The 144,179-nt window shown below is 40.2% G+C and overlaps 3 protein-coding genes across 4 annotated transcripts; all 3 read left to right on the top strand.

Moving 5' to 3' along the window:
* Window positions 1-22,116: 22,116 nt before the first annotated feature.
* Window positions 22,117-23,025, top strand: LOC308432273 (vomeronasal type-1 receptor 48-like; the record flags this gene model as incomplete). The annotated part of the gene is made up of 1 exon (XM_080932050.1): window positions 22,117-23,025. The coding sequence occupies one exon, from the start codon at window positions 22,117-22,119 to the stop codon at window positions 23,023-23,025; it is 909 nt and encodes a 302-aa protein (XP_080788176.1).
* Window positions 23,026-45,533: 22,508 nt separating this feature from the next.
* LOC308432565 (vomeronasal type-1 receptor 100-like) lies at window positions 45,534-46,427 on the top strand (the record flags this gene model as incomplete). Its single annotated transcript, XM_080932361.1, has 1 exon — window positions 45,534-46,427. One exon carries the CDS (start codon window positions 45,534-45,536, stop codon window positions 46,425-46,427), a length of 894 nt encoding a protein of 297 aa, XP_080788487.1.
* Window positions 46,428-70,587: 24,160 nt separating this feature from the next.
* Window positions 70,588-133,472, top strand: VOPP1 (VOPP1 WW domain binding protein). 2 transcript variants are annotated; one of them, XM_080932624.1, is made up of 5 exons: window positions 70,588-70,770; window positions 98,987-99,045; window positions 113,321-113,398; window positions 123,443-123,579; window positions 131,104-133,472. In XM_080932624.1, exons 1-5 carry the CDS (start codon window positions 70,717-70,719, stop codon window positions 131,292-131,294), a joined length of 519 nt encoding a protein of 172 aa, XP_080788750.1. In that variant the 5' UTR covers window positions 70,588-70,716; the 3' UTR covers window positions 131,295-133,472. The 2 variants fall into 2 exon arrangements, with proteins under 2 accessions (XP_080788750.1, XP_080788751.1); XM_080932625.1 differs by lacking the exon at window positions 98,987-99,045 and having other exon boundaries at window positions 70,656-70,770.
* Window positions 133,473-144,179: the final 10,707 nt, after the last annotated feature.

The raw sequence follows: 144,179 nt of genomic DNA, 5'->3' as shown, positions 1-144,179 counted from the left end.
AATGTGTAGCTTGTAAGAACTACAGAAAGCAGAAAATCAAAAATGGAAATATTTCAAGGACAGAGGTGAGGGTGGAAGCAATAGAAACCAAAATCACAGGTTACAAGTATCTGATCATAGAAATGGGAGCTTCACAGCTGCTAAGTAGGGAGGAGAGAGGTAAATACAAAAGAATGTGGGAGAAAAGTAATGAGGATTAGAGGACACCATTTATCAAATAGGAAAATGGGTGGATTCTTAGGTAAGGGAGAGGAAGATAAAGACAAACGAAAGTAGATAGGTAAAATAATACTCTGGATAGCTGAAATGAATAAGGATTATGCTGTTAACGATTTATTGCCTTCCCCCACAAAAGGGGAAAAAATAGTATGTGTTATTTCTTAGTCCCTAATAGGTGGTCACAGGGGGTTCTGATGTGATGAGAACTGAACAGGAAGCTGCCTAGGACTATTTATACCCACAACAGTTATAATAGCAATGCAACATAACAAAAGATGAATTGGTACAGTTGTTTTGCTGATTAAAATGGTGAGATTATCATCAATATAACTGAGATTCCATTAGAATTCTGAGTCAAAACACAGATAGCTACAAATTAGAGTGCAGTAAAATTATAGAACTTGAGAATGAATGACCTGATTCTTTTTCTTCTAATGTGCTTTTTTCCCAAGACTACATATATTTTGTTCCATTGTATGAATATGATTAATATTCTGCACTTATCAGTGCTGTTTTAGATGTTAAGTGTAAAATGAGACAATTTAAATCCGTAGAAATATGTTTCTGAGGCATGAGACTCAGGTGCATGACACAAAGTGTTCAGACCGTATGGATAAGACTAAGGATGAATTTATTATCTATAATTTCATGTAGAGGAGATACATAGATGCTATACAAAAATATTGGCTATGATGTTCCTCACTGGAGGGGACATTTGGCTTACAGACATATTTGAGTCTCTGAACATTGAGAATAACTTCAAGTGTAAGACAATTTTTTGCACAAGTAGAGTGGTGAGAGGTCTCTCAATCTGCAACACCTGCCTCCTGAGTGTGTTCCAGGCTGTCACTATCAGTCCTACTACCTCACTGTTGCCAAAATTTAAACAAAAAATTAAAATGTACATGATCAATGCCTTTTTCTATATTTGGTTTTTCAATTTGTCAATCAATAGTCACATGATCTTCTATGTTGGTGGTTTTACCAATGTGAATGAGGCCAACCAGATGAAAGTCACTAAATCTTGCTCACTCTTTCCCCATGAACTCCATCACCAGTGTTTTGATTTTAGCCCTGACAACCACCAGAGACATGACAACCATTTCTTGTAGGAGTTATGCTGACCACAAGTACATACATGATAATTATCTTGTGCAGACAGCAGAGGCAATGCAAGCATCTTCATAGTATCAGCCACTGAAAGAGTTAAAATTTCAAGTTAGCTCCCACTAACCCTGCTTTGAGGACAAGTATGCTTCAAGGCTAAGAACAAAATAACTTGTTTAAAAAAATGGCCCTAACCCAGAACGGCTAGACTCGATAAGGTCTGGGCTGGCTTGCAGTCCTGAGAGAAACAAAGTATGAAGGTCAGTGTGCCCCAAAACAGAGTGGTCTAGAGCTAAATCATATCCAAAAGCAGACAGAGAGTGCCAATTTGAATAAACCAATGAAATTATTATGTGCTTGTTTCTAACTGCTTATGTAATTTTCCCTATAAATATGTCCCCCTAATTGAGTTCAGGGTCGATGCCTCTGTCTCCTGCATGAGATATGTATCAGCCCGCAGCCCGGAGTTCCATCATTAAACTACCTCGTGTTTTTGCAGCAAGAAGGTCTCTCGCATTTCATTAGGTAACCCCATGTCCTGAGACTCGAGTGGGGGTCCCAGAAAGGGGGTTCTACACCACCTGAGAGCATCCCCTGAGAAAAGGGCCACCCAGACCATCTTGCAGCTGGTGGTTTGCTTTGTGGTCATGTACTGGGTGGACTTCATCATCTCATCCACAGCTGTCCTGTTATGGATGCATAACCCAGTCATTCTTAGGGTTCAGAAGTTTGTGATGTATGTCTATGCCACAATTACTCCTTTGATACAAATTATTTCTGATAAAAGAGTAAGCAATGTGTTGAAAAACTTGCAAAGTTCCACCAGATTTTTTGTGTGATTTTTTTCTCGTCTCTTAAAAATGATTTGTAACTTCCAATTTGAGTTCTTATTTGAATGTTTTTGGCCCATGTATAATGAGACTGCTATCTTCATAAAATACTAGCTGTCAAATAGCAGCAGCAGAAGAAGAATAAGTAGAAGAAGGAGAAAAAGAAGAAGGAGGAGGAGGAGAAGAAGAACAAGAACAAGAAGTACAAGAAGAAGGATAAGAAGAACAAGAAGAAGAAGAAAAAAAGATTCATTCATTTGGGGCTGGAGAGATAGCTAAGAGGAAAAGAGAACTAACTGCTTCCAGAGATTCTGATTTCAATTCCCAGAAACCACATGGTAGCTCACAACCATCTGTAATGGGACCTAATGCCCTGTTCTGGTGTGTCTGAAGACAGCTAGAGTGTACTCATTAAATAAATAAATAAACAAATTGATTCATGCACACGCATACGTACACATATAGGTATAGGTATAGGTACGTATGTGTGTGCTGTACCAAGATATTTGCATGACTGAATTCCAGGTGCTCAAAGAGGTCATAAGAGGTCATGGTGTAATGGAAAGATGATGGGGCACCAATGAAAGGAAAAGTCACAGGGTACCAATGTTGTGAAAAGATGACATTCTGAGTCTCGGCACCAATGTTAGGGGAAGGATGAAGAGAGTGGGGGTCATATGGCCCATGGAGGTGCAGCGAGGCCTGGGGGCAAGGGAGATGCCTCTGGGGGAGTACATGTTGGGAATCCCTTCCCCCTGAGGAACCAGCCACACAAGGGTATAGTACAGAATAGAGTTTATTTAGGTCATGAGAGAGTTAAGAGGGAAGTAGAGGCAGAGAGAAAGAGAGAGAGAGAGAGAGAGAGAGAGAGAGAGAGAGAGAGAGATGGGGAAGTAGAGGAGTACAGGCCGGTCATGAGCATGTGGGAGAGAGGGGGGAAGGGAAAGGGAAGAGGAGGGGTAGGGGTGGGAGAGCAAGGCTGCAAGAGCACAAGAACAAGAGAGAGAGGAGGGGTCAAGCAGCTCCTTTAATAGTGTCAGGTCAATGAAGCTGAGCATACCTGGCCTCTGCTAGGAAACTGAGGGGTGGGGTATACTTGGCTGTTGCTAGGTAACTGAGGGGTGTGGTTTACAGAATCCCAACACATGGGATACCCTGGAACTAAAATTTCATATGACTGTAGATACCATGATTTGTAGCTGCAGTAATTGGGTTTTGTCCAATTTATAAATACTTCTTAAACTTGAGTTTTCAAGGAGCAAAATAAGATTCTTCACATGATTTAATTAAAATTTGAGGTATTACATACTAAGAATCTCCTGGTTGATAGTACCATTTTAAGCCTATCTTTTGAAAATATTTTAATCTCTATTGATAGTACCATTTTAAGCCTCTCTTTGGAAAATATTTCAATCTCTAATTCATCAAATTTAGTTAAAATTGTAGATTTAATTTTGTTTACTAATTATAATTTTCCTGGTTAAAAAAAATGTGAATTTAATTTTCAATTTTTTTATAAAACAACTTTATTTTACAAAACAAAGATAGATGTATAGATTTTAAACATTTTTTGCTTAAAATTATACATTTTTGTCAGTACTTTTTTTCAGATTTTAACATGATTTTTACATAAAACTATATGGATTTATTTTTTTAGTCAGTACTTGATTTTTTTCAAGGTTTAATTGTATGCCTTGAAAATTTAATAGTTACAATGAGCTAAAGTACATGTAAAACAAAATGTAACATGGAAATAGTTAAAGTTTTCTTGTTTTGTAAATATTTTTTTGTTTTGTTTTCTTTTCTTTATTTATTGTACTTCATACAATCTGTGAGTTGTTTCTGGGGGAGTGCAAGCCTCTGGGGTTAGCATCCCACTATCAGTGATTGCATATTATGTCTGTTCTTTTGTGACTGGGTAATCTCACTCAGGATGATATTCTCTAGATGCAGCCATTTTCTTAAGAATTTGGTTAAGTCATTGTTTCTGGTGGCAGAGTAGTATTCCATTGTGTATATGTACCACAATTTTTGTATCCATTCATCTTCTGAAGGACATCAGGGTTCCTTCCAGCTTCTGGCTATTATAAATAGAGCCGCTATGAACATTGCGGGGCATATATCTTTGTTGTGTATTAAAGTGTCTCGGGGATATATGCCCAGAAGTGGAATAGCTGTGTCTTCAGGTAGTACTATATCCAATTTTCTGAGGTATCGCCAGACAGATTTCCAGAGTGGTTGTATTGGTTTGCAACACCACCAACAGTGGAGAAGTGCTTCTCTTTCTCCCCAGCCTCCCCAGCATCTGCTGTCATCTGAGTTTTGGATCTTGGCCAATCTGACTGGTGTGAGGTGGAATCTCAGGGTTGTTTTGATGTGCATTTCCCTGATAGCTAAGGATGTCGAGCAATTCATCAGATGTTTCTTGGCCATTCGGTGTTCCTCAACTGAAAACGTTTTGTTTAGCTCTATACCCCATTTTTTAATAGGGTTATTTGATTCTCTGGTGTCTAGCTTTATGAGTTCCTTGTATACCTTGGATATTAGGCCTCTATCTGATGTGGTGTTGGTAAAGATCTTTTCCCATTCTGTTGGTTGCCGTTTTGTTTTCTTGACGATGTCCTTAGCCTTACAGAAACTTTGCAATCTCATTAAGTTCCATTTGTTAATCTTTGACCTTAGAGCTTGAGCCATTGGTGTTTTGTTCAGGAAATTTTCTCCTGTGCCTATGTGTTCTAAGGTTTTCCATAATTTCTCATCTAATAGTTTCAGTGTATCTGGTTTAATGTGGAGATCTTTGATCCACTTACACTTGAGCTTTGTACAAGGAGATAAGAAAGGGTCTATTTTCATTCTTTTGCATGCTGAGTGCCAGTTGGACCAGCACCATTTGTTGAATAGGCTGTCCTTTTTCCATTGAATGTTTATGGCTCCTTTGTCAAAAATCAGGTGACCATATACATGAGGGCTCATTTCTGGATCTTCTATTCTATTCCATTGATCCACTTGCCTATTTCTGTACCAGTACCATGCAGTTTTCAGCACAATTGCTTTGTACTATAGCTTGAGGTCAGGGATAGTGATTCCCGCAGATTTTTTTTTGTTGTTGAGGATGGATTTCGCTATTCTAGGTCTTTTGTTATTCCATATGAAATTGCACATTGATCTTTCCAACTCAATGAAGAACTGGGTTGGAATTTTGATGGGGATTGCATTGAATCTGTAGATTGCTTTTGGTAGAATGGCCATTTTTAAGATGTTGATTTTTCTAATCCATTAGCATGGGAGGTCTTTCCATTTTCTGAGATCCTCCTCAATTTCTTTCTTTAGAGGTTTGAAGTTCTTGTCATACAGGTCCTTCACTTGCTTAGTTAGAGTCACACCAAGGTATTTCATAGTTTTTGTGACGATTGTGAAGGGTACCTTTTCCATAATTTCTTTCTCCACATGTTTGTCCTTTTAGTATAGGAAGGCTACTGATTTGTTTGAGTTAATTTTGTATCCAGCCACTTTGCTGAACTTGTTTATCAGCTGTAGGAGTTCTCTGGTAGAATTTTTGGGGTCACTCAAGTACACTATCATGTCATCGGCAAAGAGTGATGTTTTTATCTCTTCCTTTCCGATTTGTATCCCCTTGATCTCCTTTTGCTGTCTAATTGCTCCAGCCAGGACTTCCAGTACGATGTTGAATAGGTAGGGGGAGAGTGGGCAGCCTTGTCGAGTCCCTGATTTTAGTGGGATTGCTTCAAGTTTCTCACCATTAAGTTTGATGTTGGCTGTTGGTTTGCTGTATATTGCTTTTATTATGTTTAGGCATGGGCCTTGGATTCCTGTTCTTTCCAGAACTTTTAACATGAAGGGGTGTTGAATTTTGTCAAATGCTTTCTCAGCGTCTAGTGAGATGACCGTGTGATTTTGGTCTTTGAGTTTGTTTATATGGTGGATTACATTGATGGATTTCCTTATGTTAAACCATCCCTGCATCCCAGGGATGAAGCCTACTTGGTCATGATGAATGATCGTTTTGATGTGTTCTTGGATTCGGTTTGCAAGGATTTTGTTGAGTATTTTTGCATCAATGTTCATAAGTGAGATTGGTCTGAAGTTCTCTTTCCTTGTAGGGTCTTTGTGTGGTTTAGGTACGAGGGTTATTGTAGACTCAAAAAATTAGGTGGGTAATATTCCATCTGATTCTATCTTTTGGAATAGTTTGGCAAGTTAATTTTTCAATTTTTTACCACAGTTACTCAGTCAAGGGTTAATAAGTTCATTGTCTTAAGAAACAGCATGCTCATAAGAATGAAAAATTTGTCCCAAGTTCCTCAGTAATATAGTGATGCTGTGGCCCTCAGGAAAGCCCTTTAGGGTGTAGTGAAGAACTCTAACCATATTAATGCAAGATTATATAAATCACTGTAAGAACAGTTTTTATGAAATTTCTCAACTATGCAAAATATAAGGATGCAATATGAATCGCATGAAGGGCTTCAAACACCTAAAAGACCAGGGGCAGCTACACTAAGGAGTTACCTTAGTTAGAAAGATATTAAGGAGAAATGATTTGAATCATAGAGAAAAATCAAAACAAAACAAAAAAACCTTGATCACAAAAGACAAAGGGATAGTTTAAAAACAAGGCTCAGATAGGTGGTTATATAATATTAGTGGTAAATGATGGTCTCCTCCATGGAAGCCATTAACAACTAAATTTCACTTAGATGTTCTACTCCCTAAAGGAGATATTTATATGTTCTATCCAGATGGAAGTTAGAGAAAACAAATATCTGCTATCAAGAAAAAAATAGATGATGGCTTAATGATATATCTATTTTCTAGGATTGTGTTAATACTTTTGAATAGTAAACCTTAGAGTTACTGAGAAAAAAAGAAAAATTAAAAAAAATATATTTTAAGAATATATTAAGGTAGCTGAGATGTATAAAAATGACCTTCACAGGAACAAGATAATTCTGGATTCCATCCATGCCCAGGAGATGACATGTGCCATAGCCCTCTGTACTCCAATCTCATCAGAAGAAAACATGAACACCTGGACACACCCAAGCTCACAGGTGAGACCACCAGTACCACCACAATTCCTGACCCAAGCAGGACCCTTCTGAGGCCCAGTGAACATAGTAACTGCAGTGCAGCCAGAAACAAGATCCTTCTGGTTTCCATCTGCTCCCAGGATCTGACCCTATTCCACAACCCTCCACACCCCAAACCTTCCCAGAGAGCACATGGCCCCCAGAAGTGTTGACAAATCCAAGATCACAGGCTCACAGGAAGGACAACCTCCAATCAGAGACAGCAAGGCCAGCCAACACCAGATAAAATCAGATAGTAAGAGGCAAGAACAAGATCAGAAGCGACAGAAACCAATGCTACTAGGCATCATCAAAACACAGTTCTCCTACCACAACAAGCCATGGATACCCCAACACACTAGAAAAAGCAAGATTCTGATCTAAAACCACATGTATGATGATGATAGAGAAGTTTAAGGACATAAATAATTCCCTTAAAGAAATACAGGCAAATACAGGTAAACAAATAGAATCCCTTAACGAGTAAACACATAAAGCCCTTAAAGAAATACAGGAAAACATAATCAAACAGGTAAAGGAATTGAACAACATTATCCAGGATCTAAAAATAAAAACAGAAACAATAAGAAAATCATACAGGCATACAAAAGTGGGTATAGAAAACCTAAAAGAGAGATCAAGAGTGATAGATGGAAGTATCACCAAAAGAATGCAAAAAAACAAAAGACAGAATCTTAGGTGTAAAAGATACCATAGAAACCACTGGCACAACAGTCAAAAAAAATGAAAAATGCAAAAGGCTTCTAGCCAAAAGCAACCAGGAAATGCAAGAGATAATGAAAAGACTAAACCTAAGGAATATAGGTATAGAAGACAGTGAAGATTACCAACCTAAAGGGCCAATAAACATATTAAACACAATTATAAAAGAAAATGTCCCTTACCTAAAGAAAGAAATGTCCAGAAACATAACAGAAGCATACAGAACATCAAATAGATTGCTCCAGAAAGTAAGTTCTTTCCATCAAGTAATTATCAAAACATCAAATTCATAGAACAAAGAAAGAATATTAAGAGAAGTAAGGGGGGAAAAAGGTCAAGTAACATAAAAGGCAGACTTATCAGAATTGCATTAAATTTCTTGACAAAGACTCTAAAAGCCAGAATACACTAGGAGAAACAGCCTCTAAGAGAAAAAAAAATGCCAGCCCAAGCTACTATATACCCAGTAAAACACTCAATTACTAAAGAGGGAGAAACCAAAATATTCCATGACAAAAACAAATTTATATTTAACAATATCTTTCCACAAATCCAGAATGACAAAGGGTAATAGATTAAAAACCCCAATGCAAGGAGAAAAATTACACCTAAGGAAAAAAATAATCTTCTTACAACAAACCCAAGAGGAAAACTACACAAACATAATTCCGCCTATAACAACAAAAATAACAGGAAACAACAATCATTGAGCCTTAATATTTCTTGACATCAATGGACTCAGTTCTCCAATACAAGACAGACTAACAGACTGAATACATATACAGGACTCAACATTTTGCTACATATTGGAAAAGTACCTCAGTACCAAAGACACTACCTCAGAGTAAAAGGCTGGAAAAAATATTTCAAGCAAATAGTCCCAAGAAAAAAGCTGGAGTTGACATTCTAATATTTAATAAAATCACTTTCAATCAAAAGTTATCAAAAAAGATAAAAAAAGGACACTTTATACTCATCAAAGGAAAAATCTATGAAGATGAATTCTCAATTTTAAACATCTAGACCCCAAATGCAAGGGAACCCACATTGTAAAAGAAGCATTATTAAAGCTTAAAGCACACATTGAACCTCACACCCTATGCTAACCAATGGACAGACCATGGAAATAAAAACTGAACAGAGACAGTGAAACGAACAGAAGTTATGAAGCAAATGGAGTTAACAGGTAACTATAGAACATTCCACCTTAAAAATCAAAGAGTACACCTTCATCTCAGCACCTCATAGGACCTTTTCAAAGACTGACCATGTAACTTGACACAAAACAAGCCTCAAATAGTACAAGAAGTTTCAAATTATCCCATTCATTCTATCAGATCACAATGCACTAAAGCTGGTCTTCAGTAACAAAATACACAACAGAAATTACACTTACTCATGGAAACTGAACTACTATCTACTCAATGATTACTTGATTAGGAAAAAAACTTAAAGTCTTTTTAGAATTTAGTGATAATGGAGGCAGAACATGCCCAAACTCATGGGACACAATGAAAGCACTGCTATGAAGAAAACTCATAGCTCCGAGTGCCTCCAAAAAGAAACTAAAATGAGCATAAACTAGCAGCTCAAAAGTACATCTAAAAACTTTAGAACAAAAAGAAGCAAATAAACCCAAAAGGAGTAGATGGCAGGAAGTAATCAAATGCAGGACTGAAATCAACCAAGTTAGAGAGAGAGAGAGAGAGAGAGAGAGAGAGAGAGAGAGAGAGAGAGAGAGAGAGAGAGAGAGTTTTGGGAGCTGGGGCTGATTACACCATGTGTACCCATAGCTTCTCCTCTTTCATGTTTTCTGTGAGGGAAATGGCAAATTCCCTACTGAGATGTGTTATTTGGAAGAATCATATAATGGGAATGATTTATTCATCCACATAGTCAGTCTGTGATTTTGAATGGAGAATAAAGTTCATTCATATTTAAAGTTTTATTAAAATTTGTGTATTCTTGTCATGTACTCACTGATAAGCAGATACTAGCCCAACTGCTTGGAATAACCAAAAAACAATTTACAGAACTTAGGGAGCTCAAAAAGAAAGAAGGCCAGAAAGTTGATGCCTCAGTTTTTCTTAGAAGGAAGAACAAAACACTCACGGGAAGAAACACAAGGTCAAACAGAGGAGCAGAGATTTAAGAAAAGATCATCCAGAGACTACCTCACCTGGGGATCCACCCCATTTGCAGCTAACAAACCTAAGCACTATTACAGATGCCAAGAAGTGCTTACTGGCAGGAAACAGATATGGATGCCTCCTCAGAGATTCTACCAGAGTCATACAGATACAGTTGAGGATGCTTGCAGCTAACTACCAAATTGAACATGGAAACACCAATGAAGATGCGAGAGAAAGAACTGAAGGAGCAGAAAGGGTTTGCAACCTCATGGGTAGAACAACATTATCAACCAACCAAACCCTCCACAACTCCCATGGACTAAAACACCAACCATTCATCACACATGGAAAGGTTCCAGCTGCATATGTAGCAGAGGTTAGCACTGTCTGGTATTGATGTAAGAAGAAACCTTTAGTCCAGTAAGCACGCATTTTCCCACTGTAAGGGGAATGCCAAGGCACTGAAGTGGGGAGGGTGACTAGGAGAGGGTGCACCTTTGTGAAGACAAGTTGAAGCAGAAGGGGGATGGGAATGGGGGGAGTGAGAAGGGGAAAACATTTGAAATATAAAGACACAGAGTATCCAATAGAATAATTAAGAAAAAATTTAGGCTGCCTATGTCCTGGAAAATTGTTCCTCTTCCTTCAGCCATGGTTGTAGTTCTGCTGAATATATTATTTTAAATTGACTGTAGCACTTGGAATGCTGTAGCTGTACACAGTTAAATATTTAAATTGACCCTAGTAGCAGGGGCACATTCCTTGCTACCAGCCTCAGTTTTCTGGGTTCCCAAACAAAAGACATGCACACAGCCTTTATATTTTAATATATCTAAAATATATATGGTCGGGCCTTATCCTAACCTCCATGTGGCTAATCCACTTCCCTCTGATATTCCTGATTCATTACTTACTAAATTCCATATTCATCTTTACTGCCCTAAACCAGTCAGCTCTTGGGGCTGCCCTCCCCTGGCTCCTACAAGGCAGCTATGTTCCCTGCCCTGCACCTTCTCGGGTGTGACATTTCTCCTCTCCTCCTCCTTCTCCTTCTCCCAGTATGGAGGATCTCCTTCCTGTCTCTCTGGGTCCCTCTCCTAAAAATCCCAAAATTCTAGCCTCTGTCTGACCTGCCCAGCCATTGGCTGACAAAAACTTTATGTACCAATCAGAACCAACAGGGGGCAGGGTCCCTCAATGTCTTACAAGAAGATTCTCTTGCAAACAGTTTTGGGGACACAAATTAATACAAGAAGCCACCGGATGTGTTGCCTTGGACTTTTTAAGCTGTGAAAGTTTACCTTGAGAAATCAGTTGTTCCTGCTCTGCCATTTGCCTCTAATTAGGGAAGTTCATTTTTCTATTTAATGAGTTTTCTTCATTTGAAATTTGTAGTTTTTCTCTTAATTCTGTCAATCCACCTTCAGTTCTCTATATATTGTGTTTTCACCATAAAATGCATAGAAAGATTTTCATTCTGCTCTTGTCTTTTTTATGTTCTGTGTGCTTCTTGTGCTGTATGGGTCTTAGGAGTTTCTTCTGTGCTCCTATTGAAGATCTTGTGTTTGCCATTGACTTGAGATTATTTTTCCTCACCTGTGCCTACAGCTTGAAGGTTTGACATATTTTAAGGTGCCAAACATATGCAATGCTTTCTAGGCAGGCTGTCTTTCAGCTGAGCTACATCCTAGCACCAGTAGTCCAGTTTGTCCTGATAACAAATTGCCTCAGTCCTAAGTGCTCAGTGAGAACAAATACTTTTTCTAAGTGTATTTGGAGGAGGTGACATTTTGTTGGTGTTATCAGAAGAGCTGTTAATTTTTAGGTGAGACCCCTAAAGATACTTTCAAGTAAGCATAGAGAGGGCCATGAATGCTTTGGAAGCAGGAAATTTACCATGGGGAATCCGAAGTTGTTTTCTACTTAAGTGGTATAATATTGCTTTGTTTCACAATGATTGGGACCAGTTAATCCACACAGACAGATACTGCCTGGAGGAATAGATCACACATAGGAAACCCAGAGCTCAGCTGTTCCTAATCTACTGTTTGACTGGGATTAGAAAAGTTCACTTTTTCATTTGATAGTACTACTTCCTAAAAACCTCAAGGTCAGAAGTGCCTTCTCCAGATGACATAACTATGGGTCTAGAGGGAGATGAGCTGATGACATTCCTTCCTTATAACTACTTCTTAGAACCTCATTCTACAAGGATGTTTACCAAAGTCCAAGCTGGGTGAGTGTTTCCCTTTCTCTTCATTTTAGTGGGAGCTGTAAGTATGTGGCAGAAGGAAGCAAGATTTTCTGCAATAAGTGGTTAGAGAATTCTCTGCTTGGAATATTACTTCTGAGCCACTTTGTATAACAAATATTCAGTAGATGCTTGTAGACATGAATGTATCAGGGTATTGATTAATAGAAGAACATAGATTTCTCTTAATACAATATCTGTTTATGTAAGTGACACCATAATCGGACTATTCAGAGGAGAAGCAGGGCCTAGCAGGAAAATAGAGATAAAGAAGAGGCTAATAGGTAAAGAAGATCAATAGTTACTTTATATTTAGGGAACATGTAATGCAATCCATCACTTTTTACAACAAATGAACATTCATAAACCTATAAAAAATTGCTTCAGATGCAACATTTAGGGAGCACATCTGACATAGGGTTCTTCTTACTCTCACAATATAATTTCACAATAAGGTTTAACACAGGTATTGCAAAATGCATTAGTTTTTCATCCTGTAACCAAAGAGTGAAATATCTTAGCAAGTGATAAACAAAGAAACACTTATTGCTGTGTGGGATTACCTTCATAGTATTAAGGTACCTTACACTGTGTTTGTAGTTCCTGCTATTACTTCTTTTCTCAAGTTAACTGACTGTATGCCTTTAACAATAAGAAACTCAAGCTAGCAATATACAACAAATACAAACTAATTTAGTGTTTAACAGTAATTTTCTTATTTGTTAAGTTAGCATATCTTTAGGACTTCTCAGGAAAGTTTCAACTCATACCCTAGGAATATATAAGAAACTGTTAACATTATATAATAAGGGATTTTTTTAACTTTAGAGAGATTTGTTTATTCTATTACAATGATCTCTTTTTGTGGTTTTTCGATAATTACATTTGTTTACACTTTATACTGTTATATGGGAAATGATACAAGCTGACAGAGATACAGGTAAGCATTAGAATTAGTTATATAATTATATAGCTTCTGTGCACATTCAATTCTTATATGTATAACCTTTGTACATATCACATGCACATGTTTAAAACAGGTGCAATTCTCTTTATGGCATTTTCACAAGGAGTGTTAGGAACAGGTTTAACTATCTGGTTATCAAGTACAATATTTGATCACTAGGCTCTTTGGGTAACCCTAGCTTCAGTCAATATTGAGTATCGAACTACAGCAAAGATCACTGAAAGTACAGTTTTAGCATTTAATGAAAGCATAAAATAGTATCAGGGGTTTTGGCAAGTATATTTACATTTTATACAACCCACTCTTAATTTTCCATTATTATACTTCATCTAAATGTATAAACTTCCCAAACATTACTTGTCAGCACACACAGCATTAGGTTCAAACATTATATGCGAGCTTATATTCTCTCACTTAGCTTGGTAGTGTTATTTTCTCACCCTTAGAGGCAAAGGTGCCTATGGTTCTATGTTATGAACCACAGGTGTAAATTGAGGCAGCACTGCTCTTGGACCTATCATGCAACAGCAGTCCTCTAGTTAACATTTGATCATTTCCATTGGGCACACTTCTTTGAGCACCAGTACTGAACATTTATGTGCGAGACACTAGCAATTCTATATCCCCATTCCTATTCCAAGTGACATTACACACATGGCTAATTATCTCGACGGAACCATTACTTCTTTGCAGTAGCAAAATAAACCTGGGAAATGTTAATATTTTCTTCTAGAAAGACACCCCTATTTCACCAACTTTTTTTCACAGTTCTATTCAAATGAAATTAATAATGTATGCTTCCCTATATTTAAAGACATTCACCCTACAACACTCATATATTTATTGCCCTGGAGATGAAAGGAAAGCTCACTGGTCAGGAGCCGCATCCTTTCTAGCAGTAGAACAGATAAGAGTGTCTTGGAAATTTCACATATCTCTGTGTCTCACTATAGCATCTTTTGCAATGATTTCTAATAAAATAGATCTTTCCTGTGTATTTCAAACATATCTAAAAATCTCACCTTTCTTATTTATTAAGTCCATGTAAACTTATCCTTACCAAAAAATGTAAACGAAATAGATTTGTGTTTCAACTCAAATAAATTTAGTTTATATATTTCAAGTTGCCTAAATTGAACCTTGTAACATTGCTAAGGATATACTGTTGAGTAAGCTATTCATTGGCAGTGAAAAAAATATTTACAATTCTAAAATAGTATAATTTTTTCATTGAACAACTTTACTTTAAAAAACAAAGATAAATGTACAGATTTTAAGCATTTTTGCATAAAATACACAAATACATTTTTCTCAGAACTTGGTTTTTATTAAGGTTTGATCATGTGCGTTAAGATCTTACTAGTTAAAATGAACATAAAGTACACATAAGACAAGATGTAACCTGGAATTAGTTAAAGTTCACTTGGTGTGTAAAGTTTAAGCATAATTGTTTTTCATTTTCTTTTCTATTTTTTGACCGTTGTTTTTTCTTGAACTTCATATAGTCTGTAAGTTGTTTCTGGGGTGTTCAGAGCTTTCTGGAGTTAGTATCCAATTATCAGTGGACTGCATGTTATGTCTGTTCTTTTGTGACTGGGTTAACTCACTCAGGATAATATTCTCTAGATGCATCCATTTTCTTAAAAATTTCATAAAGTCATTGTTTCTGATAGTAAATGTACCATAAGTTTTGTATCCATACATCTACTGAAGGACATCTGGGTTCTTTCCAGCTTCTGGCTATTATAAATAGAGCTGCTATGAACATTGTAGTGCATGTGTCTTAGTTGTATATTGGAGCATCTCTGGGGTATATGCCCAGAAGTGGAATAGATGGATCTTCAGGTAGTATTATGTCCAATTTTTTAAGAAAACTCCAGATTGATTTCCAGAGTGGCTATGCCAGTTTACAACCCCACCAAGTATGGAGAAGTGTTCTTCTTTCTCCACAACCTCGCCAGCATCTGCTGTCATCTGAATTTTTTATCTTAGCCATTCTGACTGGTGTGAGGTAGAATCTCAGGTTTGTTTTGATTTGCATTTCCCTGATGGATAATGATGTCTAGCATGTTTTGTTTTCTTGACAGTGTCCTTGGCCTTACTGAAACTTTGCAATCTCATTAAGTCCCATTTGTCGATATTTGACCTTAGAGCACAAGGCACTGGTGTTCTGTTCAAGAAATTTTCGCCTATGCCTATATGTTCTAAGGTTTTCCCTACATTCTCTTCTAATAGTTGTTGATTCTTTGAATGGTTCTTATTGTTTTTATTTAATCAATTTCTGCTCTGAATTTGATTATTTCATGCCATCTACTCCTCTTGGGTGTATCTGCTTCCTTTTGTTCTAGAGCTTTCAACTGTGCTTTCAGGTTGCTAGTGTATGCTCTCCCCAGTGTCTTTTTGGAAGCATTCAGAGCTATGATTTTTCCTCTCAGTACTGCTTTCATTGTATCCCATAGATTTCGGTATGTTGCGTTTTCATTTTCATTAAATTCTAGAAAATTCTTAATTTCTTTCTTTATTTCTTCTTTGACCATGCTATCGTTAAATAGAGCATTGTTTAGTTTCCATGTGTATATTGACTTTTGTTGTTTTTGTTGTTATTAAAGACCAGCCTTAGAACATGATGATCTGAGAGGATGCATGGGATTATTTCAATCTTCTTATATCAATTGAAGCTTGTTCTGTGTCCAATTATGTGGTCAATTTTCGAGAAGGTGTAAGTGAGGTGCTGAGAAGAAGGTGTATTCTTTTACTTTAGGATGATATATTCTGTAGATATCTATTAATTCCAGTTGTTTCTTAGAGTTGGTTCTCTGCTAGTTTTACAGTGTCCTTGTTCAGTTTCAGTTTCCTTGATTTGTCCATTGGTGAGAGTGGGGTATTAAAGTCTCCCACTATCATTGTGTGAGGTGAAATGTATTTTTTGAGCATTAGTAGGGTTTCTTTATGAATATGGGTGCTCTTGTATTTGGAGCATATATGTTAAGGATTGAGAGTTCCTCCTGACAAATTTCCCCTCTAATGAGGAAGAAGTGTCCTTCCTTATCTTTTTTGATAACTTTTCATTGAAAATCTACTTTATTCGATATTAGAATGGCCACTTCAGCTTGCTTCTTGGGGCCGTTTGCTTGGAAGGTTTTTTCTCAACCTTTCACTCTGAGATAGTGTCTGTCTCCTAGATGACTTTCCTGTATGCAGCAAAATGTTGGGTTTTGTTTATGTATCCAGGATAATAGCCTATATCTTTTTATTGGGAAATTCAGTCCTCTTAGGTTAACAGATATTGAGGAATAGTGGTTGCTGTTTCCTTCTATTTTCGGTTTTGGAGGTAGAATTGTGCCTGTGTGTTTTTCTTCCTTTGGTTTTCTTGCTTAGTATTTTCTTTTCTTTTTTTTTTTTTTAACTAGGGTGTAGTTACCCTCCTTGTATTGGGTTTTTCCACCTATAATTCATTGCAGTACTGGGTTTGTGGTCAGATATTGTGTAAATTTAGTTTTGTCTTGGAATATCTTGGTCTCTCCCTCTATGGTGAATGAGAGTTTTTCTGAATATAGCAGCTTGAGCTGACACTTGTGTTCTCTTAGGATCTGCATGATGTCTGCCCAGGATTTTCTAACTTTCATTGTCTCTGTTGAGAAATCGGGTGTGATTCTGATTGGTCTGCCTTTATATGTTACATGACCTTTTTCCCTTACTGCTTTTAGTATTCTTTCTTTGCTTTGGGCACTTGGCATTTTGACTATTATTTGTCAGGAGGAATTTTTTTTCTGGTACAACCTATTTGGAGTTCTGTAGGCTTGTTTTTTGATCATGGTCATCTCATTCTTAAGGGTAGGGAAGTTTCCTTCTATGATTTTGTGAAGATATTTATTGTGCCTCTTAGTATTCTTTGTCTTCTTCTATTTCTATTATTCTTAGGTTTTGTCTTCTCATTGTGTCCTGGATCTCCTGAGCATTTTGGGTTAGGAGCTTTTTGGCTCTTGCATATTCTCTGACTGTTTTGTCTATGTTTTCAATGTTGTCTTTGGGCCCCAAGATTCTCCCTTCCATCTCTTGTAGTCTGTTGCAGATGCTTGCATCTGTGACTCTTGATTTCCTTTTTAGGTTTTCTACCTCCAGGGTTCTCTCTTTTAGTGTTTTCTTTATTGTTTCCATTTCCATTTTAAATTCTTTCTTCCATTCCTTCATCTCTTTGGTTCTGTTTTCCTTTAGTTTTTTCAGTTCTTTGAGTGTTTTTTGTTTCTTCTTTAAAAGCTTCTATTTCTTATGCTTTTTCTCCCGTTATTGTTTAAGGATCTCTATCATCATCCTGAGGAAAAAATTTGGGTCTGAGTCCTCTTTTTCTGGAGTGTTTAGCATTCTGCTGTTTGCTGTGATGGTAGAGCTTGGTTCTGATGTTGCCAGGTTGTCTTGGTTTCTCTAGGGTACATTCTTTCACTTTCCTCTTGCCATTTTGTTGTCTGTGATTATACATGGTCTTGTTGTAAGTGACTGGTTCTTGTCTCTTTCTTGTACCTGGCCTTTGTCCCTGAATCTCAGCTATTCCTGGTAGCAGATGCCTGAGTGTCTATTCTGTATGCATGGGCCACTGGGTGGAAACTGAGACCCTAAGACAGGGTTCCTGCTCCCCTGAACCAATGGGGAGGTGGTGCACTCTCCAGTGCTTTGCATAATCCTCTCTGCTCCAGGCTAGTTGGAGCACTGTCTCACCAGGCCCTTGTCCCTGGATCTCTGCTGTTTCTGGTGGCAGATGGCCTGAGCACCTGTTCTGCACGCATGGGCCGCCGGGTGGAAACAGAGACCCTAAGGCAGGGTTCCTGCTTTATTGAACCTATCTGGGGGGTACCTCCTTCTCTGAGCACTCAACAGAGACCTCTCTGCTCCCTTGCTACTGGGAGTGCTATCTCACCAGGCCTGTGTCCCTGGATCTCCACTGTTCCTGGTCTATAAAATTACTTAAAGTCAAATTCTTCCAATATTTCCAAATACAATTACTCATTAAAATGTTCATTCTCAAACAAATTCCAATTGAATTTAAGTTTAGGTGATGAGTATGGCAAGTCTATTTTTATTTTGCTGCAGTATAAGTTGCTACTATATATAGGAGATTACAACAGAAAAGAAAGTCAGGTGTGATGTTGCATGCCTATGATCTTAACACTTTCAAGGTTAAGGCAGAAAGAACATGGGCTTGATTAAAGTATGTTTAAACTACGGGCTGCCATCTCCCTCCTTTGTTTGCTTTAAAATACACACATACACACACACACACACACACACAAGGAAATTAAACTAGAAATCAGATAAGGTAGAATTACAAACTTTTTATTTTAAAAACAAAACAAAGTTATGCCAGTTAATTTCATTAAGTCATTGGCCTTATAATATCAATACCACAAAAAGCAAATGGTAAAAACTTGAGTTTGTGTTTGCAGTCACTATAGAATTTTCAGTTTCTTTAAAGTAATTAACTTCAAAATCTGAACCAGCAGTAGACAATGCCCATGCATTTATGTCAATCAGAAACAGAGGACACATTGCCCATTTCCTTAAAATTCATTTTACTTCATGAACATAGTTTATTTAATTTTCAATTTTTTACTCTGTTGATATACAGGTATTCATGTTAGAGGCTTCAGACCACAGTGTGTCATTGCTCTATTCTTAGTCACAGACAATAGACCAATAATTACACATACACACACACACACACTAACACAAATTTCTAGTGAACATTTTCATACATTTCCCAAACTCACACTATGTAACTTGTGGGCTTCTGGGGATGACTGCTTCCCCGGTCTCTGCAGCGACATTTCTGCTGCGGCTGCTTCTTCTCAGAGAAACTTGTAGTGGGAGACTGTAACATTCTACTCAGCAGAACCTGTGCTAACTCAATTTCTACAGAACAATTTAAGCATTTAATTTATTTAAGAGGAAAATGTAATATCTATGAATTAAAACCTTCTGAATGAGTAATCTGTATTTATTCCTGCTGTCCTTCTCCATTTTATAAAGATTGTAGGAAGCTAGCTTGGGTGGCTAAGGTTTTCTTATTCTTGCTGCTGACAATACATCAACCAACACCATGTATCTTGTCACTTGAAAGTCACATACTCACTTCATGTTCTCTCTGAATAGTAACACAGATTTCAAGTCATTGCGCTCTAAATATGCCAAAACTTAAAGTGAAATGGATACTTGTCAACTATTTCATTTATTTGCCCTTAGATTACTAAATCTCCACATCACAGAAAACAAAGATCATCATAACTTTATAAAGCAAGACTGTTTTAAAATCAAGTTCTGGGGTAATGAAAAGGTGAAGTAAATTTTTTGGACGAATATTGAAAAAACAGCTCTTGGTCACTTTTGTTGAAGGTCTCCTTAGATAACTGTCCACACCACACACTGCTTAGTTTTTTATTCTGAATCCAATTAATAGTGATGGCTTCTCCATCTTTATGAATGTTTCTTAAAACACTTTGGATCTTAATACTTACAACTTATTATTACAATTAAACTAATTGGAAACACCCCAGCATTGAATCAATTTTTACAAATAAAACAAAAGACTTGTCTCAGTGCATGCCTATGTAAACAGTTCTGTGTCCAAGGTCACTATGGTCCTTTCTGGTCCACTCTCAGATTCAGCGAACCCCAGAGAAAGATGCCACTTGATCAATTAAAAGATGTGTCATATTCTGTAGGTAATAAACACTTACAATGCAATAGATACGAAACATAAATTTTGATAAATATGCCTTTGGGGAAAAAGACTTAAATTACTGTCTTTTGCCACACATTATCATTTTTATATTACTTATATTACATATTACATTTAATAAATTATAGATGTATAACTAATGAAATATAATAAGCATATATGATTTGTGCATTTGCAATTTTAAAATTTGTAAAATGCTATTGTTCTTTTAATTTGGAGACCAAGTCTTAAATTAAGTATTATCCAGGAGCTTTTATATATTTACAATTTATTTATTTGATTTTACATATCTGAGTGTTTGCACGTATGTCTGTGTACCACTAGCATGCCATATAATCTATAACAGGAGTTACAGAAGGTCGTGAGCCACCATGTCTTTGCTGGGAATCTAACCCAGGCTCATTGCAAGAGTTAAAAGTGCTCTTAACTACTAATAATGGAGCTTTAAAAAACCAAAACATCACTGTACAGCTACTATAAATGTATGTTAATAGAGGAATTAGATATGTGGACCTAAAAATTGGCATAAATCCATTAATAGTAGCCTAAGCTTTTATGAACAAAAAAAATGTAACTGTAAAATGTGTGACTTACCATGTTTTATTCATGGGAATATTATAGGATGTTCTCTTCCACTAACTGCTGCTTTATTTTTATATAGCTAAGCAAGCATTTGTCTATGTATGTGGCATATTCAAGTAAACTTGAAAATGTAATTGGGCACTCCTTTTCTCACAAGCTTTGAATCAGTTTAGTCATTTTCAACTTCTTAATGACAAAGCTGATTTTAAACTATTTAATTAAATCAATTCAATAGTAAATTGATCCTAGTAACCAGGCTAAGTAAGTTACATAAGCAACAAAGTCTGTGAAATAATGCTGTAAAGAGTGTCTAGGTACTGGTAATGTATGATAAAACTCGGACCTTGCTTTCCACTACATGTGAAAGAATCTCTTTTAAACAGAAATTCCAAACAGCATCACTATATGGTCATCTTCAGCAAGTTTGTGTTTGTCATAAAGTATGGAAAATAGCGTTTGTCTTAGCATCCCATATTCTCTCTTGTTGGAGGCTCCCAGGTCCACCTCTTCAGATGTGAATATGTAGCCTGTAGTAACTATGGAAACCAGGAAATTAAAATGGGACCAATGTCAGGATAAGATGAGGATGGAAACAATGGAGAGCAAAGTAGCAGGCTACAGGTATCAAATCAGGTAAATGGAAGAGACAGGGCTCCTCAGGGGTGATGAAGCAGGTAAATACAGAAGTGGGGAGGGGGATAAAGGGGAGGAGCAGCAGGACACAATCTAAGAGGGAAAAGGGGTGGGTTCTTAGGTAACAGGGAGGAAGATTAGTAGAGTAAAAGAAGTAGCTAGGGAAAATAACAACACAGATGGCTGGAAAAAAAATAAGGATACACCCTGTTAATGATTTACTCACAAAACCCCCCTAAAAGGTTCTTAAAAGTTGTGATTTCTTGATACATTAGAATCAGTTCCTTAATCCTGAATTGGAGTTCACAAAGGGATTAAATTGGATATAAACTAGACTGTAAGCCAACTAGGCCCATTTAGAACCATACTGCTTATAAAATTAATAGGGTCTGGAAGGTACACTAATGGTCTTCCACTGTGTCCATATTTTAATCTAGATTCTGAGGATGTAAGATTTCATAGGAAAAGAAACATAAAAAGGTGAACTGAGATAGACTTCTGCTGATTTAAACTGTCATATTATCATAAATTATGACTGTGAGTCCATTAGAAATGTCAATCTAAATATGGACAATTATGAAATAGATCATAGTAAAATTATACCCTATAATGTATCCTCATCTATTTCATAACATTCTCTTTATATAGGAGACACTTTGAGAGTATATAAAAATGTAGGGTATATCCAGTATGAAACCTCAAAATACAAAAAGATAGGTTATTTAAGAATTAGTAGGAAAAATATGATTACATAGACATACTGTAAGCAAATCATAAATTTGATATATAATTTTTTTCAGATATTTGAAACAGACTTCCAGTATGCTTTTAACATGAATACACATTCCATTTATGTCTTCAGTCAAGAATGTCCTTTATTTCCAAGCTGGACTAGGAGTTTTAGCCAATATGTTTCTGCTGATTTTCTATATTTTCATAATCCCGGGTCACAGACCTAAGCCTGTGGACCTGATCTCCTGTCAACTGACCTTTATTCACATAATGTTGATCCTCAGTGGATGGGATATTTGGCTTGCAGACATGTTTGAGTTACTGAACATTCAGAATGACTTCAAATGCAAGGCAACTTTTTATATAAACAGGGTGATGAGAGGCCTTTCTATCTGTGTCACTAGCCTCCTGAGTGTGGTCCAGGCTGTCACTATCTGTCCCAGTACCTCTTTGTTGGCAAAATTTAAGCATAAGCTAAAAAAATATATCATGTATGCTTTCTTCTATTTTTGGTCTTTCAATTTGTCCTTCACCATTAACCAGTTCTTCTCTGTTGGTGCTTATACCAATGTGAGTGAGACCAACCAGATGCAGGTCACTAAATACTGCTCACACTTTCCCATGAACAGCATCATCAGGGGACTTATTTTAGCATTGACAACTTTAAGAGATGTGTTTCTTGTAGGAGTCATGCTGACCACAAGTGCATACATGATGATTTTCTTGTTGAGACATCAGAGGAAATGCAAACATCTTCATAGCATCAGTCACTTTAGAGCATCCCCTGAGAAAAGGGCCACCCAGACCATCTTGCTGCTGGTGGTTTTCTTTGTGGTCATGTACTGGGTAGACTTCATCATCTCATCCTCCTCAATCCTGCTATGGAAGTACAACCCTGTCATCCTGACTATTCAGAAGTTTGTGATGAATGCCTATCCCACAATTACTCCTTTGGTACACATCAGTTCTGATAAAAGAATAATCAATGTGCTGAAAATCTTGTGGCCAAAATGTCATCAGGCTTTTTAATAGGGAGTATTTTTTTTTCCTTCCTTACAAAAGAGGACCTGAAACATAATATAGAAGAGGACTTCCTGGTCTGGCCTCAGAGAGAGAAGACACACCTAACCCTCAAGAGACTTGAGGCCTCAGGGAGTGGGAAGGTCTTGTGGGGTGGGGACATCCTCTTGGAGTCCAGGAAGGAAGTATTGGATGAGGAAAAATCAGAAGGAAGACTGGGATATGAGATAATGAGTGTAGTGTAAAAATAGATTATAGAAGAATTAGATCTGCACCTGGAGTTAACCCTGGAACATAGCTCTTCATACCCAAATCATACCAGAAACGAGCTGGTCTCCCAGGATTGCTGACATGCCTGAGAGTACAGGTGAGACCACAACTTCTGTTGAAATGCTTGGCCCAAGAGGGACCCACCAAAAGCCCTCAGGACACAGAAACCATGGAACAGCCAGAAAAAGGACCCTATGGTTACTGTCTGTATCCTGAGGTTGACTCTTTGACTTAGCTCTCAGTACCCAACTCCTACCCTGAGAGAACAGGAGTGGTGACACACAGGCTTACAGAAGGAACAGGCCACAGTAAGAGACAACAAGAAAAGATGACACCAGAGATAACCAAATGGCAAGAGGCGAGTGTAAAAACATAAGCAACAGAAATGAATACTATTTGGCATCATCAGTTCTCCCACCACAGCAAGCCCTGAATACACCAACACACCAAAACAGCAAGATTTGGGTTTAAAATCACATCTTGTGATGACTTTAGAAGAATTTAAGTAGGACATAAATAACTCATTTAAGGAAATACAGGAGAACACAGGTAAACCGATAAAGGAACTGAAGAAAATAAAACATTCAGGATCTGAAAATGAAAGTAAAAACAATAAACAAAATACAAAAGAAGAAAACCCTGGAGATAGAAAACCTAGGAAAAAATCAGGAGTCGTAGATAAAAGCGTCATCAACAGAATACAAAAAAATAGAAGAAAGAGTCTCAGATGCAGAAGATATCATAGAAAACATTGACACAACACTCAAAGAAAATAAAAAAAATGCAAAAAGGTCCTAACCCAAAACATCCAGGAAATACAGGACACAATGAGAAAACCAAACCAAAGGATAATAGATATAAAAGAGAGTGAAGATTCCCAACTTAAAGGACCAGTAAATATCTTCAGCAAAGTTTTAGAAAGAAAAGTACCTAACCTAAAGAAAGAGATGCCCATAAACATACAAGAAGACTACAGAACCCCAAATCACATTGAACCAGAAAAGAAATTTCTCCTGTCACACAAAAACACCAAATGCACAAAACAAAGGAAGAATTAAAAGCAATAAGGGAAAAATATCAAGTAACATATAAAGGCAGACATACCAGAATTGCTCCAGACTTCTAAACAGAGACTATAAAAGCTAGAAGACCCTGGTCAGATGTCATACAGACCCTAAGAGAACATAAATTCTAGCCCAGGCTACAAAACAGAGCAAAACTTTTAGTCATCATAGAGGGAGAAACTAAAATATTTCATGACAAAACCAAATTTATATAATATCTTTATATAAATCTAGCCCTACAGAAGATAATAGATGGAAAACTCCAAAACAAGGAGGGAAACTACATAGTAGAAAAAGCAAAAGAAAATTAATACTCATACAACTAAGGTAAAAGAAGATAGGCACACAAACACAATTCCACCTCTAACAACAAAAATAACAGAAAGCAACAACCACTTCTCCTTAATACCTTTTAATATCAATAGACTCAATTCCCTAATAAAAAGACATAGAATAGATTCATCAACAGGACCCTGCATTTTGCTGCATACAGGAAATGCACAAAAGTGACAAAGACAAACAATACCTCAGACTAAAGAGCTGGAAAATTTTTTCCAAGCAAATGGTCCAAAGAAATAAGCTGGATTATCCATTCTAATACCAAATAAAATTGACTTTCAACCAAAAGTTATCAAAAGTGATAAGGAAGGACACTTCATATACATTTAAAGAAAGATCTACCGAGATGAACTCTTAATTCTGAACATCTATTATCCGAACGCAAGGGCAATCACATTCATAAAAGTAACTTTACTAAAGCTGCAAGCACAGATTGTACCTACACAATAATAGTGGGAGACTTCAACACCCCACTCTCATCAATGGAAAGATCATTGAAGCAAAAGTGAACAGAGATAGAGTGAAACTAACAGATGCTATGAACCAAATGATTTAACAGATATTTATAGAACATTTCACCCTGATATTAAAGAATTCACCTTCTTTTCATCACCTCATGGCACCTTCTCAAAAAATGGACCACATAATTGTTCACAAAACAAGCCTCAAGAGATACAAGAAGATTTAAATAATTCTATGCATCCTGTCTCATCACCACAGACTAAGGCTACCAATGAATAACAGCAACAACAACAAAAGAAAAAACCCACAAAGGCCACAAACATGGAAGCTGAATAAAGCTTTACTCAGTGGACACTTGGTCAAGGAAAAAATAATGAATGGAATTAAAGACTGTTTAGAATGAAAGCAGTGTTCAGAGGCAAACTCATAGCTCTGAGTGCCTCCAAAAAAAAAACAAACAAAAAAAAAAAACAAAACAAAACAACAAAAAAAAAAAAAAAACTGGAGAGAGCATACACTACCAGTTTGATAGCACACCTGAAAGTTCTAAAATAAAAAGAAGCAAATACACACAAGAGGAGTAAACAACAGGAAATAATCAAACTCAAGGCTGAAATCAACCAAGTAGAAACAAAAAGAACTATACAAAGAATCAACAAAATCAGGAGCTGTTGTTTCTGAGAAAATCAACGAGATAAATTAACAGAGAAAATTCGAAATATTTATCATCATTTCTTACTACAAAACCCTATACTCAACAAAACTAAAAAAATCTGGATGGAAAGACAATTTTCTAGACAGATACCAGGTACAAAAGTTAAATCAGGATCAGATAAACCATGTAAACAGTCTCATATTTGTAAAGAAATAAAAGCAGTCATTAAAAGTTTCCCAACCAAAAAAAAAAAAAAATCCCAGGACCAGATTTGTTTAATGCAGAATTCTATTAGGACTTCGAAAAAGACCTAATACAAAGATCACTCTGAAGCTACCTCACCCGGGGATCCACCACATATGCAGCCACCAAATCCAGGCATTATAGCTGATCCCAAGAAGTACTTACTGGCAGGAACCAGATAGAGTTGCCTCCTCAGGGACTATGTTAGAGTCATACAGATACAGCTGGACATGTTTGCAGCTAACCATTGGTCTGAACTGGGGAACCCCAATGAGGGTGCTAATGAAAGGACATAAGGAGCTGAATAGGGTTGCAACCTCATGAGAAGAAAAACATTATCAACCAACAAAACCCTCCAAAACACCCATGGACTAAAACACCAACCTTTCTGCATACATTGAGAGACCTATTGATCCAGTTACATATGTAGCTGAAGATAGAAGTGTCTGGCATCAATGTGAGAAGAGGCTTTTGGTCCCGGGAGGACATGTTTTCCCAATGTAAGAGAATGCCAAGGCAATGGGGTGGAGAGGGTGATTAGGAGAGAGTGAACCTTTGAAGGCAAATTAAGGGGGGGGGATGAGAGCAGGGTGGGGATAAGGAATAACATCTCAAATGTAAATACAGGATATTTAATAAAAATAGTAATAAAAGACCTAATGTCAATACTTTTTAAACTATGCAAAAAATAGAAACAGAAAATGCACTACTCAATTTGTTCTATGAAGCAACAGTTACACTGTTATCAAACCCATAGAAAGACCCAACAAAAAAGAGCTTCAGAACAATTTTCCTTGTGAATATCAATGCAAAATTACTCAATATAATTCTCACAAGCCAAATCCAAGAACACATAGAAACAAACATCCACCATGATAAAATAGGCTTCATCCCAGGGAAGGAGGAATAGTTCAATATACTGAAATCTATCAATGTAATCCACCACATGAACAAACTCAAAGAGAGAAAAAAACACACTATCATTTCATTAGATGATAAAAAATCATTTGGCAAAATTCAGCACCCTTTCATGCAAAAGTATTAGAAATATCAGGAATGCGAGGCTCATATCTAAACATATTAAAGCAATATGCAGCAAACCAGTAGCCACCATCAAAACAAATGGAGAGGAACATGAAGCAATCCCACTAAAATTAAGAAATAGACAAGGCTGCCAACACTCTCCCTATTCAATATATTGCAAGAACTTCTAGCTAGAGCAATTAGACAACTAAAGGAGGACAAAGGGATACAAATTGGAAAGGAAGAAGTTGAAATGTCACTATTTGCAGATGATATACTAGTATACTTAAGTGCCACCAAAATTTCCACCAGAAAACTCCTAAACCTGATAAACAACTTCAGCAAAGTGGTTGAATATAAAATTAACTCAAACAGATCACTAACCTTCCTCTACTCAAAGGATAAACAGGCTGAGAAAGAAATAATAAAAACCACGCCATTGGTAATAGTCACATATAATATAAAATACCATTGGGTGATTCCAACCAAACAAGTAAAATATCTGTATGACAAGAATTTTAAGTCTCTGAAGAAAGAAATTAAAGATCTCAGAAAATTAAAAGATCTTTGATGCTAATTGATTGGCAGAATTAATATAGTAAAAATGGAAATATTTTCAAAAGCAATCTACAAATCCAATGAAATGCCCATCAAAATTCCAATTCCATAATCCTTTATAGAGTTAGAAACAGCAATTTGCAAATTCATTTGGAATAACAAAACACCCAGGATAGTGAAAACTGTTATTAACAGTCAATGAACATCTGTGGGAAAAACCATTCCTGAACTCAAGTTGTACTACAGAGCAATAGTGATTAAGGTGAAGATACAGGGAAAGAGGAACACTTCTCCACTGTTGCTGGGGTGGTAAACTGGTACAACCACTCTGGAAATCAGTCTGGCAATTCCTCAGAAAACTGGACATAGTACTACCTGAAGACCCAGTTATTCCACTTCTGGGCATATACTGCAGAGAAGCTCCAACATACAACAAAGACACATGCACCACAATGTTCATAGAAGCCCTATTTATAATAGCCAGAAGCTGGAAAGAACCCAGATGTCCTTCAGTAGATGGATGGATACAAAAATTGTGTTATATTTACACAATGGAGTACTACTCAGCTATCAGAAACAATGACTTTATAAAATTCTTAAGAAAATGGATGCATCTAGAGTCTATCATCCTGAGTGAGGTAATCCAGGCACAAAAGAACAGACATAAGATACAGTCACTGATAATTGGATACTAACCCCAGAAAGCTCTGAACACCCCAGAAACAACTCACAGACTGTATGAAGTTCAAGAAAAATAAAGGCCAAAAAGAAAAAAAAGAAAAGAAAAGAAAAATCATTACACTTAATCTTTACACACAAACAAAACTTTGACTATTTCCAGGTTACATCTTGTTTTACATGTACTTTATGCTCATTGTAACTAGTAAGATTTTAATGCATACTGTCAAACCTTTAAAAAAAATCAAGTACTGACAAAAATGTATTTATATACTCTTATGCAAAAAATGCTTTTAAAATCTGTACATTTATATGTTTTTTAAAATAAAGTTGTTCAATGAAAAAAACTGCATGATATTGGTACAGAGTTAGAAAGGTAGATCAATGGAATATAAATGAACAGATATGAACCCACATACCTATTGTCACTTGACATCTGGCAAAGAAGCTAACCATCCAGTAGAAAAAGGACAGCATTTCAACAAATGGTGCTGGTTCCTCTGGAGGGTCATTGTGTAGATGAATGCAAATTGATCCGTTCTTATCTCCTTGTACAAAGATCAAGTGCAAGTGGATCGATGACCTTCACATAAAACTAGATATACTGAATTGAATAGAACACCAATGGCTTATGCTTTGAGATCAACAATAGACAAATGAGATGTCATAACATTAAAAAGCTTCAGTAATGCAAAGGACACTGTCAATAGGACAAAAGGCAACTAACAAAATGGAAAAAAATCTTCACTTATTCTACATCCCATAGAGGGCTTATGTCTAATATATACAAAGAACTCAAGAAGTTATACCCCCAGAAAACCAAATAATTACATTAAAATGGGTACAGAGCTAAACAGAATTCTCAGCTAAGAAAACTGGAATAGCTGAGAAGCACCTAAAGAAATGTTAACCATCTTTAGTCATCAGAGAAATACAAAGAAAATCAACCCTGAGATTCTACCTCACACTAGTAAGAATGGCTAAGGTCAAAAACTCAGTTGACAGCAGATGCTGGCAAGGATATGGAGAAAGAGGAACACTCCTCCATTGTTGGTGTGATTGCAAGCTGTGTATAACCACTTTGGAAATCAGTCTGGTAGTTTCTCAGAAAGTTGGACATAGTACTACCTGAGGACCCAGCTATACCACTCCTGGGCATATACCCAAAAGATGCTCCAACACCTAATAATACACATAATCCACTATGTTAATAGCTGCCATATTTTAATAGCCAGAAGGTGGAAATAATCCAGATGTTTCTCAACAGAATAATTGATACAGAAAATTTGGCACATTTTCACAGTGGAGTATTACTCAGCTATTAAAAACAATGAGTTCAGGAAATTCTTGGGCAAATGGTTGCATCTAGAAAACATCATTCTGAGTGAGGCAACTCAATCACAAAAGAACACACATGATATGTAGTCACTAATAAGTCAATATTAGGCAAAGAACTTGGAATACCCACGATAAAACTCACGGACCACATGAAGATCAAGTGCTTCCTCAAGACCAAAGAGTGGATGCTTCAGTCCTCCATAGTAAGGGGAAACAAAATAACCCAAGGATGTAGAGGGTGGGGGGACTTGGGAGGAAGAAAGAAGTGGAAGGGGAAAATGAGGGACAGAATTAGGTACTTGAGGATATGGAGAGGTTTACAGAAGGTCAGGAAATTGAACAGAGTTGTGTAGCAATGGGGGATGGAGAAATTGTAGTAGCAACCAGAAGGTCCTAGATACCAAGAAAACAAAAGCCTCCAAGGACCCTACAGGAATGACTTTAGCTGAAATAAACACAAAGGGGGAGGGAGAACCTGTAAAATCTATATCCAGAGGTTAGGCATGGCGCTCTGGTTGAGGGATAGAACAACCCACCCATCTCCAAAATTTTAACCCTAAATTGCTCCTGTCTAAAGGAAATACAGGGACAAATTTGGAGCAGATACTGGAGGAAAAGCCATCCAGAGACTGCCCCCTACCTCGGGATCCTTCCCACATGCAGATACTAAACTCAGACACTATTGCAGATGCCAAGAAATACTCGAAGACAGGAGCCTGATACAGCTGTGTCTGCGGAGACTTTTCCAGATCCTGACAAATACAGATGTGGATGCTTGAAGCCAACCATTGGACTGATCACAGGGACCCTAATGAAGGAGTGAGGGGAAGGATTGTAGGAGCTGAAGGGGCCTTATCAATGGGAGGGGATGCTGTCTTAGTCAGGGTTTTGATTCCTGCACAAAATATCATGATAAAGAAGCAAGTTGGAGAGAAAAGGGTTTATTCAGCTTACACTTCCATATTGCTGTCCATCACCAGATAAAGTCAGGACTGGAACTTAAGCAGGTCAGGAAGCAGGAGCTGATGCAGAGGCCATGGAGGGTTGTCACTTACTGGCTTGCTTCCCATGACTTGCTTGGTCTGCTTTCTTATAGAATCCAGGTCTACCAGCCCAGGGATGGCACCAACCACAATGGGTTGGGCCCTCCCCCCTTGATCCCTAGTTGATAAAATGCCTTACAGCTGGATCTCCTGGAGGCATTTCCTCAGCTGAGGCTCCTTTCTCAGTTATAACTCTAGCTTGTGTCAAGTTGACACAGAACCATCCAGTACAGAGGTCCTTGGTCTTGTGATGGCTTGATGCCCCAGTGTAGCAAAATACTAGGGTGGTAAGGTAGGTGTGGGTGTGTGGATGGGGAAGCACCCTCATAGAAGCAGGGTTAGTGGAGATAGAATAGGGAGTTTGCAGAGAGGAAATTGAGAAAGTTTTAATTATTTTTTTTTTAAAACTGATTATTTTAAAACTATTTAATAGTTCAAGTAGTAATGCTATATTTTTTCATATGATTTAAGTAAAATTTGTGGTATTATACATTCTTTTATCATTTCTGCTGCCAAGATATATGGAGTTCTTTAATTTCATTGTACACCATGTTAATAATTCCATATAAAGCCTCTTTCTATATTTTAATTCATGTCATAAATGTTCCCTGGATGCTGAGTTCACTCAGAAGAAGAGTGAAAATTCTTACTCATTGTGAAAATTTTAAGAATTTCTGTTGAAAACGTTACTTTACTTTAAATCATCAAGAATAATGTTAAGATACTATTGTAAATTTAATTCTGTTTCCTAATTATTATTTTTAATGCTTTCATACAGTATTTCCTGACTTGAATTTTTCATTCCTCCACTCCTTCCATGTAGAGAACCGTATTGGATTTGGACAAAGACCCGAGCCCTAAGATGGCGCCGGTGTCCGCCCTCTCTAACTAGTAAACACCTCAAGAGTGCATGTACCTGTATCATGCCACATTATTGACCAATTATGATAAGACACCTCAGCTGGCGAACGGGCAAGAAGGATAAAAGGAGAGAGCCTCCCGGGTACGGGGCTCCCAGATCCATCAAAGCATCAAGAAAGCTCAAAAAAATACATTTCACTCCACACAACAATAGTGGGAGACTTTAATACCCCACTCTCACAAATGGACAGATCATGGAAACTGAAACTGAACAAAGACACTGCAAAACTAGCAGAGACTTTGAACCAACTAGAATTAATAGATATATACAGAACGTATCATCCTAAAGTAAAAGAATACACCTTCTTCTCAGCACCCCATGGCACCTTCTCAAAAATTGACCACATAATTGGACACAGAACGAGCCTCAATCGATATAAGAAGATTGAAATACTCCCATGCATCCTCTCAGATCACCATGGTCTATGGCTGGTCTTTAACAACAACAAAGACAACAAAAAGCCTATGTACACATGGAAACTAAACAACGCTCTGTTAAATGATAACAGGGTAAAGAAGAAATAAAGAAAGAAATTAAGGACTTTCTAGAATTCAACGAAAACAAAAACACAACATTCCCAAACCTATGGGATGCAATGAAAGCAATACTGAGTGGAAAACTGAAAGCCCTAAGTGCTTCCAAAAGAAACTGGAGAGAGCTTACATCAGCAACCTGACAGCACAGCTAAAAGCCCTAGAACAAAAGGAAGCAGATATACCCAAAAAGAGTAGACAACAAGAAATAATCAAAATTAGGGCAGAAATAGACCAAATAGAAACAAAAAGAACCATTGAAAAAAATCAACAAAACCAAGAGTTGGTTCTTTGAGAAAATCAACAAGATTGATAAACCCCTAGCCAGACTAACTAGAGAGCAATGAGAGAGTATCCAAATTAACAAAATCAGAAAGGAAAGTGGAGACATAACAACTGAAACTGAGGAAATTCAAGAAATCATCAGATCCTACGACAAAAACTTTTTTTTTTTACAAAAACTTATACTCCACAAAATTGTAAAATCTGGAGGAAATGGACGAATTCCTAGACAGATACAAGATCCCAAAGTTAAACCAGGACAAAGTAAACCATCTAAATAACCCTATAACACCTAAAGAAATAGAAGAAGTCATCAAAAGCCTCCCAACCAAAAAAAGCCCAGGTCCAGATGGGTTCAGTACAGAATTTTATCAGACATTTATTGCAGATATAACACCAATACTCTCCAAACTATTCCAGAGGATGGAATCAGATGGAATACTACCCGGTTCATTTTTTGAGGCTACAGTAACCCTCATACCTAAGCCACACAAAGACCCTGCAAGGAAAGAGAACTTCAGACCAATCTCACTTATGAACATTGACGCAAAAGTGCTCAACAAAATCCTTGCAGACCGAATGCAAGAACACATCAAAACAATCATTCATCATGACCAAGTAGGCTTCATCCCTGGGATGCAGGGATGGTTTAATATAAGGAAATCCATCAATGTAATCCACCATTTGAACAAACTCAAAGAACAAAGTCGCATGGTCATCTCACTAGATGCTGAGGGGGCATTTGACAAGGTTCAACACCCCTTCATGTTAAAAGTCCTGAAAAGATCAGGAATCCAAGGTCCATACTTAAACATAATAAAAGCAGTATACAGAAAACCAACAGACAAAATCAAACTTAACGGTGGGAAGCTTGAAGCAATCCCACTAAAATCAGGGACTCGACAGGGCTGCCCACTCTCTCCCTACCTATTCAACATGGTACTGGAGGTCCTGGCTGGAGCAATTAGACAGCAGAAGGAGATCAAGGAGATACAAATCGGAAAGGAAGAGATAAGAGCATCACTGTATGCTGATGACATGATAGTGTACATAAGTGACCCCAGAAACTCCACCAGAGAACTCCTACAGCTGATAAACAAGTTCAGCAAAGTGGCTGGATACAAAATCAACTCAGGCAAATCAGTGGCCTTCCTATATTCAAAGGACAAACATGTGGAAAAAGAAATTAGGGAAAAGATACCCTTCACAATTGTCACAATAACTATGAAATACCTTGATCTGACTCTAACTAAGCAAGTGAAAGACCTGTATGACAGGAGCTTCAAACCTCTAAAGAAGGAAATTGAGGAGGATATCAGAAGATGGAAAGATCTCCCATGCTCATGGATTGGAAAGATCAACATTTTAAAAACGGCCATCCTACCAAGAGCAATCTACAGATTCAACACAATCCCCATCAAAATTCCAACCCAGTTCTTCGTAGAATTGGAAAGATCAATGTGCAATTTCATATGGAACAACAAAGGGCCTAGAATAGCAAAGTCCATCCTCAACAACGGGAGAACATCTGCGGGAGTCACTGTCCCTGACTTCAAGCTATATTACAAGGCAATTGTGCTGGAAACTGCATGGTACTGGTACAGAAATTGGCATGTGGATCAATGGAATAGAATAGAAGATCCAGAAATGAGCCCTCACATACATGGTTACCTGATTTTTGACAAAGGAGCCGTAGACATTCAGTGGAAGAAGGACAGCCTGTTCAACAAATGGTGCTGGTCCAACTGGCACTCAGCATGCAAAGGAATGAAGATAGACCCTTTCTTATCTCCTTTTACAAAGCTCAAGTGTAAGTGGATCAAAGATCTCCACATTAAACCAGATACACTGAAACTATTAGATGAGAAAGTAGGGGATACTTTAGAACATATAGGCACAGGAGAAAATTTTCTGAACAAAACACCAATGGCTCAAGCTCTAAGGTCAAAGATTAACAAATGGGACTGAATGAGATTGCAGAGTTTCTGTAAAGATAAGGACATTGTCAAGAAAACAAAACGGCAGCCAACAGAATTGGAAAAGATTTTTTCCAACTCCACATCAGATAGAGGTCTAATATCTAAGGCAGACAAAGAACTCAAAAAGCTAGACACCAGAGAATCAAATAACCCTATTAAAAAATGGGGTACAGAGCTAAACAAAACGTTCTCAGTTGAGGAATATCAAATGGCTGTGAAATATCTGAGGAAGTGCTCCACATCCTTAGCCATCAGGGAAATGCAAATCAAAACAACCCTGAGATTCCACCTCACACCAGTCAGATTGGCCAAGATCCAAAACTCAGATGACAACAGATACGGAGAAAGAGGAACCCTTCTCCACTGTTGGTTGGGTTGCAAACTAATACAACCACCCTGGAAATCAGTCTGGTGATACCTCAGAAAATTGGACATAATACTACCTGAAGATCCAGCTATTCCACTTTTGGGCATATACCCCAGAGACTTTTTAGTACACAACAAAGATATATGCACCACAATGTTCATAGCAGCTTTATTTATAATAGCCAGAAGCTGGAAAGAACCCAGATGTCCTTCAGAAGATGAATGGATACAAAAAATGTGGTAGATTTACACAATGGAATACTACTCAGCCACCAGAAACAATGACTTGACCAAATTCTTAAGAAAATGGCTGCATCTAGAGAATATCATTCTGAGTGAGATAACCCAGTCACAAAAGAGCAGACATTATATGCAGTCACTGATAATGGGATGCTAACCCCAGAGGCTCGCACTGCCGCAGAAACAACTCACAGACTGTATGAAGTCCAAGAAATAAAGAAAACAAAACAAAACAAAACAAAAAATCTTTATACAACAAGAAAACTTTGACTATTTCCATGTTACATTTTGTTTTACATGTACTTTATGCTCATTGTAACTATTAAGTTTTCAATGCATACTATCAAACCTTTAAAAAAAATCAAGTACTGACTAACAAATATATTCTTACAGTTTTATGTAAAAATTTTTTTAAAATCTGAAAAAAAGTACTAACAAAAATGTATTGTATAAATTTATTTTTAAAATGCTTAAAATCTGTACATTTATTTTTGTTTTGTAAAATAAAGTAGTTAAAAAAAAGAATCTAAGATATCAAACTAAAACTAAAACAAAAATAATAAAATATAATTCAAGAGTAAAACAATATAGAACAAAGTTACATAATTTTATATACATATTGGGATATTAAAGACAAATTGCACTCATTCCCAAAATGTAATAATTGTTTGAAATTCAAATTTCAATTTCTGTGACACTCTCATACAAAGCCAAAACGAAGGGCTAGTCTAAAAATATCTGACCTTTATTCCTCAAAATTGTCAGATCCTTGAATGAAGATAAAACTTTAGCACACCCTTCAGAAGCTACAAAACATAGAGCAGCCTTTGCAGGAAATGAAATGTGTGATTTTTGAACTGGCACTCTGTAGGACAGGAAAAAATTCAATAAAAGATGCTATTCTGATTATTAGTTCTAATAAAACATTATGTGAAAAAAAAAAAGAAAGGAATCCTGAATAAACTGCTGAGAGAAGAACCTGGCTTTTTCTTGCGAGAAGAGGTTGGGCATGACACTTCCAGTCCCTTCCCATCTTCTCTCTCTTTCAAATCCATTCCTTTTCCCCTTAGAAGAAAAAGAGTATGCCTTCCAAAGATATCAGCTTAACATTGCATAGCAAGTTATTGTAAGACTTGTACAAACCCTTTTATCAAGACTAGATCAGGCAACCCCCCAAGAAAAAGAAGTCCCAAGCATAGGCAAAAGAGTCAGAGACACCACCACTGCCACTGTTAGGAATCCTATAAGAACACCCAAACTGCACAGCTATCATGTATATGCAGAGGACCTAGCTCAGACCCATACATGGTCTCTCTTTGTTGCTTCACTCTCCCTGATCCCTTGTGATTCCTGTTTGCTTGATTCTGTGAACCCTGCTCTCCTGATGGCCTTGATCCCTCTGCCCCTTATAATCCTTTCTCCTTCATCTCAGCTATGGGTTTTCCCAGGATCTCTGCATCTGCTCCCACCAGTTGCTGGATAATGCTTCTCTTCAGTAACAATTGGAATAGGTGCTAATCTCTGAGTATAGCAAAATATCAATAGAGATCTTTTCATTGATTTTCTTCCACTTGAGTTTGGCTCTGTCCTGAGACAATAGGCTGTCTGCTCTCTGGTTCCTGGTGATACAGGCATCATGCGCTACCTCCAGGGCGCTAGATCTAAAGCTGTACCACACATTGGTTATCACTACCACAAGTTCAAGTCACTGTCACCTCAGCACATCTTACAAGCAGGACAGATGGTAGGTAAAAAGTTTTGTGGCTGGGTTGTTGTTCCAGTCCCTCTGCTGTATACCTTGCCTGTTTATAGAAATTTACCAGTTCAGGCTCTTCCACATTACTAGGAAGCTTCACTAAGGTCACTCTTATATATCTTGGGGAGTTTCCTCTTAATTAGGTTTGTACATCACCCCTCCCACCCACTCCCTAATTCCAGTCATATTTCTTTTTTTCCAGTCATCGTTCTTAATAATGTCCCTCTACCCTCCCATCTTCTGCCTCATTCCTTCTGTTTCTATCCTCACCTGCCCTCCATTCTACCTGCAAATTCTATCCTTTTTCTCCCTTCATGCATCTCCCTTCTTACTTTGCATCTCTGGATCTGTAGATTATAACATTACCATCTATTATTTTATTTTACTATCTACTTATAAGAGAGTACACACTGTATTTGTCTTCTTGAGTCTGGGTTATCATACTCAGGATGATTGTTTTTCTGGTTGTATTCATCTGCCTACAAATTTCATTATGTCTTTATTTTAAACAACTGAGTAATATTCTATTTTATCCATTCATAGTTTGAGAGTCATCTGTGTTGCTTACAATTTCTACCTATTATGCATAAGGCTACTGTGAACATAGTTAAGCAAGTATCCTTGTGGTATAACTGAGTATCCTTTGGGTATATGCCCAGGAGTATTATATCTGGGTTTGGGGCACATTGATTCCCAATTGTCTGAGGAAATGCCATATTAATTTCTAAAGAAACTGTACAAATTTACACTTCCCCTAGCAATGGAGGAGTATTCATGTTATTCCACACTCGTGCCAGGATGAGTTGTCTTTTGTGTTATTGATCATAGCCACAATGAATGGTTTGTGATTAAGTCTCAAAGTGGGTTTAACTTGCATATTCACTGAGCAGTAAGAATATTGGATATTTTTAAGAGTTTTTCAGCCATTACAAATTCCTCCTTTGAGAATGTTTTGTTTATATATGTACCCCATTTTTAATTGGATTGTTTACTTTCTTGATGTTTAGTTTCTCAGGTTTTCTTTTTTATTTCTTTGCACATTAACTCCCTTTCAGATGTGAACTCGGTGAAAATCTGTTCCCATACTGTAGACTACCATTTTATGCTATCTATGATGTCTTTTGCCTTTCAGAAGATTTTCAGTTTCATGAGGTCCCATTCATTGATTGTTCTATTTAGTGCCTGTGCTACAGGTGTTCTGTTCAGGAAGTTGTCTCTTGTGGCAATATGTTCAAGGCTATTCTCAACTTTCTCTTCCATGAGGTTCAGCACATTTCATTTTATGTTGAGACTTTGATCCACTTGGATGTGAGTTTTAAGCAGGGTAATATCAGTAAATCTATGTGCATTCTTGTACATGCCAACATCCAAATAGACTAGGACCATTTGTTGAAAATGCCTTCTTTATCAGACCAATTTCACTTATGAATGTCAATGCAAAAATACTCAATAAAATTCTCACAAACCAAATTCAAGAACACATCAAAATGATCCTCCATCCTAATCAAGTAGGCTTTACCCAGGGATGCATCAATCAACATAAGCCACCACATAAACAAACTCAAAGAAAAAAAAAGCACATGATCATTTTATTAGATGCTGAGGAGGAATTTGACAAAATTCAAAACCCCTTAATGATAAAAGTGTGGGGAAAATCAGAAATTCAAGGCTTATACGTAAACATACTGAAAAAAATATACAGTAAACCAGTGGCCAACATAAAACTAAATGGTGAGAAACTTAAAGCAATCCAACTAAAATCAGGAACTGGGCAAAACTGCACACTTTCTCTCTACCTATCAATATACTACTTGAAGTCCTAGCCAAAGCAATTAGACGGCAAAAGGAGGTCAAAGAGATACATTAGAAAGGAAGAAGTAAAAATATCACTATTTGTAGATGTTATGATAGTATAATTAAGTAACCCCAAAAATTCCACCAGATAACTCCTAAACCTGATAAAAAGTTTAGCAAAGTGGCTGGATATAAAATTATCTCAAACCAGTAGCCTTCTTCTACTCAAAGGATAAGCAGGCTGAAAAAGAAAATTAGGAAAATGATACCCTTCCCAATAGTCACCAACAATATAAAACATCTCAATGTGACTCTAACCAAGTAAGTAAAAGTTCTCTATGACAAGAACTTTAGGTCTTTGAAGAAAGAGATTGATGAAGATCTCAGAAATGGAAAGATCTCCCATACTCATAGATTGGCAGGATTTATAGTAAATATAGCCATATCACCAAAAGCAATCTACAGATTCATTGCAATTCCCATCAAAATTCCAACTCAATTCTTCCTAGTGTTAGAAAGAGAAATTTGAAAATTCATTTGGAATAACAAAAAAAAAAGCAGGATACCAAAAATCATCTTAGAGAATCATTATCCCTGACCTCAAGCTGTATTACAAAGCAATGGTGATTTTAAAGAAAACTGCATGATGTTGATACAAAGACAGGCAGGTAGATCAATGGAATAGAACTGAAGACCCAGAAATGAACCCACACACCTATGGTCACTTGATATTTGACAAAGGATCTAAAACCATCCAGTGGAATAAAAGCATTTTTAATAAATGCATGTAGAAGCATACAAATCTATCCATTCTTATCTCCTTGTACAAAGCTCAAGTCTAAGGACCTTCACATAAAACCAAGCACATTGAAACTTATAGAAGAGAAAATTGATAAGAACCTTGAACACAAGGGCACAGGGGAAATTTTCCTGAACAGAACACCAATGGCTTATGCTCTAAAATCAAGAATAGACAAATGGGATCTTATAAAATTGCAAAGCTTTTGTAATGCAAAGGACACTGTCAATAGGACAAGAGGAAACTAAAAGATTTTTACCAGTTCTACATTTGGTCCAGGGCTAATGTCTAATGTGTATAAAGAACTCAAAAAGTTAGACTCTATAGAACCCAATAACCCTATTAAAAATGGGGTACAGAGACAAACAAAGAATTCTCAACTGAGGAACACCAAATGGCTAAGAAACACCAAAAGAAATGCTCAATGCCTTACACATTAGGAAAATGCAAATCAAAACAACCCTGAAATTCCACTTCACGCCAGTCAGAATGGCTTAGATAAAAAACACAAGTGACATCAGATGCTGGTTAGGATGTAGAGAAAGAGGAACACTTTTCCATTGTTAGTAGGATTGCAAGCTAGTACAACCACTGTGGAAAATAGTCTGGCAGTTCCTCAGAAAATTGGACACAGCACTACCTGAGGACCCAGCTATACCTCTCTTGGGCATATACCTAAAAGATGCTATCTTACACATGGGAAACCGAGAGCTCAGCTGTTCCTATGCATCAGTCCTCCTGAAATTAAAAAAGTTCACTTTTCCATTTGATGGTGGCACTTTGTAACAATGTCAATGTCAGAAGTATCTTTTACAGGTGGCAGGATAATTGTCTAGAGGGAGATGAACTGGCGAAATTTCTTCTTTATAACTAGCTCTCATCCATTCATTCTACATGAATATTTATCAAAGGCCCAGCTGGGTGAGTGTTTCTTTTATTCTTCATTATAGTGAGAGCTATGAGTAGGTGTTAGAATAAAGCAGGACTTTCTGTAATAAGTGATTAGAGAATTCGCTGCTTAGACTTTTACACTGAGCCATAATGTATCATAAGCAAGCACAGCAAATGCTATAGGCATGGAAATATCAGTGTAAGGATTTATAAACAAAACATAGGTTTCACTTAGTGTGATCTTGTGATATCATATATATGACAGTAGAAAGGGGCTGAGAAGAAGACAAGGCCTTGCAGAAGGATGAATAGAGGAAAAGCTCACAGGGTGAAGATGATCAATGGTAATTATATGTTAAATAAAAATATCATGAAACTCATCACTTTTTTTACAATGAGTACACACTAACATATGTAAATATAATCCCAAGTAAAGTATTTTAACCAGTACATCTGACTATGGATAATCCTAAGGGTGTACTCTAATAATTCTAAAAACATGTTTCTACCTAGGTAATAGCAATTGTTTTAGGATTTTCATCCTAGTCACAAAACACTTGAATCTACTTAGAGGATAAAAAACAGAGAACACAGATTTATTTCATTACAGTACTACTACAATGTTCAGATACATTTAAATTGTATTTTGAATTTTCTCACTTTACTGTTTGTGTCAAGTTAGCTGACTGTATTCATTTATTTATATGATACTTAAGATATGAATATCCAACAAATATTAGCTTATGTAGTGTTTAATCAACAATTTTTTAGACTGCTAAATTTACGTATACTTAGGAATTCTCAGCAAAGTTTCAATTTATGGCCTATAAAAACAAAAGATGTTTTTAACATTATATAGTACATTTTAAAATTTTTACATAAATTTATTTCTTCTAATTCATTAATTTTTAATAAAAAATTTTCTATTCTGGATAACTCAGAAGTCTCTGAATACTTCAACTCACTTATTCATGGAATTTTTGTAAATCTATCCTTACAAAAATGTAAACAGGAAATTTTTAGTATATTGGGTGCTTTAAGTAAAATGAATTCAGTTTTAATATTTCTTGTTTTCTAAATTGAACCTTGTAACATTGATGTGATGTTATAATGAATAAGTTTTCCATTAGCATTAAGAAAATATTTGAAATTCTCCTTAAGGATAAAACATTTAAAGGGAAAATCCAATTTCCTCTAATAGTTAAAAATGTAGTTACTCTCTAAAATACAACCCCCAAAGAAAGCCAAGTAAATTTAAGTTTAGCTGCTGAAAATCACAAACCTATTTTTATTTTGCTAGAATATTCTTCCTAACGCACATAAGAGAATCAAGCTGACAATGAAGGCAGATGTGGTGCTACACTCTTATGATCCCAGCATTTTCAAGGTTAAGGCAAGACACACACACACACACACACACACACACACACACACACACACACACACACATTTTCAGTGAACATTTTAATATCTTTCCCACACTCACCTGATGAAGTTTTAGGTATGGTTGCTTTCATAGTCTCTGCAGTGACACTGCTGCTGCTGCTTCATCTCAGGGAAATGCCTCATAAGTGTGAGACTGTAATATTCTAGTCAGCATCTATGTGCTCACTCTTACCCCTGTGCTAAACTCGGGTTCCAAAGAACAGTTCATTCATTTCAATTTTTAAGAGTATCTGTAATAGGTATGAGTTAATATCTTATTAATAAGTAACAGTAGTTTTTCCCCCTTCTAGCACTTCCTAAAGATTCTCATAGAACTAGTTTGGGTGGCTAAGGTCTTCTTCTTCATGAGATTCCCAGAGACTTATTAATGTTATTGACATTAGACAGTAGTATATCAGGCAAACACCATGTAGCTTGTCATGTGAAAGTCGAATATGTACTGTACGTTTTCTCTGGGCAGTGATACAGCTCACTAAATATGGTAAAACTCAAAATTAAAATGATACCACTGATCTAATGTATTTGTATATTCATGTATACTCATTGTATTTACTAAATCTGTACAAAGCAGAATACAGAGACAAGCATAAAACAAGACTGTTCTAAAATAAAATATGGCAATGAAAAAGTAAACTTATTGTTCTCAGGAGAATGTGGATTGGTGGATAAAGCACCTTTTGGTTTATTTTGTTACAGGTCTCCTCAGACATCTGCTGACATACTAATTAATTTTTTTGCTCTGGGTAAACTTCCAAGTTATGGCTTCTCTACTATTATGAATGTTTATGGGTACACCTTGGGTTTTAGTACCTACAACTTAAAGTAATGTGAAATTTAGAAGCGGAGCACTAACTCATCTACCGTGTCTGCTCTGAATGTGTTCCTGTGCTTTCACCTCAGTCTGAACAGCCCTAGCCTGTAGACTGTATGGTGTGTGCACAGTGACTAATCAGTGTGCCACAGAGGATCCAATTCTCCCTGCACTATACAACTTTGTAGATGTTATCTCTGGTGTTTTCTTCTAAGTTATGACTTTCTGGTTGCCATTACATCAATACAGGTATTTTTATTCTTTTGTTACGAAGCTACAAGAATCATCTAATAGAAATCTCTGGTAAATACTTAAATTTAAACCAAATGAAGAGTTCAGAGTAGTATGCAAACCATAACTAACCAGGCAGAAGCATAAAGAACTAAATTTGAGAATATCCTGGGCTACATAGCAAGGTCAAGCCTGCACATCGACTATATAGTAAGGTCTTGTCTTAAAACCAGAAACAAAAACAAGTGAGCAACAAAAAGTCAGAGTTTGGAGCATGCATGTCACCATCTTAGAGTGCTTTACTAGAATGTACAAAATATTGATGCCAGCACTGCAATTTTTTTTTCAAATAAAACAAATGACTTTTCTCAGGGCATGCATATACTAACAACTCAGTTTGTAGCCATGGTAGATCTGGTCTTTCCTTGTCCAGTCTCAGCTTCAATGAACCCCAGAGAGAGTCTACTTGATGAATCAGAAGATGTATCATTTTCTGTATGTGATAAACATTTAAATAGCAATGAATATAAAATAGGTAGGGAATTTGCATATCTTTCAGAAAAGAAAAACACTTTAAATTACTATATTTTACCTTATCATAGTTTTAGATGACTCATAACACATATGCTATATTAATAAGTTAAAGATGCATAAGTAATAATAAACAATTCTACATACATTTGCAATTTTAAAATTAGAATTGTGTTATAGCAATGGTTGTTTCAGTTTGGAGACTAGGACTTGAATTAAACATTCTCCTAGAACATTTATTTACTTGTTGGATTAATATTTATTTGTTTTATTTATAAATTTGCTCATATATATGTCTGTGTGCTATTTGCATTCCTGGATTAGATAGGGTAATGTATCTTCTGGAACTAGAGCCATAGATAGTTATGAACTACCTACCATGTCATTGCTGGGAATCTAAATCCTGTCATTTGCAAGAGCAAAATGTTCTTCACCACTGAACCATCTCCATACAGAACAGCAGTATGTAGTTACTATAAATATGTGTTGCTGATAGAATCAAATGTTTGACTCTGGAAATTGGGACGAATCCATTCCTTTACTACTGTAAGAATTTTGAGAACAAAAATTGTGTAAGCATAAAATGTATTATTTATTATATCATATACACAAAATTGTTACAGGTTGGTTTCATCGACAAATCTCTGCATAGTTTCCATAATACATGCATGTACCTATATATGTAAAATATATAAGTGAACTTAAATACATAATTTGGCACTTTTTTAACACAATAATTCGGTATAGTCATTTGTATTTCTCTGTCATGAAGCTGACTTTAAAGTACTAAATTAAATTAATTCAGTATTAAATTGATTTTGTGAACCAGGAAAAATACTTTTCATAAACACCAATGGTATTGATGATGTATGATAACACTGAGGACCTTGATTTTCACTGCATAGGAAGAAATCTCTTTAAAACAGAAATTTCACAACAGGATCACTCTGGTCATCTTTGGTGAGTTCATGTTTGTCATAATGTGTTGAAAACTATCTTAGAGTCACATGTTCCCATTCATTGGAGAGCTTTACATCTTCAAATGTGATTATGTAGAAACTACAGAAACCAGGAATGTAAAACAGGACCATTGCCAAGATAGAGCTGGGGGTTGGAAGCCACAGAGAGGAGAATAGCAGGACTCAGGTGATCTCATAAGGGTAATGAGAAAGCAGGGGATGGGGTGCTTAGTGAAAAAAGAGAAGAAAGGGTAAAAGAAAAGGGGGAATGGTGTGATACAAAGTGTTCTCATTAGGAAAATGGGAAAGATCAGCTCCTTAGGAAGGGGAGAGAGGTGAAGCCTGAAGCAGCTGAGAGGAGAGTAAGGGGGAACAGCAGAATACAAGTGATCTGGTAAGGGAAATGGAAAAATGGGTGTTTGGTTCCTTGTTGTTGTTGTTTTGGTTTTTTGTTTGTTTGTTTTGTTTTTGGTAAGGGTGTGGGAGATAAGCGTAGAATACGGAGAAGGTAGGTAAACTAACAACAGGAATATCTGGAAAAGCCACAACAGATCATACTGTTAATGACTTACTTACTCCCCCACAAAAAGAAAAGAAAGATAGTGTTTGTCCTGATACCTATGAATTAGTTCTTGAAACCTGGAGTTGAGTTCACAAAGAGTTTAAGTTGGATGGGGACTCAATGGGAAGACCATTTAGGGCCATTACTAATTGTTATACAAGGAGTAGAGTGTGGGAAGTATACTAATGATCTCCAACTGTGTCTGTGTCTTTAATTCCAGATTCTGAGGATGTAAGATTTCTTGGAAAAAGAAGCATTAAAGCAGATGAATTGTGAAAGGCATTTTGCTGATTAAAATAGTGAGATTATCATGAGTTAAAACTGTGATTCCCTCAGAATTATGAGTTAAAAGATGATAGTTGCAAAAGAGAGCACAGTAAAATAATGCACTATGAGAATGACACCTGTTGTTCGTGTTCCTTTTATGACATTTTTTTCCCAGATTGACAAGATTTTTATTGACTGATACAAATGTGATCAATATTCTGTGCTCATCATGACTCTGGTTTGAGTGATAATTTCAAAAGGAGACAATGTAAATCAATAGGAATAGATTCTAAGGCATGAGACTCAAGTGCAATATGGAGTATGTCTATATATATATGTATATGTATATAGAGAGAGACTATTAATCACAAGTTTGATGTATACTCTATTACTTTTTTTTCTAGATATGTGAAATATGTGTCCTCTCTGCCTTTTTTCCCTCTTGGCTTTTACGATGAATATAGCCTTTTCACTTATGATCTTACTAGAGAATGTCCTTTATATTCAGGTTGGACTTGGAGTCCTAGCCAATATGTTTCTCCTTTTTTTCTATATTTTCATGATCCTAGGTCACAGACCTAAGCCCACAGACCTGATCTCCTGTCTACTGGCCTTCATTCACATAATGATGATTCTCACTGGAGGGGACATTTTGCTTGTAGACATATTAGAGTCACTAAAATTTGGGAATGACATCAAATGTAAGACAACTTTTTTCATAAACAGAGTGATGAGAAGCCTCTCTATCAGCATCACCTGCCTCTTGAGTGTGTTCCAGGCTGTCACTATCAGTCCCAGTACCTCTTTACTGGCAAAATTTAAGCATAAAGTACAAAAATACATCATCTATATTTTTTTCTGTCTTTGGTCCTTCAATTTATTATTCAGTAGTAAGTGGATCTTCTATGTTGCTGGTTTTACCAATGTGAGTGTGACCAACCAGATAAAGGTCTCTAAATCCTGCTTACTCTTACCCTTGAACTCCAGCATCAGAGGACTGATTTTAGTAGTGACAGCCTGCAGAGATGTGTTTCTTGTAGGAATAATGCTAACCACAAGTGTATACATGATGATTATCTTGTGCAGACATCAGAGGCAATGCAAGCATCTTCATAGCATCAACCATCTGAGAGTGTCCCCTGAGAAAAGGGCCACCAAGACCATCTTGCTGCTGGTACTGTTCTTTGTGGCCATGTACTGGGTGGACTTCATCATGGCATTTACCTCAGTCTTGTTATGGATGTATGACCCAGTTGTCCTGACAGTTCAGAAGTTTGTGATAAATGCCTATCCCACAATTACTCCTTTGGTACAAATCAGTTCTGATAAAAGGATAATCAATGTGTTGAAATACTCGAGGTCAAAATAACACTGGATTTGTTAAAGAAGGTAATATTTCTCTTCATAAGAATATATATTTGATTTATAAGCATAAATGTTATGCCATCATTTATGCATATGTGTATTCCTGGTGCCCAAGGAATCAGAAGAGATCCTGGGATCCTCTGGAACTGGAGTCAGATGATTAAAGGCTCCATATTGGTGCAACCCCCAACACTATTTCCTAAGAAATATTAATCTAAAACTTCTCGGACAAAAATTAAAGTTTTATTTTAAAAACAGAGATAAATGTACAGATTTTAAAAACATTTTGGCATGAAACTTTATGAATATATTTTTACCAATACTTGATTTTTTTATTTCTTTTTAATTAATTTATGAAATTTATTATAACCATTTAAAATTTATAGGCAGACATCATTTTTTCTGAATACACTTTCGCGATCTTCCCTCATTTTCTGTTCTTTTTTTTTTTTTTTTTTTTTTTTGAACAACTTTATTTTAAAAAACAAAGAGAAATGAACAAATTTTAAGCTTTTTTGCATAACAATATACGAATACATTTTTGTCAGTGCTTGGATATTTTTTTTCCACAGGTTTGATAGTGTGCATTAAGGTCTTACTAGTTACAATGAGTATAAAATACATGTACAACGGGATGTAACACGGAATTAGTCAAAGTTTTCTTGGTGTCTAAGGATTGAGCATAATGGTTTTTTGTTTCTTTCTTTTTTTTTTCCTTGACTTCACACAGTCTGTTTCTGGGGTGTTCAGAGATTTCTGGGGCTAGTATCCCATTATCAGTGACTGCATATTATATCTATTCTTTTGTGAATGGGTGACCTCACTCAAGATGATATTCTCTAGGTGCAACCATTTTGTTAAGAGTTTCGTTAAATCATTTTTTCTGATAGCTGAGTAGTACTCAATTGTGTAAATAAACCACAATTTTTGTATCCATTCATCTACTGAAAGGCATGTGGGTTCTTTCCACCTTCTGGCTATTATAAATAGGGCTGCTATGAACATTGTGGTGCATGCGTCTTTGTTGTATCTCTGGGGTATATGCCCAGAAGTGGAATAACTGGATCTTCAGGTAGTACAATGTCCAGTTTTCTGAGGAATCCCCAGACTGATTTCCAGAGTGGTTGTATCAGTTTACCACCCCACCAACAGTGGAGAAGTGTTCCTCTTTCTCCGCAACCTTGCCAGCATCTGCTGTCATCTGAGTATGGATCTTGGCCAATCTGACTGGTGTGAGGTGGAATCTCAGGGCTGTTTTGATTTGCATTGCCCTAATGCCTAAGGATGTCCAGCACTTCCTTAGATGTTTCTCATTCATTCGATATTCCTCAACTGAGGACTTTTTGTTTAGTTCTGTACCGCATTTTTCAATAGGGTTGCTTGATTCTCTGGTGTCTAGCTTTTTGAGTTCTTTGTATACCTTGGATATTAGGCCTCTATCTGATGTGGGGTTGGTAAAGATCTTTTCCAAACCTGTTGGCTGCAGTTTTGTTTTCATGACAGTGTCCTTAGCCTTACAGAAACTTTGCAATCTCATTAAATCCCATTTGTTAATCTTTGACCTTAGAGCAAAAGCCATTGGTGTTTTGTTCAGGAAATTTTCTCCTGTGCCAATGTGTTCTAAGGTTGTCCCTAATTTCTCATCTAATAGTTTCAGTGTACCTGGTTTAATGTGAAGATCTTTGATCCACTACCACTTGAGCTTTGTACAAGGAGATAAGAAAGGGTCTATTTTCATTCTTCTGCATGCTGAGTGCCAGTTGGACCAACATCATTTGTTGAATAGGCTGTCCTTTTTCCATTGAATGTTTACAGCTCCTTTGTCAAAAATCATGTGACCATATACGTAAGGGCTCATTTCTAGATCTTCTATTATATTCCATTGATCCATGTGCCTATTTCTGTACCAGTACCATGCAGTTTTTAGCACAATTGCCTTGTAATATAGCTTGAGGTCAGGGATAGTGATTCCTGCAGATGTATTCTTGCTGTTGAGGATGGATTTCGATATTCTAGGTCTTTTGTTATTCCAAATGAAATTGCACATTGCTCTTTCCTGTCAGTGAAGAACTGGGTTAGAATTTTGATGGGGATTGCATTGAATCTGTAGATTGCTTTTGGTAAGATGGCCATTTTTAAAATGTTGATCCTTCCAATCCATGACCATGGGAGATCTTTCCATTTTCTGAGGGATTCATTGATTTTCTTCTTTAGTGGTTTGAAGTTCTTGTCATACAGGTCCTTCACTTGCTTAGTTAGAGTCACACCAAGGTATTACATAGTTTTTGTGACTATTGTGAAGGGTATCTTTTCCCTAATTTCTTTCTCCACATATTTGTCCTTTGAATATAGGAAGGATACTGATTTCTTTGAGTTAATTTTGTATCCAGCTACTTTGCTGAACTTGTTTATCAGCCATAGGAGTTCTCTGGTGGAATTTGTGGGGTAGCTTAAGTACATAATCATGTCATCTGCAAATAGTGTTATTTCCTTCTTCCTTTCCAATTTGTATCCCTTTGATTTTCTTTTGCTGTCTAATTGCTCTGGCCAGGACTTCCTGTACTATGTTGAATAGGTAGGGGGAGAGTGGGAAGCCTTGTCCAGTCCCTGATTTTAGTGGGATTGCTTCAAGTTTCCGCCGTTAAGTTTGATGTAGGCTATTGGTTTGCTGCCTATTGCTTTTATTATGTTTAGGTATGGGCCTTGGATTCCTGTTCTTTCTAAGACTTTTAACATGAAGGGGTGTTGAATTTGTCAAATGCTTTCTCAGCATCTAGTGAGATGACCAAGTGGTTTTTTATCTTTGAGTTTGTTTATATGGTGGATTACATTGATGGATTTCCATATATTAAACCATTCCTGCATCCCAGGGATGAAGCCTACTTGATCATGGTGAATGATCGTTTTGATGTGTTCTTGGATTCGGTTTGCAAAGATTGTATTGATTATTTTTTGAATCAATGTTGATAAGTGAGATTGTTCTGAAGTTCTCTTTCCTTGTAGTGTCTTTGTGTGGTTTAGGAATCAGGGTTATTTTAGTTTCAATAAATGAGTTAGGTAGTGTTCCATCTGATTCTATCTTGTGGAATAGTTTGGAGAGTATTGGTATTAAGTTGTCAATAAATGTCTGATAAAATTCTGCACTGAACCCATCTGGACCTGGGCTTTTTTTGTTTGAGAGGCTTTTGATGACTGCTTCTATTTCTTTAGGTGTTATAGGATTATTTAGATGGTTTACCTGGTCCTTGTTTAACTTTAGTATCTTGTAACTGTCTAGGAATTCATCCATTTCCTCCAGATTTTCCAGCATTGTTGAGTATAGGCTTTTGTAATAGGATCTGATGATTTCTTGAATTTCCTCAGTTTCAGTCGTTATTTCTCTACTTTGGTTTCTGATTTTGTTAATTTGGATACTTTCTGTTTGCCCTCTATTTAGTCTGGCTAAGGGTTTATCAATCTTGTTAATTTTCTCAAAGAACCAGCTCTTGGTTTTGTTGATTCTTTGAATTGTATTTATTTGGTCTATTTCTGCCCTAATTTTGATTATTTCTTGCTTTCTGTCTACTCTTTTTGGGTGTATCTATTTCCTTTTGTTCTAGAGCTTTCAACTTTGCTGTCAGGTTGTTAGTGTATGATCTCTCCAGTTTCTTTTTGGAAGCATTCAGAGCTATGAGTTTTCCTTTCAGTACTGTTTTCATTGCATCCCATAGGTTTGAGTATGTCGTGTTTTCATTTTCATTGAATTCTACAAAATCCTTAATTTCTTTCTTTCTTTTTTTTTTTTTTTTTTTTGGCCCCACTGTTGTTTAATAGAGCATTGTTTAGTTTCCATGTGTATATGGGCTTTTTGTTTTCTTTGTTCTTATTAAAGACCAGTCTTAGACCATGGTGATCTGAAAGTATGCGTGGGAGTATTTCAATCTTCTTATATCGATTGAGGCTCATTCTGTGTCCGATTATGTGGTCAATTTTCGAGAAGGTGCTGTGAGGTTCTGAGAAGAAGGTGTATTCTTTTGTTTTAGAATGATATTTTCTGTAGATATCTATTAATTCCAGTTGGTTCATAGTCTCTGCTAGTTTTAAAGTGTCCTTGTTCAGTTTCTGTTTCCATGATCTGTCCATTGGTGACAGTGGGGTATTAAAGTCTCCCACTATCATTGTGTGGGGTGAAATGTATTTTTTGAGCTTTAGTAGGGTTTCTTTTATGAATTTGGGTGCTATTGTATTTGGACCATATATGTTAAGAATTGAGAGTTCCTCCTGGCAAATTTCCCCTGTAATGAGTAAAAAGTGTCCTTCCTTATCTTTCTTGATAATTTTGGTTGAAAATCTACTTTATTTGATATTAGAATAGCCACCCCAGCTTGCTTCTTGGGGCCATTTGCTTAGAAGTTTATTTTCCAATCTGTTACTCTGCGATAGTGTCTGTCTTTGTCTCTGAGATGAGTTTCCTGTATGCAGAAAAATGTTGGGTTTTGTTTATGTATCCAATCTGATAGCCTATATCTTTTTATTGGGGAGTTATGTCCATTTACGTTAATAGATATCAAGGAATAGTGGTTGCTGTTTCCTGCTATTATTGCTTTTGTAGGTTGAATTGTGCCTGTTTGTCTTTCTTCTTTTGGTTTCCTTACTTAGGAGTTTTCTTGTTTTTACTAGGATGTAGTTCCCCTCATTGTATTGGGTTTTCCACCTATAATTCATTGTAGTTCTGGGTTTGTGGTCAGATATTGTGTAAATTTTTTTTGTCTTGGCATATCTTGGTCTCTCCATCTATGGTGACCTAGAGTTTTGTTGGGTATAGCAGCTTGGACTGACACTTGTATTCTCTTTGAGTCTGCATCATGTCCATTCAGGATCTTCTAGTTTTCATAGTCTCTGTTGAGAAGTCAGGTGTGATTCTGATTGGTCTGCCTTTATATGTTACATGACCTTTTTTTCTCACTGCTTTTAGTATTTTCTTTGCTTTGTGCACTTGGTGTTTTGACTATTATGTGTCTGGAGGACTTTCTTTTCTGGTTCACTCTTTTTGGGGTTCTGTGGGCTTCTTTTATGCTCATGGTCATTTCATTCTTAAGGGTAGAGAAGCTTTCTTCTATGATTGTGTTGAAGATATTTACTGTGCCTCTTATATCTCTTTGCCCCCTGGCTAGTCGGAACACCTTCTCACCAGACCAGTGTCTCTGGATCTCTGCTGTTCCTCGGTACTTGATTTTTTTAATTTTATTTATTGATTTATTTTTACCACTTTATTTTTAAAAAAGAGTGATCCATGTACAGATTTTTTTAAAGGCATTTTGGCATAACATTATATGATTAATTTTGTCAGTACTTAATTCTTTTAGAGGTTTGATAGCATGCATAGAAATCCCACTAGTTATCATAAGCATGAAGTTACATGTCGGACAGAACATAACATGGAAACAGATTTCTTGTTGGGTATAGATTAAGGATAATGATTTGTGAATAGCAAAAATTGTCACAAGGCTATTATCTTAGCTCTTAGATTATTAATGATCTGAGGTCCAGGTAGTACTTGATTTTTTTAAAGGTTTGATAGTATGCATTGAAATCTTACTAGTTACAATGAGCATAAAGTATATGTAAAACAAGATGTAACCTGGAAATAGTAAACATTCTCTTGGTGTGTAAAGATTAAACATAATGATTTTCAAATACCAAGAATTTCCACAAGGCTACATTCTTAGCTCTTGAGTTATTAATGAATTAAGATCTAGTTGTATTCCATGCTGAGTGGGTGCTATACATTTTTTTTCCTATGAAGGATTGAGGCCTCCACTATCTGGCCTTTTTTGTTTTTGACCTTCACATGATCTGTGAGTTGTTTCTTGGGTATTCTTATGATGTGTTGAAGCATCCTTGGGGTATATGCCTAGAAGTGGAATAACTGAATCCTTAGATAGCACTATGTCCAATTTTCTGAGGAACCACCATACTGACTGTACCAGCTTATAACCACACCAACAATGGAGGAGTGTTTCTCTTTCTCCACATCCTCATCAGCATCTGCAGTCATCTGAGTTTTTGATCTTAGCTATTCTGACTAGTGTGAGATGGAATCTGGGGTTGTTTTGATTTGCATTTCCCTGATGACTTAGGATGTAGAGCATTTCCTTAGGTGTTTCTCAGCCATTTGATATTCCCCAGTTGAGAATTTTCTGTTTAGCTCTGTACCCCATTTTCAATAAGATTGTTTCTCTGGAGTCGAACTTCTTAAGTTCTTTGTATATATTGGATATTAGACCTCTATCAGATGTAGTATTAATAAAGAAACGTTACCAGTATGTTGGGTGCGGTTTTGTTCTCTTGACAGTGTCCCTAGAGTTACAAAAATATTGCAATCTCATTAAGTCCCATTTAGTGATTTTTTGACCTTAGAGCTTGAGCCATTGGTGTTCTGCTCAGGAAATTTTACCTTGTGCCTATGTGTTCTAAGCTTTTCCCAAACTTCTCTTCTTATAGTTTCAATGTACCTGGTTTTATGGGGAGACCTTTGGTCCACTTGCACTTCAGCTTTGTACAAGGAGATCAGAAAGGGTCTATTTTCAATCTTCTGCATGCTGACTGCCAGTTGAACCAACACCATTTATTGAAGACTCTGTTCTTTTTCCATTGGGTGTTGTCAACTCCTTTGTCAAAGATCAAGTGACCATATGTGTGAGAGTTCATTTCTGGATCTTTTATTCTGTTCCATTGATCTACCTGCCTATCTCTGTACCAATACCATTCAGTATTAACACAATTGCTTTGTAATATAGATTGAGGTTAGGCATGGTGATTCCCGCAGGAGTTTTCTTGTTATTGAAAATAGATTTCACTATTCTAGGTCTTTTGTTATTCTAGATGAATTTGCTAATTGCTTTTTCCAAATCTATGAAGAATTGACTTAGAATTTTGATGGGGATTGAATTGAATCTGTAGCTTGCTTTTGGTAAGATGACCATTTTTATAATGTTGATCCTTCCAATCCATGAGCATGGGAGATCTTTCCATCTTCTGAGTTCTTCTTCAATTTTCTTCTTCAGAGATTTGAAATTCTTGTCATACAGATACTTCACTTTTTTAGTTAGGGTCACATCAAGGTATTTCATATTGTTTGTGACTATTGTGAAGTGTATCTTTTCCCTAATTTCTATTTCAGCATGTTTGTCCTTCCAGGAGAGGAAGGGGACTGATTCATTTGAGTTAATTTTATATTCAGCCACTTTGCTGACTTTGTTTATCAGCTGTAAAAGTTCTCTGGCGGATTTTTAGGGTCACTTAACTATATTATCATGTCATCAGCAAATAGTGAGATTTTTACTTCTTCCTTTCCGATTTGTGTCTCTTTGATTTCCTTTAGTTGTCTAATTGCTCTTGCCAGAACCTGCAATGCTATATTGAATATGTAGGGAGAGAGTGGGCAGTATTGTCTTGTCCTTAATTTTAGAGTGATTGCTTCAGGTTTCTCACTGTTTAGTTTGATGTTGGCTACTGGTTTGCTGTATATTGCCTTTACTATGCTTAGATATGGCCTTGAATTCCTAATTTTCCAAGACTTTTAAATGAAGGAGTGTTGAATTTGTCAAATGTTTCCTCGGCATCTAGCAAGAGGATCATGTGGTTATTTTTTCTTTAAGTTTGTTAATATGGTGGATTACATTGATGGATTTCTGTATATTGAACCATTCCTGCATCCCAGGGATTAAGCCTACTTGATCATGGTGAATGATCGTTTTGATGTGTTCTTGAATTCAGTTTGCAAATATTTTATTGACTATTTTTTTCAACATTCATAAGGGAGATTTGTCTGAAATCCTCTTTCATTTTAAGGTCTTTGTGTGGTTTAGGAATAAGAGTAATTGTGGCTTCGAAGAATGAGTTGGTTAGTGTTCCATCTGACTCTACTTTATAGAATGGTTTGGAGAGTACTGGTATTAGGTTATCAATGAATGTCTGATAAAATTCTGCACTGAACCCATCTGGTCCTTGGCTTTTTTTGGTTGGGAGGCTTTTGATGACTGCTTCTATTTCTTTAGGTGTTATGGGATTGTTTAGATGGTTTTTCTGATCCTGATTTAACTTTGGTATCTGGTATCTTTCTAGAAATTTGTTCATTTCCTCCAGATTTTCAAGTTTTGTTGAGTATATGCTTTTGTAGTAGGATTTGATGATTTCTTGAATCTCCTTGGTTTCTGTTGTTATACCTCCCCTTTAATTTCTGATTTTTTTTTAATTTGGATAATCTCTGTGTGCCTTTTAGTTAATCTGGCTAAGGGTTTATGGATATTGTTGATTTTCTCAAAGAACCAGTTCCTGGATTTGTTGATTTTTTGTATGGTTCTTTTTGTTTCTACTTGATTGTTCTCTGCTCTAAGTTTGATTATTTCCTGCCATCTACTCCTCTTGGGTGTCCTGCCTCTTTTTGTTCTACAGCTTTCAGCTGTGGTATCAAGCTACTAGTGTATGCTTTCTCCAGCATTTAGGGCTATTAGTTTTCCTCGTAGTACTTATTTCATTGCATCCCATGTATTTGAGTACATAGTGGTGTCATTTTCATTAAATTCTAATTCTTAATTTCTTTATTTCTTCTTTTAGCATGTTATCGTTGAGTAGAGCATTGTTCAGTTTCCATGTGTATGTGGGCTTTTTGTTGTCTTTGTTGTTATTAAAGACCATCCTTAGTCCATGGTGATCTGATAGGATGCATGGGAGTATTTCAAACTTCTTATATCTGTTGAAGCATATTTTGTGACTGACTATATGGTCAGTTTTGGAAAAGGTGCCGTGAGGTGCCTAGAAGAAGATGTATTCCGTTGTTTTAGTTGTGAAATGTTTTGTAGATGTCTATTAATTCCAATTGGTTCATAACCTCTGCTTGTTTCACTGTGTCTCTGTTCAGTTTCTGCTTCCATGATCTGTCCATTGATGAGACTGGGGTGTTGAAGTCTCCCACTATCATTGTGTGTTTATATATATATATATAAACAGCTTGTTTCTTAATTTGCTTGGAAGGTTTTTTTTTTTTCCCAGCCTTTTATTCTGAGGTAGTGTCTGTCTTTGTCTCTGAGATGAGTTTCCTGTATGCAGAAAAATGCTGGATCCCATTTACATATCCAGTCTGATAGTCTATGTCACTTTATTGGGGAATTGAGTCCATTTATGTTAACAGATATTAAAGAATAGTGACTGTTGCTTCCTGTTAATTTTGTTGTTAGAGGTAGAATTCTTCTTTGAGTTTTCTTGCTTAGTTTGTTTTATTTTTATTTTTATTTTTTTGATTTTCCTAGGGTATAGTTTTCCTCCTTGTGTTGGGTTTTCCATCTATTATTATTTGTAAGGCTGGATTTGTGGTCATATATTGTGTAAATTTAGCTTTGTCGTGGAATATCTTGGTCTCTCCATTTATTGTAATTGAGAGTTTTGCTGAATATAGTAACCTGGGCTGGCATTTCTCTTCTCTTAGAGTCTTTTTGATTTCTGTCCAGGATCTTCTAGCTTTCATAGTCTCTGTTGAGAAGACGGGTGTAATTCTGATTGGTCTGCCTTTATATGCTACATGTCTATTTTCCCTTATAGCTTTTAGTATTCTTTCTTTTGAACATTTGGTGTTTTGCTATTATGTGTTGGGAAGAATTTTTTCTGATGCAATCTATTTGGAGTTCTGAAGGTTTCTTTTATGCTCATGGTCACCTCATTGTTAAGGGTAGAAAAGTTTTCTTCTATGATTTTGTTGAATATATTTACTGTGCCTTCTAGTTGATATTCTTTACCCCTTTCTACACCTATTATCCTGAAGTTTGGTCTTCTCATTGTGTCCTGGATCTCCTGGACATATTGGGTTAGGAGCTTTTTGGTTTTTGCATCTTCTCTTACTATTTTGTCTATGTTTTTTATGTTGCCTTTGGCCCCTGAGATCCTCTCTTCCATCTCTTGTAGTCTGTTGGAAATGCTTGCTTCTGTGACTCCTGTTTTCTATTTTAGATTTTCTATCTCCAGGGTTGTCTCTTTTTGTGTTTTCTTTATTGTTTCTATTTCTGTTTGAAATTCCATCATCTGTTTGGTTGTGTTTTTCTATAGTTCTTTGAGTGATTTCTTCTGGTTCTCCTGTAATTGTTTAAGGGAGTTCACATGCTTCTCAAAGATCTTCATCATCATACTGAAGTCTGATTTCAAGTCTAAGACTTGTTTTTATGGTGTGCTTGGCAATCCACTACTTTTGTGGTGGGAGAGCTGGGTTCTGATGGTGCCAGATTGTCTTGGTCTCCATTGCTTAAGTTCTTCTGCTTTCCTCTTGCCATCTAGTTATTTGTGATTATAGGTGATCTTTTTCTCACTGCCTGGCACCTGTCTCTTCTGTGGATCTGAGGGCATGTAAGCCCAGGAAGAAAAGTGCTTCTGAGTGTTTGGCTTTGTGTGGGCAAGCAATGAGTTCTAATGGCAGTGACTCAGTTCTGTCTTTGTGGGTTCAGGTATGGGAGCTCAGCCCTCTGCCTACAGGTCCTGAGTCCTATTGAGGGAAGCCAGCTCTTTCTCTAGGCCAAAAAGGACCCTTTTCCAGAGAGCACAGCACTCTCTGCTCTCAGAAAACTCCTGGTGTGACCTCCCTAGGCCTGTGCATCAGGCTCACCTTTGGTCCAGTTAGAAAAGCACCTGTGGAACTCATATTTGAGCACTTCCTTTCCCGGGACAATCCTGATTATTGATGGGAGATACCTGGCCCTCACTGTGGGCCAGAACAGACCCTTTTTCAGAGAGCACATCACTCTCTGTGCACTTCGAGAACTCCCGAAGCGACCTCACCAGGCCCATGCCCCAGGTTCTCTGCTGGTCCAGGTTGAAAAGAGCCTGTGGAGCTGATTTTTGAGCACCACCTTTCCTGTGCAATATTCCCATTGAAAGGAAATGATTATGGGGCACCAATGAAAGGAAAAGTCACTGAAAGGAAAAGTCAAGGGGCACCAATGTTGTGAAAAGATGACATACTGGGTTTCGGAATCAATGTTAGGGGACAGATGAAGAGAGTGGGGGACATATGGTCCATGGAGGTGCGGCGAGGCCTGGGGGCAAGGGAGATGCCTCTGGGGGGTCCATGTTGGGAATCCCTTCCCCCTGAGGAACCAGCCACACAAGGGTATAGTACAGAATAGAGTTTATTTAGGTCATGGGAGAGTTAAGAGGGCAGTAGAGGCAGAGAGAGAGAGAGAGAGAGAGAGAGAGAGAGAGAGAGAGAGAGAGAGAGAGAGAGAGATGGGGAAGTAGAGGAGTAGAGGCCGGTCATGAGCATGTGGGAGAGAGGGGGGAAGGGAAAGGGAAGAGGAGGGGTAGGGATAGGAGAGCAAGGCTGCAAGAGCACAAGAACAAGAGAGAGAGGAGGGGTCAAGCAGCTCCTTTAATAGTGTCAGGTCAATGGGGCTGAGCATACCTGGCCTCTGCTGGGTAACTGAGGGGTGGGGTATACTTGGCTGTTGCTAGGTAACTGAGGGGTGTGGTTTACAGAATCCCAACACATGGGATACCCTGGAACTAAAATTTCAGATGACTGTAGATACCATGATTTGTAGCTGCAGTAATTGGGTTTTGTTCAATTTATAAATACTTCTTAAACTTGAGTTGTCAAGGAGCAAAATAAAATTCTTCACATGACTTAATTAAAATTTGAGGTATTACATACTAAGAAGCTCCTGGTTGATAGTACCAGTTTAAGCCTCTCTTTTGAAAATATTTTAATCTCTAATTCATCAAATTTAGTTAAAATTGTAGATTTAATTCTGTTTACTAATTATAATTTTCCTGGGTTATAACTTGACGTTTTTGAGAAGTGCCACCTCTGGCTTTTTTTCTTCCCACTTGTTCAGAATTTTAAAAGCTTAGGAACCAAGCCCTCTGGGTGATGATTCAACATTGCTGTAGGAAAGCAAAACAGAGTGCACTGTTTACAAAAATAAATGCGTTTACCTCAACACATCTCTGCCAGTTTTTGTAATCTGGTAATCTCATTTGCGTGTGTGTGTGTGTGTGTGTGTGTGTGTGTGTGTGTGTGTGTCTGTGTGTGTGTGTAACATAAGATTATCTAGCAGATTATCTACCGTTCTCTTGTTTCTATATTTTTGCCACTCCTGTCTCCAATTTAGCTTTCTGTGTATTCTAAAAGGCAGCTTCAAAAGCACTGTTTTTATTTTTTACTGAGGGAGGGGCGGTTCTTTCTGTTTGTGTTTTTTCTTTTTTCTTTTTTTTTTTTTTTCTGTATTTTTGTATTCCAGTAATGTTTAGTGAGAAAATGAACAAGGGAAAACTGGCAGACATGCCAACACTCTAAGGTTTTATATTCAAGGGCCAACAGTGGAAAAGCCTTCAAGCCTAGTCAATTGAATTAGCTTTTGGGGGAGGGGGAAAACCAAAAATAACCTGGAATATGACCTAGGATTGTTGCTTGTCAACAGTTTTTAACTTCCAACTAGTAATCTACTGCCATCACAGTGACCTTTACAGTTGTTCGGATGGACTCTTTTTCTCTGCTGATTTAAAAAATAAGAAAGCAGTAAAAACAAGGTCTCAGCACCCAGACACACAGAGAAAGAAAGGAGGGGATGGAGAGAGAGGGAGGGAGGGAGAGGGAGAGGGAGAGGGAGAGGGAGAGGGAGAGAGAGAGAGAGAGAGAGAGAGAGAGAGAGAGAGAGACAGAGACAGAGACAGAGACAGGGACAGACACAGAGAGAGACAGAGAGAGAGACAGAGAGAGACACACACACACACAGAGAGAGAGAGGGGGGGGGATAGAGGAATAGAAAAGTAGAGGCTGGCCTTGAGCATGTGGAGGGAGGGGGGAAGGGAAGGGGAAGAGGAGGGATAGGGGTGGGAGAGCAAGAGAGCCAGGAGTCAAGAGGTCTAGAGAGACAGGAGAGAGAGGAGGGGGCAAGCAGCCCCTTTTATAGTGTCAGATCATTGGGGCAGAGCATACCTGGCTACTGACAAGTAATTGAGGGGTGGGGTTTACAGAATCCTAACACCGATTCCTAATATTCTTTAACTTTAATGGCACAGCAGTACAGCAAGATTCTTCATATGGTTTAAATAAAATTTGCAGTATTGCACATATATATTTTATGACATTTCTGCTGTCAAGAAGTATAGAGTTCTTTAAGTTTATTGTACACCATAAGTTAATATTTCCTCATAAAATCTTTTACTCTCTCATTTTTACTTTATATTATAAATGATCTCTTGATACTGAAGTTACTCAAAGAAGCTTCTTGGTAATAGTGACTTTTTAAGCTTATCTGAAATATATTTTAATTTACTCTAAACAGTTTAAATATCATATTGTAGCTTTAATTTTGTTTCTCAGTTATAATTTCGCTGGATCATAAAATAATGTGCATTTAAATTTTCCATTTTTTACTTAATGGGTTACTTGTGAGTTATATATTAAAATACCATGTTCCTGTTTATTTTCACTTCATCTCATCTACAATTATTAAAATGTTATTGGCAAATAAAAACAGTTTATATATGCATACATTTTATACTATGTGCTTTTTTGTATGTGTTTATGTATATGTGCATATATAAGGAAGGATATGTGTGTGCACATGGAGCTTTGGAGTCAACTATGTCTTATCTGCATATAGTATTTACCTTGTATTTTGAGTGAGAATCTTTCATTATGACCCGGACCTTGCCAAATAACTAGGATGGTAGTCCCAGGAATTTTCCTGTCTTTGCCTGTCCATCTCTGAAATTACAGTTTGCATCTCTATGACCTAATTATTTTTTATTGAAAATAACTTTTTTCATACAATATGTTCTAATTAGTGTTTTCTCTCCCCAGTTCCTCCCCACCTCCCCTCTTATCTGGATCTAGGCCTTTTTTGTCACTACTTTGAGAACAAATAGGCATCTAACTAATAATAATAAGATAAACAAGAATAAGAAAACAAAATCAAACAAATCAGAATAGGACAAAAAAAATCAAACAGAAAAGGGGAGCGCCCAACAAGAAACACGTACAGACCAAAAGCTGGATAAGTTCACGCACACAGGAATCTCAGAAAATCAGCAAACCAGATGTTATCATAACACATTTAGAAAGTACTTGTAAGAAGGGGAAAAGATTGCCATGCCTCTGTATTATGAAACAAAGAACCTCCAAAGATGCCATTGAGTTCATTTTCTGTTGGCCATTTTCTTCAGGGCATGGGGCCTTCCCTTATTAGTGGTTTGTTTACCTAGTGAGACTCCCTTGGAGAAAACTAATTTTTCATTTACAAGTACCCATCCCTATCAGTGAGAGATAGCTTCTGGGTTAAGGATCAGGAACATGTCCACTTCTCTTTTTTGCTCCGAAACCCTATCTTGTACAGACCCCTGCAGCTCCTTTGCATGCTACCTCAATCTCTGAGTTATATATGTGTTCATAGTTGTTTTTTATATAGAAGGTCTTGTTTCCTTGGAGCCTTCCATCCCCTCTGGCTCTTAAAATCTTTCCATCTCCTCTCTCACAAAGTTCCCTGAATCATGAGGAGAGAGATTTGTCTAAGACATCCCATATAGGGCAGAGTGTTTCAAGGTTTTATGCTACTTACATATTTTCTGGCTGTCAGTCTCTGGGGCTTGAGAAGCTTCTCTGATGATAGCTAAGGAACACACAGATTGAGGATAATAGCACAATGTCATTAGGAGCCATTTTATTGTTAAGTCTCTCTTAGGTGTATTGGTTTTCCCCTCAGTTCTTGGCATAGGTAGTCTCATGTTCTTGGCTATCCAATCAGTTTTGGGTATAGGTTTCGTCTCATAGAGTACATGAATTAAATCAAATCAGTTTTTCACTGGCTACTCGCACAAGCTTTGTGCTGGTATTTTGCCAGCAGATCGTGAAGGCAGGTTATCATGGTAGATTTTAGGGTAGTTGAGATGATACTCGCCTTTCTCTCTTTTGGTGGTATGCAGACTGCTTTCCATGAACACTAGTCTGCTGGGGTGAAGCCTTTACATTGGCACCAGCATGAATTATCCATGTTTAATGAATTCCATGGATTTTGTCTTCAAGAATAAGGCTTTAGGGTTAGATTGTGATGAGCAACCAATAGCCTGGGTGGTTTGGGGATTCTTGGCACGGCCATATCTAATGGGAACAGTAAAGAGCCATAAAGCCAGCTGCTTGACAAAGATCCAGTGAAGCTTAGCTACTCCTATGTCATCTTTAACTTTTGGTTTTGATCTCCATGTGTTGCACGCTTGGGGCTTTTAATATTTGTACAACTTGGGGATATTGGATTGATGGAAAGTTTCTTATGTATATATGCCTTCTCCCAGAGTACTGCTTTAAGCTTACCCAGGAAAAGCCTGAGCATACTTCCCCTGCAACTTTTAGGTAAATATCCTTATCTGGCCTTGTTTGAAGGTCTTCCTTATGCTCTGGAGGTTGTGACTCTCATAAAAATGCCAGAGATCTCCTTTATGAGACTCTGGCTCCTAGATAGTCTTGAGGCGTTTGCTCCTGTACTTACTCAGGAACAAGACAATCAGAACAAAGTAAACTTATAAAAGGTCAACAAGATTCAGTGGGTAGAGAAGTTGGCAGCAGATCAGATTAAAGGCCTCTTCTTCCTATTCACTCGAGTGATTACATGGTGCAATATATGGTTGGTAGCCACATAAGATAGGTCCTTCCAGGAAAAGATACAGCAACAAAGTTAGATTGGCTGAAGTTGTCTCTGCCCTGCACAGGGGCTCATACTGATGGACAAATGGTTAGCTTGTGCAGGAAGAAGATTAGACATACAAATTCTACAAAGATATAAACACTGTATTATAACAGAAATTAAATAATAGCCGCAGCAACTTTGGCCTCAAGATTTTTCTTGAGCCTAGTGACAATTGGTATTCTGACAATTTAAAGTTGATTATTCATTGCCTGGGACATGACACTCTTCCCAGATTTTCTTTCTGTTTAGTGCCCTGAAACTGCAGAAGCTCCCAGCCCAAAACATCTGTCAAGCTTTGGCAAAATATGTTTCAAGATTCTTAAATATTGGCTTATGAGGTTGATGAGGGAAAATGGTTGTAGAAGATAACTCTGTTCTGTCACTGTTTATCAATGATGACTACACTTATGACCAAGAAGATGACAAAACACATGTGCAGGGACCAAAATGATAAGATCTATGTTTTAGAACAACATGAATCTATCCTTGCCTGAGGAGTTCTGCATAAGAAGAAGCACCTCAACTACCAGTCAGGGTGCACAATTCCCCCAACCCCATGCATGACTCACTCCTCCCTCGGTGATTCCTTGTCTCCTCTGTGGTACCTGGCCATAGCTGGGCTGGTCCCCGGCAGGTTCCTTTGGGTAACAACTCCATAAGATGTAATCCATTTCTCAGAGTAGAAGCTTCATTTGGTGACAAGAGATGTCAAGTTGGAGTTCTAGCTCCTCTTTTACTTGTCTATTTCATTTAGATTGCTTTTCTATATGTATTTAGTTTAGGAAGCTACTAAAACCTACTGCATTGGGTTTCTATACACCCCCCCAAGTGTTTCTTAGTTTTAGCTGTCACTATACATATTCCCTTCCTTGCTCCTGTCTTACCTCCTAACTAGGAATGGATTATTGCCAGGACAGGAGGGTCAGGGAGCAATTGTGAGGGCAACAGCAGCATATAAGTGATCTGAATTGTTCAATAGAAATTAATCAGGGCATGAGGGCTAATTAGGAATGGGGAGGAAGATTAATACAGAGGATGAGAGATGAATCAACCATTAGTTGGGATATCTGGAAAAGCTGTAAGAAATCATACTAGTCACTAAAAATACCACCAACACTGCATGTAAATCTATATATAAATATAGATATAATTCAAATGAATTTTTCTCATCTGAGCTGACAATGCTCTCTCCAAGAGCTAAAGATCTCTTAAGAAAATTCCCAACACTAGGCTGATTCAGTTGCTGGTTAGGCTTGTCCAAGAGTCTCCCATAACATTATAGACTCTTGCTATTGAGCTCGGTTGTTCCCCAGAGGTGAAAACTAGTCCCTACTGCTGAAGACAACATGTACTTCAGATGCAGGGCTAAGGGGCCTCTGATCTGGAACTGATTTCAGCGTTTCCCCCATGAGGATAAGGTTCCACGGCACCAGAAGAAGGTATTTTGCAAGCCTCCACGGGAGGAAGTCAACCAACAGTCTAATCCAGATATGACACCTATGAGTCACAAAATGACCAGCATGGCACAATAAGCCTAAGGGTGAAACTGTGGCACACATACCTTTGTGGTAACCAATAGCTTTCTAGTTGGACTTAAGACTACCAGAGGAAAATTGTGTCTTGTGCTGGAAATCTAGCCAATGTCCCAGGGTTAGGGAAGTCATGGGTCTTAGAGGACAATCAACAGCCACCATTTTACTAAAACAGCCTAATTCCCTAAGTACATACTAAACATTTGTCCTTATAACCACGGGTCAGTTTAGTCCCCACTCTTCACCACAGAAACTTCCTTTTGCAACAGATGAAGACCACTTAAAAAAATCTACAGCCAATGAAAATTCAGAGACACTGAGCCCAGGTCCCAGTGGATTTATCTGTAAAACAACACCTACACCTAAGTCTCAGGAAGAGGGACAGAACGATTGTAAGAGCAAGAGGATTAGGGAGTTTGCTGTAAGATTGAGTCTTCTGATAATGTCAAAAGCTACACCCATTATGTTTCACCAAGATGACTACCTTGGAGATCAAGGATAATAAGAATAGTGGATGGAAGGAAAGTGATAAGACCTCAACCTTGCATAAAGTGCTATAGGCAACTAAGCGATGCTGAGAGTTGAAAAAAAAGTTATTTCTAGAAAAAGAGCACACTAACTGGTTATCCACTTCCAAATGGCCATCCCTGAAAACATTCACACAAATAACACTGTACAGGCTGAACATCTTATATTAGTTATATACATGTATATACATAGGCAACAACAATTAAAAAAGAAGCCGTGGATTTGAAAGAGATCCCAGAGGGGTCTACAGCAGTATTTGTAGAGAGAAATGAAAAGAGAGAAATAATTTAATTTTTTTATAATCTCAAAAATAAAAGAAACTTAATAAATTTAAAGAAAGGACTTCATGATCAGGGAAATCTTTTCTGGCTTTCCCATTAGTGAAAGGGATATATACAGACTATGAAGCAGATAAAGATTGGTTTGGCTTCACGTCCTATGACTTGACAGGTTTGTAACATTATTTTTCTAAACTGAAGCCAACTCATGTTACTTCAGCTCAAAATCGTTCTATTATATCCCATTTTAGAAAATACTATCATTCATTAAAATACTATAATTCATTAACACTGTTGAGATGATGTGATGGTTAATGTTAACTATCTAAATGACAGAATCTAGTCAGAATCATCTGAGGGGTGGGCCTCTGAGGGACTATCTGGATTAAGTTAATTGATATAGAAGGACTCATGTTATCTCTGGGTGGGAAAGATCCATATTATCTGTGGGTGGGAGTGTTCCCTGGGCAGGGATCCTAGGAAGAAAGCTAAAATGAAGAAAGTTATCTGAGACTAAGGACTCATGGCTCTATTCTTCTGACTGAGAGAGTAATGTTAACAGCAGCTTCAGGGTCCTATTGCCTTGACTTTTTCTTTATGCTGCACTGTACCCTGAGCTGTGAGCTAAAATAAAGAAGGCTGATATGTATACCTCCACAGAGGCTCTGCCAGAGCCATACTGATACAGATGAGGATGCTTGCAGCTAACCATCGGACTGAGCACAGGGACCACAATGAAGGAGCTAGAGAAAGGACTGAAGGAGCTGAAAGGGTCTGTAAACCCATGAAAAGAACAACATTATCAATCAACCAAACCCTCCAGAGCTCCCAGGGACTAAAACACCAACCAATGAGTACACATGGAGAGAGCCATGGCTCCAGTTGCATATGTAGCAGAGGATAGCATTGTCTGGCATCAGTGGGAGGAGAGGTCTTTGGTCCAATGAAAGTTCATTTTCCCAGTGTAGGGGAACGCCAAGGTATTAAGGTGGGAGAGGGTGGTTCAGAAAAAAAAAAAAAAAAAAAAAAAACACCCTCATGGAAGCAGGAGGATGGGGAGGGGGAATGAGAATGGGGAAAAGGGGGATGTACTGGCTGGTTTTGTGTCAACTTGACACAAGCTGGAGTTATCACAGAGAAAGGAGCCTCAGTTTGGGAAATGCCTCCAGGAGATCCAGCTGTAAGGCATTTTCTCAACTAGTGATCAAGGGGGGAAGACTCAGCCCATTGTGGGTGGTGCCATCCCTGGGCTGGTAGACCTGGGTTCTATAAGAAAGCAGGCTGAACAAGCCATGGGAAGCAAGCCAGTAAGTGGCATCCCTCCATGGCTTCTGCATCAGCTCCTGCTTCCTGACCTGCTTGAGTTCCAGTCCTGACTTCCTTTGGTGATGAACAGCAATGTGGAACTGTAAGATGAATAAACCCTTTCCTCCCCAACTTGCTTCTTGGTCATGATGTTTGTTCAGGAATAGAAATCCGGACTAAGACAGGAAATAACATTTGAAATGTAAATACAGGAAATATCCAATAAAAAGTTAAAAATAAATAAATAAACATTCCTGAAGTTCCTTTTTATAGAGTATCTTATCACACCAACAGGAAAAGAAACTAAAACAGATTTATGTTAAGTCAATACACGATTGGACAGTGGAGAGGTTGGTGGAGAAAAGGTTAAAAAACAAAACAAAACAAAAGATAGAAGAGGAACAGAGATTGGGGAAGGAAATCAAGATGAAGCCAGAGAAAGCAGACCTGGATCCAGGTGGACTTAATCAGCAATAGGAAGATATAAATATTTTAAAAGATTCTATATGTCTTTTATCTCATATAGAAGGGCAATTAATATCTTTGTCCATTTGATATAATCTTATGGTATAAAGGGTTTGTGGGCTGAGAATGTAATATATAAACCTGTATGAAAAACTATCAGGCCTTAGAGTCATGTGTGTGCCAGGCGGTGGGGTAAAGAAACACGCTGGAGCCAAAGCACCAGGGCGAGCAGAGTGAACCGCATGGGAATGGAATTGTGTGGAGAGTGTAGCTTGTGGACAGAGTGACAGTCTGTGAGTTTGGCTCCATACCAAGGGAGCAGATAAAGAGATAAGCCCTCTATTTTAATAATTATTGCAACAGACGACAAAGCTTCCTCAGAGGTCATTAGCGGTAACTGACACATATAAAACCAATAAAGTGTGTGTGTGTGTGTGTGTGTGTGTGTGTGTGTGTGCATGCACGTGCGCGCAGAAATGAGATTGACAAATTCAGACTGATTAAGGTCCTAACTTTAGCATAGGACACTTGACATTTTACAGAACACAAGTATTTACAAAGCCATGGGAAGATCATTTGGGTCTCTGTTACATAACATCATTTTGGCTTAATTTATAAAGGTTAATATACATTTTTAAAAAGTTATGTGTTACTTGATAATCAAAGCTATGTATCTTCATGTTACATTGTGCTGTACTTCTAAGCCACTTTCACTAGTTCTGACTCAGCCTTAAAAATTCAGTTTGAGCTCTCATTTCACCCCCCTCAGGATGGCTAAGACTAAGAAAACAAATGACAAAAATTGCTGGTGAGGATGCAGGAAAGGGGGCATCTCATCACTGCTGGTGGGTTCGCAACCTGGTGCAAGCACTCTGAAAATCAATGTGGAAAGTTTGCAAAAACCTAAAAGCGCATCTACCCTGCTCTACAATCCCTTGCCATATACCGAAAGGACACAATGTTCTACTACTTGATTTGCTATGTCTGTTGCTGTTCTATACACAACAGCCAGAAAATGGGACCAACCTAAATGTCCTTCGAGGGAAGACTGGAAAATGAAAATGTGGTGTATACATACAATGGAATGCCATTTTACTGTAAGGAAAAATGAAGTTATGAAACCTTTGGAAAAATGGATGCAATTGGATTGTATTATATTGGATTTTGGTATCTCAGACCCAGAGTGAGAAATTTTACATGGTCTTTCTTATTTGCCGACCCTTGCTTAATATTTTATGTTTTGGCATGTATAATTGGGAGTGACTGCAGAAGACAGAGAAGGAGGAAGGGGCTACAGCTGATGGGGTAGAAGGAGCTCAAGACAGGGATATTAAGTCACAGGTGTAATGAAAGTGAAATGGGGAACGGTTGAGGGTTAAGTAGGGAGAGGGAAGGAAGATAGTTTGGAGGGAAGAGGAAAAGAAACATAACACTAAGAATATTTGAAAACGTTATAGGGATATATTTTATAAACTTACATTAAAATATACACAAATGTGTGTATATCTAATTTTTAAAACCAAGTTTTGCCTCATGGGGTGACAATGTTCCCCCAATAGCCGAGACTGTCTAGCCAAAACTTCAGTCCCAGTGTGATGGTTTAGAATAGGAATGGCCTCCATGGGCTCATAGACTTACATGCTTGGTCACGAAGGAGTGGCTTTATTAGGAGGTGTGGCTTTGTTGGGGTAAATGTGATCCTGTTGGGGGAAGGCTATAGCACACTGGGTGTGGGCTTTGAGGTTTCAAATGCTCAAGCCAGGCCTCAGTGTCTCTCTTCCTACTGCCTGCTAATCCAGATATAGAACTCATGGCTCCTTCTCCAGAACAATGTCTTCCTGGGCACCACTATGCTTCCTGCCCAATAACAGTGGACTAGACCTCTGAACCTGTAAGCTAGCCTCAGTCTAATGTTTTCCTTTATGAGAGTTGCCATGGTCATGGTGTCTCTTCACAGCAACAAAACCCCTAGGACAACCATATATGGGAAACCTCCCTTCAAGTCGTTGGTCAGGAGAGTCCAAGAGATTCTCAAAATAATAAGTAAACGGCCACTGTCATTGCTCTTGGTCACCTCCCAGAACTTGGAGGTAAGACCCTGTTGCTGTAGACACAGGATTTGGAAGAATTTAACTGTAACTGACCTAGTAGCCTCTTTCCTGGGGATTAGCTGCCATAGCATCAGAAGGTGTTATGTAAATCGACAAGGGAGAAAAACAACCATAACTCCTACCCAGGGGTAAATCCTAAAGAGCATAACAATGATTGGTCCAGCAAGACATCCCCAGCGGCTAATGGCTGCACATAAATCACTGGGGCAACCATCAGCTAGCTAACCTAACTTGGGGCCTGCTCAACCAGCTAGCCAACCTAACTTGCTCAATCAATAGGTGAGAATTCTCTGTCCTGTAAAACTAGCCAATTACTTGGCACTGCGGAGGTCATAAACCTTAAAGAAGAACCTACCAATGCCATTTTCCTAAATCAATATAGGTTTTCAACTTTCCTCTTGAAAACTTACGCCCGTACCCACAGAGGAATGTCGTTCATGCTGCTTGCCAATAAAAGCTTCTCATTGTGCAGTAGGTGGAGGTCAGTATAGAGATCCGCAGCTAGTCAAAATCAAGATTATATATATGTAATATATATATAATTAATTATATATACATAATCTGAACTTTATATATATATATATATATATATATATATATATATATATATATATATATGTTCGGTTTTCTCCAGGAACGATCCCCCTTTAGGTGATCTAGTTAGTCCTAAGTGGCCAACCCTAAATGTGTTTATATGAGCAACACTAAATGGACTCAGTATGCTATAATATAATGCATTAGATACAGGTGTGTGCATAAAGAAGTAGAAGGGGGCACAAATGGAGCTGGAGAGGGGAGACGGAAGCGTGGAAATGCACGTACAGTACTTACATATACAATTCCTTAATACAATTTTTAAAAATTATTACAAAGAAAAGGTTTGTAAAGAAGGCAACGTTACTGCGGCTCAATGATCCTTCCAAGTCTGAGTCAGTTCTGTGTGCAGATAAAAGTCTCCCCAAAGAAACTGCTTCTAGTGAGTGACCAGAAGGCTAAGAATATCATCAGGGCTGAAGCAGAGAGTTCCCTGCTCCATTATAACCTCTCTCTTAATGCTTCCATCAAAGGGCTTGTTTTTTATTTTTATTCTGTTACTATAAAACTTCATGGTGCTATTATTGTGTTGGAACGTGGAATTTGGGGGTAACAATCAGGCCAATTTTTTTCTGCTTTGCTTCCCAGTTGGAACAGGTAATGAAAGTTGGCAAAGGATTTAAGACTTGCCTTGTGGGAGATCTGTTTTTCTAAATGTCTTCCCTCCATATCTTGTTGGAAGTGGTTCTGCAATTTAACCAACTCTAGTTATTAAAAAAATTACTTCATTCATTATTGAGAGAGAGAGAGAGAAAGAGAGAGAGAGAGAGAGAGAGAGAGAGAGAGAGAGAGAGAGAGAGAGAGAACGTCATGTGTTTGTTTGAAGGCATGCATGTATGCCATATGGCCATGTGGTACAATGAGACAATTCTGTCTCCCTCTTACATTTCTAGGCAGAAATTCAAATCTTCAGGCTTTCCTGGCAACCCCTTTGGCCACTTAGGGAACCTCTCTGAACCCAAAGGATTCTATTTTCTGATCTCTCTACTCAGCATTCCATATCATAGTTTAAACTAGCCGTTTTTCTTGTTCACCTCTATATATTTGGCATCCAACTCAGGTCTGATACAAGTTCAACCAATGCTTCAGTAAGTTCAATAAATTCAAATGGTATCTGAGCCTTATTGTTGGGGGCGGGGCAAAATAATGTCTAAGAGAACGTAAAAGTAGTAAGCAGCAATTCTCTATGGTTAAAGAGCCTACTTCAAAGGTGAGGTGCACTGTGGAGTCCAAAGATGGAAAGTCAGACAGAAAGCTTCAGCATAAAGCTACAGCAACCTTTTGCAATCAGCTGTCCTTCCCTTGTGGTTTAACTGCCCTGGGGCTGGATGGGCAGCCCACCTCACCTACAGGAGCGGCAGTGAGAATGTCTCTGTGGGTAGAAACTTCAGGAAGACCTAGTGCTGGGCCCATCCATAACCATCCCCCAGCCTCCCAACCCCGGAGCCCTTTAAACACTGTCGAGGTGAGACAAAGATGGTCTCCTCTGGGAGAGGAGACACCAAGCAGGCGTCTCACCCAGCCCCGCTGTCTCCGCGTCCCGCAGCGCGCTCCACGGACTTTGCGGGCTCCCCGCCCGCGAGCGCGCGCCCGTGAGGTGGCTCGGGGGCGCGCGGCGAGGGTGGCTCGGCACGTCCCCGAGCTCCGCCGGCTTGCCGCGCGTCCTTCTGCCGGCGTCGGCTCGTCTCCCAGTCACTCGGCCGCCGGCCCCCGGGTGCGGACAGGCCCTGAGCCCGCCGTGCAGCCGGGCTTCCGAAGGTCCTTGCGGGAGCCATGGGTCGCCGGCTCGGCAGGGTGGCGGCGCTGCTGCTCGGGCTGCTGGTGGAGGTAGGGCTGCCGGCTCTCCGCGCCTCCGGGAGCGGGGACGCGGGAAGGGCACTGCGGAGCTCGCGGGTCTGTGGTGTGGGGCGGCGGAGAAACCTGATATCTGGATCCCCACCCCTGAGTCCTCCCTGTGTGCCTCTTCTGTCTGCGCCCCGTTTCCCCTTCGCTGCTTGCTCGGGATTACGGCCCCTGGGAGGGACCTTTGTGCGTGTCCACACGCGATCCCCATCGTTAGGGGCCTGGGGCGGCGCCTCCCGCCGCCGGTAGGGGGGACAGGGACGTTTCTGCCTGTGGAGGTGAAATGCAAGCTCTTAGAAGCGAGGAGAAAAAATTCCACGGGGAGCTTGGGTGGTGGGTGTAGTGAGGGGAAGCCGCGGGAACTTGATGGTGGGTGGAAGCGCCGCCGAGGGACACCCGGGGTTAGACTGGCACTGCGGTCGACTGAACTGTGACAGTCTGTGACGCGAGCCACCCTTCCTGCCCCAGCGGGTTCATTCAAAGGCAAAACAGTGGATTTACAGTGTGTAAAATGTGGATTGGGGTTTGGAGGTTTGTTCATCCCCCCCCCCCCCAGCTTCAGTATCTTGAAAGATTTTTGTATTAATAAAGTCATTTTAAGTGAGTAAGGATGCCCCTCTGACTATCAGTGTCCTGCCTCAGAGAGACTTGTAAACTTCCTTGGCTGGGGAGTCAGCCCTTCTCATTTATGCTAAGAGGAAAAGTCTTTCCGGAAGGGTTAAGGGACAGTTTCTCCGTGCTGTAAGTTCGAAACGGAGCGAAGATTGCTCGTATTTCTTCTAAATTTCTCCGTTTTTGAACACTTGACGTTTTTGAGAAGTGCCACCTCTGGCTTTTTTTTCTTCCCACTTGTTCAGAATTTTAAAATCTTAGGAACCAAGCCCTCTGGGTGATGATTCAACGTTGCTGTAGGAAAGCGAAACAAGAGTGCACTGTTTACAAAAATAAATGCGTTTACCTCAACACATCTCTGCCAGTTTTTGTAATCTGGTAATCTCATTTTGCGTGTGTGTGTGTGTGTGTGTGTGTGTGTGTGTGTGTGTGTGTGTGTGTAACATAAGATTATCTAGCAGATTATCTACAGTTCTCTTGTTTCTATATTTTTGCCACTCCTGTCTCCAATTTAGCTTTCTGTGTATTCTAAAAGGCAGCTTCAAAAGCACTGTTTTTATTTTTTTACTGGGGGAGGGGCGGTTCTTTCTGTTTGTTTGTTTGTTTGTTTGTTTTCTTTTCTGTATTTTTGTATTCCAATGATGTTTAGTGAGGAAATGAACAAGGGAAAACTGGCAGACATGCCAGCACTCTAAGGCTTTATATTCAAGGGCCAGCAGTGGAAAAGCCTTCAAGCCTAGTCAGTTGAATTAGTTTTTGGGAGAGGGGGAAAACCAAAAATAACCTGGAATATGACCTAGGATTGTTGCTTGTCAACAGTTTTTAACTTCCAACTAGTAATCTACTGCCATCACAGTGACCTTTAGAGTTGTTCGGATGGACTCTTTTTCTCTGCTGATATAAAAAATAAGAAAGCAGTAAAAACAAGGTCTCAGCACCCAGACACACAGAGAAAGAAAGGAGGGGATGGAGAGAGAGTGAGGGAGGGAGAGAGAGAGGGAGGGGGAGGGAGAGGGAGGAGAGAGAGAGAGAGAGAGAGAGAGAGAGAGAGAGAGAGAGAGAGAGAGAGAGAGAGAGAGAGAGAGAGAGAGAGAGAGAACATAAATACAAACACAGACAGAAGAGACAGACCCCCAGTTAGGAGAAGATCCAGAAGACCTGGAAATCTGAGTTTGTATGGCAGTGCTGAAAGTTTTATGTTTGGGGATGGGGTGAGTTCTCCCTTTAGTCCTTAATTGGCTGATTTGGGCTATTACAGCAGATTGGGTAATCCAGACAAAGAAAGGCGAGCTGATTGGTTCCTACTATAGGACCCTCCCCCACTTCTTGTGGGAGATTTGAAAGCCCACCGAATACTTTCAGGCAGAAAAAGAAAAGACCCCTAGTCTCGGTAAGGGAGAAGGAGCAGGAAGTTGGTTGTCTCCAATGTTCAAGTATCTTAATGCCCCAAGTACTTCCTTTCCTCGTCTGTCTGCTGAGGATCAGTGGAAAGCCTAATCCTTTGGTGTAGAAGGTTTTGTTCTATCCTGTAAGCTGTTTCATTACACAGGAGCTTCTTTCAAGTGCCAGTAATGGACCTCAGGGCCTTGGACAAAGTAGTCAAACGAGACACTCTGCCATGAGCTGCATTCTTGGATTTGTTCATTTAATTTAATTTTATTGTTTTCTTAGCTACCAGAGGGAGATTGAATTTAGGGCTTCTTACATGTGCAGGGCAGTACTCTGTCCAGCTACTATAGTCCCTGTTATGACAGGATTTTCCTGTGTAGCCCAGGCCTCAGTCTCCCACATGCTGTGATTATAGGGATGGGTCACCATGTCTGATTCGAATGTTTATCTTTATAGGGAATTTAAAACTTCTTTGAAGGGTTGGAACCCCCCAAAGGCTAGGCTCTTATGCACTCGTGAGGTTCACTATCTGGATGCTGGTAGCATTTGTTTTCTAGGTAGCTCACTTATACATGTTGGTATCTTCGGTGCCCTGATTTCTGGTAGAGAGGTATGCTCTATGGGGTTCCTAGACAGCCAGGGCTATAAAGAGAAGCCCTGGCTTGAAAACCAACAACAACAAAAAAGATTTAACAGTTTATCACATTCAAGTTTAATGTGAGGTTTTAGTTGGAGCTTTTTCATCTTAAACAGTCTGCTTTGAATATGTTATCTGTCTACTTTTGATGGCCCGTATCACAATTAAATGTGCCATTATAGTTACAGAACAGGTTCAGAAGCAGAGGCTCCCTTCTGAGGACATGAAAACAGTCGGAGAAGCTCTTTCATGACTCCAGCGTCTGCTGACTGACACTCAGGACATTGTGTGTGTGTGTGTGTGTGTGTGTGTGTATGTGTGTGTGTGTGTGTGTGTGTGTGTGTGTGTGTGTGTGTTGCTTCAGATGGTTTCAATGTGTAAAGTTGTTTATGATGGACTTTGGACATCTGTCATGAAGCTCTGTGGTAGTGGATATCCCACTTCTGCCCTCTGACAACTGTTCATCAATGAAAGCTGCTGAAGAGCCGGCTTAGGAGTTTTATATCCTTGAATAGAGAGAGAATCTTAATAACTTGAAGAGGGCTTTTCTGTCCTGCTCTGATATCCTTTTATAGAAGGTTGCTTGGATGTAGAAATTTGTGTTTTTATTGAGTGAACATTCATGGGATGATTTATTCTGTTACCAAGCCCTGTTCTGAGCACTTTATAAATGCTAATTCATGATTCATCATAGCCCATGGTGGTTTCAAGAGGGAGATATTGTATAATTTGTCCCAGATCTTACTGTTGTTAACTGAGGGGGCTGAGGCACTTGTTTCTTTTGTTTCCCTACCATGATGCTCCACTTCTTCCCCAACATCTGCTTACGTGGGAACATGGAGAGAACATACATACACCTTGCATTAGCCCAGAGAGATTTGTAGAGGTGTGCATTGCAACATGTGGGCAAATTGCCAGAACTGTTCCAGAAACCTGTCTGAGTCCTCCTTAGAGAGAGAATCCAATTTAAATGTGACATTTCAGAGAGGGACATTGAATGTGTACTGGATAGTAGGCATCAGCAAGAACATCCAGGAAACCTGGTTGTGCAATTGGACTCCTAGGTCAGGCCTTCCTCATAGCAGGAAGAGGCAGCTGACAGCACTATTGTGCCCCACGGATGCATCCTGAAGCTCATTTCCTGGAGCCACCCTTCTTCCTAGACTAGTTTCCTGTGAATTGTGTGATGAACTAACGGGAGTCCTGTCGTATTCCCTGCATACCCCACAATCACTGTGTACCACCTGGTTAAATACAAGCTTGAATGGGTGCCATAAATGCAGCACACGCTATAGGATGTCAAAAACTGGTTTCTATGAATGAGTGAAGCTAAAAGCCCCCTTTGAGTTCCTGACTCTAAGGTTAGATGCTTTAGCTTTGCTGGCTGGCTCCCAAGAGCGCCCTGCAGAAGACAACAGGACTCTAGCTCCTATTAGGGCTGATGGGATAATTCCCAGTGGCCTTCAGTGGGCCACAGTAAATTGTATAAACAAACTAAAAAGCTGATTGTACCTTGCTTGAAACTGGAATAACTAGACCCCAATGCTGGGGTATCCCTGAGACTTTTCTTCATAGTGCATTGTTTCGTAGAGTTGGTGACACTTTTGAAATGGACTTAGTCATTGTTTGAAGGGCTACATCCTCGCTGAAGTGTATGCTTTAAAGCTTTTATTAATGTGAGGCCAGGTGGTGGTGGTGCACACCTTTAATCCCAGCATTTGGGAGGCAGAGGCAGGTGGAGTTCAAGGCCAGCCTGGTCTACAGAGCAAGTTTCAGGTCAGCCAAGGCTACATAGAGGAAACCTTGTCTTGAAAATCCAAAACCAACCAGCCAAACTAAACCAACCAAACGAACGACCAAATGAGCAAACAAACCAAAAAAAAAAAAAAAAAAAAAAAAAAAAAAAAAAAAAAAAAAAAAAAAACAAACAAACAAAAAAAAAACCAAAACAAAAAACCCTCAGTTTATTCATGTGTATATGTATTTTGGTTATATGTGCATGCCAGACAAATGTTGTAGCTCTGAGCCATATCCTTCCATTCCTACAGAATATTGTTGAATATGAGTCACCAGTGCAAGCCTGTAAGTTCATCTATGTTTGTTCACAGGGGCATGGACTCATTTTATAGGGAGGCCTAGCCTCAATATCTTTTAGATCCGTTCATGGCACCAAAAGCTGAGTATGTAAGGTTCTTCTCTCAAAGAACAGCTGTTCTTGGCCAGGAAGAAAGGGCGGTCATCCCTGGGAGAGAAAGGGTGAGGAAGTGAATATTGCCCTTTGAAGTTAAGGAAATAAGAGGATTGGTGTGTATTTTTCTATAGTTCTATGTCTTTTGTTGCTTGGAAATGTCAAAACTAGAACTTAACTGTTTCAGAGTGAGGGATTTTTATTGTTGGCTTGCCAAATGTTTCATGCCCTGGAATTCCAACCTATGCGTTTTCCACAATAATGTTTCAAGTGTCTTACTTCAACGAATATTTAAAAATCTGAGCAGTCGTTCAAGGGTTTATCCCTGGAAACTCCAGGGAAGGCTGGAAGGCTACAGGTAAGAGACAAATGTCAAAGATAGATGAGCCAGTGTCACGTGTAGCAAAGGCATTGCTCTGCAATAGTGAGTGACTGTGACCAGATGTCCAGGGAGTCAGGAACATCATCAGAGCTGGACCTCTACTTGGCCTCTGCTGTCCTTTAGCTTATGCAGATGATGAAGGCTAGCTGAGGGTGTGTCATTCCTAGCACTTACTGTTTTGTAGTCTCCCTGGGAAGCCTCAAATGTTTCCTCAGTATAGCTGTCTGTTCCACCCGAAAACCTTCCATCCCAGTTGCCCTCCCTACCTTTGTCATTCCAGTTGATCCCGTTCCTTCCTGGTACCCATCAGCTTCAAATATGATGGAACTTATCTTCTACCATATAAGCAGTTTAGAGACAAATATGCTAATACCTTTAATTATCCGAAATATCTAGGGATGTAGCTCAGTGCTGTAGTGTTAGCCTCTGATTTGCCTAACCTGGAGTTCCACTCTCAGTGCCATCAGAAATATATACAGTGCTTGGCGCATAGCAGAGACCTAGTAAATGTTTGAATGAGTACATAGACAAACACGTGAGTAATCGTGTGGCGGGAGCTGGGCAGGGCTATGGTAGGAGGGAGGTGAGTGATAAAGACTTGGAAGAGGGAGTGCCTGTGCAGTGTGCATGAAATTCCCGAAGCATTCATTGGCCGTGTAAGACATGTCAGTTCGTAGTGAGAGTTCTCCTTCCCCGTCCTAATTATTCCTTCTAATCATCAGTCCCATCCCCCTTTCTACTTCTCTAGTCTTTATGTAAATATCATTCTACTTATGAACCTCTTAGAGGACTGCAGGATGTAGCTGCCAGGTTCTCCTTTGTCTCATTAACTACGGTGTATAGTATTGCATCTTATGAGATCTGTAAGGTTACTTTCCTGTTCATTCTTTTTATGCTCCTCGAGGGTCCTGTGGTTAGTTTGTTTATAGCGCTAGCTGTTACTTTATAAATGAAATTGCTGTTTTGGTGCACAGGAGGTATCTGGGCGGTAGTGAAGTCTCATGTCTGGATGGCATTGTGACTAGATTGTGTACCTTTGGCTCTTCCTGGAATAGCTGGGAGTCTTTGAATAAGTTATGAGTGTAAGCCCTCACTCTCTCACTGACTCCGCTGATTCATCTGTGAGAAGAGAAATGCCTGGTACTGACCAGGCTCTTTGCAAATCCCTACCTGGAATTTAACGGGTTCCACAGGTTGTATTGAGAGATTCTGAACAGGCACCACAGAGATAGCTCAGACCTTGTGGAACCCAACTGGGTCAGTTATGGTTACTCTTAACTCCAGCTCCATGGGATCTGCTGTTTTCTTGGGATTCCCTTATACACACAGGATAAAAATAGAAATAAAATGTAAGATAATAAACATTTCGTCAATTCTCAAGTAAGAGTGCAATGCCCAGGTCCCTGCCAAGATCAGCAAGATCCCTCTTGTCTATCTACAAGAAAGAACTTCAGTTAATTCTTTATTTAAAAGTTGTACTTCTGGTAAATTGTCTATGCTCCAAAACATAATTCCATATTCATGCTGATGCAAGCAACCCTAATTTTCTTTCTATTCTCCCCCTATCTTTCCTTTCCCCCCTTCCTTCTCTTTGATATGGAGGTTATCTACATTTTTTTATATCCACTTAAGAATTTTCCAAAATTTGTACTATTTTCTCATTGTTTTAGAATGAATATACAACCTTTTATTGTTGATTTTAAAGAATTATAGTGAATTTAGTTTCTCACATACTATAAAAATATAAAGTAAAATTATAGCATTAGTCTCCTAAGGCAGTCAGTGAAGTCTAACTACCCTTAGTAATTTGATACTGATTATGATTCCTTTGGAAATACATAAATGTCTTTTACACCACTTAGAAATGTAATTACATCCCCTTAAATCCTTGAGCATTTTTTCCTTAAAAAAATTATTGTAACAAATAATTACGCATGCTTGAACATCTTAGGGTTAACAACTAAACTTTTATATTATTTTTGTGAGCATTTATTTAGCTCTCTGGATGTCTTAGTTAGAGTCTCTATTGTTGTGATAAAGACCACAATCAAAAGCAACTTGGAGAAAGAAGGATTTACTTCATCATACTTCCTTTACCTAGATACCTAGTCCTCCAGTCACCTAGTCAAGACAGGTACTCAAGGCAGAAATCTAGAGGCAGGAACTAATGCTGAAGCCATGGACAGATGACACATTCTGTCTTGTACCCCATGGCTTGACTAGTTTGTTTTCTTACTGTCTTACGTATTGTTCTGTTGTTGTGAGGAGAGGCATGACCAGGCAACTCTTTGAAGAAACCCACTTTATTGGGGCTTGCTTACATTTCAGAGGATTAGTTCATGAGCATCATGGTGAGGAGAGAGGCAGCAGGCAATGATGGGGCTAGAGCAGAATCTAAGAGCTAGATCCAGATCTGCAGATCTGCAAGCATCAGGCAGAGAGCCTTTAGACCTGGTATGGGGTTTTGAAACATCAAAGCTCACTGAAGACATACCTCCTCCAATAACATACACCTACTTCAAAAAGGCCACACCTCTTAATCTTTCTAATCCTTCTCAAAAAGTTCCATGCTCTAGTGAATAAGGCTATGGAGGCCAGGCTCATTCAAACCACCACACATATACCTAAAGGCCATCTGCCTATGGGTTGCACTGTTCCCATATCAACCATTGTGTGTGTGTGTGTGTGTGTGTGTGTGTGTGTGTGTGTGTATAAAATCAGGACAGTGGCTAAAGTTTAAAATAAGCATTAAAAATGGAAGAGTTTCGTGTTTTATTTTGTGAATTTAACATAAAAATAGTTGGGGCATTTAAAAAGCTACATGTAATGAATGTAATGTAACTTCACAAGTTTGAATATAACCATGCTGTACTATACTATGTATATAAACCTATTTTCCCCCAAGCTTTCTACTTGTCTTCTGTTGTAGTTTGAATAAAAATAACCCACATAGTTTCATGTTTGAATACTTCAGTAGGTAGAAGTGTTTGAAAAGGATTAGGAGGTGTGGTCTCATTGGAGATTTGTCATTGGCAATGGCTGTGAGGTTCCAAAAGCCCACACCATTCCAGTTAATTCTTAACTCTCTGTTTGTGGGTCAGGATAATACCTCTCAGCTACTGTGCCATCCTTGTCTGCCTACTCCAATGCTCCCTGCCATGATAATCATGGATTCACACTCTAAATAACTCTAAATAAGGCCTCAAATAAATGCTTTACTTTATAAGCTACTGTGGTTATGGTATCTTGTTAAAAAAAAATAGAAAGGTAACTAAGACATTAGTTGGTACCAGGAGTCAGGTAGTATTGTGATGGCTTTTTGTTTTGTTTTGTTTTTGTTTTTGTTTAGAATGTGGAATACTTAACAGTCCATCTTAGTTGGAGATTGGAAGAGAGTGCTGCTGAGAGTAATGTGGACTATGGAGTCACAAGTCAAGAGGTTTAAAGGGAACAATATTAGCAACTAGGCTGGAGATCATACTGTGATATCTAGGCAAATAATGTGGCTGCTTTTTACCCTTTTCCTACATGTCTGCCTAGATTGATTTCTTGGGCAGAGGAGATTTCAAGAGAGCCTAGTGTTGACTCGTTTGTGCCGTTGCTGGCAATCACTCGTATGCTGCTCTACAATGCCAGAGAGCAAGCAGTGCAAAACAAAATGTAAAATATACAGTTCAAAGTAAAAACAGCTCTGGAAAATTTAGCACTTGAGCTAAAGCTTGGGCTGAAAGACTCGGCAGTCCTGATGTGAAGCGGAATGAAGGGAACCGGTACGGTCAGAACAAGACCCCACCCAGCAATTTATAAAAGAGGAAGTGCCAGAGAAGTCTTCTGCATTACAGCAAAGGCATGCTTCTGCAATGAAAGAAAGCTTATGCACATCTAATCCAAGAAGGGGGCTGGACTCCATCCCAAGCAGGCAACTGAACTTGGCAACATTGGCCAACTGGTTCTGGCGTTAGAGCCAGTTGATATATGAGAGATGTATGAGTAAGTGGGTTGTGGACTCTCTCTCTGTGATTAAGGAGAGCCATTGAGGCCAGGAGTTTGGCAGGGGAGTTCTTCTGTGGAGGACCTGAGATGCCATTGTGTAAAATGAAGGCTGTATGGCCACGGGAACCCCAGAACACTGAGACATCTGCCAAGGAGAGCTACATACTTAGAGTGAAACCAGCCTAAGAGAGAGAATTATGATGTAGTCAGCAAAGCAGGAAGGGCGGAGCCATCTACACCCTTTGATGTGGGGCATGGATCTATAGGATTGCTGAGTTTCAGTCTTGCTCTGGTCCAGTATTTCCTCAGGATGTCCCATTCTTCCATTTTTGGAATGGTAATGTTCTGTGCCATGTTCTACATATGCTGGAAGTATGTAATTTGCTGTATGTAATTCTGATTTTACAGGGGGTTGCAACTAAGAGATTGCCTTGAGTCTCAGGAAAGACTTCAGCTTGGGAGTTTTAAACTGTCTAGAGACTATGAAAGACTGCTCAGCACTATGCCTGCCTGCCTGCTGCCTGCTCCCTGCCATGATGGTCATGGACTCTAAGCCTCTGCAGCTGTAAGCCCCAAATAAACTCTGTCTTCTCTAAGTTGCCTTGGTCATGGTGCCTCAGCAATAGAAATATAACGGAGATAGCAACTCAAACAGTAATAGTAAAGATGGAGCATGCTCACACACTATAATGCAAAGCTGTTCTTGCATGCTGAAGGATGACAATAGGAAAATGATTATCTTTCTCATACAGTTGTTTTCCATGACAACAGAAATGTTTGCTATATACAGTGTATCTGTTGCCACTTATAACATATGTTTGAGTCAGAGGAAGGTATTTAGGGTTTCATTTCTCGGCAATTGGAGGGTATGCACTGTGTAAACTGGGTGTGTCGTATGTTCGGAGCTAAGGCTACTATGAAGTCATGTGATACGGTGGGAAGGGATGCTCCTAGAAACACCATAGTTTTTGGTCATTGCACATCCTGCAAAATTTCACAACAGTGAAGTTTTCACCCTATATTCAATGACTTGACCCTCTCCACCAATTAAGAAACTGCAGTTAGGAGACAGGCCTTCTTGAGCTGGTCTTGTATCTTCGGTTCTCTGACTGAGTTGTGTTATGTCAGGAAGTGGTTTCTTCCAGAAGTTCTTGTACTTATTATGTGTACAGGAATATCTGTGTGCTTCCACAAACATAGGCATTTTCTGTGTCTCTCTCTCTTTCTGGGCAGTAGGGCCTTGGACATGGCTTCCCAGTCCCTCTGACCTGGGTCATAGGGTAACCCTGCTGTGTCATCAAGGGAGTGACTATGCTCTGAATGTAGATGGCCTACAGATTGTTTTCCTGGTCATGCCATCCATCTCTACAGTGGACGTGACCCGGTTGGGGACTGCTATAACTGCCCGCTAGCATGTGGGACTTTTCTTAAAATGGAGGTTTCTTATTGACTATTGGGGTTCTATACTGACTATAGAGGATCAGTGCGATTCATACAGTGGATGTATGTGTGCCTATTTAGCATGGCCTGCTGAGGGTGAAGACTATAGATGAGAATTAAAATCTCACTTGCAGGCACCTCCCCTTTAGCTTTTGCGTTCATGGTCAGTGTTCAGTACACCATGTGTATGGTTGCCCTGCTGTGAACAGTTAGCTGGAGTATCGCTGCTCCTGTCAGCGACTATGGGGTAGTTAACGTTCTAGTTCACCTGCCCTGAGAGAGGGGTGAATGATCAGAATCTTTGCCACCTTATTTTGTCCCATGTCTGCATATAGTAAGTTGGTCTTTGATTCATGAGCTTGGATATCTTTACAGATTAAGAATCATCCATGACTAATTATCCTTTTGTCTTTCACCAGACCTCCAAGTTATTTGGGGTTGACTTGGAGTATCTGACCTCTGTGTAACAGGACTGTTCCTTACTTGGTGGCAAACCTCCTGCAAACGACCATCTTTGCTAGACAGTCTAGAAAAGTACCGCACCCAGTGTCAAAACCTTTTTAACGTCAATGCCCTGTTGGGGGCCAGCGCCTTGGAACCCATGTCTCCATCTCACCCCTCTGTAGCCACTCCAGGTTCTTTCTAGATGATGAGAAAACATCTCCACCGCTGGGAGTGTAGGCTTTGCTGGCTTTAGGAAATGCTAGGATTTCTTTCTCCTGATGGCCAATTACAGTACTTACAATTACAGCATACATATATGCTGACTTGCCTTTACCTTACTTCTAATATGTTCTGGCAAAGATGCTGATAATTATGGACTGTATTTCTCAGATTCCTAGATGTAACCTTGGGCCAAGAAGAATGTTTTAAACCTAAGAACAAGGGTGATGAAAATAAGGGTGGCAGAAGCTTAAGTAGAGTACACATGACAGAGGCCTTCTGTACTATGAGGACGTAACCAAGGAGTCTTCATGTAAGAAGGTCAAGCTCATTTTGTCTTCTGGGGTAGGGGTGCAGGGTACTCACAACCACTCTGGTTTAGCAGATTTTCGTTAACTCTTTTGGTTTTTCAGAAAGAATAGGTATCTGAATTTTTATTTTACGTTAGTAGAACTTAAAAGTACTGTAGAATAAACAGTTCATCCAACTCAATTTTCTGTAAGTCTGAGTTCAGTATGGATTAAATAATGCATATGTTTAGTTCTTTGTGTGCCGAGGTCTCTGTAACGGTGTTTTCCTGCTGTTTTTTAAGTTTATCTGATGTACTGGTTGATTCTGTGCATTCGGAGAGGAAGGAGCCTCAGTTGAGGAAATGCCTCCACGAGATCCAGCTATGAGACATTTTCTTAATTAGTGATTGATGGAGGGAGGACCTAGCCCATTGTGGGTGGTGCCATCCCTGGGCCTGGCAGTCCTGAGTTCTGTAAGAAAGCAGGCTGAGTAAGCCACAAGGAGCAAGCTAGTAAGCAGCATCCCTCCATGGCTTCTGAATCAGCTCCTGCCTCCAGGCTCCTGCCCTGTTTGAGTTCCTTTCCTGACGTCCTTCAATAATGAACAGCAATATGGGAGTATAAACCAAATAAAGCCTTTTCTCCCCAACGTGCTTCTTGGTTATTGTGTTTTGTAACAGCAGTAGAAACCCTAAGACATTTGAGATTCTGTAATTTGCTGGAAAGTTAGATTTAAAGATGGCTATCCTTTAATATTAGGGAAATATGAAGCTTTATATAAAATGTGATGAAACGAACCTGAGATGGCTAGGTACTTCCTAGCCTTGTCTGTTGTTAGAAAGTCTCCAAGGACACGGGAGCCAGCTCACTGATGCTGTTCCCAATCATCCAGTTTTGTGGACAGAGGCAGCCTTAGTCTTGTCAAGATCCTGTGTGTGGTATCCCTGGTATTTTTGTCTTAGTTCCTCAGACTCGGTGGAGGCAAGGCTGGGCTAAGACTGGAAATGAGCCGGGTGGCAGGTGTGAGAGTCGAAACTCAACTCTCTTCCACTTCCAAGAGCGTTTGACTACTCTGAGGTTTTACAGCTCCCCTGGGGCTGCTGAAATCCAGGTCAGTGGGATTAAGATATATCTGGCCGTCTGCCAGGTAGAACAGTTAGTGTGATGTGTGTCAATGTGATCCTGCTTCATCACTTGTAAGTCAAAGATGACCCTTCTCCTGTTTCCTGGAGGCACTCTGGGCAGAGTATGGAATCCTATATTTACACAGACAGAGCTGACTGTGGCAGTAAAAATCAAGGCTCAGCTCTTGACACAGCGTGGTCTCTGCATGATCTCAGACCTCCTGCTTCGCCTCTTTGCTCTTAGCCCTGCCATCCCATTTCCAAGCTAGAGGCCTTAACTCAGATTTTTCTTAGCTTTGGGGTTTTGGCTATACAGGGAGCTTCGCTAGTATTTGTATGTATTCACCGTAACTTTTCACTGTAGAGTACATGTTAGATTTAGAGAAGTTGTAAAACTTTTGCAGAGTTTCTGTGTAGCTATTACCTAATTTCCTGTCTGAATATTTTACACCGCTATAGTACGTTGGAACAAGAAGAAGAAAATCCAAACATGAGTCCAAACCCTTCCTGCTCTCCTTCAAATTCATGGCTTCATTTCCCATGAATTATTATTGCATGCAAATATGTACTTGTAGGTGCATATGCATATATATTCCTATGTAGGTGAATGTGCGGGATATAAACTGTTCAGTCCATATAATGTTACTTGTATGGAAGGCTTCAGTGGAAGACTGTGTCTTGTCCCCCAGCTCTGCTCAGTTGACTGTAGGTCTTAGGGTTGAGACCTTGTGGGCTTTGCTCCGACCTTGTGGGTGTCACCATTGTTCAGCTCATTTGGGCAGTCATGTTGGTGAGATTTCGTGTGTGGAGCTTCTGACTGAACGAGGAGACACAATCTCAAGGCAAATTCCCTGGTCCTCTGGCTCTTAGAGTCTTTTCACCCCCCAACTTCTGCAGTGCTTCCTGAGCCTTCGAACAGGAACATTTTATAGATTTCTCCACTGCCTGGGACTCTGCATTTTGATTGGTGGCGGTTTTCTGTATTGTTCTTCACCTGGGGCAAACGAAGTTTTCTTTGATGAAGGGTGACACAGTGACCTGTGGGTATAAGGACAAATCTTATTGAATATAAAGGATTATGCTATCTTAGTAAGTTGGTGGCTGTAGATTCTCCTCCAGTAACCATGATTTCAGCAGCACTGAGTAGCTAGCTCAGGTGATTTGCTTACATGTAGATCTATGAGCCAAATGTACCCCAGAAAAGGGCATTAGGCCTCCTGGAACTGTAGTTACAGACTGCTGTGAGCCATCATGGAGGAGGGAGCTAGGAACTTTTGTACCTTTCTACTTTTAAGAGGAAAATATTTTCAATTCTTTTAATTGATTCTGGTAATACTTAACATCTATTTATGCTTTAAAATGGTATACATGTACTTACAAGTCTTGATTCAGGTGTTTGCATTATTTGGTCTTTGTGTGTCCTTGGTATATTTTTTTATGTCTATCAATACAAATACAATAAAATACTGTATACACTCTAGGACATACTATATTTTAAGTCTATATAAGAATACTTTATATGAATGAAGTACACATGAATGTTTAGTAAGTTCATCCATACTAATTCTAATTGTGTATATTTAAATTTTGTTGACTCATGAGCTGTGTAGAATGCCAGAATTTCATTTAATTTATATATATATATATATATATATATATATATATATATATATATATATATATATAATGTGTGTGTGTGTGTGTGTGTGTGTGTGTGTGTGTGTATGTGTGTGTGTGTGTGTGTGTGTGTTTGAGGCAAGGTTTTACTGTGCCCCAGCTGTCCTGGAACTCTCTGTAGATCAGGCTGGCCTCCAGCTCTTCCCTCCTGAGCACTAAGATCAAAGACATGTACAAACACACCTGGCCCACTTAAAATACTTTTTATCTTTGGGGATTTTATACAGTGTATTTTAGTCCCATTCACTTCTCAGTCCTCCCCGATTCAAGGTCCACATCTACCTTTCTACATTCTCATTCTCTCCCATAGTCATTGCTCCCTCCCTCCCCTTCCCTCCCTCCCTCCCTCCCTCCCTCCTTCCCTCCCTTCCTCCCTTCCTCCTCCTTTACCCTTTATCTCTGTCTCTCTGTCTCCAGGATCCACCTTTAAAGAAAACTGACTCTCCCTGCCCCAGAAGCCATTGTCCATAGCTCCTAACTTACTGGGCTTAGAGAGGGGGTTCATGAGTCAGTTCCTAATCCCTCTTACTTAGAGTACCAATTAGCTTGACCTTGAGCGGGTGTTATGTAGATGCCACAGCTGCTGTAATGTCATGAAGGTACCCTGTCCTGTACAGAAGACACTGTTTGGCTTCAGTGCTTCCCAACCTCTGGCTCTTAGAATCTTGTCCTCAGATATTCTGACTGGGGTTGGATGAAATTTCAAAGACTTAATTTTCATTTCTCTAATCGCCAGGGATGCCGATCAAGTTCTGCCCACTTTAAAACCTGACCATCTTTTCCTTGACCATTTTTGAGTTGTTTACATGTTTTGCACATTAGTTCTCTGTCAGATATAAAGATGTCAGGGATTTGTTTCCATCTTCCCTCTCTTGATTCTCCACATAGTTTCCTCTGTTTTTATGAGGACCACTTGTTAGCTGATGGCCATAATTCCTGGGCAGGTAGTGTTCCATTCCAATAGTTATTTTATGTGGTTCTGTCTATTTTTTTCTAGAAGTTTCAACATTTTGGGTTTCAAATTAACATCTTTGATCTATTTGGAGTTACTTTTTGTCAAGGGTGCTAGATACAGATCTAATTTCACTCTTCTGTGTGTGGGTACCCAGTTTTCCCAGCCTCATTTGTTGGCAGTGCTGTCTTTTCTCTAGTTGATTTTAGTAGCCTGCCCCTAGATCCTAGATAATCTGCCCCTCTGCCTTTGAGGCTTTGTAAATGGAAATGTGTATATGAAAACAATTGATGTGTAGGAAAAGTATTGGTTTCTGGAGTTGATTTTGAATCTTGCCTCTTTGGTGAAATTATTGATCATTTATACAAGTTTTCCGGTTGAGTCCTTGTTATCTCCTATGTATCATGTCGTATTATTTCCAAACAGGGATAATTTGACTTCTTTTTCCTATTTGTATCTTAATTTTCTCCTCTTGCCTTATTGTTCCAGCTGTGCTTCCAGTGCAATTGAAAACAGCTGGGGGACAGTGGGCAGCCCTGTCTTGTTCCTGAGTTTCACAGGATTGGTTGCAGTATCGTTCCATTTACAGTAATGTTAGTTGTATGTTTGTCATTTATAGCCTTTATTATGTTGACGTGTGTTCCCGCCAGCCCTATTCCCTTTAGGACTTTTATAGTGAAGGCATGTTGGGGTTTTCTTAAAGGTTTTTCATGAGTCTATTGAAATGATCATGCGATTATTTTCTTTGGTCTATTTATATTACTTATTTATTGACACACACACACAAACACATTTATAGATATACACACACATATAGAAAGAGACAGAGAAACAGAGAGAGAGAGAGAGAGAGGGAGAGAGAGTGTCAGAAACAGAGAGGCAGATGCAGAGACAGAAAGAGAAAGTAAGTCACTCCAGAATTTGTTTTTTGAGACGAAGCCAGTTTGTGCATGGTAGATGATCTTTTGATATATGCCTGAATTTGACTTGCAAGTATTTTATTAAGGATTTTTGTAACTATTGATCAATGATATTGACCTGTAGTTGTTTTTTTGTTTGTTTTTTGTTGTTGTTGTGTTTTTATCTGGTTTGGTATTGAAGTAATACTGGCTTTGAAAAAAGAGCTTGTGGGTATTCTTTTTGTTTCTGTTTTTTTTTTTTCTTGAATAATTTAATAAGTATTGGTTTTAGATCTTCGAAAGTCTGATAGAATTCTGCTGTGATTCCATCTGTCCCTGAACATTTTCTTATTTGGAAGGGCTTTTTAATTATTCTTCAAATTGTAAGAGTCAGTTCTCTCCTTCCACTAAATTGGTCCTGGCAATTGAACTCAGGTTGTCAAATGTTGGTGGCAGACAACTTTAATACCACCTGATATACCACTGAGCTATTTTACCAGAGCACTTCCTACTACTTTGTAGATGAAGAAGTCAAAGCTCAAACCTTTCCGTGCTGTTGAGGCGTAGAAACAGGCGTTGTTCTGTGTATTGGGACATGTTTGTTCCAGTAGGTCATGCTGTTTTTAGGTAGGAGTGATGTTATCATTTACTTAGTTCAACGCATGTTGTTATTTAATCTCAGTTCTGAAGCTTTTGGGTTTGCTTGTTTTGCTTTTGTAATTATTCATGTGAGATTCCTGGGCTTTCATTATTATATGTGTCATCAGACGCTGTGACATACTTTTCTTTCTAAAATAGAAATCAGATGATGGGCAGAGTAAAGAAGGAAATTATTTTTTATGAGTTGCCCTCTGCCTAGACTTTGGGTTCCTTTTTTCTGTGGATGTTTGTAGACTATTGGCTTTCTAAGCACAGAGATGTGGTCTTCTTAGTGAAGTTGTTATGTATCTGTCTGGTGCTTTGGTTTTGTCCCTGGGGATGGGGTAAAGGGTGTAGCGGTTACTTTTCGATTGCTGTGACAAAATATCAGCACTGTGGAACTCATAAGTAAAAGAATTTAATATGAGACTGGCTCTACAGTGTTAGTGCCTATGACCATCATGACAATTAGCATGGGAGCAGGCAGGCACACATGGCACTGGAGCAGTAGCTGAGATCTTATCTTGATTCACAAGTATAAGGCAGAGAGAATACTGGTGGCACAACTCCTTTATCAAGGCCACACCTCCCAATCCTTCCCAAACAGTTCCAATTTGGTCCATTATCAGTCAGTCTAAAATACTCTACTCTCTCATTCTCATAGTCTTGAGGCCATATTACAATGGAAAATGTATTTATACTAATTTAAAAGGTCCCCAGAGTCTTTTACAGTACCAACATTGTTTAAAAGTACAGGGTTTTTTTTGTTTGCTTGTTGTAGGTTTTTTTTTTTTTTTTTTTTGAAACTCAAGACAGTATTTGAGCTGTAACCCCTGAAAAATCAAAAGCATGAAGAAAACCACATATTTTGGAGAAACAGTGGTACAGAATATATATTATTATCCCAATTGGGAGAAATGGGACATAGGAAGGAAATACTGAACCAAAGCAAAACTGAAATCCAGCAGGGCAAGCTTAGTCCTAGAGCTCCATGTCTTATGACAAAGAGCTTAAATAGCTCCACCCTTTTTCCTTGTTGACTGCAGCACACTTCCTTCTCTTGGCCTGGTTCCACTCCTTGGAAGCAGTTTTCTTTGGCAGATATCCTGCTGTTCTGATGCCTGGTGTTTCTACTTGAATCCAGTCTTAACCTTTATGAGCTTTAGCTTTATGAGGTGGCCTTTCAGGGCCTCGAGGCAGTTCCCCTCCAGGACGGAGGAAGATTCTATAACCCCTTACTCCTAAAACCTTTTTAATCCTACGGTCAGAACACACCCAGGCTTGGGTGCCTGCTTGGCTCCCTTGAATTACATTTGCATACACTTTCCTTTACTGTAGGAGTATAAAAATCCATATGTTCCTTTGAACAAATTGGAAGCTTTTCAGGGTGTGGCCTTGCCCTGAGGGCATCATACCCTTTATTCTGTTTAGAATGAGGCCTTTCCTTATCTTTTCCAGCATAAATCTGGGTTCAAATGTTAAGTTGCTTTGTACCTTTTTGTATTTCTTTTTTCCCAGCTTGCCTGTTTTTGGTTGTAGAACTACATAATGATTACTAATAACTAGACTACAGAGACAGTATTATGCTTTCTTGAAATCTCCTCTGCCAATGAAATTAGTTCAAAGCTTTTCAGTTTTGCCTCAGTCAGAATTTTCTAACTGGGGCAGAAGGCAGCCATGGTATTTGCCAAAATACCACGAGAATGATCTCTAGCCCACCTACTACTATTATTTCCTTCTGAAACCTCTTGAACTGGATCTCCATAGGCCACATTATTCTCAGAACTATTGTTTTCCTAGATCCTGCTAGGATGCCTGGTAAGCCATGAGTACAGTATTCAAGCACTTTCCTAGTCCAGAGTCTTTCGAATTTGTCTCCTAATCAGCGTGATCAGACCAGTCACGGCAACACCCACTTCCTGGTACGAATTTCTGTCTGGTTGTTTTCAATTGCTCTGATAAAACCCCATGACCAAGGCAACTCATAAAACAAAGAGTTGAATTTAGGGCTTATGGTTCTAGAGGATTATAATCTTTGACAGTTGGAGCAGTGAGGAGGGCAGCAGTCAGGCACATATGGTACTGGAGCAATATCTAAGAATTTATATCTTAATCCACAAGTGTGAGGCAGAGAATACTAACTAGGAATGGCCTGGGATTTTGAAGCCTCAAAGACTGCCCCCAGTGGCACACCTCCTCCAACAAAGCCACACCCCCTTATCCTTCCCAAACAGCTATACCAACTTTGAACCAAGCATTTCAAATATATGAGCCTGTGGGGGCCGTCTCATTGAAAGTATCACAGGAGTGTTGAAAGATCATTCCTAATTAGTCCCCAAAATCATTGGAGTTGAGGCTCTTTCACCTGGATTCAGATGTCTGTTCCATTTTCTGTAAGTGGAATGATGTCCACAATAAGTCTCATGCCAGTTCCTATGCAGAATGTGGCACATAGTCTAAAAGGCAGGGCAGTTGATTGTTGGTGGCACAAGAAATTATCCATACAGTTTAGAGAGGATGCCCAGACATTTGAAACTACTATAACGTGTTCTCATTTTGTATTTGCTTCCTATATTACATTTCCAATTTACCTGTCTGTGGCCTTTGCTCATTTATAAATGGATATTCCACCCAGCTTTCTGGATGGCCATAATCTTAAGCAAGATTTTATATAAAAATTATCTGTAATACACATACACATACACACACACACACACACACACACACACACACACACACACACACATAGACACAGGTAATATCAGTGACTATTTTCTTCCATTTAATTTAGCTGGGATAAGAAACGCAATGGTAATATAAATTATGAGAGTGGCAGTTAATCCACTGTGAGAAATTAATATGGTGTGAGATGGTTTATATCAGAGGGACAGATGATAAGAGTTGAACATAGAGAAACCTGAGCTCTGTTGCTTTTTTTTTTTAGTATGCATATAAATTGGTGTAACTGCTGGGTAAAACATTGACAGTTTCTCAGAAAGTTATACACTGCATGTGTGTGTGTGTGTGTGTGTGTGTGTGTGTGTGTAGTGATGCACACCTGTTTTTCTCAGACACTCAGGAGGCTGTGAGGTAGGGTCCCTCAGCCCAGAAAATTTAAGACCTTCTCTCTTTAAAAAAAGAAAAATAAAAGAAACAGATTGAAAAGTTATATATGGTGTGCTTTGTTGCCTAGGAATTTTATTCTTAGGCATCTACCCAAGATATAAGGACATGCATGCAAATGTTTTTCCAGTTACCGGGGAAACTGAGGTTTCCATTTTGGGCTCTTAGTCTTAATAAGAAAATAATTTAAAAATGGACTCAAGAGGAAGTTCAAGGATAATTTTATTTGGATCTGAGGGCAGACAACAGGGAAGGCAAGCAGCAAACCTTGGTGGCTACTTGGAAGATGCGATGGAGCAGAGAAAGCCATGACTTCTTCAGTGGAGGTTGGAACCATGGTGGAGTTCTTAGAGCTTCAGAGAGTGAGTGAGCAAGCCCAGGAAATGTCACAGAAAACGTAGTCAGCCTTTGGTCAGTATCCAAAAGGAGCCGAAAGAGAAGGAAAAGAAAAAGTTGCACTTTTTAAAGTTAGGATTCAAGAAAGTGGGCGGCCACATGGCAGAGGCTCCACAGTGCTATGTGGCGGAAACTGCCAACAGCTGCACCAGAAAGGCTCTTCTGAGAAGGACAAGTACTTTCTCACATGTGAGGGTAGTTGGTCTTTTCCTCTCCTGAGCATGTCTTCAGGTAACGCAGAAGTCCCACTGGATAGGATACCGGGAGGGTATGTTCTTAGCCAGGTGATTGATGGGCCACTTTGGACTGTTTCCCCCCTTTGAGACTGGAACTCTCTACATATTCCTTCCTGTCTTCGAATCCACTTTATAAACCACACTTACCTTGACCTCAGAGATCTGCCTGCCCCCTGAGATTAAAGGCATGTGCCCCCACACTCATGTATGTAGCTGCATTGTATGTCTGCACCATGTGTGAGTAGTGCCCATGGAGGCCAGGACTAGAGTTAGCAGTTGTAAGCCAGCATGTGGGTGTGGGGAACTGAACCCTGTCCTCTGAAAGAGCAGCTGGTGCTCTTAACCACTGAACCATCTCTCTGGCTATTGAACTGACTCTATTTTTTTAATTGGATATTTTATTTATTTACATTCCCCTTTATATATATATATATATTCCTCTTCCCCAGTTTCCAGTCTGGAAACCCCCACCCATTCTCTCTCCCCCTGCTTCTAAGTGGGTGCTCCCCCACCCAGCCAACCAGTCCCACCTCTCCACTCTCGAATTTCCCTAGACTGGGGGGCGGAGGTGGATCAGGCCTTCCCAGGACAAAGGGTCTCTCCTCCCATTGATAGCCAACAAGGCCATCCTCAGCTACATATGCTGCCGGAGCCATGGTCCCTCCAGGTGTGCTCTCTGGTTGGTGGTTCTTCCTATAGGTTACAAACCCCTTCAGCTCCTTCAGTTCTTTCTCTAACTCCTCCATTGTGGACGCTGTGCTCAGCCTGATGGTTGGCAGTGAACTATTGCCTCTGTATTTGTCAGACTCTGGCAGAGCCTTTCAGGAGACAGCTATATCAGGCTCCTGTCAGGAAGAAGTTCTTGGCATCCATAATAGTGACTGAGTTTGGAGTCTGTACATGGGATGAATTGCCAGGTGGAGCAGTCTCTGGATGCCCTTTCCTTCAGTCTCTGATCCACATTTTGTTCCAGTATTTCATCCCTTGGTTATTTTGTTCCCCCTTCTAAGAAGGATGGAAGCAAACACACTTCCATCTTCAGTCTTTTTGAGCTTCATGTGGTTTATGAATTGTATCTTGGGTATTCCCAGCTTTTGCACTAATTTCTATTTATCAGTGAGGGCATACCATATGTGTTTTTGTGATTGGATTGCCTCACTCAGGACGCCATTTTCTAATTCCATCCATTTGCCTCAGAATTTAATGTAGTCGTTGTTTTTAATAGCCGAGTGTATATGTACCACATTTTCTGTATCCATTCTTCTGATGAAGGACATCTGGGTTCTTTCCAGCTTTTGGATATTATAAGGCTGCTATGAACATAGTTGAGCATGTGTCCTTGTTAGGTGTTGGAACATCTTTTAGGCATATGCTCAGGAGTGTTATAGCTGGGTACTCAGGTAACACTGGCCAGTTTTCTGAGGAACTGCGAGACTGATTTCCAGAGTGGTTGTACCAGCTTGCAATTCCACCAACAGTGGAGGAGTGTTCCTCTTTCTCTATATCCTCACCAGCATCTGCTGTCACCTGAGTTTTTGATCTTATACATTCTGCCAGGTGTCAGGTGGAATCTCAGGACTGTTTTGATTTGCATTTCCCTGATGGCTAAGAATGCCGAACATTTCTTTAGGTGGTTCTCAGCTATTCAGTATTTCTCAGTTGAGAATTTTTTGTTTAGCTTTGTACCTCATTTTTAATAGTGTTATTTGGTTCTCTGGAGGGTTTTTTGTTTGTTTGTTTGTTTGGTTGGTTGGTTTTTGTTTTTTGGGTTTTTTTTTTTTTTGTTGTTTTTTTGTATATGTTGGATATGATCCCTCTATCAGATGTAGGGTTGGTAAAGATCTTTTTGCAATCTGTTGGTTGCCATTTTGTCCTGTTGACAGAGTCTTTTGCCTTACAGAAGCCTTGCAATTTTATGAGGTCCTATTTTTCTATTCTTGTTCTTAGAGCATAAGCTATTGGTGCTCTGTTAAGGAAATTTTCCCTTGTGCCCATGTGTTTGAGGTTCTTTCCCACTTTCTCTTCTGTAAGTTTCAGTGTATCTGGTTCTATGTGGAGATCTTTGATCCACTTGGACTTGAGCTATGTACGGGATGATAAGAATAATTCAATCTGCATCCTTCTACATACTGACCTCCAGTTGTACCAGCACTATTCGTTGAAAATGCTCTCTTTTTTCCACTGGATGGTTTTAGCTCCTTTGCCAAAGATCAAGTAACCATAGGTGTGTGGGTTTATTTCTGGGTCTTCTATTCCATTGATCCACCTGCCTGTCTCTGTACCAATATCATACAGTTTTATCACTGTTACTCTGTAATACAGCTTGAGGTCAGGGATGGTGATTCCCCCAGCAGTTCTTTTATTGTTGAGAATAGTTTTTGCTATCCTGGGTTTTTTGTTATTCCAAATGAATCTACAAATTTTCTTTCCAGCTCTATGAAGAATTGAATTGGAATTTTTATGGTGATTCCATTAAAACTGTAGATTGCTTTTCGCAAAATGGATATTTTTATTATATTAATCTTGCCAAGCTATGAGCATGGGAGATCTTTCCATTTTCTGAGATCTTTGATTTCGTTCTTCAGAGATGTGAAGTTCTTGACACAGAGATCTCTCACTTCCTTGGTTAGAGTCACACCAAGGTATTTTAAAGTGTGTGACTATTGTGAATGGTATCTTTTCCCTAATTTCTTTCTCAGCCTGTTTACCCTTTGAATAGAGGAAGCCTGCTGATTTGTTTGGGTTAATTTTATATCAGCCACTTTGCTGAGGTTGTTTCTCTGCTGTTGGTATCCTCCTGTGGAAATTTTGGGGTCACTTAATTATGCCATCATGTCGTCTGCAGAGAGTTATATTTTGATTTCTTTCTTTCCAATTTGAATCCCTTTGACGTCTTCTTGTTGTCTAATTACTCTGGCTAGGACTTCAAGTACTATCTTGAGGAGGTAAAAAGAAAGTGGGCAGCCTTGGCTAGTTTCCAATTTTAGTGGGATTGCTTCAAGTTATTTTTCCACTCAGTTTAATGTTGGCTACTGGTTTGCTGTGTGTTTCTTTTACTATGTTTCAATATGGACCTTAAATTACTGATCTCCTAAGACTTTTGCCAGGAAGCGGTGTTGAATTTTGTCAAATGCTTTCTCAGCCTCCAAAGAAATGATCATGTGTTTTTGTTGTTGGTGGTGGTGCTGGTGGTGGTGGTGTTTTGTTTTTTCCTTTGAGTTTGTTTATGTGGTGGATTATGTTGATAGATTTTCTCATTTTGAACCATCCCTGGATCTCTGGAAAGAAGCCCACTTGATCATAGTGAATGATTGTTTTGGTTCTATTTGCAAGAATTTTACTGAGTATTTTTGCATTGATATTTATAAGGGAAATTGGTCTGAAATTCCCATTCTCTCTTGGGTCTTTGTGTGGCTTAGGCCTAAGTGTAATTCATAGAAAGAATTGTGTAGTGTTTCTTCTGTTTCTATTTTGTGGAATATTTTGAGGAGTATCGGTATTAGGTCTTCTTAGAAGTTCTGATAGAATTATGCACTAAATCCATCTGGCCTCTGGCTTTCCTTTGGTTGAGAGACTTTTAATGACTTTGTTTATTTCTTTAGGGGTTATGAGAGTGTTTAGCTTGTTTTTTGATCCCGGTTTAACTTTGATACCTGGTATCTGTCTAGAAAATTGTCCATTTCATTGCCTCTAGCTCTTTGTTTTGTTTTTGAGACAGGGTTTTTCTGTGTAGCTTTAGCTGTCCTGGAACTCGTTCTGTAGACCAGGCTGCCCTTGAACTCAGATCTACCTGCTTCTTTTTATCTATCTATCTATCTGTCTGTCTGTCTGTCTGTCTATCTATCTATCTCTATATCGATCATTTTACCTCTGGCTCTTATAATCTTTCTACCTTCCTTTTTTGCAGTGATCCCTGAGCCTTGGGAGGAGGGGCTGAATAAAGATGTCTATTTAGCACTGAGCACTCTTCAGTCTTTTATTATCGGCACATTGGCCAGTTGTGGCTCTCTATGTTAATCACCAAAATGAAACTTTTCAGATGAGGGTTGAAAGAGACACTGTGGTCATAGCAGTAAACCATTAGGAGTCGTTCACTATGCCTGTTTAGCAGAGTAATGATAATAGGTTCTCCCTTACCATAACCTATGACCTGTGTAGCCACAATTTCTCTGACCTGATAATGATGCCAGATGAGGATTTTACCATTTGGAGTGGGCTTTAAATACAGTCACAGAGTGTTTGGTCACTCCCATGACATACCACTGTTGCACCAGTGAGCGTGCCTTCACAAACTGATTATTATTGGACCTTTATTGTTGGCACCATGGATAGTACCTTCCATTTCTGTGAATGTTACATAGTAGGGAGGAAGCTTCCCGGTCTATACCTTGATTTCTCCATATACTATGACTCAAGTATATGGAGTTTTCAACAACCGGTCTTTCCATCCCATTCTCAGGGATAACTAAGAGTAGTGACAGTAGCCTGCAATGTGTAGGGGAATATGGGACCTCAGTGGCCAGCAACTCCAACAGTGGTGACCCATTCCTGACAGTGGGCTTTATACTTGATAGTCTGTGAGTGATGTCTTGTAAGGACAGTGTTGCCCCATTATAGGGTGATGTCATTTAAACTCATTTTTTATAAGTCTTAGGCTTTTAATCCCTAATACTCGAGAGGCTGAGGCAGACGGATAGCAATTTCAGCGCCTGACTGGGGCACAAAGTTTCTTTAGGGCCTGTTGGGGGGTAACTTGAGGATCCCCTGTCCTAGAATGAGAACAAAATAAATCATAGGGGAGGCCGTGGTGGGGGTGTGTAACTGGAACACATGCCTAGCACAGGTTCAATCCTCCTACAGAAAAAATAAAGACATATTTTAAAATATAAAATAAGGATTGATGGGTGTGGAAAACGTGCAGTCCTCAGACGTATTTATTCTCCTCGAAGCACTGTGGGTCTTGTCTTTTTCTTTATATTCATATCAGCAGGGATATCAGGACTGTGTTTTTTTTTTTTTTAATTTTTTTTTTAGTTAAGAAGCGCATCTTTTCTTAGAGAATTATATAAGCTCTTGATTATTGTTAATTATGGCCAAGTTGTCTTGAACATTTTCTATATGTTGATATTTTCCCCTCATTGTAATAATCCGCACTGCAAGGCTATACTCATTTTTTCCTGATTTCTTCAGTGTCTCTACAGAGCCCTGCTAATGACTGGGACATACACGGGTGACTTCTCACCTGTACACCATTCTTTGGTTATCCTTGGCACTGGCCATCCTTGGGCTAGGAAAGGAAGCCGTTTGGTTTGTAGCCCTTCTCCCGTCTCCCAATAACTATTTGTAGTCTGCAGGAGAGCAGTATTTGCTCTCATTTCCAGATCTGGAGCCCTCCCTTGCCCAGGTATTTTTATGAACCTGTTCCATTGTAGATGTTGCTGGTTTCCCTGCATCTTCTCTTCTGCCAGTCTTTCAACTGTTTAGTGATTTTCCTCTTTCTGTATTGTATAGATAGTGTTTGATTTTTAATGTTGGTTAAGGGATAATGTTATCTGCAGGAGATACGGATACGTAATGCCATTGAGTTCAGGTCCTTCGCAGCATCTGTGTTCATACATCCCTTTAGTGGGAAGCAGGCAGAGAAACTGTCTTCATAACATTATGGGGGCTCACAAGCTTTTCCCCTAGGGAAGTGTAGGTAGGACTAACTTGTGTCTTACGGTATGCATGTTCCCAGAGTCTCTAAGAGAGTGGCTGGTTTTAGGGGTATTGCTTGTGAGAAGTCATAAAGGTCTCTGTGGTAACATTAGGGAAGGGAACAGCCTCCATCCGTCCCCTAAATGACTATACTATGCAGCCTCGGGTTTAAGGGCTCTTTCTCTTCCAGCAGCAGTTCTTTGGTATTTTTAGAAGTTAGAGGATAAACCTTCTTATAAGCAGAATGTTTGTTTTTTATTTTTATTTTTAATCATTTTATTCATTTAGGTTACAAATGATATCCTTCCCAGGTTCCCCTCCGCAAACCCCCATCTCCCCTCTTCCCCTCCACTTTGCCTCTATGGTGCTCCTCCACCCACTCACCCACCCCCACCTCACCCTCCTAGCATCCCCCTACTCTAGAAGAGCAATTCTTCACAGGACCAAGGGCCTCCCCTCCTATTGATGCCAGATAAGGCCATCCTCTGCTACACACACACACACACACACACACACACACACACACACACACACACGTATGGTCATGGGTCCCTCCATGTATACTCTTTGGTTAGTGGTTTAGTGTCTGGAGCTCTGGGTGGTCTAGTTAGTTGATATTGTTCTTCCTATGGGGTTGCAGTTTTCTTTAGCTCCTTCAGTCCTTCCCCTAGATCTTTTATTGGGGTCCCTGGGCTCAGTCTGATGGTTAGCTGTGAGTATCAAGAAGTGTTTTTTAATATGAAGAAAAGGAGCATGATACTTAGAATCTTTCACAGTCTTATAGGAAGGAAAAAAAAACACAATTAGCAAGTCATACAATACTGGCAAATAATGACTTAACACTCTCATAAAGACAGTTAGGAGACCTAGAAGGTTTCTCAAGTAGCACATGGGGTCTTGTTCTGTGGAGTGCATTGGAGGGAGAACTGTAGGTAACATGGGTCTGGCCACAGATGGTGGTGAGTCTCAAAGAAATGGAGATAGGCAGGGAGGATGTGCTGCAGTGTGTAGGAGTGATCAGGTTAGGGTTACCCCAGAAAGACTAAGATGGAGATGGGGAAGTGGAAGAAAGCATGGGCAGCCTACTTGGGTTCCAGCCAAATATGGAGTCCTTGTAAGGGTGTTGGGGAGTCACAAAGGAAGGCAGATGACCTGAAGAATGGCTAAGGACAGTATCAAGGAACAGCTCAGGAAGGGGATGGAGTTGGGTAGGAGGAGGAACTTAGGCAGACACTGGGTAGCTTGCATCTAGAAGAATACTTGATCTGGAGATTTTTTTGTGTGGCTGAGAAAACTTGGAATTGTCCAGTAGACTAGGGCCCACTACTGTGGAGTGAATAGTTTTTGATATTAAGAGACACAAAGATCTAGAAATAGTGACAGTATGGGAGAGATGCCTGTCAAAAGCAAAAGCACCGAGGAAATAAGAGTTCCCCAGGAATTATTCATTATTTACTATTTTGAAGTATCATACGTTTTTAAAATGGAGGTTGAGTGTAGCTCACTAGTTAGGCCACTTCCCTAGCGTACACAGGCTCCTATGTTTGATTCTTAGCAACTACTCACCACCACCCACAGATTGTCTTTTGTTTACCACCCTTTTAATATTTATGCATAATGTATTTAGAGGCATAGGAAAACAGTTGCTTGTGTCCATCCCTTTAAAAATGTTTCGAAGACATAAAACATCTATGAGAAAGGGAGGAGATGGAATTCCCCATCACTCATTGCTTGCTTCTCTGCCAGCCCTTTGTGATTTCCTCCATTACCACTCTTTCCCTGTTAACTTCCTGAGATGTTTTCAGTAGTGTGCAAACCACTGACAAAGTTTTTTTTTTTGTTTTGTTTTTGCTTTTATTTCTAGTGCACAGAGGCCAAAAAACATTGCTGGTATTTTGAAGGACTCTATCCCACATACTATATGTAAGTATAGTGCCTTCCTGCTGATTTGACAGTGGTCAATTTTTTTTTCCTCTGAGAGTGGTTTCTCTTATAGGTATACGATTGGATTATTAGATAGAGAAATAGTTGAGTGGAGTTTTGGGCAGTTAAGTTTGGGAAGTCCAAAGGTAGTTTTTAAGGGATACTTTACAGGTTGTAGAGAGAACAACCTAGACACAGGTGAAGACAAAATGAACCAAAGAAGGGGCCATAAGATTAGAACAGATTGCCAGAGTTAGTCTGAGAACGAGAGAGCAATTCAGTGAGAAGCAGAGAGAAGCCACATTGAATCAGTCAGCTTGGAGAAGGGTTTGTGTCAGAACAACTGAGTTGAACCAGTCACCCAGAGTTCACACAGAGCTAGAATTGGCAAAATTATTCAGCAATAACCGATAAGATGACAATTACATAAGGCAAATAAATTACTTTCACAGAAATAGTGAGAGGGTTCCAACTTTAAAAAGCCCAATTTCAAACAAATTTATATCAGAATTCTATTAGACTTTTCTATATCTCCAGACAATACTTCTTAAATCATTGAAACAAATAGAAATGAAAGGGATGCTCCACACTTCTTTATACAAATCCAATATTACTCTAATATTAAGACCAAGTAAAACACAACAAAACCCTAAATTCATAGGCCAGAATTTCTGATGAACACAGATATTAAAAAATTCTTAACAAAATATTTGCAAGCCAAAGATAGGAATGAATTAAAAAGATCATTCACTGTGACCAAGTTGGCTTTATTCTGGAAATGCAAGGATGATTTTTTTTATGTGTAGGTCAATGAATGCAAGAACATAGGAATAAATTTACAGACAAAAACCCACATGGTCACTTCAGTGGTACAATAAAAACTCTTGACAAGAATTCAGCATCCCCTTATGATTAAAGACCTAGAGAGGGTAAAACTGGAGGGAATATACTTTAACATAAGCAAGGCAGTTCATGACAGACAACCACCCAATATTTATATAAAATGAAAAATTCACTCCAAGCAACCCTATTAAAATCAGGAACAAAACAGTGCTGTTCGCTATCCCCACCCCTTTTCAGTAAAATTGCTCTCCTGTTAGAACAGTCACATTGGAGGAGAAAATTAAAGGGATAAAAATAAGTGAAATTATTCTTGTTTACAGAGGTATTATATGAGTGGTCCCAAAAACTCCCAAGAGAAACTTGTGGAAATGATCAACAGTTTTGGCAAAGTGACTTCAAAATCAGCTTACAAAGCATCCTATCTATATATCAGCAACAACAAACATCTGAGCAAGAGATCATGGAAATGCTTCCATTCACAATAGTCTAAAAACAAACAAACAAACAAATCTAGCAGTAAATTTAACCAAGGAGGTGAAAAACCTGCAGTCCTTCAGGGACCTACAGGGACCTTCAGTCCCTGAAGAAACTGAGGAAGACATGAGAAAATAGACAGATCTCCTGTGATTTATAAAATAGAAAGGGAGAGAGAGAAACATACATACATACATGCATACATACATACATACATACATACATACATGCATGCATGCATACATACATACATACATACATACATACATATATACTACCAAAGCAATACAATACAATCCCAATCAAAACTCCCACAATACATTTCACAGAGACAGACATTATCCTACAATTCACGTAGAGCTACAAAGGTCCCTGGGCAGCCAAAGGAACCTTGAGCCAACAAAACAAAACAAAACAAAAACAAAGTAAAGGAAAGAAAAGAAAAAGAGATAAGTGCAAACAGATTATCACTTGTGACCCAGCTATACTACTGCTTAGCATATATATGCCTGAAGGACTTAACATCTTATTCCAGAGATGCTCACTCAGCCATGTTCATCGCTGCATGTTTCACAGTAGCTAGAACACGGAAACAACCTCACTGCCCTTCAGTGGTGAATGGAATATGGAACATACACATAATTCTGCTTCAGAGAAATACGAAATCATGAAATGGGTAGAGCTATATACTAAACCTAATAACTCAGCCCCAGGAAGATAAATGTTCTTTCTTTTTTGTGTATGTGATTCCTAGCTCAGAATTTTCAGATGTGTATATATAATCAAAGAATCTGTAGAAACTAGGAAGGTAAAAAGGAACTATTTGTGGAAGCTCTAGGGAAGTAAATAGTAGGATGTAGGTACCATCCAGTGACAACTTGGAAGACCTATCGAGGGCTTCCACTAGGAGTTTGAGGATGGACAATAATCAGAGACAGAGAGAGCAACTGAGCACTTTTTAAAGTTCAGGAATCATACTGTTTCGTGTTTACATAAAAGTGTATTTGTATACAAACATTTATTATTTAAATGAAATTATGTCACATACAGTGATAGTGTTTACCACCAAGATTATCTTAGCAAGATTTCCAGTAAGAGACATGAGAAACCCCCTTTCCACTTGTTGACCAAGGGAGTCCTAGAGACTCTGAAAACAATGTAGGTTACTGTCTTTGATCACCTCCCAGAATTTGGTCATAAGACTGTGTTGCCGGAGACAGTTCAGACACAAGACTTGAAGGTTTCAAGCCAAATGGTGTTCGGAAGCCTCCTGCCTGAACATTACCCTTCAGAGTACTGGACAGTGATATACAACCTGCTAAGAGAGGAAAGTAATAGTCCTACCCAGTTGTGAATCCCAGAACCACATCGATGACAATCTTGACATCATATACCTAAAGGTACAATAATGGAATGCATATACTAGTGGTGACCAGTAGCTGTCTAGTTGGACTTAATGTCTACTCTGTAGTTCATGCCTTGATACGGTAAAACTAGCCAGCTATCTGTGGCTAGTGGGGTCATGGAACACAGAGGAGAACCCACTACTTCCCCTGACTAAACTCGTGTAAGTTCTATCTATTTTCTAAATACTTGTCCTTATACCTAAAGATAGTGTAGATCTTACCTCCCCCATCAAAGAAGCTTTTCCCCCTTGGTGCATAGATATTATTACAGAAATCTGCACTTAGTCAAAATGCTGAAAAATCAGACAGCTGGCATGCACAGTCTCAATTGTTACATCTACAAGACAGCTCCTACTCTTCAGGTTCAAAGAATGAGGAGGAAGTACAGGCAGAAAGATAGTAAGTGCCAGAGCATTAAAGCATCTCTTGGGAGATTGTGTTTTCTTATGTGTGACAGGCTAGCTGTATCCAAAACAATCTCAACAATCCGGTTGTCTAAATAAGACCTGCCTAGTGACAACAGTAGTTGGCATACTGACATGGTGGGGGAAACCTCACAAGACTCCATTCTAAATGAAGACCTACAGGCAACTAATGTCTACTGAGGGAGGGAGAACTAGCCTTTGCCAATAATGCCAATAGTCTAGCCCTCCAGTTTGTTATATAAAGCCAAGTGGTAATCTCTAAAACTGTATACAGAGAAGCAATACTAAATGGACTACCAGGTTGTATTTATATAGTTGTTCACACAACAACAACAACAATTGTTAAAAGAAGAGAGGCCATGAACTTAGGAGGAAATATGGGGGAGCATGGAAGAAGTTGAAGGGGAGACTGGGGAAATGATTCAACTACAGTGCACGTAAACAGAATTTATAATTTTTAGGAAACAAATATTTCAGAATGAGAAGCTGGGAGCCGGAGTTGCATATGTTAATGATTAAGAGTCACCGATAATGTATTAGTATCACATTCAGGAATGAAATCAAAACAAGTGGCTTTGAGTCATTTAACAAGAGCAAGTTCTGATTGGAGTTAGGTACTTCATGTTCCCTGTGTCTTCCGTCCTTTGTCTGTTGTATGAATCTAAATCTGTGCTTGCCTGTTTGTCTTCTGTTTGTGTTTGTCACACACAAAGGGCTTTACTCTGTGTTTACTGAACAGCACAGAAAGCATCACAGTGGGAAGGAATGGGTTACTTTGCAGAAATCTTTAATAGAGTTTTTACAAGGGATTAAACCACTGGCTCCAGCAGATCCCGATTCATCCAATTAACAAAAGTTATTGCTTTATCAACTAATAACCTTAAATGAAAGCTTTCAACCTTTATGGTTGATTTGAGGAAGTTGCACTCAACTTCTGTACTGGCTGCTTTCAGCAAGTGATATAACTGTGTTCTAATGGGGTAAGGTCATGGAAGAGTACATAATTTAAGACCTGTAGCTATGCCTTGGCTTAGGTTGTAAATGTTGATTTCATAGACAATCCAAGGCAAATAAAGTTGATTGTTACATTGTTCTTAAAGGCAAATTAGTTTTAGTACATAATAGATTTGTCTTAAATTGTAAATGACTTCAGGATGTATTATTAGTTTTGCTAGGAGGTCCAGCAAGAGTTTCTAGTCTCTTAGGATGTAAGAGAAGGTATTTTCCTAATATTGCTACTCTGCAACTGAGGAAAAGTGATAATTTTAAAAAATGAGGGAAATTTCTGAGTATGAGAGAGGGTTCAAAGTATTTCATTGTCTAAGGAAGTTTCTGTGGCCATGGGAGAAAGTGTAGAAAGGCTGATGTAATCGCTATTGAAATTGATGAATTCTCTGGGGTCTCCTGAGCTAAGCTAATGGATCATCCACATAATTTATGCCAGTCTTCCTGGCCCACACTAGGGAATGGATCATGTTTATGTACTGCTCACTGAAGAAACCTTTTAGGTGTTTCTCTTACAAGATTTCCCCCTTCCTAGCTAGTGATTGAGTCTAGTTGACTGAACACAAATGATTTTTAAAAGCACATAACCCCATTTTACTGTGAGTGCTGACAGGTGGGAAAGGTTTCATCCCCAAAGACTGCTCTTGGTGCTTGACTTTCCTCTGCTCTCTTGGAATGCTGAGGAAACCTTAAGATCAATGCAGTAACAGACCACCGGATGCTTGGCCATTATCTTGGACCAGAAGCATCTTCAGAGGCTTTTTGCATGGTTGAGTCACATCTCTGGCTGCCATACTTATGGGGCAGAGTAACAGAAGGGTTCAAATGTAAATGTACTTAAAGGAAGGAATGTGAGGATTCTTCTTTGAAAACCCATCCTTAATACAGGAAGGGAAGCCATACTCAGAAGGAAAAGCATGGGAGGGAATATAGGATGGCAGATAGTCTTGTCTCTGGCTTGTCTAGCACCTGATGAAACCCATTCTTCCCAGCACTGCTGTTCTCTGTCAGCTTTGTCAGGCCATTTAAGAGCCCCGAGTCCCAGGTCCCACTTTTAGACAGTGAAACACTGAAGGTGCTTCTTAAGTCATTAGTTGTCCTGAGTTATGAACAGTGCCTTGTGAGTAAATTGTCACCCCTGGGTGTCACATTGCATTGAATAGGTTTTTCTACAGAGACAGGAACTCATCCCACATAGGGTGCTAATGCCCAACCAAAGAAACTTTTCTAATCAAATGTCAAATGTAGCTTAGCGAGCCAGTAAGTCAGGCCTAAGAATCACTCCAAGGCATTAATGGAAAAGCTCACACAGGCATGGGGGATGATTTATTGTATCTCTGGGGCTTCCTAAGTGACTCAGTGCCCACTTGGTCAGTAGAAGCACGTTTTCCCCCAGCAATTGCTTACTGACAGACACATTGTAAATAATGTAGGCTTTAGATATCAGATACTTGAAAGTTTTGGTTTTTTGGGTTTTTGTTTTTTTTATTTTATTTCTTGAGTCTTTCAACCCTCTGTTATCCCTATGAGAGGGAATGTTCCAGTTAAAAAGCCACAACATAGCTAAACAAGAGCCCAGAACCAAGCCTCTTTAAGCCAGCGTCCGGTAGTTATCACCTACCATCTCAAGTAGAAGGTGTCAGTGTAAGAGCCGGACACAGAGTTCAACCACCCATCACGGCTCCGTTGTGACTCTGAGCCTGATGCATATGGGTCTGTGGTCATCTGAACAAGGAATGTGTAGGCTCATGTATTTAACTCTTGGTCCTTAGTGGAGGAAGTCTGTCATTAGAACTGGGCTTTGGGGATTTATGGCCTTGCCCTACTCCCTGTTCCTTCTGCTTCTGATAAGTGTGTGAAACTGATCAACCAGCTTCTGCCTCTGTCCCCATGTTTTCCCTGCCTGCTGCCATGCCTTCTCCACCATGATGGGTGACATCCTTTTGGAACCGTAATCCACGTAAACCCTTTCTTCTTTAAGTTGCCTTTGGTCATGGTATTTATCACAGGAACATTAAAGTAACTAAAACAGGGTCTCTCCCACTCTGGAGATGAGCAAGGGGGTAAGGATGTGGAGAAAAGCTCCTGTTCCAGTGCGGTCCCCGCTCGCCCTGCCCTTGATTCCTAAAACTCCCCGTGGTTGATCAGATAGCTGAGCGCAGCATTTGGTTACCTGACCAGAGAGGCATAGGGAGCCTGCTGTGGAGAAATAATGCTTATAAGTTATCCCAACTGTGAAGTTTTCTTAACCAGCCCGCACAGACTGAGACAGGACTAAGTCATCAAGTAGGAGGAAAGAACCTAGTCATCAAATGAACTCTGACTCCCAGATTGGGAGGATAGACTTGGCCTCCCTTTCATATCTCATTGCCAAATTCATGGTACTCCATTTCTATTTGTGTGTGTATGTGTGTGTGTGTGTGTGTGAGAGAGAGAGAGAGAGAGCATGCACGCACATGCGCTGTGGGATTTAAATGTTTATAAGTTTGCTATCAATTTAAAATGTTGCAAGGTTCTGGGAGGATTTCTAATTTTTTTCATTTCCTTACCCTGCTGTTCTGGCAGGGTATGCATTTCTTAATCTTACCATATCCTAATCTGAATCTTATTAAATCAGAAACTAGAAAGGCTGTTTCCCAAGACAGTCCTGAACCAAACTGATTTTAAATGAGCAGCAGTTTACTAAAATGAGAAAAGAAGAATAAGATGGATCTTGGGAACACAGTGTAGACTTTCAAAAACTCTGCAGAGATAAGGTAACTGAGCAGGAGTGTGACTACCCACCCCTGAAGTCAACTCACCTCTACCCTATTGTAGCTGAGTTACTCAAGAGTTACCAATTATGTAAAATTATGTTTAGTAAAAGCTCTGTCTATTGTAGTCTGTTGTAGAATTCAGCTTTGACTCCTTCGCTATGTTATTATTGATTTGAATGAAAATAAGGAAGCCATATTGTGACAGTCATTTACTAGTTGTAGGAAGATGGATTCTCTCAGTGTCTGTTTTCCTTTCCTCCCTCCCCTTATTTCCAGATTAAAAGATACAATTCCTATGCTAATAAGATTTGTTTTCAGTTTATTTCAGCAAAGTGTGAAACCTGATCTACATGTAGTTGTGAGCTATGCTTGGCACCTTTCTTCCTGTCTTCTTGCCTTGTCTTCAGCTCTGAGAGTTCCTGTCTCTTCCCCTTTGTGATGCTTTATCAGCTAACCTGACACCAGTCTCTCTGTACCCTCTAGTACTTTCCCTGTGCTTTGGCAGGTACTCTCCAAGACTTTAAGGAGGTGCACCTTTTGGATTCATTCCATCTTGAGATCGCAGGAAGATTTTTTTCCATCTTTTCAGACCCAGGTTTGACTGCAGTCACTGGGTATTGCAGTGGTCTGAAGGAAGCTGCCATTGAGTCACAGTAGGAAAAATGAAGAAAATCAGCTATACAATAATTTGAATTTTGGGGTCCCAATGAACATATCTCATAGTCATCAGTTAAATATCAACATCTGAACTCTTTGAGTGACAGAATGTGGGTCCAAAAATAGGGTACGATAAAGGCCAGATTTTGTAAGTTGTTGATGTTGTTTGAGGTAGATAGAAAGTATTTATTCCTTAAGCCTCACTGGGCCAGCACAGGATAGAAGGCAGAACTTACTGAGATGAACCTGAATGTTTGTGAATGAGCACACCTGTAAAGAAGCTGTGCGTGCAGAGTGTTGACTGGGGAGAACTACAGCACTGTGGAGAGACTGGAATGTCACAGGCCCAGAGCTGTATCAGAACTAACATCCTGTGACTAATGAATGAACATGTTTCCCAGTCTATCAGCAGGCTGCTAGTTCCCACCAACCGATGCTAAGAATGTCATCAACTAGCATCTCAGGCCTGTAGAAAGCGTCCCCGAGTCTTGCCATAATCACTTCTCTGATCTTCTCACCCATGTATTTTTAAATTGTCTGGATATAAGCTTATTCCATAAACCTATAACATTTCATGAGACTGCTTCCATGTTGGAATATGGAGTTTGGGGTGGTTTAAATCTGTGTTGCCAGGTCATGATCAATCAGAATGGCTCCAGAGTAAACTATCTCATATCTCCTTTAAGATAAGAGTTGTGGTGTTTGCACTGAGAAGCTGATGGACGGTTCTTCATCATTTCCTTGAGTTACCATTGGTTAAGAAAAAAAAAAAAGTAAAAAGGAGTGTGGAAATGGGCAAGAATGGGGTTGGGAAATCAAGATTGTGCCTGATTTGGGCATAGTCTCCCAAGAAGAATTATAGTTGGTAGCGTTGTCCAAACAGGTCTAGACATGGAGGTAAAATATTTGATATTGCATAGAAACACAAAACAGAAAAACAACAACAAAAAAAAAAAATCAAAAATCCCCAACCCTACTATTCTGGGAAACATAGAAATGAAGAGTCTTAGTGAAAAGATTGCATTTTCTTTTTTTTCAGTAAATTGGCATCTCACTGTGTTGCCAAGACTGAACTCCTGGTTTTAAATCATTCTTCTGCCTTGGGTTCCTATGTAGTTGGCAGCATAGACAAGCCACTGTCCTTAGCTGAGAATTGGATATTAAGTCAAATAGTACTTAAAGGATAAAATTATAACATTTAATTATTAGCCATATACTGTCCTCTTGCATCATCCTATAATGACAGTATTTTATAGCTGTCAAGATCTCTTATCTCTCTGTACCTTGCACCTCTGACTCATATTACAATTGTTTTACCACATTTAGAGTTAATTTCCTGCTTACCATTTTAATCGGGATCTATTTAACATCTGCATGATGTTGGGCTACTATGACAACTTCAAGAGTTTGCTTAAAACAGCAAATATATATCTCTGTTATTCCTGAAGCTAGAAGCCCGTGATGGTGCCAGGTGACCCAGTGTGGTTTGTAGACAGCCACCTTACCTTCCCTGTGGAGAACATGGGGGGGGGGGGGAACAGGCTGTGCCTGGCTTGCACTAACCCCACCCCTAGGGCTTCACCTTTATGACATGATAACTTGTTAAGGCTTGCCTTCAAATAACATACCATTCAGGATTAGCATCGTTTAATATGGATTTTTGTGGAAGATGCTGGGGAGGGAGCAAGAATATCCAGTCCATCATGGTAACTAAAGGGAAGGGGAGTGTTTTTATTCTGAGATGGCCTCCCTCTATAGTGCTGGCTGGTCTAGAACTTACTGTGTAGACCAGGCTGTGTAAGAAACCACAAGGATCCCCCTGTTTCTACCTCCTGAAAGCTGGGAATAATGACTGTGCCATCACACCAAGCCTAACAGGGAACCTTTATTTGTCAATATTTGGCTATTTTCAAAATAGAAATATTTTTATTTTATTGACATTGAACATACCCTGACCTAATATGCCCTTATAATCTATTCTAGAGATTTGTATAATAAATGTGTCTAAAGGCCAGATCCTTTTCTTTCCTAGACAGTGCTAATGACACATGCTTACTTCTCATCGTTAAGACTTGGTAGAGAGACCATCTCATTTTTTATATTATTAAGTTGCTGCTGGCATGCACTACAAACTCATGGCCCCAAAGCACCCAGACTACCTCTTTCTTTCACAGTTACACCTTAAGGACTACATCACTGATTGTGCATCCAGAAAGAGTGAGATACACACCCTGGTGTCATCTTTGAAATATACTGAATTGCAGATTAACACCTGCTCAGGTTGCTGTGTCAGGTTCTCTGACCTCAGTAGAAGTCTACACTCGTCCCAGAGTGCAGTGAGAAACACTTGGCTAACAGAAAACAGTTTCCATTTTCCATTTCTGCCAAGCAGAAGTCCCTGTCCCATATAATTAGAAGTGCTGTCAGGTGAGTTTGGGCAAAAATGATGTTCATTTCTACTGTCGGCCTGAGAATTTGTATGTTTGGTGCTCAGTAGAAGGAGACAGAAAATCCATTCTGTGGTCACCATCTGCCTTGCACCCAGTTTAGTATTAATGACTTCCTTAGGAACATAAGTGCTTCCAGAAGTTGGCAGCTTTGAGTGTGTTAGTTAATGGGCTTATTAGTATACTATATACCACCTGGTAATGTCTTCTGCTTTTAATTGAGCACAAACTTGTGGTTAACATTTTGTTAATAATTGCCTCTATTGGAAATGGCAGCAGGCTGTTCTGCAGTACACCGTCAGTAAAAAAAACATTGGCAAAAAGCAGTGAAGGCAAAGGTAATTCAGCATATTCCAAAGATGACACCGGGGTGTGTAGCTCACTCTTTCGGGATTCATAATCAGTGATGTAGTCCTTAAGGTGCAAACTGTGAAAGGGAGAGGTAGTCTGGGTGCTTTGGGGCCATGAGTTTGTAGTGCGTGCAAAGTATTAACCCCTGGGTGACTATGGTGTTCTTTTGAGTGGCTAGTATCTGCCGGCATCTGACACTGAGAATCGGACCAGAGGGCAGAGGAGCCTCAGGGATGATGAAGGGTGAATGGGTGTCTAGCTAAAGGGGCCATAATGAGTGTTTTGTGTTTTGAGAGAAGAAAATCATTTGGCAGTGTATTGTTTATGCAGAGATTTATTTCCAAACTGGTTCCTGAAAACTGAATGTGGCCTTGGATGTTGAATCTTCCTAAAAGGAAAAGCATAACCCACTATGCCCATAATATTCTAGGACAGGTTGAGTGGTACATGTGCTATATCAACAAACAGAGGTAATAATTTCCCATATACTTAAATATTAAATATATACATATTCAAAATTCTAGGCAAGCAGCTCTTAATATGCATATAAGATACTCTGTCTTCTTACTTGCTCTGTAGGATGTCAGGACTTAGGCTATTTCTCTTAAGGGCAACAGTAGAAGTAAAACATTTCAGCAAATGTGATTCTGGACAGACAATCTGATCATTAAACGTACGCCCTAACCCCTCACATCTGTGATGTAAAGTTACAGAGCGAATGCACTCCCATCAGTGTGGTGACTACAGAATGAGCTTTATCCTCTGGTTTATTATTTGCCACACATGTAGATTTTTCTGATTGGCAGGAGAGAAGAATAGCTCTTGTTATAGCTGAGGTTAAGCCCAGAGAGGGAGACTCAGACACCATTTTGCAAATGTGGCCTAAGAGCAGGAGAGCGGTGTACTGCTCAGAAGAGCTGCGCCTGGCTCCTCCGAGGGTCAGAAGACAGTGCCCTTCCATGGCAGGCGAACAGAGCGCTCCCATGTAGCAGTGTCTTTATGAGAACTGTGCCCTGTAAACTTGATGATTGCCGAATATCAAATAGTAGAATTGGAATCAAAAAACGATAGTGGCCATTTGGCCAAACCTTCTTTTCCCTCGGATGTGGGGGACCAGAAGGTTGGTCCTTCTTGGGACCTACTAACAGTCAAAAGTAACCTCAGAGACAAGAGGATTGGACTTGGGGCTGCCCAGAACTACCCAGGGGGTTGACAGAAGCCAATTTTGGACACAATAGCATATTTAGCATACCCAGGTTTTGTTTGTTTGTCTGGGACTTTCCTAACAGTAGCTCTGAAAAATACCCTTTATGGTACAGCCATGTAATTTATGACAAAAATCTGTCAGAAAACATCTTCATAAAAGAGGCCATGTGACCCTTTCAAATCAATGCTCATCTTCATAGTGCCCGTTACAATCACCCCTAGACATTGCAGCTGCTGGAAAGCACTGGAAATGTATTCTTGGTTCATCTCAAACCAACACCACGCTGTACCGCATGTAACCTGTCTGTCATCCTATATTACTTCAGCCCTTGGTACTTGCTAACTATAGCAAGCTCTTAACGTAAATGCTGAGGTCCTTTCTGGGACTCTTTCTCACCAATGCAAAGTGCCAAGTTGAACAGAGAATCCCCAAAGCTGGTCTCAGAGGAGTTGCTGACTCCTGTCTATGGCTCAGCTCAGGGGCCTCCTGCCATTAGCATAAAGTTTACTGTCCTACCTTTATGGTGTCCTTCCAGTTTCCAGGCAGAAGGGCTGAGAACAAAGAGGAAATCAGGGACAGAGAAGGTGACCCGTCGTTAGTGCTTGGTTCAAGTAATGTTCCAGAAACCTACTGACCTCCTGGCCTACTTTTTCTATTGTGTGAAAAGTGCCTGACAACAGCACTTAAGTAAGGAAAGGTTAGTTTACCCTACTGTGGCCGTCATAGTGAGAAGTCACGGCAGCGAGCATGGCTGCAGCTCTGTTGGTAGGAACACCAGGCAGTGGGTGTGGCTGCTGCACTCACTTTTGCTTTCTGGGGTGGTCTGAGACCACAGTCCATGAAGTGTCTTAGTTAGGGGTTTACTGCTGTGAACAGACACCATGACCAAGGCAACTCTTATAAGGAGAACATTTAATTGGGGCTGGCTTACAGGTTCAGGGGGTCAGCCCATTATCATCAAGGTGGGACCATGGCAGCATCCAGGCAGGCACGGTGCAGGAGGCACTGAGAGTTCTACATCAGAAAGCCGCTAGTAGAATCCTGGCTTCCAGGCAGCTAGCCCCACCTCCAAATAGTGCCATTCCCTGGGCCAAGCATATACAAACCATCACATGAAATGTACCACTCATGTGGTAGGTGGGTCTCCCTGCTTCTCTTAAACCTCTCTGGAAATGTCCATAAAAACAGGCAGATTCAGATGTTTGTCTTCAAGTCCCGTCAGGTTGGCAATGAAGATTAGGCATCACGTTAGCCAGATTCACTCCTGCTGTCGGCTGACAGTGAGCAGAGCCAAGTCTTACTCTTTGTCGTTTGCGTCTTACATATGGTGACTAGACTTTAAGCAAGCCACTTAAACCGGTGTCCATAAGAACTGCTTATATTCTGCAGCTCTTACCTTTCTTTATTCTGTTGTTTTGTAACCAACTGCTACAAGCCTTCCTAGTTGAAACAGCATGATTGTATTACCTCAGCCTCTACAGATGCTAAGTGTGGGCCCAGCAAAAGTAGTTTCTTTGCCCATGGTCTCACAAAGCTAAAGTCAAGAGACTGGTTCGGTTGGACTCTCACCTAGCTGTTGGAGTCCTTCTGGTTCTGTTTGGGCATGAGCAGATTTCAGGTCCTTATGATTTGGGGACTGCAATTTGTCTGGGATTGTTTACAGAGTCTAGCGCTCACCTCCACCTCACATGGCTTTCCCATACTTGTATCTCTTCTCCAAACTCAGTAGGAGAATATCGAGTCTGCTCTAGCAAGGTCTTATATCACATACAATCTTAATTTTATATAGTCTTGTGAGTAAACATCTCATTTCGTTTATAGGCCCCTCTGCACTAGAGGGAGAGGTGTGTAGACACTTGGCAGTCATATGAATCTGACATAGTTGCTCAGAATGATCATTTTTTTGCAAACCGTAGTAGGAACCAGACCTTTCTCTTCTATTTATAGTTGTCTGATTTCCAACCACCCTAACAGGAAGAGTCCAATATCCCCCTTAAGTGTTCCTCTCTCCTCCCATACACATAAGCTTATAAAGGAAGATAGTCTTTGTTACATTAGTTTCCCAGGAATGCTGATATGGTTGAGGAGGGGGTGAAATACTAACATAGCTTAATGAGTCATCTCAGGCCTACAATAGGTCTCATCTCCAGGCAGGGACTTTCTTAAGTGGCTCTTCTGGGTTAGGAACATGTCTCTGGAGTCTGGGTCCTGCCAGAGGCCTTGAGTATGTAGATATCTGATGGATAAAGGAGACTGAGCAGATATAGTCTTCATGTAAAGATGAGGCCCTGAAATCACTTGACGGGTTCCCATTGTTCTATTTTGCTGTTAAAGAAGCTTAGGCTGAGAGAGTTTAATAACAGAAATCAAATATCTAGTAAGTTCCCAAACCTCCTCAGTTGACTGGACCCTGTAACCTGTGCTTTTAACTTGTGAGGTTATATGGAGGCACGCCCACCTTTCCCATGGTCCCGGGTTAAAGTCAGCACAGAACCTGTCCTTGCTAGATGTCTGCTGCAGAACTTCCTTGGAGCATGGATCTGGTAGATTTGATGCTTTTTCTTGTCCTGGAGGGTCTCCAAAAGGAAACCATTTTGATTTTTCTTTCTAAGAATGTTTATGCTTATAGTGATTCTGGATGGAACACCGCGGTGAGAAAAATCCACCCTTTTTAACTCAAAACCGTGTTCTCTCTCTCCTGCAGATGCCGTTCCTATGAAGACTGCTGTGGCTCCAGGTGCTGTGTGCGGGCGCTCTCCATACAGAAGCTATGGTATTTTTGGTAGGTTACAGTTCTTGCTTGATCTTGGGAAGCTCTGGCATCAGCCATGAGCAGCTTCGTAGCCCATTTTTAAGATGGTGTTGGAGCTGATTGTCCTGAGGAGTCAGAGTCAGCAGGCTGGGATTTATGACAGTGTCTGCTGCCTAAAACTCTATCCACATCTGTGTCTACTGCATCCTAGCTTTCAAGACAGTCACACTGTATCATTACCGGCATCCTTACATCTCCCCAAGCTCCTCACAGAGCTCTAGAGAACATACAGCATCTATCAGATCACACCCGGAGAGAAAAGGGGGAGGCAGACTGTCACTTAGAAAGCAGCCTCCTGCAAGTCTTAGTTTGCAGAGAGACCTCCCGGAAGTCTCTGGAACTATGCTGTGCTCTCTAGCTAAGAGGCATTTCATATGCCCGGGATAGCATTGTACATTTTAAGTAACTTTTCCAAGTAGAATTTTACAGTTTGTTTAACTGTCTCCCATTCCCCACCCCTGCCCTCCAATGGTCTTACAGCTCCTGAGAGGAAAAATGCTTACATTTCAGCCAGAGCTTTGAAGATACACCTGACTTTGAATGGGAGGGAAAAAAAACTATAAGTAAGAATTAAGAAAAGAGCAAGTGTTCAAAATAGCTAAACATCTGAAATTACAATTAGCCCCCTTAACCTTGATAAAGCTTTCTGATTAAAAAAAATTAAACACTAGGAGATATAATAGTAACAAATATACTTAACATTTGTTATAGAGAGTTTTTCTAAGGGGGAGCATTAGACAATATCTACTTTTATTGAGATTTTTATAGAATCCACACACACCTGTATACAGTGTTTGTTGCTGCACAGATGGGCATCTTTCCTATTTTGGGGTTTTTGTTTGTTTGTTTGTTTGTTTTTCTCCAGAAAATCTTGAGATCTCATGCAGTTACAACCAGTTGGGAGGAGTGAGCAAATACTCAGATGAGAATCTAATGACCTTTACTATCTCCTCCTTTCTTAAAAGAATATTAACATTTAAGAAGCCCATCTGTGGTTTATTGAGAGGTTTTAGAAAGGGTTTTTGTGATAGTTTTGATGAGGATGGCTCCCATAAGCTAAAATATTTAAATGGTTGGTTCCCAATTGGTGGAAACTGTTTGGACAGGATTAGGAGGTGTTACCTTGTTGGAGAAAGTAGAGGTAGGCTATGAGATTGCCAAAAGCCCGGGCCAGGCCCAGTATTTCTCTGCCTGTGAATCAGGATATAAACCTCTCAGCTACTTGTCATGCATGTCTGCTTTCTGTGATTGTCCTAATCAGAGGTTCTATTCCTGCACAAACATCAAGACCAAGAAGCAAGCTGGGGAGGAAAGGGTTTGTTCAGCTTACACTTCCATATTGCTGTTCATCACCAGAGGAAGTCAGGACTGGAACTCAAGCAGGTCAGGAAGCAGGAGCTGATGCAGAGGCCATGGAGGGATGTTGCTTACAGGTTTACTTCCCCTGGCTTGCTCAGCCTGCTTTCTTATAGAACCCAGGTCTACCAGCCCAGGGATGGCACTGCCCACAGTGGGCTGGGCCCTCCCCTCTTGATCACTAGTTGAGAAAATGCCTTACAGCTGGATCTCATGGAGGTATTTCCTCAACTGAGGCTCCTTTCTCTGTGATAACTCCAGCTTGTGTCAAGTTGACACACAAAACCAGCCAGTACAGTGATAAGCACGGATTAACCCAAATCCTTAACCAGTTTGTGTGAGTCTGTAGAGGGAGGGTCAATGCTTCTTAGATTTGGGACAGTTTAGATGTTCGTTTGGTCCCTTGCCAGTGCTGACTTTCCCATTCATCCCAAGTTTTCGATTTTTGTTTTTCCAGTGTCTCAGTTACTGAAGCTTTCTTGAGCCACCCCAGTAAGCTGAGAGGTATTTATCCCGACAAAACCTTCTAGTTTCTAGAGTCTTTGTTTGCAAATATCATAAACAGAGTTAGGGACAAAAGCCACGTAGAATAGCCTGGTGTTTTTCTAAAACTAGTGGTTCAAAATTGTTGTAAATTTGGAAGGTGTATTCTCTGGAGGAACACCTGGAAAGACCCCTCTAGCCCCTGAACACCTTCACTGGCCATAGACCAAGCTATGCCTTTAATTTCAGGCACAAGGCAATGGTGAGAATTGTCCAGGGCATATGAACCAGTGGAGTACTGGGGACTAGTCAGGGCATAGGAAGGATTCCTCAAAGTCTTACAGCATCTGTGCCAGCCAGCAGCACCGGCCAAAAACCTCTTGTGAGGTTTGATGACAATCCTATTTGATAGAGGGCCGGTCGACTTGACAGAAGTGTGCAGCTGTCCTTTGAGAGTGAAGTGCCACAGTACACACACACACACACACACACACACACACACACACACGCTCCTTCAGTGTACACTGAGGGGTGAAATCGTCCATTGGGTGGTCTTCACAAAGTTTACATGGCTTGTTGAAGTAGTTCGGGCTCAGACAGAACATTGAGAAAAAGACGTCTTGACTCCACGTAAGACCTGTCACAGATCCTGAGTCAAAGGAGTAAGAAAGGTTCCAAGTCAGATTGTGTGTGACTGGAAATTTTTCACCCTGGAGGAAATGTGGTAACGGGGAAGCCTAAGATGACAGAACACGCAGAAGACATGACAGTGGCTCTGCTGAGGGGCTGTGACTGGGAGAGCAAGAGCGTAGTGTGCTCAGGGCAGCCAAGCTGCAGAGTACTGAAAGCGTGAATGTGGTAAATCAGCAAAGCAAGAGAAGCCATCACTAAGCCAAAATGAGCGCAGGGAAGGAGTCCAACTCTCTCTCAGAACCAACAGAGAGGGGACAAAGCAAGACAGAAACACCAGTAGCAAATTAACAAAATAACTCTCAGAAGAGCTTGTCCAATGTGCATTCAGTCATTTATACAGTTGGCTGGTCCTTCATCCAGAATAAAACTCAAGCCCAAACCAGATCTCCTCCTGTTCCTCATGTTGTGGTTTCCCGCCCCAATCATTATGTTTGTTGCTACTTCATAACTAATTTTCTACTGTTGGGAATCCTAATATAAATATCAGATAAGCAGGGTATCTGGTATGTGACCCTGTGAGAGGTTTGTGCAACCAAAGATGTCATGACCCACAGGTTAAGAACCACTGCTCTGGAGAAATTAAACCGTTTTTATGTACCAGGACCCTTTCTCGCCAGGGAATGTGGGTCATTTTGATGTTGTAAAGTACTTTATCAAGAGAAGTGAGAAGACGTTTGTTTACAGACAGTGTGGCTCCCACGAGACAACCTGACCTTTCTTAACCTACTTCACAACACCCATGCATCGACTGCTAAAAGCTGTGGAGCATAAATGAGCTGAGGATTGTTGAAAAACAAGCGTACTGCGAAGTGGATGATGACACATCAATACTAGTTTAAGAAAAAAAGGAAAGTTAGCACGACAGAACGTAAGAGGCCCCGGTGTACGTTCCAGAGGGCTCAGCCGTCAGAGTGCTGTCCTCGGAGTGCAAGCAGTTTCAAAGGCTGTTTCCTAGAAGTACTTATGGACACAGAAAACCATTTCTGTATGCATATAGAAGGAGAAGGGAGATTCCAGGAAAGAGGCCAGTGGGATAGGGAGGGAAGGACAGAACAGGGAGCAGTGGGATCTGAAGATGGGTATAATTGAAAGAGGTTGTCTTTATGAACCCTGCGCTGTGTCCTGGGAGTACATCAACTTAAAATAAGATAAGCAAAACTCTCTAAGAGTAGATGAACTTTTCTGCCCAAACTTCCGGAAGTAAGAACTTGTTTATTTCAAAACAAAGGGGAAACACAGCAAACAGTACTTCCGAGTATGGCTTGGATACAGGGATACACTTAAGAATCTTCCCTCTGGGGCCTGCTGGAAGGAGGCAGGACTACAATGGATAAACCCTAAGCCTAGGAGGAGTCATGGGTATACTGGGTTGGTCTGGAGCATTATATGCAGTATGTTAGGGTTATAGGAATGTCTCTGGAAATGGTCAAACTTGACAGAATTGGGTGCTAATAGATGAGAAAGACATCTTACAGAGCTCTAAGTGCTTTTGATTTCTGGACAGGGCACCTGCTCATGGTGGTGTAACAGTGAAGTGGCATATGGTGATTTGGCAGTATCTCACACGGACTGTTTGTGAGTCCCACAGCCTTGCTCTTACAAGGCCAGAGCGCCAGCTGCCAAAGGAGTTGTCCAGGTTCTTAGAGTTTCAATGATGACACAAGTTCAACTGAAGGATGCCCAGAAATGGACTCCAAAGGGCTTCTGCAGAAAGGCGTCTATGGGAGCCACATCCCTGAACAGGACAGCTTTCAGTGGATTGTAACTACTAGATTGAGGTTGATGGACAGGGCACGGATGCAGAATGAACACACGGGCATCTCTGGAAGCAGAACTGGTCTTTGAATCAGAACGACTGAAGGGTACCAGGCATTCTGCATGAGTAGAGACTGTGCTCATGGCTCAGGGGCCTATGGCAGGTCTGGGGCAAGAAACTGGGACTTTAGAGATGTTGATTACGTGATCAGGTGAGTTCCCCTGCAGCCTCGGAGTGGAGATACCTGCAGGTGTGTCTATATTGATCTCCTTTCAAGGGCTTCCTGGATCCCAACAGGACACCAGTGTTATCAATCATCAATCGAATCAGCCTCACCATCTGCAGCTTCTCAGTTTACCTGAGGCTTAGAGGATTAACTCTTCAGTAACAAGCCGGTCATTGTATGGGAATATAGGGTAGACAGTGCACAAAACAGTTTTTAATTATTTTCATTGTATATGCATTGGTGTGTCTGTGTGAGAATGTCAGATCCTGGGGACAGTTGTGGGCTGCTACGTAGGTGCTGGAAGTTGAGCCTGGGTCCTCTGGAAGAGTAGTAGTCGGTGCTCTTAACTGCTGAGTCCATCTGTCAGGCCTGCACAAAACTTCTGATGCCTTTAATTTGGGGAAAAGCTTCAAAGTTTTTGAATAGCTCTTTCAAGTAAAGTTGTTCCCAGAACAATGAAGTAATTAATCATTTCATGGAGAAGAGGTCTGGGGCTGAGTTAAGAGAAAAGTCAGTGGTACATTTCGTCCTCTTCCTCCTCCTCTAATTAATTAATTTCCTTATTCTTCTCTTATAAATTACATCCCAACTGCAGTTTCCCTCCCTCCCCTCTGCCCAGTCCCTGCCCCAACATCTCCTCTCTCCCGGGGCCTACACCCCTTCTGTTTCCTTCCAGATAAGAGCAGGCCTCTCAGGGATATCAAGCAAGCGTGTCATAACTAGTTACAGTAAGACTAGGCACTCCCCTCATGTTAAGGCTGCACAAGGAAACCCAGTAGGAGGAAAAGAGTCAGAGACAGGCTCTGCGCCCACTGTTGGGAGTCCCACAAAGACAAGGCACACCCTGTTTGTCAGTTTGGTCTCTGTGAGTCCTACCCTGCTTTGTTGATTGGGTGGGCCTTGTTCTCGTGGTGTCCTTGATTCCTCTGGCTCCTATAATCCTTTCTCCCCCTCTACTGTGGGGTTCCTCTGGCACCACCTAGTCTTTGGCAGTGAGTCTTTGTATCTGTTCCCATCAGTCGCTGGTTAAAGTCTCTGTGCCAGGCTCTAGTACTGTGGTTTGGAAAAGAATGCGTTTAGGAGGCCCTGCCACCTGTCAAATCTTAAGCCGGGGGTTTTTTGTTTGTTTTTATTTTTATTTTCAGTTTAAATGTGGTCTCCCATGCTACACACACACACACACAGAGAGAGAGAGAGAGAGAGAGAGAGAGACAGAGACAGAGACAGAGACAGAGACAGAGAGAGAATTCCATCCTCCCCTTCCCTTCTGTTCAGAAAGGGTGTCCCTCCACAGTGGGGCATCAAGTCTCTGCAGGGTTAGGAGAATCCTCTCTCACTGAGGCCAGACAGAGCCACGCGGTTGGGGAAGGTTTAAATTCAATTTTCACATTTCAGAACCGTGACTGCTTGCACCCTTCATTAACACATGCTGCCAAATGGAAAAGGCAGGCAAGGATCTGGATGAGAATGCCGCTGGAGGTCCCCATGCCTCTCCCAGAATGCATCTAGGCCACAGGGTCTTGTGTCATTGCTGCCAGTCACCAGGACATTGAAGAATGTAGATCTGCCCCATTAAAAGAGGAACTCAGAAGACAGACTAAAATAAAGAAGCAGGATTACTTCTGACTTTAGAAAATGAAAGCAAGTCCTCCCAGTCAGACCTTGGGAACTTCCTGTACAACAGAAGAGACTACGATGGGCAAACTGCACATGGGGTGGAATCCTTTAAAAATGACTTTCCTGTTAATTGCCACAACTCTCGCCCATGCAGCATGAAGTTTATTTTCTTGGCCTTTGTCAGCTCCCCTTTTAGGAATAAGTCCTGAGGCTAATTTTTCATTAAGGAACAGATCTGTTACTGTGTGATACCAAAGCCACACAATGGTCTCCTGCCAAGCGACTCTGTCCACTCCTTGCTTCTGAAGTGTGAGGTACAGTGTCGGTTTTCATCCAGGAGATAACAGTTCCAGTTGGCAGGGTAGGCAGCATCTTGGCCTTTTCTCATGGTGAAGACCAGAGAGCCAGGGCTGTTAGAGTGAACAGCAGTATCAGCTGAGAAGGTAAATCTGTGCATATTCAACCACGCTGCACTTTCCACAAATGCTCACAGATATGTATTGTGGAACTTGACACTGAAGGTAAGATAATCAGCCTTAAAGGCAGGTCCAGCTGGGCTGGTGGCACTGACCTGTAATCTCAGCTGCCAAGGAGGCTAAGGCAGGAGAGTTCCTTGCTCAAAACCTGCCTGGACTATAGAGTGCATTCATGCCAGTTTGAGGAAGCTAATGAGATGCTACCTGAAAGTAACAAAAGTACAAAGGGCTGAGGATGTAGGGCTGTACTTGTAAAGATGGGCAAAGAGTGGAAGGGGAAAGGGAGAGTGGGGGAAAGACAGACACAGACAGGCAGACACATACACACACAGACTCACACACACACACACACACACACAGAGACTGAGAGAGACAGAGAGACCCCTTTTGTGACTCCAGCATTCTTGCTGATGAGTTTCTTGACGTCTCCAGACCTCTGAACCAGATTCCTGAGTCCAGGCAGCGCCCTCTCTGTCGTGTCTTCACTGAGCTTGTCCTGCTTTTGGTCTCTTCACCTATGTCTTTCTTCTCACAAGACTTCCTGCTCTTCCTCTTCCCATCTTTTAGAACCTAGCTCAAATATGGCTGAAAGAAAATATTGGTTTTTTTGGGGGGGGCTGCTTTTTGAGACAGGGTTTCTCTGTGTAATGCTGCGACTCTGCAGATCAGGTTGGCCTCAAACTCAGAGATCCATTTGCCTTTGCCTCCCAAGTGCTGAGATTGCTATCACCACTCAACGTATTTGTCTATTCTTATGTACAGTAGATATCTTTGTGTAAACCGCCCAGTGCACTGACTTATACACTTAAAGTCAAATGATGAATTTTGATACAGATAATATATTACACAGGTCTATTTTCTTATCACGTGTTATAAATAAAGACTTGTATACATTTGCCATCAGTTTCCCCCTCTTCTATTAAAGTTGAAGTTCTCTGAGGCATGGGGAAGGGACTCATCTGCTGTCTTAGGGTTTCTACTGTGATAAAACATCATGACTAAAAGCAGCAAGGGGAGGAAGGAAGAGATTTGTTTCATCTTACAACTCTCGGGCCATACTCCATCACTGAAGGAAGTCATTTCACTCTGGCCATACTCCATCACTGAAGGAAGTCATTTCATCTTACGACTCTCGGGCAATACTCCATCACTGAAGGAAGTCAGGGCAGGACCTGAAGCAGAAGCCATGAAGGGAAACTGCTTAATGGCTCACTCCTCATGGCTTTCTCGGCCTGTTTTGTTATGGAGCCTCGGTCTAACTGCCCCGGGTTGGTACTGCAGCCCTGGTCTAACTGCCCCGGGTTGGTACTGCAGCCCTGGTCTAACTGCCCCGGGTTGGTACTGCAGCCCTGGTCTAACTGCCCCAGGTTGGTACTGCAGCCCTGGTCTAACTGCCCCGGTTTGGTACTGCAGCCCTGGTCTAACTGCCCCAGGTTGGTACTGCCCATGGCTCACTTGTTCCTCCAAAATCAGGCAATCAAGGAATTGCCCCACAGACCTGCCTACAGAGACTCTAATAGACACATTTTCTCAGTTAATATCCCCTTTTCTAAAAATATGTCTGGGTTTGTGTCAAATTGGCAAAAACCAACAAACATACCTACTTTACCCCTTCCCCTATGGGGCTGTGGACATCAAAGGTGCTGAATAGTTACTTGTCAAATAAATAATAAATTGAAAGAACACAAAGACTATAATTTCAGCCTTTCCCAGAGTCATCTCTGCCGGTGTCTGTTTTAAGGTCCTGCTCAGTATTCCAAGGTTATCTGCTAAGTCCCTATTTACTGACTCATGGCCTTGTCCTCAGTCATATTACTATTCTCAAAGGTCCATCACATACTCTTGTCTTCAACTTTATTTAATAAATTATCTGATGTCATTAGCCATGACCAACCCTGCTGTGTGCAAGACTCAGAATATGAGCATGTTGTGTGGAGTTCTAGAAAGTTCCATGGGTAAGAATTTATCAGTTTTGCCTGAAATTGCTGTTTACTGATGATCTACTTACTAGTCAGTGAGAATCTTTGGTGGTTTAGACCAGTGTCTTATCTGTAAAGCACAAACTTCCTTTGCCTGTTAGACATTAGGATCAAGATGTGGAGAGTAATCAGCCTGGAGTTTTCTTAGTGTTCTTCTATTTTTCTGAGTTCCTCTATCATCCTTTATTTCCCTAGTAATTAAATAGATGCCATTTTAAATTATTAAATGTCCACTTTATAGCATAGAAAGGTGTTAGGAAAGATAAATGTACATTTATGTGATTTTGAAGTGAAGGATTGGAAATGTAACAATAACAGAGACTGTATTTGGCAGCGTCTTTGATTAAACTAAAATGTTGTTAAACCAAACGGTCACCAATCCTTTGAAACCGATCACCTATAGTGTTGTTGTAAGACCCCGAGGAGTCTTAGCTCAGGAGCGCGACCCACAGAACAAAATTAGACGACAGATCGCTGTAATAACAAGAGGTTTAATTCCATATGTATGGGGTTGCTCATCCTCGCAGGGAGAGTCAACCTGGAACTCAAAAAGCACACCTCTTTTATTCTTTACAGGGGACAGACTTCAGCAACAAGGTAGCCGGCTTACTCTCATTGGTGGGTCTTAGGACAAAGGGTCAGGCATTGGCCAGCCCCGCTCAAGGGACTGTTCTTGGCTAAGTCATTTCCTCATCTAGACCTGCACTTGGCCTTGGGGAAGGGACCAGCTTGGAAAGTCCCCAAGCTGGGGCGGAACTGGGTGGTCGGGCAGGGTCAAGCTGACTCCTGGTGGTTTATCTCAGAATTTATCACCAGGAGGGGTAGAGGGTCTTTTTTTCTAAAGCAGTCATTTTTGTTTTGTCTTAACTCAGCTTAGTCAGCATAGCCTGACCTGTCCATTAAAACTTTGTTTTTACATTTTCAGAACCCTGTTTATACATTCTCAAAAACTTTGAGGGGTTTAGGCTGATGATGACATATATTTGGACTTTTATATGAGACCTTGTGACTGTCAGCCAATAAATTCTGTCCTTTTTTACTTTCTCAATAATGGGTGTTTTGGGAAAGTCTCAGAGCCCCTAAAAACTTTGTTTTCTACATCAATAGTCACTGTGATACAGACTTTTTATTTTTATTTTTTCAAGCCTCTCGGTGTTAGTAGCTTCTACTCTGGGGAAACCTCAGAGCTTAGCATGGTGAGTCTCTCACTGGTGTCGACCACAAGAGAAGTGCCCCAAGGTGAAACAATCCAGAGACACCCGTGGCTAGTTCCATGTCCTCCTTGCTGGAGGCTTCTCACAGCTTGCGGCATCTCTGTGCTTTGCCTTTGGGGAGGGGTAGAGAGTCCACGGGCGTTCTTGTCACAGTTCTCTGGCCTGGCCTCAGCCTCTGACTTGAACTCCGGCTTCACGTCTCTGTTCTTTGCAGGTTCCTGCTGATGATGGGTGTGCTGTTCTGCTGTGGAGCCGGTTTCTTCATCCGCCGGCGCATGTATCCAACGCCTCTCATTGAGGAGCCCACGTTCAACGTATCCTACACCAGGCAGCCACCAAATCCTGCTCCAGGTCAGCCAGCCTCATCCTCATCTGTCCTCCTTATAATCTGTGTGCCCTTGTCAGACATTTATTATGCCCCAGAGTGTGCTAGAAGAGATAAATCTGGCTATTTGATCATTTAAGTTCTGATGAGCAGCTTTACTATTTGTGCCTGATGGTAGCATTGTGTGTCGTCTTGTGTCCTTATTTTGTGACTGCTGTACCTGCTGTGGGCCAGCTCTGGCTGTTCGTCTTTCTTCTTGGTTCTCTCTTTAAGTAGCAGAGGGGGAAAGAGTGTTGGCGGGGACAAAACTTGGTCTTCAGAGATATTTAGGGTTGCGGTTTAATAATAAAACGTGTACCTATCTAAAAGTCTAAGTTCCCTATCGCTGCTGTAGCTGACCTGCCTGAGTCTCTCTGAGGCCATGTCTCCGCCTCAGAGGTTTGGTGCTTTATCAGAAAAGAGCAGCGAGGGATTAAGTAAAGGATTAATTGCTACCGCCTTTTCCCTCTTGTCTAGAAGCCTCTCATTTGTCAGGCTTGGGGGAGGTTTGGAGCAATAAACTTCTATTAGACCAAGAGAAGAGAGTCATGCTCACAGAATAAAAAACTCTTACACAACCAAATGTGAATAAACTCACATAAATTCATGTACACATTCATACACACACATCCACACATTTCTGTTCAAACCAGTTGGGCTCACCTTACACACTTATAATTATATATCTAATAGACATACACGCACACCCATATGTACATATGTTTATGGAGCAAAAGACCAAACACCAGTGCAGAAGGAACTCATTCATTCTGGATGAAAAGAAAAACTGAGTTCAAATTTTTATTTCATAGAGAAAGAAAAAGCTTCTATACTCTTATTGCTAAATGAATTAAACCTGAGTCTGTAAGAAGAGAGCTTTGTCCTCTTTAGTAAGACTAAGCTTGCCTTGCTATGAAGAAAAGACCTGTTCTTTCCCACGGTGAGGAGAAGCCTGCCTGCTCCTTCTGCTCTCTGCAGCTTCTTCTTTTTCCCCTTTCCCTCTGCATTCTGCACACTGCTCTCTTAACGTGTTAAGTTGCCCGATAGTTTTGAAATTACTCTGCTCTGCATTCTCCTCCTAAGCTTGCTGTCTCCTGCTCTGATGTGGCAATGATAATGCCCTCACTCCCAATGCTATGCTTGCCAATGTAACCTTTCCTAGTCTTTTGTACCTTTTCTAGGAATAGATCACATGGTTTTCCCAAGCATCCCTTTTATACAAAACTTCACTAGAAGTTCAAACATAAATTCAAATCATATATTAAGAAGTATACAAGAATGTTCACATGCATGTTCATTAATAGTAATTAATTGAAGAGCAGCAGGAAACACCTTCATAGAAGTTACCATTGGCCTGGTAGAACATATTACCTGAAGCAATGCTTTAATATCAAAGAGGACTAGCTATTTCATAGTTCTTCCAAGACAGTTTTTCCTTAACTGTAGAAATCTCCCACAGATTGTAGCAGGTGGTATTGCCTCCCCTCAAAACACAAGCTGGTATTGTGGTTTTGACAGTGTTTCTGAGTTCCCTTTCCTTAAGGAGCCTTCTGAACATGGAGAGTAGGCAGGCACTGCTCATCCTGGTTCTGGACTGAAGAGATTATGTTAAGTGAATCTGAGGGCCAGTATGTTGATTGCATTCACACTGCTGTGCTCCCAGGCACATTGCAGGACTAGACTTGGAGGGACAATTTTTTCCTTTTGCAACATTGCTATAATACACAACAAGTCCTTATAAGTCTATTCTGCATCTTATGGTCTGTGATGAACAAAACTGTAGTTAAAGATTTACTTGGAAAAAAATTTCACTTAGAGACTAGGATGTGTGTATTCTTATTGTTTATACAAATACTAATAGAAAGTTAGGTAACATAGGTCTATAGGATACATTATAGTACAGGTCATAGTGATTTCATGGAGTGTATCTTCAGACCCACCAGGTTGCATACAATAAAGAAGCACAGTATTTAATTTGTCTAGCATGTTTAAAATGGAATTGAGGAATGGGAGGGTTGAATATAAAGAGGCAGTGTTGCCTGTCCTGCTTTTCTGGTGACATGTTCAAGATGCAGAGAGAATTGTTCTTCCACGGTTTCTTCTACCTAACACTTGGCAGTTTTCCTTTCCAAACGATTTTCCTTTAATTTTTTAAGATTATCACCAAGAAAGATGTGAATGTGCATTTCCCATACCAGTGCCCCGGGAGCCACACCTTCAACTTTCACTGAAGTTTGGCATCGTTTTGTATTCACAGATGGATCTTATTCCCTTAACTCCGAAGTTTGTGCTCTGGTGGAACATAAAATACAAATTTTCATTTGAAACATTAAATAGCTTCATGTTAAAACCACAAACCCGTGGCTTTCCTCTGGATCCGTCACTCTTGGACAGAGAAAGTGCACGCAGGACAGATGTGCTAGGACAGATGTGCTTCATGTGCAGAGCTGGCCCAGTGCCAGAACTGATGCTCCCGTAGTCATCCAAACTAGCGCCAATATGGTGAGCAGGTTATAAAGCGACAGCCACACCTCTGTATGTGCAGCTCACCTTGAGGACCCTGTAGTATCCGACTATCACCAGGGGAGAGCGCATTATGGTTGCTCGAATTTCCCTTTATGAGGGCAGTGAACCCTGTCAGGGGAACTTCGGTCTCATTTCAGCTATACCCAGTAAATCAGAAGATCTTTTCAGATTTTATTTCAGACCCATGATGTTTCTGAGAAACATTTGCTGCCTGTTTTCATAGTTAATAGTCTCACTCGGCCCCTCTCTAGCCTCTAAGGAAAAGAAAAGGAACAGGTAGTTGGAGCTAAAACTACAACCCGGTGTTCTGCATCCAGCTTTGGGGACAGAGACCTGATTATCTAGAGTCCTCTCACTGTTGGGTTAGGGTTGACATGCCAACCTTAATTCTGTGGAGAGAAGATTAACAACCATCTCGGCTCCACTCGTCCATACTAAGTATGCATATTGAGTGCCTCCAGCCTCCCCCCACCACGCACATTTCATGGCTTACACCCTAGAGATGTAGTCCAAAGCATTTACATAAATAACCTGGCCATCTTACATATCTGCAGATTTAACCAAGCAGAAGTATATGAAGAAATGTTGTATCTGTTCTGTGTATTCCATAGATTCTTTTCTTAACATTACTTTATAAACAATATAGTATTAACAGACATTTGTGTAATACATACATTTCTCTAAAATCTTGAAGAATCTAGAGTTTACTTAATATATATAGAAAGATGTTTGTGGTTATACACTGTGCTATTTGATATTAAAAAAAAAAAACTTGAACATTTGCAGATTTGGCTGCCTATAACAGGTTCTATGTGCCAAAGATGATTATATATAGTTACTGTACTGGCTAGTTTTATATCAGCTTGACACAAGCTAGCGTCATCAGAGGCGTGAGAGCTTCCCTTGAGAACCTGCTCCATGAGACCTGTCTGTAGGCAAACTAGTAGGGCATTTTCCTAATTAATGATTGACTGGTGAGGCACCAGCCCATTGGTCATTGTGCTATCCCTCAGTTTGTGGTCCTGAATTCTGTAAGAAAGCAGGCTGAACTCTTCCTGTAAGTGGCCAGAGGTGACCTGTAAAGATGGTTCGCTACTCTTTGACCCAGAAAACCCCACAAGATCATACAAATCCAGAGGTTCAAACCTTCATGTTCATTTTAAGAACTAAGGGAAACTTTCCAGGCCATCAAGGGTGTGCATATCCGTAAAGCCACCAAGTATCTGAAGGATGTTACTTTAAAGAAGCAATGTGTGCCATTCTGGCGTTATAATGGTGGCATTGGTAGGTGCGCCCAGGCCAAACAGTGGGGCTGGACACAGGGATGTTGTTCAAAAACGAGTGCTGAGTTTTTGCTGCATATGCTTAAGAATGCAGACAGTGATGCTGAACTTAAGGGTTTAGATGTAGATTCTCTAGTCATTGAACACATCCAGGAGAACAAGGCACCTAAGATGCGCCGGCGAACCTACAGAGCTCATGGCTGAATTAACCATACATGGGCTCCCCCTGCCACATTGAGATGATCCTCACTGAGAAGGGACAGATTGTTCCAAAGAAGAAAAAGATATCCCAGAAGAAACTGAAGAAGCAAAAGCTCATGACACGGGAATAAATTCAGCATAAAATAAAGGCAGTTAAAGTAAAAAAAAAAAAAAGCAGGCTAAGCAAGCTGTGAGCAACACACCAGTAAGCATCATTCCTCTGCATCAGCTCCTGCCTCCAGGTTCCTGCTCTGCTTAAGTTCCTGTCCTGACTGCCTTTGGTGCTGAACTGTGATATGGAAGCATAAGCTGAACAAACCTTTTCCTCCCCAAGTTGCTTTGCTCAAGGTGTTTCATCACAGCAATAGTGACCCTGGTTAAGATAGCTACTAACCATAATAGAGACAAAGTTGAGGTGCTTGTAAACCAAGTGACTTGACAACTTCATTTGGTCTTCATAATAAAGATGATGAGGCAGGCACATATACTGAAGCTGAGCTGGGGAAGGGGTTGCAGACAAGATTGGTGGGTGAGATTGTGTGGCGGTGACGCCTCATCAGACTCCTTAAAATGTCCATAGAGACTTGTGGGCTTCACAATTTTAAATAGGAACTTTAATCACAGTGGGTGTAAGAGCCTACATCGGGGGGGACACCAAGTTTTGTTTTTTTTTTTTTTAAGTGCTTGTGAAAACATCAAAGACCATTGGTCCATCTGTCAGTGGGAGGATGCCAAGAACCACTGAGTGTCCTCCATCTTCTGAGTTGTTTTCATGTGGCTAAGAGGCAGAGTGAGCTAGGGGAGATTTGACACTATCCCAGCCATGCCCTGGTGGTACCTCAGGCATTCAGAAACACAGTGCCCTTATTTCATTCTACACCCACCCGTGTTGCAGACCCCATTGGAGTTAACGGATCCCTGTTGCGGGGGACAAGGATTTAGGTCCGTAGTGCTGTTTGTCCCAAATTCCTTTTCTAAGAACGTAAACTTGGTTGAGCGTGGCGTGGCGGCACACAGAGGATATGTGCCTAGTCAGTGATGAGGCGCATGCAGATTTTGTGCATTTGCTGTGGGACTCCATCGGTCATCGATAGGACAGAAACTGGATTTTAGTGAACTATATTTATGTCCCGCATGTTTGAGAAACACTATCCTCTCACTGAGTAAAGGTCTCAGCCTTTGACTTTTAGAGACAGAATTTACAGTGTAGCCCAGGCTGACCTTTAAACTCAGTGTATGGTCCAGGCTATCTTGAGACTTTAGATCCTCCCACCCCAGCAATCTCAGGGATGCACAACTCATCTTTAAGTCATATTTGCTAACGAAGAAGGAAAGGAAAGGCGGAAGATGATAGAGAATGAAAATCCATTCCCTTGGCGGGACATGGTAGCAGTTTCTAGTCTGGTCTAGTCTAGTCTAGTCTCGTCTAAGAAGGAGTTTTCAGTGCTGTTTGGATTGGAATCCACGTCTGGGATCACTGGTGAAGGAACACTGAGAAGGTGCTGCTGATTGGCCCTGGGAAGAATGATCTAGCATGGTAGTTCTGGATCATCCCATGCGCTGAGCGGGACTTTGAGCCAATTGCGAGGTACAAGGTAAAGTAGCTGTGGAGGCTGATGTTCACGGGTAAAGCTCCTTGGGAAACTGTTCCACCACACGGTTTTAATTGAAAATCTGGGGTTTATTGGGAATATACAACAGATGACAAGTAAGAAGAGTTCAGTAAACCTTCTGAGAATAAATTAAAAAAAAAAAAAAAAAAAAGAAGATGCTGGTTGGGATATGGAAGGCCTGAAGTCTGTGAGATTTAGGATGAACCATTGTCCCGTTTGCATGTTTCCTGGCCATGGTCACTCAGATTAGGCTCCAAGATAAACTCTCTCTTGCTCCTTTTGAGATGATAGTCCTGGGTTTTTGTTGTTGTTGTTGTTGTTGTTGTTGTTTTTGTTTTTTTTTTTTTTGTTTTGTTTTGTTTTGTTTGGGTTGGTTTGGTTTTTGCATCAACACCTCCATGCACCCAGAAGTCTTTGACCAGCGTTTCTCTGTGCTTTATTTACCTCCCTGGCCATTTATTTTTGTCCCCAGTTTCAATCTGTATTTGTAGTCCCCCCCCCCCCAGATTTGTCCTGTAGAGTGGATGTATGGGTTTTCTTGGGAGCTTTGGTTCCCATCCATATCGTTTGTGATGCGGTTGACTGTACTGCTGAGTTGCTTTTGATTTCCATGGAATCATGTACACACACAGGAGCAGGTCTTTGACGTGTTCTCTCTTAAGACTGGAGCCACCCCCCTAGCTTGCCAGTCTTGTCTCCAAGGGTTTCCTACCTGCAGTGACATCTGCTTTTACTTTACTGAGTATGCATCTCTGCCTCAATCAAAACTGGTTCCGTCTGCTTTCGGTTGACCTTCGTGGGAGTCTGAGCAGCTGACTCCGTCAGAGCCTTGGCACTAGAGCTTGCAGCTAAATTCACAGAACTGTGGAGAGGTCTGAACTGTGCGCCTCCTCCGAGAACTTCTGTCCCTGGCTACGCTGTCCCTATCTTGTTGTCTGTCTGGTGGAAGCCTTCAGCTACTAACCAACAGTAGACTCAGGTTTTCCAGCATGTTCAAGTGTGGTGGTTGTCAAGTGTCTCCACTAAAGAGCATTCTGGATGAATATAACTTGCCCATCTGTCATCCATTCTGCTTTTCAAGTATTCTAGGTGCATCTCCGTGGTCAAACATTTTTGTAAAATTTTAACATGTACCCAGCGTGGCAACTCCTACAAAATTGATGAGCTGGCACTCCAGTGTGAACTTGAGTAGCCCTACTTCGAGGACATTATAAACATGGCCCAATCTGTATCTCCAGTACAGAGACAAAACCCTTCCCTTTGCTCACCTATCATAGGCAGTTGGCCCCCTTTCCTCTTCCTCTGGTCCTCAAGAGCAGAATGCATATAATAGTCACTTCCTTCTGCCACAGGAGAAACAGACACATCTCAGGAAACTGCCACGTGTACACACTTGGGCCTATGGGAGTTTCCTACCTGCCAGAGACCTTTGGCTGCTCTGAATAAATCAAATGGTGCAGGGATGGAGACCTTGACTTATGATACAGTGACTTTCCAGCAAATTGTGTTCAAAGTGTAACAGGACTATGATGAATGTGGGTCAAGAGGCAGCTCTATCAAATGGAGCTACCTTGATTTCTCGGAATTTGTGACAGATGTCTGTGTCTCTCTGTAGCATAATCTGCCATTCTCTCCTTCTGTTCTTTATTGCACTCCGAAGACTGATAGGATATTTTAGCACATAGGATATGTTCTCTCCAGAGAGCACAGCCATGTTTGTTTCTCTTGCTTGTCACCAAATTTAGGCATTTACCGTTTCTAAAAGTGTTCTGTTTCTAATAGATACCACACAGTGACTGATGGGGGCAGAAGGGCCTAGAAGCGTTGAGATGTGCCAGATGGTAGGTTTTTCTTTTTTGCACTCAACGTTTGGATATCTGTCTTTCAGGAGCACAACAAATGGGGCCGCCATATTACACCGACCCTGGAGGACCCGGGATGAATCCTGTTGGCAATACCATGGCTATGGCTTTCCAGGTCCAGCCCAATTCACCCCACGGAGGCACAACGTACCCACCCCCTCCCTCCTACTGCAACACGCCCCCACCTCCCTATGAACAGGTGGTAAAGGACAAGTAGCAAGATGCTGCATCGAAGGCAAAGAGGATGGACAGGCCCTTTCGAATTCCTCCCCATCCTCACTGATACTTGCTGATAGGGTGGTCCAAGGGCAAACCTCTCTGATATTTTCAAAGCAAGCCCAGCTCTCTTTCAAGTTTTTTGTGGAGGACATTTGAATCCACAGTGTCTCCTCTGTTGCTTCTGTTTCTGATGTAGTCTGTGCTCTCTGAGAGAGTGTGGCAGCAGTCCCTGAGGGTTGATTTTCCTAAGGTGGCATGGGTGGATCCTCGGGGAGAGGCTAAGAGGAAAGGAAGGCATAGCCTATTGTGTTAGAGAGCAGATAAAGCGGTTGGGCTGAGCTAAGACTGATGTGATGCAGGAGTTGGCAGTGAAGTTTGAAGAAGCACGATCCACTGTCCCAGCCCATCCTCCTAATAGACGCTGTGGGGATGTGCTGTGGATGCTCTTCGATCTCCACTCACATTTGGAAAACAGGCTTTCCTCTGCAGGAATAGGAAAGACCCAAGTGCGTATTGCTTCCTCTAAAACATGAGGGTCAGAATCAGGCCTCCGTTGGACATACCATTAGAGAGGGGAAGGCTTTTAAGTTAGGGAAATTTTTCCAAATGGAGACATTACATTTTCTGAATCACGGTCTGGCTTTTTGTTTAGTGCATGTATTGAAGCGAGGGCGTGTCCTTTGCGATCAGGTGGAGAATGTGAACTGGTTAGGGGGTCTCTGCTCAGAGGGCTTCAACATTCTTTCCTTAGGTAGTTCTGGTGATCAGTTTTATGGACCCTGTCTGAGGGACACATTAGGCTGGATAGTTACATTGACCCTTGGAGAGGGAGAGAGCAGCCAAAGAAACCCAGCAAAGCTAGTCCAGCATTGCTGAATAAAAGCTAGGGTTGTATGTGATCCCAGCAGAGATGTGCTCGCCTCAGCAGGGGGGATGTTTGTGGATAGAACAGTGAAAATCTACTTAGTTGCACAGACCACATAATCAAAAGTAGAGAAAGAAGCGTAGTTAGAGATGCTGTTTCCCAGGTGAGAATCGGAGCTCAACCATAGATTTCCAAGTAGTGGCAGGGGTTGTTAACTGTGAGGAGTTCTGTTCCCTTGCGTAGTTAGTCACGTTGGTGTGTATTTAAACCCAGGTCGAGACCTTGTGTACTAAGAGCAAGAAAGTATAGCTAAGATGTCTAGATTATTTATGTGTAGTAGGGGAGTGGAGCTGCAAGGAAGGGAACTGACATTGTAAACGAACTAATCAGAGCCATTTGATAAATTGTTACTTGTTGAATTGGGCATCCAAACATGTCTCTAGAGTGGACACTGAGTATTCTTTACTGCCTACAAGAGCAGAAGGCATGGTGTCATTCTCTGTTGGGGTATTTATATGAGGCAGAGGTTCAGGAATCTAGCTGTGTGGACATAGTTTAAGGACAGAAAGCTTGGGGACTGGTAGACAGTTTCATAGGAAACTACAGGAAAGGAATTGGATATCTTTAAAGACAGTTGTGGATGCAGATGCTGCTGCCATTCCTTGAGCACCCTTGTGTCTCTGGCTTCCTGTCACTGGATCCAGTACCCCTCCATGCCTGGGTCCTTGTTTTACATAAAACAACAAAGCACAATGTCTGCTGTTTACAATCAAGACGACTACATGGTCCAAACATTTCCTCTCCTCTAACACGTGTGACTTTAACTCCAATCTCCTCTGTTCCTTTTTAAAATCAAGAAGCACAGTCAGAGCTGTCCCTGAGATTGCTTCAGGGAACAGCTGATCAAGGCACTCAGTGTCCGTGACTAAATCTTATCTTTTTGATAGCAAACCCTTTTGAGAAACCGAATGACTGATAGGGCTCAGAAATTTTATACTCCAATGTCTGTGTAAGATAAATTTTGTTTGCCATTGGACCCACATTGGAATACCTTCAGCTATAAATACTGATGATGCCTGTGGAAATTGCACTTCTGGGGATGTTTCCCAGCATTCTTGTTTTCTTCTCCTTGGTGAGTAAGGCTCACCCCTTCCAGCAGCTCCACTTATGTGTGCTGAGTTCCTGTAGAGCCGGTGCTTGGGGACAGACCTGAAGCTGACATGTGCATGCTCTTTCTTGACAACATCTGGCTCATATTTCTTCTTTGTTCTCTTTTGATAGAGTCCTGTTTCCTATGTATTTAAAAAAATAAAAGTGAATTTAGTCATATGCTGTGATTTTTTTTTGGAGGGTGGGGAGAGGTTGGGGAGTGGGGAAGGAATGGAGATGAAGTTGCTAATGAGAAAGTATGCACAATGGATCATGAATTTACATGGGAGGCATGGTAGGGTAGATTATACTCCCCTTCTACATAGCTGGAAGTTAAATGTTACCCAGGAATATATGTTCCTCTTGATCAAATGACATTTTTTGAAAAAATCAAAATAGGAAAAGGTTGGCCAGAGCTAGTGGAGAAGCAGAATTGCTTACCTCACAGGGGGTGGTAGTATTGGGGCAGGAATTGGGATCTGTTTGTCTACAGTTATTGGCCCTCACTGTCAAGTCCCACTCCAGAGCTGGGTGTGGAATATCAGCTGGTTGGGGACCTGACCCAAAGGACTGTATGAATGCAGGAGTTCAAGACAGGCTGGACTAGACAGAGAGCAGCTCTGTCTTCCCAAGACAGCAAGCATCGTGCTCTGTGCACTGTGGTCCTTCCTGGGTATGACTGATGATTTGGCTACAAGAGCTAAGCTGCATTTTGGGTGAATTACTAAATAACAAAGTTTTATGTTCTCCATTCTTAAAATACTTGCCTCAGAAGCCCAGCACATTCTCTGTAGACTGACATTTAGAGTGTTTATTTTAGTGCTATATATAGCTAGACCATGTTATTTTCATTGGACATTCTGAGAGACACCTTAATTCTGTATTATCTTCTACTTTACAGATTTACATATTACACTGTCATCTTGTGGGAATGGGGAGGGGAAGCTTGGGGATATCACAGCCCTTCTGCTCAAAGACATATCTAAGGATCAGTGATTCCAGAAGAGCAACTAAGGAAAGCTTGTCTTCCCATCTCTCTACTCTGCACCCTATGGCTGGGATTTTTATTAAAGGGCTTTATTCAGTTCTTATTACAAAATAGCACATCCATCAGGTACATCTGCTGGATACATGGCAGTACATGGGTTTTTCAAAGGTCTCTACTACTTACAGTCATCAATAAGATGAAACACACAATGACCCACTTAATGTTAAAATCTTATTCAGGTTAAAATCCCAGCCTCATAGTAATGCAAGGATGTGAAATGGCCTTAAACCTTGTATGTGTGAAGCTGCATGTGGTAATAAGAAACTGTGTGGTTGTACACAGTTGTAATCTCAGTTCTTTGGGAGGCTGAGGCTCTGAGGATCACCACAGCCCAAGACTACAGGGTTTGAGTAACACACTAGGACTCAGTTGCAGATAGACAGACAGACACAGTAGATGTGTATCTATGAAAATAAAGCAAAAATGCCAGTTTCTAAATACTTCAGTCAAGTAGTATTCCTCAAAGCTGAACAACAGCAAAATGCCATTGAATTATTTTGTCGTGAATAATTTAAAAGACACAAAAGAATTGAGAAAAGATAGTGAGAACACCATAAATTCACCACTTGAATTCTGTAGCTCTTGGGAATATTACAGTGATTTTTTTAAATAGCAGTTTGTAGTGTATGACAGTATCTGTGCTACAATTTAAAGCGCTGACAGTTGGTGACAGACTAGGGAAATAAACTGTCCTACCCTTTCTCCTACTCCTGGGCTCAAGTTCTAGCCATATTTCTTCGGGACACTACTGCCTTAGCTAGGGTTTCTATTGCTGTGAGGAGGCACCATGACCAAGGCAACTCTTATAAGAGAAAACATTTCTGAAACTGGCTTACAGTTTCAGAGGTTCAGTCCATTGTTGTTATGGTGGGAAGTGTGGCAGCCTGCAGGAGAGGGGGCTGAGAGTTCTGCATCTGGATCTGCAGGCAGTAGAAAGTGAAAGTGACACTGGTCAGGCCTAAGCTGAGACTTCAAAGCCCACCCCTAGTGACACACTGCCTTGAAAAAGCCACACCTACTCCAACAAGGACATACCCCTGTTGCAATATCCTCTTCAACCCAAATTAACCCATTCAATGAAAACACAACTCAGTAATTAGGAAAACAAGCTGCACATCTATTCTGGGCAGATTTACCACTACACTGTCTATTCCCCTCCTAAGAAATCCCTCTCACTTGCAGTTAATCATCCTCCTGTTCCCTTTCCTTCCTCTCCTTCTCCTCCTCTGAGTCCTCCTCTTCCGTTTCCTCTCCTTTTTCTCACCTCCTCTCCCTGTCCAATCATGTATTGACTTAACGTAAATCTACATACCCCCATATACTGCCCCCCCCCCGCTATGGGCCTATGAGAGCCATTTTTATCCATACCACCATAACTGCTAATGTATTTTGTGATTAAAATGCCTGGGAGAATCGACATGTAAGGAAGAAGTGTTTAGATTTCAATTCATATTCACTTGGGTCTGTTTCCTAAGTTTCTCCCACTTCAGTCAGCCTCCACTACCTTCAAGTAGTTCCCTGGGCTCTTAACAAGCTTCTCAACATGATCATGCAGAGACCATAATCCAAAGTATAACACTACCTGATTTCCAGCCATCTATATGAAAAGAAAACTATATACTTCCTCTCAGGCCTGAGGTCCTATAAGTCCCTGGGACATCAGCCCTTAGAATACCAACTTGCCCCTGAATGAGCTATCTCCTTGCAGCTACTCCAGTGCATCTGTGGCACCTGCCTATCTGGGGACATGGCTGTTTAGACCAGGTAGCAGCGCTTTACCAGATAGTTTGTCTAGGCCCATTCTTCTATAGTTATATCCGGTCAGGTCCAGCCATGTACGCAGACAACTACTACTAAAGTCACTCTGAAGGATTCCAGTACCACCCAGGTCTATCACTCAATACAAAATTTCTAAAATATGTCACGTCAGCTGGGAAGGCTCTGTCTCTATACTTCTTTAAAGAGGTCCCCCCATCCCTTGGCACACTACAGCTAATGCCATGCTGTTAGTTACTTGAAAAGAGATCAAGGCCCGACTGGTCCTCGGGACATTTTTAAGTGTTTTAGTCTGCAGCAAGTAACTGGCCATGTTTTTTATTGTATTAAATTTTGAAATTTGAGTGTGCGTTTGTGTGTGTCTCCCATACATGTGGAGGCCAGCTGGCAACTTTGTGATTAATTTCTTACATCTTTACATGGAATTTGGGGAAAGAACTTAGATTTGCAGCAGATGCCTTACCTTGTGGCCTATCTTGCAGGCTTCTTAATTTGGGTGGTGGTTTGTATGAGAATGCATTGCATGGCTCCTGCATTTGAATGCCTTGTCATTAGGGAGTGGTACTTGACAAGGATTAGGAGGTATAGCTACTTTGGAGAAACTCTGTCACTGGGAGTGAGCTTTGACATTTCAGAAGCTCAAACCAGGACTAGAGACTCACTTTCTTCCTGCTGCCTGATAATCTGGATGTAAAAGTCTCAGTGAATGCTGCGACATGTCTGCCTGCCTGTGTGTGCATCATGTTTCCTATTATGACAGTAATAAACTAAACCTCTGAAACTGAGAGCAAGCATCAGTTCAATGTGTTTCTTTATGAGTTGCCGTGGTTATGGTCTCTACACAGCAGTAGAACACCGACTAAGACAATTCGTTTTGATGACTGCCTAGTTTTATTTGGTTAGGGGTATACAAGGATATGTTTGGCAAATTCTGACATCACTCAAATCCCTTTAGGTAAACTAGAAACAAGACATAAAAGGCTCAGTGGCTTGCATTACATCTATGTTAAGCAGGAAAAGATCCCTTCTGGCTAACTTCCACCAAGAAAAATGGCTGTTTGCATATCAAAGGTCATGACTTAAGACGAAGCATCTAATGCTCACTTTCACCTGTGCTTTCCAAATTCCAAATGAGCTTAAAAATATCCATCAAAGCTGTCAAAACAAAAGACACCGAAACCAAAAATGTGGAATAAGCTCAGAAGTAAAAAGGGTGGTGAGAAAACAGGTGGGAACGGAAGGGAGCACACCCAGGATGCTGAAGGGAAGAAGAAACCTGAGGGAGCATTAGTGGAAAAGACCTGGAGATGCTTCAGGCACATGGGTGGACCAGAAGCTTGCTTCTTCCCAAGGACACACTGACTGAGTGGTAGGGCTTCTGCATGGTTCTTGGAGGTGAGCTTCTGGAATTGTTTCTTGATTTTAAGTGACTTTAAGCTATGCATTTTTTTTTTCTATTTAAAATCTCTAGAGCTTAGAGTCCTTATCCCTTTCCCACAATCTCTAGATCTCTGCTACACTTTGAATCTAGAATACTTGGCCCCCAAGGCCCACGTATTAAAGGTAAGGTCCACACCTGGTTTGAATTATAACATGATATAAACTTTAAGAGGGAGAACCTAATGGGAGAACTGACTGTTAGGGGCACATCTTTGAGATGGATATTGGGACCTCCAGCTTCAGCTCCCAAAGACAAATCTTATATTTATCTTTGGTGATGAGATGAATGTCTCTGCTCCACATGAGCCTTTGTATAATTTAGCTCATCATCGCAGGCCCAAAGCAATAAGACCAACCCATTTCTCATATCATCATGAGATGAAGCCTGGAAAGCTGAACCAAACTTCGGTTTTCTTTGTCATTCATTAGAGCAAGGCAGAGCTGACTAGCAGAATTGCCATATGAGTAAATGGGGAGATGCTATGCAAAATGGAGCCCGATGGACCGGGAGAGAGTAACCCTGGTTCCTCAGATTGTGGGTTGTGAGCCTAGCCTTTAGTAGCTGAGTCATCTCTCCAACCAATGCCTTTCTCCTTATCACCATCCTGCAGATGCTTTCCCCAGCACCAGAGAAGATAAATGCAGTCTGCTTCTTCTTCCCTCCGTTCCGTCCACATGACTGTGGTTCTGAATTTCTTTTTCTTTGTTCAAGACAAGTTTTCTCTGGGTAACCGTCCTAGAGCTCCCATTGTAGACCAGGTTAGTCCTGAACTCACAGAGATCCACCTAAGTAGGGCAGGAGTCTTTACTCAGCCCTCTGACACTTAGCAAGGAAAGACCCCAACATTTTGACTCTAAGGTGTTGTCCTCTCTAATCAGCCCTCCCGTCTAACTGCAGGAAAATTTCTTCACAAACTGATCCTTAGCATTTTGAAATCTTAGTGCGCTCAGCTTATAAACAGCAGAAGATTTCCTCCAGTGTTTTGGAAGCTTAACAAAAAAAGAAAGAAGGAAAAGTTGAAATGAAAGTGCCAGTGGGGCTCCAACCCATTGTGTCAGAAGCTGTAGCGATCGCCTATCTCGCCGGCAAGGAAGACGCGCCACAACAGGATCCTTCTACAGGCGTTTATTGCGGGCTTGATTGCAGTAGCGAAAGACCCCAGCCCAGAAACCAGCCCTCCTTATATATGCTTAGGAGGACTGTGCCGCCACCTGATTGGTGCATTCTGTGCGCCCTAATTAGCATACTCAGAGTCACCATGATTCAGCAAAAACAGGCAGGCGTGCATGCACACTTAGGTTGTTTATCTCAAAACTGGCCACCCTCCCTTCGGGCTGGGCACCATCTTGTAATGGCGAATACAGTGGCTTCCCACAAGAAGCCAGAAAGCGAGAACATCTCTAGTATCACAGTGATTACAGGGTTTAAACACTGGATGTCAGGTTTAAATGCAGTGAAGTCAGAAGCACCGAGAGAGGGACATAGGAAGTCTTAAAGCTAAGCTCTCCAAGTGATGGCAACCATGTGGACAGAGGAACCAAAGGAGGACAGGTACAAATGTTGAGAGCTGCTGATGGTGGCCACTGGAGTGTGAGTCCAAAGGTCCAGAGAGCCATTCCTAAAAGGCCACCGTGTATGTGTGTCAGGGGAGGGAGTGATCTGCAGCGCTGCTTGCTGTTGAGGTGCTGGTCCATCAGGACTACTTGGTAATGTGTTGGGCTCAGGGCACTGGACCTCCTGGTACCTCGAGTTCCTACCATAGAAGTGGACATGGAGAGGCTCAGATGCAGCAGCATCGCAAGGCAGAGGTGGGAGTGGAGACGTCTGTGGGAGCCTGAACGCAGCTCCCAATTCATACCACAATGGCCAAATCTGTCTTATGCCTGGGACTCATAAAAATCAAATCCAATCAAACCCAGGCAGCACTGTGCAGGGGAGGGAAGACAGAGACCCCTTGAGACCCTCTAGGGAACCCACGGACCTGCCATCTAGATCATGGCACAGACAAACCATAGATACTCGCTGACTGCTGTGCCAGGCAGCAAAGATGGAGGGTGTTGTCCAGCCCACATTGGAAGCCACCACAGTATTTGAATAGGAGTGTACAAGAGTTTGGGAGAGCCGGTTCTGACACTTGTCTAACACGACGAGGCATGGGTGCAGTGGTGATGCCTAGTCCCCCGCTTGGCCCTTATCACCTACAACAGTTGGAAAGTGTTAGCCCAGGAGTCGTGAGAACGTGACAGCTGGTCCTGCCCTTCACTGGCTGCAGCAGTCAGGTGACCTTACCTGGTCAGCACAGTAGAGCTGGCCTTGGCTGTGAGGGCACAGGTGATCCAGTTCTGGAGGCAAGAGCATGGGAGAGTTGGTCCCACCACTCACCTGGCTAAGTTGGTGTGAGTACAGGGCTGATGCCCCACTCACCACCTGCAGGAGTAGGAAGACCTACCCCTGGAGTCATGAGAACAGGGGAGCTAACCCAGCCCCCGTCCCCACTGGCTGTATGTCTTGGGAAGGTGGGTCCTATACCTTGACTAGGAGATACAGTGAAGTGGACCCTGATGGTGAAGGCACCGGTTGAGCCCTCTCTGGGGGTTCAAGAGTAGAACTGGCCCAGCCCCTCACAGGCTGCAGTACTTGGGATGGTGAGCCCTAAACCTTGACTGGACAGCACAGTAAAGTTGGCTCTGGAAAGCTGGGTGTTGTGAGCTGCCCCAAGGACGTGGGATCAGGAGAGCTGACAGTGGGTTCTGCCAATGGTAGCCTTGGGTGACCTGGTCGAAGCAGTGCTGGAGAGCTCACCCTGGTGGTGCAGATAAGGGAAAGCCATGAGCTGCTCAGCTCGGCTACTACCCAGGCCCAGCTCCAGGGCTCTGAATTAGCTGACCCCAAAATCTATATCATCTGCCAATGGTTGGAGTGCATAAAAAAGCCAGTGGAAAGTCCTGTTCCAAAGCTGCAGGCCCTCTATGACATGGGATAACAACAATGTACTATCTGGGTTTGTGTGTCAATTTATTTTGATTATGGATCTGCCCTTCCTACATGTAATGCTTCTGCCAAAACTACCATATGTGGACGTACACAATGCTTTATTCACCCTGATGGTAATCCACACAGAACTGCATCTAACCAAGGAATTCATTTCACAGCCAGAGACATATGGACCCACAATCATGGACTCCACTGGTTTTGCTATGTTCCCCACCATCCTAAAGCAGCTGGTCTGATAGAAAGATGGGATGGCCTTTTGACGACACAGTTATGCCCATTCTCTCCATAACTAGTCAATATAGTACTGGAAGTCCTAGCCAGAGCAATGAGACAACAGAAGGAGGTCAAAGGAATACAAGCTTGGAAGAAATAAGTCAAAGTATCACTATTTGTATATGTTATGGTGGTATACTTAAGTGTTCCCAAAAATTCCACCAAATAACTAACTACAGCCAATAAACAACTTCAGCAAAGTGGCTTGATATAAAATTAACTCAAAGAAATCAGTAGCCTTCTTCTACCCAAAGGATAAACATGCTGAGAAAGAAATTAAAGAATAGACACAATATTCACAATAGTCACAAATAATATAAAACATCTTGGGGTGATTCCAACCAAATGAAATAGCTGTATGACAAGGACTTCAAGTCTCTGAAGAAATAAACTGAAGAAGATCTCAAAGGATGGAAAGATCTCCCATGCTCATTAATTAGCAGGCTTAATAGAGTATAAATGGCCATCTTTCCAAAAGCAATATACAGATTCAGTGCAATCCCCATCAAAAATTCCAACTCAATTCTTCATAGAATCAGTAAGAGAAATTTGCAAATTCACTTGGAATAACAAAAATCCCAGGATAGTGAAAAACCATTCTCAATAATAAAATAATTTCTAGGGGAATCACCATCCCTGACCTCAAGGTATATTACAGAGCAATAGTAATAAAAACTGTATGTCATTGGTACAGAGACAGACATGTAGATCATTGGAATAGAACTGAAGACCCAGAAATGTACCCACACACCTATGGTTATTTGATCTTTGACAAAGAAGCTAAAACCATTCATTTGAAAACAGATACCATTTTCTACAAATGCTGATGGTTTAACTGATAGCCAGCATGTAGAAGAATGCAAATCAACCCATTCTTATTGCCCTGTACAAAGCTCAAATCCAAATGAATCAAAGACCTCCACACAAAACCAGGTAACTCAAACTAATAGAAGAGAAAGTGGGGAAGAGTTTAGAACACATAGGCATAGGAGAAATTTTCCTGAACAGAACACCAATGGCTTATGCTTTAAGATCAACAATAGACAAATGAGACCTTATAAAATTGCAAATCTCTGTAAGGCAAAGGATACTGTCAATAGGACAGTAACCAACATAATGGGAAAAGATCTTTGCCAATCCTACATCTGATAGAAGGCTAATATCAAATATATACAAAAAAAAAAAAAAAAAAAAAAAAAAAAAAAACTCAAGAAGTTAGACTCTAGAGAATCAAATAACCCTACTAAAAATGGGGTACACAGCTAAACAAACAATTCTCAACTGAGGAACATCGAATGGCTGAGAAGTACCTAAGGAAATGTTCAACAACTTAGTCATTAGAGAAATGCAAATCAAGGCCCTGAGATTCCACCTCACACCAGTCAGAATGGCTAAGATCAAAAACTCAGGTGACAGCAGATGTTGGCGAGGATGTGGAGAAAGAGGAACACTCCTCCACTGTTGGTGGGGTTGTAAACTGATACAGCCACTCTGAAAATCAGTCTGGAGGTTCCTCAGAAGATTGGACATAATGCTACCTGAGGACCTACATATACTACTCCTGTGCATATACCCAAAAGATGCTCCAACATACAACAAGGACACATGCTCCATTGTATTTATAGCAACCTTATTATAATATCCAGGAGCTGGAAAGAACCTATATGTCCTTCAACAGAGAAATAGACACAGAAAATTTGGTACATTTACACAATGGAGTACTACTCAGCTATTAAAAACAATGACTTCATGAAATTCTTAAGCAAATGGATGGATATAGAAAATATCATCCTGAGTGAGATAACCCAGTCACAAAACAAACAAACAAACAAACAAACAAACAAACAACCACATGGTATGTACTCACTGATAAGTGAATATTAGTCTTAAAGCTCAGATTACCCAAATTACAATTCACAGACTACATGAAGCTCAAGAAGAATGAAGACCAAATATTCACAAGAGGAAATAGGGAAACAAAGTTTGAAGCAGAGACTGAAGCAAAGGCCATCTGAGACTGTCCCCCCTCCCCAGGGAATCCAATCCATATAGAGCCACCAACCCCAGACAATACTGCTGATGCTAAGAAATAGATGCTGACAGGAGCCCAATATAGCTGTCCCCCAACAGGCACTACCAGATCATGAAAAATACAGAGGTGATGCTCACAACCAACCACTGGACTGAGAATGGGGTCCCCAATGGAAGAGTTAGAGAAAGGACTGAAGGAGCTGAAGGGGTGTGCAACCCTGTGAGAAAGACAATACCAACCAAGAAGCGCTCCCATGGACTAAACCACTATCCAAAGGATAGAAATGGACGAACCCATGGCTCCAGCTGCATATATTTCAGAGAATGGCCTTGTTGGGGAAGCAATGGGAGGAGAAGCTCTTGGTCCTGCCAAGGCATAATGCCTCAGTGTAGGGGAATGTCAGGGCAGGGAGGCCGGAGGAGGGGATGGAAAGGGAGGCACCCCTATAGAAGCAGGGAAATGGGGAATGGGATAGGGGGTTTATGGAGGGGAAACGAGTAAAGGGGATAACATTTAAAATGTAAATAAAATATATCCATTTAAAAAATAAAGTAAGATTTAAAAAGACACAGTTATAGCACCAATTAAGTGACATCAGCATAGAGGGCTGGGGCAGGGTACTTCAGAAAGCAGTGTATGCTTTGAATCAGTGTCTGATATATGGTACAGTTCTTCCCATCCACAGGTCCAGAAAATCAAGGAGTAGAAAGGGGAATAGTTCTACTCACTATCACTCCTAGTGACCCACTAGGAAAGGTTTTGCTTCCTGTCCCTGCAACTCCTCCATGCTCTCTTACATGTGGAAACCAATGTAGCCATAATAGTGTAGCATTGTAAAGAATACCAATTTTGAATGAATTATAGAATCATCATACTTATAATGACATATAATGATTTAGTCCATTTATGACTGTCAAAGAGAGAAGTAAAGATACCCCCTCCCCTTCCCCGCCCTTTTTTCCCATTGTTACATGGATCTCTCCATACCTACGGGTACCATCTTCTTGCAAAGGCACGACAAGACTGGCAAGATTAAGCTATCACAGAAGAGGTGTCATGTTTTAGATTTAATATTGTTTCCAAAGGTATAAGTTATGGACTTTCAGAGACTGATTAGATCCTGGGGGGTCTCCAACCTCATCAGTGGATTTCCTAATTATTCTATAAATAATGACTACGTGATAGTGGTTAGAAGTATAGAAGGTAACACCCAGTGGGAGAAAGTGTCTTGTCCTTGCCCCTCCTCTTACTGGGTGCCAACTTTACTCTGCTGTAACATGCCCCTGATGCCATGGTACTCTTCCT

Source organism: Micromys minutus, assembly GCF_963924665.1.
Source record: "Micromys minutus genome assembly, chromosome: 18".
Lineage (NCBI taxonomy): Eukaryota > Metazoa > Chordata > Mammalia > Rodentia > Muridae > Micromys > Micromys minutus.
Note: the sequence above shows the minus strand (reverse complement) of the source record. Positions and strands in the feature narration are given on the sequence as shown.

Bases quoted from the DNA above. Each gene is read 5' to 3' on its own strand.
- VOPP1 (XM_080932624.1), top strand. From the start codon at position 70,717: ATGGGTCGCCGGCTCGGCAGGGTGGCGGCGCTGCTGCTCGGGCTGCTG. The intron at 70,771-98,986 runs GTAGGGCTGCCG...TTTTATTTCTAG, and splicing joins TGCTCGGGCTGCTGGTGGAG to TGCACAGAGGCCAAAAAACA. The intron at 99,046-113,320 runs GTAAGTATAGTG...TCTCTCCTGCAG, and splicing joins CTCTATCCCACATACTATAT to ATGCCGTTCCTATGAAGACT.